Below are 128,190 nucleotides of genomic sequence, written 5' to 3'. Positions count from 1 at the left end.
GGGGATGTTGGTGGGGATGTAGAATGGTGATAAATAATATTGGTGGGGATGTAGAGTGGTGATAAATAATATTGGTGGGATGTAGAATGGTGATAAATAATATGGTGGGGATGTAGAGTGGTGATAATAATATGGTGGGGATGTAGATGGTGATAAATAATATTGGTGGGATGTAGAGCGGTGATAAATAATATTGGTGGGGATGTAGAATGGTGATAAATAATATTGGTGGGGATGTAGAGCGGTGATAAATAATATTGGTGGGGATGTAGAATGGTGATAAATAATATTGGTGGGATGTAGAGTGGTGATAAATAATATTGGTGGGGATGTAGAATGGTGATAAATAATATTGGTGGGGATGTAGAGTGGTGATAAATAATATTGGTGGGGATGTAGTGGTGATAAATAATATTGGTGGGGATGTAGAATGGTGATAAATAATATTGGTGGGGATGTAGAATGGTGATAAATAATATTGGTGGGGATGTAGAATGGTGATAAATAATATTGGTGGGGATGTAGTGGTGATAAATAATATTGGTGGGGATGTTGGTGGGGATAAATAATATTGGTGGGGATGTAGATGGTGATAAATAATATTGGTGGGATGTAGAGTGGTGATAAATAATATTGGTGGGGATGTAGAGTGGGGATAAATAATATTGGTGGGGATGTAGATGGTGCTAAAATCATATTTGGTGGTGGAATGTAGAAGTGGTGATAAATAATATTGGTGGGGATGTAGAATGGTGATAAATAATATTGGTGGGATGTTAGATCGGTGATAAATAATATTGGTGGGGATGTAGAGCTAGGTGATAAAATCATATGGTGGGGATGTAGATCGGTGATAAATAATAGATGGGTTGGAGATGTAGAGTGGTGATAATAGAATATGGATGGGGGATGTAGATGGTGGGATAAATAATATGGATGGGGATGTAGGAATGGTGATAAATAATCATTGGTGGGGATGTAGAGTGGTGATAACTACTATTGGTGGGGATGTAGGAGTGGTGATAATAATATGGTGGGGATGTAGAGTGGTGATAAATAATATTGGATGGGGATGTAGAAGTGGTGATAATAATATTGGTGGGGATGGAGTAATGGTGATAAATCAATATTTGGTGGGATGTAGATGGTGGATATAATAATAATTGGTGGGGATGTAGAACTGGTGATAAATAACTATTGGTGGGATGGGGATGTAGAGGGGTGATACAAATAATATTGGTGGGGATGTAGTGGTGATAACTAATATTGGTGGGGATGTAGAATGGTGATAAATAATATTGGTGGGATGTAGATTGGTGATAATAATATTGGTGGGGAAGTAGATGGTGATAAATAATATTGGTGGGGATGTAGCAGTGGTGCTAAATAATATTGGTGGGATGTAGAGTGGTGATAAATAATATTGGTGGGGATGTAGATGGTGATAAATAATATTGGTGGGGATGTAGAGTGGTGATAAATAATATTGGTGGGATGTAGAGTGGTGATAAATAATATTGGTGGGATGTAGATGGTGATAAATAATATTGGTGGGGATGTAGAGTGGTGATAAATAACATTGGTGGGGATGTAGTGGTGATAAATAATATTGGTGGGGATGTAGATGGTGATAAATAATATTGGTGGGGATGTAGAGTGGTGATAAATAATATTGGTGGGGATGTAGAGTGGTGATAAATAATATTGGTGGGGATGTAGAGTGGTGATAAATAATATTGGTGGGGATGTAGAGTGGTGATAAATAATATTGGTGGGGATGTTGGTGGGGATGTAGAGTGGTGATAAATAATATTGGTGGGGATGTAGAATGGTGATAAATAATATTGGTGGGGATGTAGATGGTGATAAATAATATTGGTGGGGATGTAGAGTGGTGATAAATAATATTGGTGGGGATGTTGGTGGGGATGTAGAGTGGTGATAAATAATATTGGTGGGGATGTAGAGTGGTGATAAATAATATTGGTGGGGATGTAGAGTGGTGATAAATAATATTGGTGGGGATGTAGAGTGGTGATAAATAATATTGGTGGGGATGTTGGTGGGGATGTAGAATGGTGATAAATAATATTGGTGGGGATGTAGAGTGGTGATAAATAATATTGGTGGGGATGTAGAATGGTGATAAATAATATTGGTGGGGATGTAGATGGTGATAAATAATATTGGTGGGGATGTAGAGTGGTGATAAATAATATTGGTGGGGATGTAGAATGGTGATAAATAATATTGGTGGGGATGTAGATGGTGATAAATAATATTGGTGGGGATGTAGAATGGTGATAAATAATATTGGTGGGGATGTAGATGGTGATAAATAATATTGGTGGGGATGTAGAGTGGTGATAAATAATATTGGTGGGGATGTAGTGGTGATAAATAATATTGGTGGGATGTAGAGCGGTGATAAATAATATTGGTGGGGATGTAGAGCGGTGATAAATAATATTGGTGGGGATGTAGAGCGGTGATAAATAATATTGGTGGAGATGTAGATGGTGATAAATAATATTGATGGGGATGTAGATGGTGATAAATAATATTGATGGGGATGTAGAATGGTGATAAATAATATTGGTGGGGATGTAGAGTGGTGATAAATAATATTGGTGGGGATGTAGAGTGGTGATAAATAATATTGGTGGGGATGTAGAATGGTGATAAATAATATTGATGGGGATGTAGATGGTGATAAATAATATTGGTGGGGATGTAGATGGTGATAAATAATATTGGTGGGGATGTAGAGTGGTGATAAATAATATTGGTGGGGATGTAGTGGTGATAAATAACATTGGTGGGGATGTAGAATGGTGATAAATAATATTGGTGGGGATGTAGAGTGGTGATAAATAATATTGGTGGGGATGTAGATGGTGATAAATAATATTGGTGGGGATGTAGAATGGTGATAAATAATATTGGTGGGGATGTAGAATGGTGATAAATAATATTGGTGGGGATGTAGATGGTGATAAATAATATTGGTGGGGATGTAGATGGTGATAAATAATATTGGTGGGGATGTAGAGTGGTGATAAATAATATTGGTGGGGATGTAGAGTGGTGATAAATAATATTGGTGGGGATGTAGATGGTGATAAATAATATTGATGGGGATGTAGATGGTGATAAATAATATTGGTGGGGATGTAGATGGTGATAAATAATATTGGTGGGATGTAGATGGTGATAAATAATATTGATGGGGATGTAGATGGTGATAAATAATATTGGTGGGGATGTAGATGGTGATAAATAATATTGGTGGGGATGTAGATGGTGATAAATAATATTGGTGGGGATGTAGATGGTGATAAATAATATTGGTGGGGATGTAGAATGGTGATAAATAATATTGGTGGGGATGTAGAGTGGTGATAAATAATATTGGTGGGGATGTAGAGTGGTGATAAATAATATTGGTGGGGATGTAGATGGTGATAAATAATATTGGTGGGGATGTAGAGTGGTGATAAATAATATTGGTGGGGATGTAGATGGTGATAAATAATATTGGTGGGGATGTAGATGGTGATAAATAATATTGGTGGGGATGTAGAGTGGTGATAAATAATATTGGTGGGGATGTAGAGTGGTGATAAATAATATTGGTGGGGATGTAGAATGGTGATAAATAATATTGGTGGGGATGTAGATGGTGATAAATAATATTGGTGGGGATGTAGAGTGGTGATAAATAATATTGGTGGGGATGTAGAGTGGTGATAAATAATATTGGTGGGGATGTAGAGTGGTGATAAATAATATTGGTGGGGATGTAGATGGTGATAAATAATATTGGTGGGGATGTAGAGTGGTGATAAATAATATTGGTGGGGATGTAGAGTGGTGATAAATAATATTGGTGGGGATGTAGAGTGGTGATAAATAATATTGGTGGGGATGTAGAGTGGTGATAAATAATATTGGTGGGGATGTAGATGGTGATAAATAATATTGGTGGGGATGTAGAGTGGTGATAAATAATATTGGTGGGGATGTAGATGGTGATAAATAATATTGGTGGGGATGTAGAGTGGTGATAAATAATATTGGTGGGGATGTAGAGTGGTGATAAATAATATTGGTGGGGATGTAGAGTGGTGATAAATAATATTGGTGGGGATGTAGATGGTGATAAATAATATTGGTGGGGATGTAGAGTGGTGATAAATAATATTGGTGGGGATGTAGATGGTGATAAATAATATTGGTGGGGATGTAGAGTGGTGATAAATAATATTGGTGGGGATGTAGAGTGGTGATAAATAATATTGGTGGGGATGTAGTGGTGATAAATAATATTGGTGGGGATGTAGTGGTGATAAATAATATTGGTGGGGATGTTGGTGGGGATGTAGAGTGGTGATAAATAATATTGATGGGGATGTAGAGTGGTGATAAATAATATTGGTGGGGATGTAGAGTGGTGATTAATAATATTGGTGGGGATGTAGTGGTGATAAATAATATTGGTGGGGATGTAGAGTGGTGATAAATAATATTGGTGGGGATGTAGATGGTGATAAATAATATTGGTGGGGATGTAGAGTGGTGATAAATAATATTGGTGGGGATGTAGTGGTGATAAATAATATTGGTGGGGATGTAGAATGGTGATAAATAATATTGGTGGGGATGTAGATGGTGATAAATAATATTGGTGGGGATGTAGAGTGGTGATAAATAATATTGGTGGGGATGTAGAGTGGTGATAAATAATATTGGTGGGGATGTAGTGGTGATAAATAATATTGGTGGGGATGTAGAGTGGTGATAAATAATATTGGTGGGGATGTAGTGGTGATAAATAATATTGGTGGGGATGTAGAGTGGTGATAAATAATATTGGTGGGGATGTAGAGTGGTGATAAATAATATTGGTGGAGATGTAGATGGTGATAAATAATATTGATGGGGATGTAGTGGTGATAAATAATATTGGTGGGGATGTAGAGTGGTGATAAATAATATTGGTGGGGATGTAGTGGTGATAAATAATATTGGTGGGGATGTAGAGTGGTGATAAATAATATTGGTGGGGATGTAGAGTGGTGATAAATAATATTGGTGGGGATGTAGAGTGGTGATAAATAATATTGGTGGGGATGTAGAATGGTGATAAATAATATTGGTGGGGATGTAGAGTGGTGATGAATAATATTGATGGGGATGTAGATGGTGATAAATAATATTGGTGGGGATGTAGATGGTGATAAATAATATTGGTGGGGATGTAGAATGGTGATAAATAATATTGGTGGGGATGTAGATGGTGATAAATAATATTGGTGGGGATGTAGAATGGTGATAAATAATATTGGTGGGGATGTAGATGGTGATAAATAATATTGGTGGGGATGTAGATGGTGATAAATAATATTGGTGGGGATGTAGAATGGTGATAAATAATATTGGTGGGGATGTAGAATGGTGATAAATAATATTGGTGGGGATGTAGAGTGGTGATAAATAATATTGGTGGGGATGTTGGTGGGGATAAATAATATTGGTGGGGATGTAGATGGTGATAAATAATATTGGTGGGGATGTAGAGTGGTGATAAATAATATTGGTGGGGATGTAGAGTGGTGATAAATAATATTGGTGGGGATGTAGAGTGGTGATAAATAATATTGGTGGGGATGTAGAGCGGTGATAAATAATATTGGTGGGGATGTAGAGTGGTGATAAATAATATTGGTGGGGATGTAGAGCGGTGATAAATAATATTGGTGGGGATGTAGATGGTGATAAATAATATTGGTGGGGATGTAGATGGTGATAAATAATATTGGTGGGGATGTAGATGGTGATAAATAATATTGGTGGGGTTGTAGAGTGGTGATAAATAATATTGGTGGGGATGTAGATGGTGATAAATAATATTGGTGGGGATGTAGATGGTGATAAATAATATTGGTGGGGATGTAGAGTGGTGATAAATAATATTGGTGGGGATGTAGAATGGTGATAAATAATATTGGTGGGGTTGTAGATGGTGATAAATAATATTGGTGGGGATGTAGAGTGGTGATAAATAATATTGGTGGGGATGTAGTGGTGATAAATAATATTGGTGGGGATGTAGATGGTGATAAATAATATTGGTGGGGATGTAGTGGTGATAAATAATATTGGTGGGGATGTAGAGTGGTGATAAATAATATTGGTGGGATGTAGAGTGGTGATAAATAATATTGGTGGGGATGTAGTGGTGATAAATAATATTGGTGGGGATGTAGAGTGGTGATAAATAATATTGGTGGGGATGTAGAATGGTGATAAATAATATTGGTGGGATGTAGAGTGGTGATAAATAATATTGGTGGGGATGTAGAGTGGTGATAAATAATATTGGTGGGGATGTAGAATGGTGATGAATAATATTGGTGGGGATGTAGATGGTGATAAATAATATTGGTGGGGATGTAGAGTGGTGATAAATAATATTGGTGGGGATGTAGAGCGGTGATGAATAATATTGGTGGGGATGTAGAGTGGTGATAAATAATATTGGTGGGGATGTAGAATGGTGATAAATAATATTGGTGGGGTTGTAGATGGTGATAAATAATATTGGTGGGGATGTAGATGGTGATAAATAATATTGGTGGGGATGTAGAGTGGTGATAAATAATATTGGTGGGGATGTAGAGTGGTGATAAATAATATTGGTGGGGATGTAGAATGGTGATAAATAATATTGGTGGGGATGTAGAGTGGTGATAAATAATATTGGTGGGGATGTTGGTGGGGATGTAGAATGGTGATGAATAATATTGGTGGGGTTGTAGATGGTGATAAATAATATTGGTGGAGATGTAGATGGTGATAAATAATATTGATGGGGATGTAGATGGTGATAAATAATATTGATGGGGATGTAGATGGTGATAAATAATATTGGTGGGGATGTAGATGGTGATAAATAATATTGGTGGGGATGTTGGTGGGGATGTAGAGTGGTGATAAATAATATTGGTGGGGATGTAGTGGTGATAAATAATATTGGTGGGGATGTAGAGTGGTGATAAATAATATTGGTGGGGATGTAGAATGGTGATAAATAATATTGGTGGGGATGTAGAGTGGTGATAAATAATATTGGTGGGGATGTAGAGTGGTGATAAATAATATTGATGGGGATGTAGAATGGTGATAAATAATATTGGTGGGGATGTAGAGTGGTGATAAATAATATTGATGGGGATGTAGAATGGTGATAAATAATATTGATGGGGATGTAGATGGTGATAAATAATATTGGTGGGGATGTAGATGGTGATAAATAATATTGGTGGGGATGTAGATGGTGATAAATAATATTGGTGGGGATGTAGAATGGTGATAAATAATATTGGTGGGATGTAGAGCGGTGATAAATAATATTGGTGGGGATGTAGAGTGGTGATAAATAATATTGGTGGGGATGTAGATGGTGATAAATAATATTGGTGGGGATGTAGAATGGTGATAAATAATATTGGTGGGGATGTAGAGTGGTGATAAATAATATTGGTGGGGATGTAGAGTGGTGATAAATAATATTGGTGGGGTTGTAGAGTGGTGATAAATAATATTGGTGGGGATGTAGATGGTGATAAATAATATTGGTGGGGATGTAGATGGTGATAAATAATATTGGTGGGGATGTAGATGGTGATAAATAATATTGGTGGGGATGTAGATGGTGATAAATAATATTGATGGGGATGTAGATGGTGATAAATAATATTGGTGGGGATGTAGAATGGTGATAAATAATATTGGTGGGGATGTAGATGGTGATAAATAATATTGGTGGGGATGTAGATGGTGATAAATAATATTGGTGGGGATGTAGATGGTGATAAATAATATTGGTGGGGATGTTGGTGGGGATGTAGATGGTGATAAATAATATTGGTGGGGATGTAGAGTGGTGATAAATAATATTGGTGGGGATGTAGAGTGGTGATAAATAATATTGGTGGGGATGTAGATGGTGATAAATAATATTGGTGGGGATGTAGAATGGTGATAAATAATATTGGTGGGGATGTAGAGTGGTGATAAATAATATTGGTGGGGATGTAGATGGTGATAAATAATATTGATGGGGATGTAGATGGTGATAAATAATATTGGTGGGGATGTAGAATGGTGATAAATAATATTGGTGGGGATGTAGATGGTGATAAATAATATTGGTGGGGATGTAGATGGTGATAAATAATATTGGTGGGGATGTAGATGGTGATAAATAATATTGGTGGGGATGTAGATGGTGATAAATAATATTGGTGGGGATGTAGATGGTGATAAATAATATTGGTGGGGATGTAGAATGGTGATAAATAATATTGGTGGGGATGTAGATGGTGATAAATAATATTGGTGGGGATGTAGAGTGGTGATAAATAATATTGGTGGGGATGTTGGTGGGGATGTAGATGGTGATAAATAATATTGGTGGGGATGTAGAATGGTGATAAATAATATTGGTGGGGATGTAGAGTGGTGATAAATAATATTGGTGGGGTTGTAGATGGTGATAAATAATATTGGTGGGGATGTAGAGTGGTGATAAATAATATTGGTGGGGATGTTGAGCGGTGATAAATAATATTGGTGGGGATGTAGAGTGGTGATAAATAATATTGGTGGGGATGTAGAATGGTGATAAATAATATTGGTGGGGATGTAGAGTGGTGATAAATAATATTGGTGGGGATGTTGGTGGAGATGTTTTGTGGTGATAAATATAACCATCAGGCTAAAAGAGCCTTTAGAGCAGGCTGCCATCTGCCTGCCATTAAATAATGAACTGGCTGCCTCTCTCTCTGCCACTGCCTGACGCCCCAACCACAAGGAGCCATCGGCACAGGCTGCCACGCCAGAACAGCCTTTCTTAAGTGTGTGTGTGAGTGAGTGAGAAAGAGAGAGTGTGTGTGTAACGGAGATGAGGCTACCCCTCCGAGCAGAGGTACGGCGGCGCGGTGGCAGACGCTTTACACCTCATTGGCTTGCGAGGAGCGCCAATCACCACCCACCGGTCCACCCCTCAGCCTCCCAGCCAGCCGGCCACTCACAACCCTGAGCAGTGATTCAGAGAACAAGAGAGAGAGAGGGAAAGAGAGAGAGTGAGAGAACGGGGAAGAAAGAGAGAGAGTTGGCAGCTGGGGAGGGTTAAAGGGAAAAATCTCTAACAGCAGGACAATCACTAATGGAAATGTGATTGGTGAGTCATTTTTGAGGATGCTGTTGTTGCTTTCTGTTTGGAGGCTCTGCAAAGTGCTGCTCTGGATCTGAACCAACTTAAACTAGCACTGAAGTTGGCCAGCCGCAGGTTAGTGTCAATAGGCAATAAGCAAATGCCACAGCTATTGAGCTAAAGTGTGTGGCAGATCGTAGGGCAGTGAACATACAGCCAAGTGTAGGGAAAGACAGCAACCTCACAGAAGAGAGGTGGCCAAACTAAAAATGTGTGAAAGAAAGATCTAACATGACCAAGAGTCCACTGACTCTCAAAAGCTGCCAGCTTCCCATTTGATCACAGAATAAAAGACTCAAGATTGATTGATGGAAAAAGCTACAGAGAGAGAGAGAGACATGGAGCGAGAGACGAAGAGAAAGAGGGAGAAACATAGAGAGCCAGACAGAACAAAAGAGAGAAAGACAGATGGGAGAGAGAGAGAGAGAGAGAGAGAGAGAGAGAGAGAGAGAGAGAGAAAGAGCAAGGGAAAGAGCAAGGGAAAGAAAGCCCCAAAAAATAATCAAATCAAATTGTATGTCACATGCGTCGAATACAACAGGTGTAGACCTTACAGTGAAACGCTTACTTACAAGCCCCTAACCAACAATGCTTTAAGTTAAGAAAAATTAAATAAGTGTGAAGTAAAAAATATAAAATTTAACAGCAGAAGTAAAATAACAAGCAAGGCTATATACAGGGGGTACCGGTACAGAGTCAATGTGTGGGGGCACCGGTTAGTTGAGGTAATTGAGGTAATATGTACATGTAGGTAGAGTTAAAGTGACTATGCATAGATTATAAACAGAAAGTAGCAGTAGTGTAAAAGATGGATCTGGGTAGCCCTTTGATTAGCTGTTCAGGAGTCTTATGGCTTGGTTGTAGAAGCTGTTCAGAAGCCTTTTGGACTTAATGCTCCGGTACCCCTTGCTGAGAATAGTCTGACGGGTGGCTGGAGTCTTTGACAATTTTTAGGATCTTCCTCTGACACCGCCTGATATTGAGGTCCTGGATGGCAGGAAGCTTGGCCCCAGTAATGTACTGGGCCGTACGCACTACTCTCTGTAGTGCTTTGCGGTCGGAGGCCGAGCAGTTGCCATACCAGGCAGTGATGCAACCAGGCAGGATGCTCTCGATGGTGCAGCTGTAAAACCTTTTGAGGATCTAAGGACCCATGCCAAATCTTTTCAGTCTCCTGAGGGGGAACAGGCTTTGTCGTGCCCTCTTCGCGACTGTCTTGGTGTGTTTGGACCATAATATTTGATGGTGATGTGGACAGCAAGGAACTTGAAGCTCTCAACCTGTTCCACTACAGCCCTGTCGATGAGGATCGGGGCGTGCTCGGTCCTCCTTTTCCTGTAGTCCACTTTTCTTGTCCTTGGTCTTGATCACGTGGAAGAGGAGGTTGTTGTCCTGGCACCACACGACCAGGTCTCTGACCTCCTCCCTATAGGCTGTCTCATCGTTGTCGGTGATCAGGCCTACCACGGTTGTGTCATCTGCAAACTTAATGATGGTGTTGGAGTCGTGCCTGGCCATGCAGTCATGAGTGGAGGGGACTGAGGAGGCACCCCTGAGGGGCCGCCATGCTGAGGATCAGCGTGGCGGATGTGTTTTTTACCCTACCCTTATCACCTGGGGGCGGCACGTCAAGAAGTCCAGAATCCAGTTGCAGAGGGAGGTGTTAAGTCCGAGGGTCCTTAGCTTATTATTGAGCTTTGAAGGCACTATGGTGTTGAACGCTGAGCGGTAGTCAGTGAATAGCATTCTCACATACAGTTGAAGTCGGAAGTTCACATACACTTAGGTTGGAGTCATTAAAACTTGTTTTTCAACCACTCCACACATTTCTTGTTAACAAACTATAGTTTTGGCAAGTCGGGTAGGACATCTACTTTGTATATGACACAAGTAATTTTTCCAAGAATTGTTTACAGACAGATTATTTCACTGTATCACAATTCCAGTGGTCAGAAATTTACATACACTAAGTTGAATGTGCCTTTAAACAGCATGGAAAATTCCAGAAAATGTCATGGCTTTAGAAGCTTATGATAGGCTAATTGACAATTTGAGTAAATTGTATGTGTACCTGTGGATGTATTTCAAGGCCTACCTTCAAACTCAGTGCCTCTTTGCTTGACATCATGGGAAAATCAAAAGAAATCAGCCAAGACCTCAGAAAATAAATTGTAGACCTCCACAAGTCTGGTTCATCCTTGGGAGCAATTTCCAAATGCCTGAAGGTACCACATGCATCTGTACAAACAATAGTACGCAAGTATAAACACCATGGGACTACGCAGCCATCATACCGCTCAGGAAGGACACGCGCTCTGTCTCTTAGAGATGAACGTACTTGGTGCAAAAAGTGCAAATCAATCCCAGAACAACAGCAATGGACCTTGTGAAGATGCTGGAGGAAACAGGTACAAAAGTATCTATATCCACAGTAAAACTAGTCCTATATCGACATAACCTGAAAGGCCGCTCAGCAAGGAAGAAGCAACTGCTCCAAAACTGACATAAAAAAGCCAGACTACGGTTTGCAACTGCACATGGGGACAAAGATCATACTTTTTGGAGAAATGTCCTCTGGTCTGATGAAACAAAATCGAACTGTTTGGCTATAATGACCATCATTATGTTTGGAGGAAAAACGGGGAAGCTTGCAAGCCGAAGAACACCATCCCAACCGTGAAGCACGGGGTGGCAGCATCATGTTGTGCTTTGCTACGGAAGGGACTGGTGCACTTCACAAAATAGATGGAATCATGAGGATGGAAAATTATGTGGATATATTGAAGCAACATCTCAAGATATCAGTCAGGAAGTTAAAACTTGGTCGCAAATGGGTCTTCCAAATGGACAATGACCCCAAGCATACTTCCAAAGTTGTGGCAAAATAGCTTAAGGACAACAAAGTCAAGGTATTGGAGTGGCCATCACAAAGCCCTGACCTCAATCCTGTAGAAAATTTGTGAACTGAAAAACTGTGTGTGAGCAAGGAGGGCTACAAAGCTGACTCAGTTACACCAGCTCTGTCAGGAGGAAGGGGCAAAAATTCACCCAACTTATTGTGGGAAGCTTCTGGAAGGCTACCCGAAACGTTTGACCCAAGTTAAACAATTTATAGCCAATGCTATTAAATACTAATTGAGTGTATGTAAACTTCTGACCCACTGGGAATGTGATAAAATAAATAAAAGCTGAAATAAATAATCCTCTCTACTACTATTCTGCCATTTCACATTCTTAAAAGAAAGTGGTGATCCTAACTGACCTAAGACAAGGAATTTTTACTAGGATTAAATGTCAGGAATTGTGATAAACAGAGTTTAAATGTATTTGGCTGAGGTGTATGTAAACTTCCGATTTCAACTGTAGGTGTTCCTTTTGTCCAGGTGGGAAAGGGCAGTGTTGAGTGCAATAGCGATTGCATCATCTGTGGATATGTTGGGGCAGTATTCAAATTGCATTGGGCTAGGGTTTCTGGGATAATGATGTCATTGTGAGCCATGACCAGCCTTTCAAAGCACTTCATGGCTTCAGACATGAGTGCTACGGGTCGGTAGTCATTTAGGCAAGTTACCTTAGTGTTCTTGGACATAGGGACTCTGGTGGTCTGCTTAAATAAAACATGTTGGTATTACAGACTCAGTCAGGGACAGGTTGAAAATGTCAGTGAAGACACTTGCCAGTTGGTCAGGGCATTCTCGGAGTATACGTCCTGGTAATACGTCTGGCCCGCTCCTTGAAAGTGGCAGCTCTACCATTTAGCTCAGTGTGGATGTTGCCTGTAATCCATGGCTTCTGGTTGGGTTATGTACATACGGTCACTGTGGGGACAACGTCATCGATGCACTTATTGATGAAGCCAGTGACTGATGTGGTAGAACGAGAGAGACGAAGAGAAAGAGCCAGATAGAAGAAGAAAGAGAGCCAGATAGAAGAAGAAAGAGAGCCAGATAGAAGAAGAAAGAGAGCCAGATAGAAGAAGAAAGAGAGCCAGATAGAAGAAGAAAGAGAGCCAGATAGAAGAAAGAGAGCCAGATAGAAGAGAGAGAGCCAGATAGAAGAGAGAGCCAGATAGAAGAAGAAAGAGAGCCAGATAGAAGAAGAAAGAGAGCCAGATAGAAGAAGAAAGAGAGCCAGATGGGAGAGAAAAAGGGAACGAGAAAGAGAGCCTGATAGAATAAAAGAAAATAGACTGAGGCTAGCTCTGTGTACGTTTGTGAGGAGTAGTGGCACAGAACTGTACTAAGAAGCAGTGAAGACCGAGAGGAGTTGGACCACAGATATACACTGAGTAAACAAAATATTAAGAACACCTGACCAGGTGAAAGCTATGATCCCTTATTGATTTCACTTGTGTAGATGAAGTGGAGGATTTTTAAGCCTTGAGACAAGACATGGATTGTGTATGTGTGCCATTCAGAGGATGACGGCCTTTGAACGGGGACTGGTAGTAGGTGCCAGGAGCACCGGTTTATGACAAGAATTACAACGCTCCCGGGTTAACAGTTTCCCGAGTGTATCAAGAATGGTCCACCACCCAACTCAATATGAGGAAGGTGTTGGGTATACTCAGTGTAGAACCCTGGTACATTTAACCTGATATATTGTCTATGATTAAGACAGGGAGAGTGAGGAGACAGAAGCCTAGAGGTCTGCTCTAGACGCCGGGTAACACCTGCTCTGGCCTGAACTCCCACCCCCTCTGAACCCCAGTCACCCCCACCCCTGTGGTTCCCCCACCCCAAAAGTCACTCAGCCCTAACCACCAAATCAAATAGTGACTGACATGGAGGGATCAGACACAGAGACTTACTAATGCGCGCACACTCCATTCTGTAGACTGTGTGTGTGTGTGTGTCTGACACGGAGTTGAGATAAGGTTTCTTCTCAACATCTCCAGCTGGGATGATGAACCTGACATCCCAACAGACCAGTGGATCACAGACACACGACACGCACACACACACAGTATCTGGTATAGAGTGCAGACGGCATTGTGAAGCAGTCTTGTCGCTGGTAGTATTAGTTTGTGTGCGGGGAAAGAGAGAGTGAGAGGAGCGGTAAAGAGATTTGTAGTCCTCCACTGAACTGGAGCAGCACAGAGGACTGATGACAAGTCTGAGAGGAAGGGAGCAGGATACAAGTGTGAGGAGTGTTCCCTCTCTTCCTTTCCATCTCTCTCTCTGAGAGGGTTTCGCTCTCTCTTCGTCTGCCAGGTGCGTTGTCGCCAGGGAGACAAGATGACTGCGGCTCCGTCGCTGAAGAACAGTCGTCCTTCTGATGTCACTTACATAGAAATACACAACACAGAGACTACACAATAGGGAGTCTCTTTCACACACCCACCCTCGTTCACATTTAACATTGAGAGACACATTCAACGACAACAAGGTCAATTCCGGTATCATTCTTTAATTTCCTCTGATCAGACGTGATTTTGACACGGTTAGGATGAAAACAAAACAAGCAGATGCATTACTAATACAATGGTGTGTGCAGGACAGCGCACAGGGATAGAGGGATACAGTAGGGTGAAGCCTGGTGGATAGAAGTCATGTGATCATGTAGGTTTATATAGTGGATAGAGGGATACAGTAGGGTGAAGCCTGGTGGATAGAAGTCATGTGATCATGTAGGTTTATATAGTGGATAGAGGGATACAGTAGGGTGAAGCCTGGTGGATAGAAGTCATGTGATCATGTAGGTTTATATAGTGGATAGAGGGATACAGTAGGGTGAAGCCTGGTGGATAGAAGTCATGTGATCATGTAGGTTTATATAGTGGATAGAGGGATACAGCAGGGTGAAGCCTGGTGGATAGAAGTCATGTGATCATGTAGGTTTATGATAGAGGGTGTGGTGATGGGGCGGACTAGTGGCTTTGTAAGAGGGGTGAGCTGGTTGGGTGGTGGTGCGTGTTGGTAATGATAGTGGTTCAGTCCGTGAGGATATCTTCAGCTCTGGGCCTGCATTGGTTCTGGTGGACTCCGCCTAGACTTAAACTCTCCGTCTCTGCATGTATTCATGCGTCTCCAACATGGAGGACAGTTGCACTTCTCCTACTGCTGCTGCGTGATGGAGCTACTGCGCTGTACTCTTTAGGAAGTGCTACCGTTGTCCTCCTCCCTCTTGGTAGTAGAGATAGACATGCAGTGGAGTGGGGTGGGGGAGAAGGGGTGTAGGTACTGTAGGTGGGATCTTACGGAGGAGTAAAGGGTTTGGGGGTCAGTGGGGGTGGGGGGAGAAGGGTGTTGGGCTAAGGGGTGTCCATCTCTCTCTCTCAGGGTTGTCTGGTTTTCTTGTGTTCCTGGTTCTGGTCAGGTTGCAGTTCTGATTCTACCTCGAGTCGGGGTTGCGATCTCTGGTGCTTACTCTCCTCTCCACTCATTTGCAGTCGATAAAGGGTTGGTAAACCGTAATGCCACAGCACCTCCCGCTTAGCCCCCAGTCCTCAACTTGTTCTGGAACAACAGGATAAAAAAAAGAGAGAATGTGAGAGAGGGGAGGAGGGAGGTAGAGAGAGAGAGGGGAGGGGATTTCATATTAGCCATAACTCTTGCCACAAATCCCCAACACGTCACCCTCCCTGTCCATCCCCAACACGTCACCCTCCCTGTCCATCCCCAACACGTCACCCTCCCTGTCCATCCCCAACACGTCACCCTCCCTGTCCATCCCCAACACGTCACCCTCCCTGTCCATCCCCAACACGTCACCCTCCCTGTCCATCCCCAACACGTCACCCTCCCTGTCCATCCCCAACACGTCACCCTCCCTGTCCATCCCCAACACGTCACCCTCCCTGTCCATCCCCAACACGTCACCCTCCCTGTCCATCCCCATTTGATACAGGCTATAGCATTTGATGCCTCACAATGAAACATTCCAGGAGAAGTGTGGTGAGGACAATTAGAGGAGATGGGGAGGGGAGAGGAAAACAATGTGGGGGAACACAGAAAAGTGTATTTTACTTAAGAAGGAGAACAAAGGAGAAAAACACAAAGCGACTGAATACAGATAGGGGGAGAGAGAGGGAGGAGAGAGAGAGGGAGGAGGAGAGAGAGGGAGGGAGGGGCAGTAGATTGATTTGTGCTCTAGATTAGATTCATCCATGTCGGTGCCTCCCTATAGCTGTCCAACAGCAAGCGGATCAATTCATTCTACACACTAGACTACACTCTATACTACCATGACACCAGTCATTACAGATGCACAACATTTACTCTGTCCAACCAAACAGACTACACTCTATACTACCATGACACCAGTCATTACAGATGAACAACATTTACTCTGTCCAACCTAACAGACTACACTCTATACTACCATGCCACCAGTCATTACAGATGAACAACATTTACTCTGCCAAACCTAACAGACTACACTCTATACTACCATGACACCAGTCATTACAGATGCACAACATTTACTCTGTCCAACCAAACAGACTACACTCTATACTACCATGACACCAGTCATTACAGATGAACAACATTTACTCTGTCCAACCTAACAGACAACACTCTATACTACCATGACACCAGTCATTACAGATGAACAACATTTACTCTGCCCAACCTAACAGACAACACTCTATACTACCATGACACCAGTCATTACAGATGAACAACATTTACTCTGCCCAACCTAACAGACAACACTCTATACTACCATGACACCAGTCAGTACAGATGAACAACATTTACTCTGTCCAACCTAACAGACTCCACTCTATACTACCATGACACCAGTCATTACAGATGAACAACATTTACTCTGTCCAACCTAACAGACTACACTCTATACTACCATGACACCAGTCAGTACAGATGAACAACATTTACTCTGTCCAACCTAACAGACAACACTCTATACTACCATGACACCAGTCAGTACAGATGAACAACATTTACTCTGCCCAACCTAACAGACAACACTCTATACTACCATGACACCAGTCATTACAGATGAACAACATTTACTCTGTCCAACCAAACAGACTACACTCTATACTACCATGACACCAGTCAGTACAGATGAACAACATTTACTCTGTCCAACCTAACAGACTACACTCTATACTACCATGACACCAGTCATTACAGATGAACAACATTTACTCTGTCCAACCTAACAGACAACACACCCTATACTACCATGACACCAGTCATTACAGATGAATAACATTTACTCTGTCCAACCTAACAGACTACACTCTATACTACCATGACACCAGTCAGTACAGATGAACAACATTTACTCTGTCCAACCTAACAGACTACACTCTATACTACCATGACACCAGTCATTACAGATGAACAACATTTACTCTGTCCAACCTAACAGACAACACACTCTATACTACCATGACACCAGTCATTACAGATGAATAACATTTACTCTGTCCAACCTAACAGACTACACTCTATACTACCATGACACCAGTCATTATAGATGAACAACATTTACTCTGTCCAACCTAACAGACTACACTCTATACTACCATGACACCAGTCATTACAGATGAACAACATTTACTCTGCCCAACCTAACAGTCAACAACAAGCAATGAGGGGCTCCAACAAGTCACATGTTGAAGGCTGGGGCCTTATATAATGCTGTAATGTGACAGAAGGGAGGTAGCTGAACTGAATAGATATGGTCAGAGAGCATGCTAACTGGTTTACAGCAGGATCACGTCAAACATAGAACAAGCTGTTTTAAACACGGTTTAAACTCTGTGCAAAGACAGTCAACAAGGAAGATTTATTTGAGATTTTTACATCCCAAAAAAGCTATAGCAGCTAGTAAGACCTCTGAGATCCAAGATGACTGGGGGAGGCAACAAGGCAAGAAGTGGTCATGCAGCGAGAATATGCAATGAAGAGAGAGAGCGAGAGAGATCGGCCCCCGTGATAAACATTCTATTCATGGGCCTCTCAAAAGAGAGTCTTCTTCCTCTTTATCCGTCCTTCCAGTCGCTCTATTCCCCCTCTTTCTATATAATAACCCCAGTCAGTCGCTATCTGGACCCGTTTAGCATTGTGTGTATTATAAAGTGACAGGGAGTGTGTGTGTGTGTGTGTGTGTGTGTGTGTGTGTGTGTGTGTGTGTGCGCGCGAGAGAGGCCATCAAGGTCTAAATATTATCGCGGGCCGATGATAAGGAATACTGGTAATTATTAGTCACAAAGGCCTGTCTGATGACAACCCTATAGTCTTTCCCCTCTCTTGGACCAGTCAATATTCAGACTGATTATGTCATATTATTATTGTGTGTTCAATGGTGATGGAGTGGACAATCCTATCTAGGGGTAAGTCATTACGGGCATGTTTAGTGGTTTAGCGGGCCGTTTGAAGCTTGAAGGGTGCTGGGGTTTTGAGTGGAGTGTGAAGTGTATCAGGGCTTGTGGAGGGTAAGTTTGTCTTTTATAGCTAAACTGGGGCTCCTTCTCAATTCATCATCTTTCGTCGATTTTGCCTCCTTCCCAAAACACATTGGAGAAGGTCAGAGGGGAGGGACATTGAGAAGGATGCAGTTAGTGTGTGTTAGTGTGTGTTAGTGTGTGTTAGTGTGTGTTAGTGTATATGCGAGTGTGTGTTAGTGTATATGCGAGTGTGTGTTAGTGTATATGCGAGTGTGTGTTAGTGTGTGTTAGTGTATTAGTGTGTGTTCGTGTGTGTTAGTGTGTGTTAGTGTGTGTTAGTGTGTGTTAGTGTGTGTTAGTGTATATGCGAGTGTGTGTTAGTGTATATGCGAGTGTGTGTTAGTGTGTGTTAGTGTATATGTGAGTGTGTGTTAGTGTATATGCGAGTGTGTGTTAGTGTATATGCGAGTGTGTGTTAGTGTGTGTTAGTGTATATGTGAGTGTGTGTTAGTGTGTGTTAGTGTATATGCGAGTGTGTGTTAGTGTGTGTTAGTGTATATACGAGTGTGTGTTAGTGTGTGTTAGTGTATATGCGAGTGTGTGTTAGTGTATATGCGAGTGTGTGTTAGTGTATATGCGAGTGTGTGTTAGTGTGTGTTAGTGTATATACGAGTGTGTGTTAGTGTGTGTTAGTGTATATGTGAGTGTGTGTTAGTGTATATACGAGTGTGTGTTAGTGTATATGCGAGTGTGTGTTAGTGTGTGTTAGTGTGTGTTAGTGTATATGCGAGTGTGTGTTAGTGTATATACGAGTGTGTGTTAGTGTGTGTTAGTGTATATGCGAGTGTGTGTTAGTGTGTGTTAGTGTGTGTTAGTGTGTGTTAGTGTATATGTGAGTGTGTGTTTATTGACAGTGCTTTAAGATGCACATTTTTCAATGAGGGATGAAGAGAGAAAGACGTGTATGTTTGGCCGACAACAACCATTAAGTCATGTAGGAAGGAAATGAACTGTTCTAGTGATGCTACACACAGTCACCTACATCTGGGGTCTGATGAAGCTACATGTCTAGACAACACTGAGCTACTCTACTGGGAGAGACAGATCCTGGAACAGTACAACTTACTTTCTAATGTCTGTAGCGGTTGCCCATGGCTACTCTACTGGGAGAGACAGATCCTGGAACAGTACAACTTACTTTCTAATGTCTGTAGTGGTTGCCCATGGCTACTCTACTGGGAGAGACAGATCCTGGAACAGTACAACTTACTTTCTAATGTCTGTAGCGGTTGCCCATAGCTACTCTACTGGGAGAGACAGATCCTGGAACAGTACAACTTACTTTCTAATGTCTGTAGCGGTTGCCCATAGCTACTCTACTGGGAGAGACAGATCCTGGAACAGTACAACTTACTTTCTAATGTCTGTAGCGGTTGCCCATAGCTACTCTACTGGGAGAGACAGATCCTGGAACAGTACAACTTACTTTCTAATGTCTGTAGCGGTTGCCCATGGCTACTCTACTGGGAGAGACAGATCCTGGAACAGTACAACTTACTTTCTAATGTCTGTAGCGGTTGCCCATGGCTACTCTACTGGGAGAAACAGATCCTGGAACAGTACAACTTACTTTCTAATGTCTGTAGCGGTTGCCCATAGCTACTCTACTGGGAGAGACAGATCCTGGAACAGTACAACTTACTTTCTAATGTCTGTAGCGGTTGCCCATGGCTACTCTACTGGGAGAGACAGATCCTGGAACAGTACAACTTACTTTCTAATGTCTGTAGCGGTTGCCCATGGCTACTCTACTGGGAGAGACAGATCCTGGAACAGTACAACTTACTTTCTAATGTCTGTAGCGGTTGCCCATAGCTACTCTACTGGGAGAGACAGATCCTGGAACAGTACAACTTACTTTCTAATGTCTGTAGCGGTTGCCCATGGCTACTCTACTGGGAGAGACAGATCCTGGAACAGTACAACTTACTTTCTAATGTCTGTAGCGGTTGCCCATGGCTACTCTACTGGGAGAGACAGATCCTGGAACAGTACAACTTACTTTCTAATGTCTGTAGCGGTTGCCCATAGCTACTCTACTGGGAGAGACAGATCCTGGAACAGTACAACTTACTTTCTAATGTCTGTAGCGGTTGCCCATGGCGGAGCAAGATCATTATTGCCATTCTTTTCAGACAACAAAATCATGCAGCAATATGGGAATAAACAGAAGCTTTCATTAGATGTAGAACTCATTCATGTTTTACTTTTGAGACAGTAGAGATTTGTAAACAAAACAACATGTCTTATAAATTACAGTAGATGGGGATAGACACCAACAAAAGTTATTCATACGTATCCCAAGGTACACAGACACACCCCGTGGGCCCACCTGTTTAGCTTGGTTGACACACTGCAGGTAGCGGGAGGCGATGGTGGAGCAGAGCAGAGTCTTCCCACTGTGTTCCTGGTAGCACTTCAGGATCTGACCCTGCAGATCAGCACACACTGGACTCACCTCAAACCGCCTGGAGGAGACAGACTTTAGTATTTAGAATCAATATCATACACTACACACATTAAAAACAATCACATCAGCCTTCACATACACACCTGCAAAACAAGCAATTACTAACATTCCCCATTTACTGACAGGAGGAGAGAGCAGAGAGCGAGAGACACACAAAAACATGAAATTGTCCTCCCCATTCTGCCCATTCCCCATCCCACAGCAGTGGTTAATCTGGGATCAGTCAGACTGTAGAAGAGATGGGGCCAAAGGTTGATCCAGCCAATGGAAGCAACCGTCAGCGCAACAGTGACGGGCATGCCAATCCATTCATTAGAGGCTCCCCACGTCAATGGAAGGGCCAGAGGACGTGTGAATATTGGCAAGCCGTGCTATCCTGTCACCAGGAGAAAGGTTCTATACCTGTCCCTCTGGAAACAGGAGATCTATCCAGGGCTTCTTTTCTATGGCTAATTGTGTTCTCTTTTCTCCTCAGAAAACACACTGGCCAATCAATGTCTAATATGGACACACCCAGAAAATAAACAGAGGAGAAAAAAAAGGATAAAGAAGAAGGAAATGAACAACAATAAAAAGTTGTTGTACTGAGATAGGAAACTCCTCATCATAGTGATGAAGATGATGACTCTCGTGGGTTTATTGACCACAGAACTGAGAACTGTCTATCAGTATTGATTGATAGAGCCTGCATGACTATAGGTTTCTGATTGCATTGACACACCCTCTCCTATAGCTAGCTGTCCCCTTGGTCGTGCTAAGTGGACATTTATTGACTGATGATTGATAATTGTACTGCACTGTTAAAGGGAAATGGCACACAAGCATTTCCACTGCACCTTTTACACCTGTAAACCGTGTACTTGACAAATAAACATTTATTTGAGGAATACAGCACCCAAAGAGCTGGTCCTTATTTCTGACACCAAATAGCCATTGACACCGCGGCAACAGCTACTGACACCGCGGCAACAACTACTGACACCGCGGCAACAACTACTGACACCGCGGCAACAACTATTGACACGGAGGTGTCAGTGTATCAAACATCACAAGTGCGCTAATGCTAACCAAAACTGTCTGCATAGTTCAGTACTGTGGAGCCACCAAATTGTTCCACTTTCGTGCTAGCTGTACATCGCAATGCTTATCTTCTGCTAAAGGCTAGTTTCAGTCCACAAATGGTCTTTCATCACCACTGCAATGCCATATGGGTCCCAAAGCGTTAGTGCCTTTTCGCTAACCTCAGCAGCAAGGACTATCAACTGCACCAATGATCTCATGCTAACAGCTAGCAGGATCTGTCTCTTGACAGTTAGCACACCCCATAAACCACCCATACATAAAAGATACACCTGCACATGTTAGGGCCATTATGCTAATGTTGGCATCATCCTTTAGCAGTTAGCACACAAAAGTGCTGATTTCGCCTGTCAGCACCTTTCTGACCCTTGGAGGGGCATTAGGGGCACAGCTGAGCCCCTCCAGTTCCAATCAGGTGTTGGATTTACCGCCTGTAGTGAGAATTCACCCTCCTGTTGGGTTTGAAAGGACACAACGGCCACATGGTTCATTACCCAGGATGCAATGCAGGAGGGCTGGTTGCATGGGACCTCTTGAGTATGGCCGCCAACACATGGCCACAGTATTATGGCCAAAGGGATGTCAGTCAATAATCCATCCTCCTCACATCTCTTCACCAGCCGCCACTGCATTTAACAACGTGTAGGCGAGTAAGGCACCTATTGATACAAAGCAGCAAGTGCTGGATGATCTGAAATAAGTTCTTAACATTGTTAACCTTCCATTTAATGGATATTTCTGATGGTACTGTAGGTTGTCACTATTCTTCACATTTGAGCAGCGACCGAACATTACGCACCATCTCATATACATAGAAGCTCTTCAAGCACCAAGAGAATCCACTCATTGCCTTCGGAGTGACATGCCCATTTCTCTAAGTCTCTGCGGTGAAGGACGACAGTGTGTCTCACACACACAGACAGCAGAATTCTTCTCCTGCAGCTCCTATACCGTAGCATTCATTCCACTACCTTTGGGCATCTTCAGGGACCAGGCAGCCACGTACACCCGCTAATTATTTTCTTAAGCGTTTGCATTAATGCCAGGTGCAGCCTGCTGATACAACACAAGTGTTTGTTTCTCTTAGAAACCATTACAGATGACAGAGAGGGGGGGGGAGAGGTAGAACACCTAGAGAGGAAGAGGGTAAGAGAGAGAAAGAGGGTAAGAGAGAGAGAGGAAATGGGAGATAAATCTCAGTTCTCTCATTCCTTCCTTCTCTTTCCCTACTCCATAGAGAGACCTGAGACAGTGTTTAGTTAATCAGGACAATAACACTGTCACACACACACTCTGGCTCACGCAGGGTCATTCATCATCCATCATTATGATTAATATTAACTCATTCTCACAGCCACGGGTAGAGGAGAGAAGAGAAAGAGAGACCGAGAAAGAGAATTTCTGCCTTCTCAATATTACATTAGGCTCTCCCTCATCAGTTACTATCACCTGTAATACAGTCGGCCTGTGTGCTGCATAGCCACAGCACAGCAACTGTATCTTCCCAATACAACCTCAGAGAAAGGTTTTGTAGTTTTGTTAGTCGAGTAGTCAAGGGGAAGGTACTGTAGCACCACATAGTGAATGCCATTCCCAGGGAACTGTCTATGATATATTTACATGTAGTCAGAAACAGCAGTGATTCATCCTGTTCCCATGGAACCTGAACATTGGGGCATCCGTAAACCCCCCCCCCCCCTATCGGTTTCTGGACCCCACAGGAATCAAAAGCACAAAAACGTTTCAATGCTGTGACCTTTGAGGAGGAAACAGTTGGTTGTGGTCTAAGATCAGACTTGTAGCTAATATGTTCTGACGTAATGGGTCAGAAATCTGAGGGGGACCATGGTTCATATTTGTTTTTACAATGCTCTTTGTTCAGGGTTGGGAAGAGACCGAATGGCTCCACTGAACCTACAAGACATATAGATTTGTCTGATCTCTGCCTCTCTCCTTCTCGGTTTCTCTCCCTCTTGATTTCTTTCTCCCTTTCCGTTTTTCTCTCTGTCTCGCAGTTTCTATCCCTCTTCCTCCCTCTCATTCCCCTTCTCTAACACAGACAACCAGAAGATTCATTCGCAGGTCAAATCCATCTGCTGTCAATCAAAAATCCCCTCTCCCTGCATGGCCATCCCACCCCCCTCCGAGGCGCCTGGGATATTTAATAAAACTTCAGAGAGGGAGAGATTGAAACAAATGGAGACGTGTAGCTGAGCGAGGCGAGAGAGGGAGGTGTGTGTACTGTACCTACGGAGTGGGGGGACAATACATCTCTCTGCTTATATAGGAGGCCATCAGTAAAGGTCTCCATGCCAACATAGCTCTATTGATATGAGATAAGTTTCCCCTCTTTCCTCCTCTCCCTCCTTTCCTCCCTCTCTCCCCCCCTTGATCCATAGATAGAGCAGGAGAGAGGGGACGCTTAGGGTTTGTTTCATAGAGCTACAGTATGGTTTATACACCACAGCCACATAAATCAAGCTGGAGAGGGGAGACATATGACAAACCGCAGGGAGCCGCATTGAGATGAGATGCTTTATCAGAGACGGGGAGAGAGAGAGAGAGAGAGAGAGAGAGAGAGAGAGAGAGAGAGAGAGGGGTGGGCAAGAGAGAGGCCGAAGAATATGAACATGTAAAAAGCGAAAGCACACACAGGAGAGGGTGGCCGGAGAGGAGGGGACAGGGGAGAGACACACAAAATAAAGCCAGTAGAAGAAAGATATAGCATGGGAAAGAGGGTGAAGGAGGAGGGAGATAAAGGAGGATAATGAAGCACGTAGGTTTGAGGGATGAACAGAAAGGTGATGGAAAGAGAGAAGGAAAAGAGAAAACAAAACGGAGGAGGAAGAGATTCTATACTAAGCGACTAGTTGGTTAGCTATGCTGTGTTACTTCTAGAAACAGACTAACTAGATCTGTCCCTCCTATAGGGCGTAGAAACAGAAACAGACAGCTCATAGAAAACCATCCTTTCCTCTCTCCTTCCCCTACACCAGTCAGCTCATTGAAAAAGCATAGCTATTCCACTGTACTATGAGTACGGTAGTCTCTCTAGCCAGACAAAAACTATCCTGACCAAATCGTACTAATGTCTTGTATAAATATGCATGGACAGCAGTTATAGCAAATCATTGCTTAATTTTTTCAAGAAAATAAAAGGCATACTGATATGTAAGTGACTTTTCTCACTGTACAGTATTGTGTCACACATATCTTACACGTATGGGTGCAATATTTCTCCATCCATTTATCCAAAAACATATGTTGACCATAAACTGACACCCACAGTAGGATCTATCTTCCCTATGTCCATGAGTATGGATTACAAGGCCCAGATTGAGTTCTCAAAAGGCACAAGGTCCATTTATCATCATTTATAAGCACTTGGGTTATAATAGGGTTAGGAGGTGAAGCTGGGGCCTCTTAAAGAGCCTTCATGTCCTCTCTGGTTAAGACCGGCTCTGTGACAGAGTCAGGCAAATAAATACAAATGATCCATTTAGAGAGAAAAATGACACACTTAACTCTCATCGCTTTTTAAAGAAGACCTGACTGACCCCCCATGGTGATATCCATCAGGGAGAGAGGGGGGGATAGAAGAGAGATACAAAAAGTAGAGATTGAGAAAGAGTGAGACAAAGAAAGGAGAGAAAAGGATAAACAAATGAGCACCAGAGAGAAATAAATAAGAGAGTGAGATAATGAGAAGGAACAGAAGAAAGGAGAGCTGGGCCCCCCCACTGACACTCATCCCGGCAGACATCTCCTGAGGGCTGGGCCCCCCCACTGACACTCGTCCCGGCGGACATCTCCTGAGGGCTGGGCCCCCCCCCACTGACACTCGTCCCGGCGGACATCTCCTGAGGGCTGGGCCCACCCACTGACACTCGTCCCGGCGGACATCTCCTGAGGGCTGGGCCCACCCACTGACACTCGTCCCGGCGGACATCTCCTGAGAGCTGGGCCCCCCCACTGAGACTCAACCCGGCGGACATCTCCTGAGAGCTGGGTCCCCCCACTGACACTCAACCCGGGAGACATCTCCTGAGAGCTCTTGGAATGGAGTTTTGCTCTGTTTTTACCATTCACTATCACTTCCATACTATGGCTCTACCTTTGTCATCCCTTGCCAACGCACACTAACTAACTAATGTTTGGTATGACAATCAACACGACAGAGAAGGCTGCATTGTAGTTTAGTTCTCTTCTCGACTACTCAGACCACTCATAGCACAGGAAAGGGCTTCATATCATGTGAATTTCATTCACTTCACGCACAGAAGATTTACTGTCAAAAAATAGAGTTTACGATTGTTCCTACTCTCTCGCTGCTCAGGGGATGGGTTGTTGAGGGAAAACTGAAACTTAGTCAAGATGTCCAGCCCCGTCCAAACCAGTGAAGACGAAACTGTACAGAACATCAGCAACAAAACAGAACTCTTAACCATGGCATCGAAGAACAACTTAAAGTAGAACTATTGTATTCCTAAGAGAATTTACTGTTAAAGTAAAACTGTTGTATTCCTATGATACATTACTGTTAAAGTAGAACTATTGTATTCCTATGATACATTACTGTTAAAGTAAAACTATTGTATTCCTAAGAGAATTTACTGTTAAAGCATCATTTGTAGTCCACACAGAAATCTACAGATTTTATGATGTGCCACAGTCTGCCCAACAGTCCTTTTACAATGTGTTCAAGTCAGTTATTCAGTCACTAAAAGGTGTGTGAGATCAGAAAGCAGAGAGGGAGGCTTTACAACCAGTACTAAGGCTTTTAAATGTGTTTATATGAGAGTGTGTGTGTGTCCGAGCAAGGACCATTTTACAGCCAGTACATACAGGCTTTTAAGTGTGTGTGTGTGTGTGTGTGTGTGGGGGGGGGGGGGGGGTAGGGGGGGTTTAAGCTAAGGTTATTGACTGATGTCTGACTGCATTGACCACCATCTTGTACTGGGGATCCAAGTTGCCTAGTTACGGACCTACGGTCTCCTGTAATGGCAGCGGGTTGATGTGCACTCGTCAGGCGGGTCAAGTCTTACCTCAGCGAGACCGCACACACACCCACACACACGCTTACACACACCCCTCTGTGCCTCACAGATAACAGAGCCTTTAAATACAGACAGGTTAGCTTTCTCACCACATCCCACATATCTGTATTGTTAGGGGTGGTTGGAAGAATATTCAATAGACTCCCAGGTTTGTTCCCAATTCCTCATTTAATGACTATCAAAATGCAGAGTTGTGTTAGGCTTTAACCACCCAGACCAAAACTCTGCTCTAGGACTGTTTGGCTGTTGAATATGTATGTGGGGACAGAGGGATGGAGGGAGGGATGAGTGTGTCTCTTTCGCCAGCAGGGATGGGAGGAGTAGACGGAGAGGTCGACCTGTTGACCTGACTGCAAGGAGCTGGACATTATAAACAGTATACACATAGCTATAAATGAAACCCGTTTCACACACCTGTCATTCAGCCGTAACCTGCACAGTGCAACATTGTGCCCAGACACTAAGAGCCAGTGTGTTGGTAAAGGTTTCACGTACTGGACCGGACCATATGACAGTCCATCTGGACTGGACCGGACCGTATGACAGTCCATCTGGACTGGACCGGACCGTATGACAGTCCATCTGGACTGGACCGGACCGTATGACAGTCCATCTGGACTGGACCGGACCGTATGACAGTCCATCTGGACTGGACCGGACCGTATGACAGTCCATCTGGACTGGACCGTATGATAGTCCATCTAGACTGTGTTGGATAAGTGGTTAGAGGGACGGCATACAGAGCAGTTAGGAGAAGACACAGTCCTCTAGGGTACTGATAACTACAGGTGGAGAAGACACAGTCCTCTAGGGTATTGATAACTACAGGTGGAGAAGACACAGTCATCTAGGGTACTGATAACTACAGTTAGAGAAGATACAGTCCTCTAGGGTACTGATAACTACAGTTAGAGAAGATACAGTCCTCTAGGGTACTGATAACTACAGGTAGAGAAGACACAGTCCTCCAGGGTACTGATAACTACAGGTATAGAAGACACAGTCCTCTAAGGTACTGATAACTACAGGTAGAGAAGACACAGTCCTCTAGGGTATTGATAACTACAGGTAGAGAAGACACAGTCCTCTAGGGTACTGATAACTACAGGTAGAGAAGACACAGTCCTCTAGGGTACTGATAACTACAGGTAGAGAAGACACAGTCCTCTAGGGTACTGATAACTACAGGTAGAGAAGACACAGTCCTCCAGGGTACTGATAACTACAGGTAGAGAAGACACAGTCCTCTAGGGTACTGATAACTACAGGTAGAGAAGACACAGTCCTCTAGGGTACTGATAACTACAGGTAGAGAAGACACAGTCCTCTAGGGTACTGATAACTACAGGTAGAGAAGACAGTCATCTAGGGTACTGATAACTACAGGTAGAGAAGACACAGTCCTCTAGGTTACTGATAACTACAGGTAGAGAAGACACAGTCCTCTAGGGTACTGATAACTACTGGTAGAGAAGACACAGTCCTCTAGGGTACTGATAACTACAGGTAGAGAAGACACAGTCCTCTAGGGTACTGATAACTACAGGTAGAGAAGACAGTCATCTAGGGTACTGATAACTACAGGTAGAGAAGACACAGTCCTCTAGGGCCTTGATAATTACAGGCTGAATGACAACAAGGAAAGCTCGTCAGAATTAATTCAAATACATACTCAGTATTATTGTTGTCATTCAACCTGTAGATAGCAATACCCTAAAGTGTGTCATCTCAACCTGTAGATAGCAATACCCTAAAGTGTGTCATCTCAACCTGTAGATAGCAATACCCTAAAGAGTGTCATCTCAACCTGTAGATAGCAATACCCTAAAGAGTGTCATCTCAACCTGTAGATAGCAATACCCTAAAGGGTGTCATCTCAACCTGTAGATAGCAATACCCTAAAGGGTGTCATCTCAACCTGTAGATAGCAATACCCTAAAGGGTGTCATCTCAACCTGTAGATAGCAATACCCTAAAGGGTGTCATCTCAACCTGAAGATAGCAATACCCTAAAAGGGTGGTGTCTCTTCTCAACCTGAAGATAGCAATACCCTAAAAGGGTGGTGTATCTTCTCAACCTGAAGATAGCAATACCCTAAAAGGGTGGTGTCTCTTCTCAACCTGAAGATAGCAATACCCTAAAAGGGTGGTGTGTCTTCTCAACCTCTAACGGCTGTCTCACCCTCTGAATGCTAGGCTATGAAAAGCCATCTGACATTTACTCCTGAGGTACTGACCTGTTGCACCCTCTACAACCACTGTGATTATTATTTGACCCTGCTGGTAATCTATGAACGTTTGAACATCTTGAAGAACAATCTGGACTTAATGGCCATGTACTCTTATAATCTCCACCCCGCACAGCCAGATGAGGACTGGCCACCCCTCAGAGCCTGGTTCCTCTATAGGTTTCTTCCTAGGTTCCTTCCTTTCTAGGGAGTTTTTCCTAGCCACCGTGCTTCTACATCTGCATTGCTTGCAGTTTGGGGTTTTAGGCTGGGTCTCTGTATAAGCACTTTGTGACATCTACTGATGTAAAAAAGGGATTTATAAATACATTTGATTAGATTTTTGATTCGTATGATACTTGCGTGTGTGATTCATTATGTGTTTATCACAGGCGAGGGCTATTAACATGAATTGTGATGATGTGTGTCAGGACCTCAGGGCAGATTCATAGAAGCTGGGGAGAGGATGAAAACTGAGAAAGTATTAGTGGGAGCCAGGTGTGTGTGTGTGCGCAAAATGAGGTCACTTAGGTAGCGGCGTTCCGGTTGGGAGAGCTCATCATGCTCTGCCAGGAATACCGCTGGAACTGCAGGAAACAGCTGCACTACCCTACACACTGCAAACACGCACCTCTCTACAGGCATAATGTGTGCATAAACCACACAAACTAAAAAATTTACTCCTCCAGCAGGGTTCAAATATCCCAAAAGTGACATCCAAGCCTTCAGGCACTATTGTCAATTAATTTGATACCAATAGAGGCCAAACGCTTTCATGCAGGAGGCAACAGTGCTAGGCTATCAGTACAGTATCTACAGGGAAATATATTACTACAGTATTAGCAGGATATCAAACTACTCTTGACCAGAGCCTCAAATGTTATCGAACATTCTATTAATAAAGTCTGTGGGACCAGCGGGGAAATTAAGACGTTGGGCAGAAAGACATTTCTAACTTCATAAGCCCGATTATCATATCAAACCCATGTTAATTCAATCAATTATGTATATTCCTACTCTTTCCCATTTATCTCCAGGGCAGTTTCAACTTTCAGGAAATCAAAAGGCTCTGAGACTAAACATCTTGCCTTATTATTCCACTGAACGCCAGATACCATCTTATCTCTCTCGTTCACTCTCTGTCGTATCGCAATAACGTCCATAGGGACAACTCATAGAGACCTCTGTACGCTGCGCAATACTAAACAAGGTCTTTTCACACTAATACAGATCATGTACACACACACACACACACACGTGCGCGATGGCACCAAACACACCCAATGAAACTTGATTAGTGTCTACTAGCAGTAACCCTGTCCTCCCTCCCTGTCCTCCTGTAACACCAGACCCTCCCGCCATTTCATTAAACCACACACGCTCTCACATTCTCCCTCCCCAGCCCCTCTAATCCAATCACAGCCCTAGTAATGCACCTCCCGTAATCCAATCAACCAATCAGGGCGCTTGCCACTGAGACTCCACCATCACGTGACTTCGCTAGACATGTGTTAGCAGTTAGCGCGTTGTGTCGCTCTAATGATATTCCAGCAATGCATTTTCTTAATGCGATTTGGGAAGCCTCAACCCCAGCTCTACCCTAAGCTAAAGCGAACCCCAGCGGATGGCTAATCAGTTTCTAGCATTTTGCAGGGAGACAATGATCCTGGCGTTAGCGCCGGCTAATGACAGGCTAACACGATTAGCGCCCCCTTCCCAGACAGAGCCATGGGCTCTGGGCCCCGTTCGCCCCACCTCCTGTGGACTCCTCATCCACTTTGTTACATTACTATGGAGCCTAATGGTCCCTTATTAGGAGTTATGGAACAGCGATGGACTGGAAATGAGATGTTCTTTAGTTACATGTACGTGATGGTTAATAGGGTCTCTGTGAATCTCACGGACAACCTAACATACAGGAGGGCAAATTGCTAAAAGCACTGATGGACAAAGTTGTCTGACACATACAAAGGCATGTTTGTTGAAATATTTTAAAGGATTAGATGCTAGCAAAAAGCATAAGCTGACGCACACCCAAAATATGTTGTAGAGGTGCTGACTAACAAACTATAAGAAGACAGTCGCACACTAATTATACTCCCAAACATTTAATGGGTATAGCAACCAACGTTTCAGCACGCAGCGCCTTCCTCAGGGTGCTGAAAGCACCTTTGTTGTTGGAATGACTGTAAGCTGGTTATAGTCTGATAAAGCAGGTAAACTACCAATGATTGGTTCACAGGGACAACACATACTCTGTAACAGACACATGCGCACACACAGACACACACCATGGCAATCACTGCAGCCATTACACATCAGTGTACACCAGAGAGGGCTCCATTTGACCTGTAGCTATCAGTGAGCCACATCATCAACATGAGCTAATAGGGTAGGCTAATCTGGAGCTGATTGAAAGACATGGGTTAGTTAGCATGTGGCTAACGGCAGTACTCTCAGTGGACTGACGGGGCTTTTAAATGGTCACTAACAACACTGAAGGGTCGTGTACGCACCAAACGGAGAAAAAAACAAAACAAGGAGGGACAACCTGGACTTATCCAATTGGAACGGCTCATTGTAATTTTCTGATGCAAAATGTTCCGTTACGGTATGCTCTAATGAACAGGACCCTAATATCCAAACCGGACACAAAGACGACCCCTTTGGAAGTTGGTTAGATGTGCTTGCAGTGTGGCCTACTTTTAAACTGACAGAGTAACCTTGGAGATCTTGGAAGAAAAGCGGTACACTGTTAAAACCTTAATAGCCAACATCAGGTATTGAGCTCTTCATTGCCAACATTGGCCTTGAGGAGGAAGCATTTGAGATGAAAGCCTATTCATTCTGCAGTGAATGGAGATATTGTCGATGGGGGGTGTCTACAATCATTTATCCAGGATAACTTGATACACTTCTGGTAATTAAACACAATGACATGTGATTTTAACTTACTTGAACTTTGCGTTGATTCCGTCGGCAGCCTTGTGGTAGTTCTCTGTGGTCATCTTGTAGAACTGAGCACTCTGGAGGGAGGGAGAGAGGTGGGGAGAAAGATAGAAAGAGAAAACGTGAGGAAGAAAGAATGAGAGAGACAAATAAATGCCAAGTTAGAATCAGATTGGGCCTCTTACATAAAACAGTTTATTCCCATCATCCCTGGGCCTTTCAGGTGGCCTTTATTTGGCAAAAGGAAACACTCCAGCTGAGACAAGCCTTTTCCCCCTCACACACGCTTCCCAAATGGCACCCTATTCCACATATAGTGCCCCCGATACGCCCTGGTAAAATTTAGCGCACTATATAGGAAATAGGGTGGTATTTGTGACACACATTTGATAGGCATGTACCCTCCACTACTACACTAGCCCATTAAAACTTGATGGATGGGGATATTGAGGGAGCAACACCATTAAGTAGTTGTGCAGGGGTTTATTTTTATAATCTGGCTGTATTGTTGAGGGAGTGAGCTGTGTGATCGTTCAGTTTGACGTGTGTGTTCAAGAGTGTGTCTGTACAGTACCAGTCAAAAGTTGACACACCTACTCATTTGAGAGTTTCTTTATTTTTTTACTATTTTCTACATTGTAAAATGTGTTAAACAAATCCAAATATTTTTTTATTTGAGATTCTTCAAAAGTAGCCACCCTTTGCCTTGATGACCGCTTTGCACACTCTTGGCATTCTCTCAACCAGCTTCATGAGGTAGTCACCTGGAATGCATTTCAATGAACAGGTATGCCTTGTTAAAAGTTAATTTGTGGAATTTCTGTCTTAATGCGTTATAGCCAATCAGTTGTGTTGTGACAAGGTGGGGTTGGTATACAGAAGATAGCCCTATTTGATAAAAGACCAAGTCCATATTATGGCAAGAACAGCTCAAATAAGCAAAGAGAAATGTCCATCATTACTTTAAGACATGAAGGTCAGTCAATACGGAACATTTTAAGAATTTTGAAAGTTTCTTCAAGTGCAGTCGCAAAAACCATCAAGCGCTATGATGAAACTGGCTCTCATGAGGACCGCCACAGTAAAGGAAGACCCAGAGTTATCTTTGCTGCAGAGGATAAGTTCATTATTTACCAGCCTCAGAAACTGCAGCCCAAATAAACGCTTCAGAGTTCAAGTAACAGACATCTCAACAACAACTGTTCAGAGGAAATCTATATGGTCGAATTTCGGCAAAGAAACCATTACTAAAGGAAACCAATAAGAGAAGAGACATGCTTGGTCCAAGAAACACAAGCAATGGATATTAGACTAGTGGAAACCACCGTGTCTTTGTGAGATGCAGAGTAGGTGAACGGATGATCTCTGCATGTGGGGTTCCCACCGTGAAGCATGGAGATGGTGCTTTGCTGGTGACACTGTCAGTAATTTATTTAGAATTTAAGGCACACTTAACTAGCATGGCTACCACAGCATTCTGCAGCAATACGCCATCCCATCTGGTTTGCGCTTAGTGGGACTATCATTAATTTTTCAACAGGACAATGACACAACACACCTCCAGGCTGTATAAGGGCTATTTGACCAAGAAGGAGAGTGATGGAGTGCTGCATCAGATCACCCAACCTCATCCCAATTGAGATGGTTTGGGATGAGTTGGACCGCAGAGTGAAGGAAAAGCAGCCAACAAGTGCTCAGCATATGTGGGAAGTCCTTCAAAACAGTTAGAAAAGCATTCCAGGTGAAGCTGGTTGAGAGAATACCAAGAGTGCGTAAAGCTGTCATCAAGGCAAAGGGTGGCTACTTTGAAGAATCTAAAATATATTTTGAATTGTTAAACCCATATTTTTGGTTACTACATAATTCCCAATATTGTTATTTCATAGTTTTGATGTTTTCACTATTATTCTACAATAGTAAACACAAAGAAAACCCTTGAATTAGGTGTGTGCAAACTTTTGACTGGTACTGTATGTGTAAAGTGCTCTCCACTAATATTGGCAAACTTGGTAAATATGAGCAAAACTGCTGTGAAAAAATGTATTTGTTTATTCTCTTGGTCTTTTATTCGAAATATTCACAAAAATGTAACCTTTAATTAAAGTAAAATAATTGAAAGAAAAAATGTATTCTTATCATAAAACAAATATCTCAAATAAACACTACCGTTCAAAAGTTTGGGGCCACTTAGAAATGTCCTTGTTTTCCATGAAAACATACATGAAATGAGTTGCAAAATGAATAGGAAATATAGTCAAGACGTTGATAAGGATATAAATAATGATTTTTAATTGAAATAATAATTGTGTCCTTCAAATTTTGCTTCCAGCAATTACAGCCTTGCAGACCTTTGGCATGCTAGTTGTCAATTTGTTGAAGTAATCTGAAGAGATTTCACCCCATGCTTCCTGAAGCACCTCCCAAAGGTTGATAAACTCTTCTTACGTACCATATTTTTTACTTAACAAGGCAAGTCAGTTAAGAACAAATTCTTATTTACAATGATGGCTTTGGAACAGTGGGTTAACTGCCTTGTTCAGGGGCAGAACGACAGATTTTTTACTTTGTCAGCTTGGGGATTCGATCTAGAAATCTTTCGGTTACTGGCCCAACACTAACCACTAGGCTACCTGCCGCCCCATATGGTCAAGCTGCTCCCACAACAGTTCAATAGGGTTGAGATCCGGTGACTGTGCTGGCCACTCCATTATAGCCAGAATACCAGCTGACTGCTTCTTCCCTAAATAGTTATTGCATAGTTTGGAGCTGTGCTTTGGGTCATTGTCTTGTTGTAGGAGGAAATTGGCTCCAATTAAGCGCCGTCCACAGGGTATGGCATGGCGTTGCAAAATGGAGTGATAGCCTTCCTTCTTCAAGATCCCTTTTACTCTGTACAAATCTCCCACTTTACCACCACCAAAGCACTCCCAGACCACCACATTGCCTCCACCATGTTTGACAGATGGCATCAAGCACTCCTCCAGCATCTTTTCACTTTTTCTGCGTCCCATGAATGTTATTCTTTGCGATCAGAACACCTCAAACTTAGATTAGTCTGTCCATAACACTTTTTTTCCAATCTTCCTCTGTCCAGTGTCTGTTCTTTTGCCCATTTTAATCTTTTATTTTTATTGGCCAGTCAGAGATATGTCTCTTTCTTTGAAACTCTGCCTAGGAGGCCAGCATCCCAGATTCCCCTCTTCACTTTTGAAGTTGAGACTGGTGTTTTGCGGATACTATTTAATGAAGCTGCCAGTTGAGGACATGTGAGGCATCTGTTTCTCAAACTAGACACGTCCAACCACCTCTCCATTTACTGACGCCCCGTCCAACCACCTCTCCCTTTACTGACGCCCCGTCCAACCACCTCTCCCTTTACTGACGCCCCGTCCAACCACCTCTCCCTTTACTGACGCCCCGTCCAACCACCTCTCCCTTTACTGACGCCCCGTCCAACCACCTCTCCCTTTACTGACGCCCCGTCCAACCACCTCTCCCTTTACTGACGCCCCGTCCAACCACCTCTCCCTTTACTGACGCCCCGTCCAACCACCTCTCCCTTTACTGACGCCCCGTCCAACCACCTCTCCCTTTACTGACGCCCCGTCCAACCACCTCTCCCTTTACTGACGCCCCGTCCAACCACCTCTCCCTTTACTGACGCCCCGTCCAACCACCTCTCCCTTTAATGACGCCCCGTCCAACCACCTCTCCCTTTACTGACGCCCCGTCCAACCAACTCTCCCTTTACTGACGCCCCGTCCAACCAACTCTCCCTTTACTGACGCCCCGTCCAACCACCTCTCCCTTTACTGAAGCCCCGTCCAATCACCTCTCACCAATAATCTCTCACTTTACTAGCAAATCTTCCAATTAAAGTAACCAACTGAGTTGTGTCAGACCGGCTAAGAGTTCTACGTGAATGGCATGACTAGAACTTTACCAGTATGTTTGAGATTTAACCAACGTTAGTGCAGACTATCCAGTCAGGGAACCATCAGTGGCAGTATCCTCAATGTCACTGACATTAAGACTAGGATTTAACCAGTGTGTTTGTCTGTGTGTGTGTGTGTGTGTAACAGCGGTTGCTAGAATGTGGTGTTGGTCTCTGTGTTGAATACTAAGTGACTAATAATAATAATAATAATAATACCTGGATAAATCGCAGCGCTGCCACTAATCAGAACCCTAATCCATCAGGAAGCACAAACGGCCAGTGATTGCAGGGCCAGCGGGTGCACACACACACACACACAGAAAGACAGAAAAAAAGCAGACAAACGCCTACAGCCTGTGCAAGGAGACAGAGTGGGAGACAGAGTAGCAGACAGTGTAATTTGTGAGGCTGTTGTGTGTGATTAACGAGTGGGGCTCAAATTGTGATTTCCTGCTGTCCTCCTAACTGATTTAGAGTGCAGCAGAGCCCCTCAATCAGTAGGAACGATAGGACCTGACCACCCTCGGGTTGATTTGGGTGTAACACTTCACCAACCCCAAAATCTACTATGTTGGGAGAAAAATACCTCTATTATGATTCAGGACCAATTGGGCTTGATTGGTGTAACACTAAACAGAAATAAGCAGTCTATTTTAGAATAGCCTGCTTCTCGTGGTTTCTAAGCTATAATTCAGTCCTTTTTGGCCTGCAAAACAGACTTCCTGGACTGTTCACAGAGCACCCTCATCCTTTTGATTTCTATTTACATGCACGGGAGAGCTTTACCTTGTCTGGTGGTAAATAATGCCGGTGGGGGTGTCATAGACAAATGAAGTCATTATGGCTAATGCACTCAGGTGATACAGAGAGGATAGAGAAGAGTAAGGAACAGAACCGGTGTGTCCAATTAAAAAGCCCTCTCCACCATTTTTAATGAGCAAAACAAAAGAGCTTCGTTAATGGTTATCGGTTCCCTGGCAGGGAGGCGAGGGGAGGACCCCGCTGCGTTGGACGGCCCAGCGGCTTGTTACTAAAGGAATGACTAGAGGGAGCGTCACCATATAAAACCCTGAGACTGGCAAACATGGGGACTGACATGGGGAAACATGGCGGCCTGTTGAGTCCATCCCTCTAACATCCTAGGGACGGCGGGAGGCACCGCGGAGACATGATAGACGGCTAGCTCTGCTATGGTGAATTAAGGACTCAGAGAGAAAACTTCACGAGTTGATGAGCTTGTTACACCGTCAGCCGCTGTAACACCGTCAGCCGCTGTAACACCGTCAGCCGCTGTAACACCGTCAGCCGCTGTAACACCGTCAGCCGCTGTAACTTTTCTTAGCCACGTGCTTCTACATCTGCATTGCTTGCTGTTTGGAGTTTTGGCTGGGTTTTTGTATAAGCACTTTATTACATCGGCTGATATAACAAGGGCTTTATAAATACGTTTGATTGATTGACTGATTGTTACACTGTCAGCCATTGTTACACTGTGTCATGACGTTGCCTGCTTGGGTATAGCAAACCCCATCCCCCTCTCCCTGCCTCTCCCTTTCCTCCTTCAACCCATGCTGTGATCACAGAGAGACGTCGTAAATTCCTGAGAATCTCCTCATGGCCAAACAGTATTAGAAGAGAGGGTCAACTTTCAGGACAAAGGAATTTTCTTCCACCTCACAGAACTTGAGGTACGAACATATTTCATGTTCCTGCAAAAGTATAAAAGCTCGGTGAAGATCCCAGCTATTAACATGTCCATTTTTCCCCATGTGGGAAACTCATGAGAGACTGTGGGACTACATTACCATACCGCTGTTTATATAATAACCTCAGATATGAGGTTTACATCTGTTTGTTGTATAAAATGAATGTATGATACTGTTTGTATAATTGTGTAATATGATTTTGGACTGTTTAATGAAGAAAAATACAAATTTTGTATTTGAACTAAATCCAAGGACCGCCCCTGAGCCCAGTTAGGGTCAGACATCCAAGGACAGCCCCTTCCTGCTATCCGAATAAAAGCCAACTCTGAGAAATTATCATTAGACCATGTTTTTCTCCATATGGGGAGAACGAAGGTTAAGTACCATTGCTGAATCTTTAACCATACCACGTGGTTAAACTCTTAGACAAATAAGAACAAGTCTTTGATATTGACTACTAGTCTGCAGCTAGGAATTCGGTATCATTGAACGCGAAGAAAGACAACCGCCGAAACATCCATTCTATAACGAATGTCACTCTGAACTATCCACAATAACCGAGACAGAAGGAACTCCAACCAAAACTAACTTCTCTCCAACGATCAAGACGACACACAATGAGCGTAAATATATATATATTGATTGCAATTGTTCCCGAATGAGTGAGCGTTCATGTGTAAAGGATTAGCATGTCAATTGTTATAATTATGAACTCTGTAGTGACTTCTTGGTCGAACGCCAAATTTTCTTTGTCTAACAGCCGCCATGCCGGTTCAGCCCACTAGGGCATATTTCTCCCATCATTTCATGTAACCATTTTTAAGTTTGTTTGTTTGTTTATGCATTTCTGTGAATTAATTAGTTAGTAATAAATAAATGATTTAAGACAATTGATGTATGGATGACTCATAGTGAAGACTGGGTTCGTGCAGATAACCAACAATTTACGACGTTTGGAATGAGACTAACGTGAGGTAAAATAAATAAATCATTAATCAGAAGACTATTGATCAGATATGAAAATATCTGAAAGGTTATATTGGGAAATTATAACTTTGTAATCTGACTACTTTCCCTGGTGCTCCCAAATTCATAGTTAATTAGTTATGTTACAACTCAGTTGATCACGTAATTCCTAATTACAGGAATCTTTGATAAAAACTATAAGTCTTCAATTTAATGATAGCAAAGACACGACAACTGTTAGCCATTTCACATCAAAAGGGATACATCAGGGACATGTGTATGGAAGTTGGCTCCTAGGTTGATCTGAATGCAGAACTTTTCTTTATGTCAGGTTAAGCCCTATGCATGTGTGTGTAGGCATGCATGTGTTAGACTACAGTACTTGTATCTCTCACAGTCTCTGAGGGTCAGTGTGTGTGTGTGTGTGTGTGTGTGTGTGTGTGTGTGTGTGTGTGTGTGTGTGTGTGTGTGTGTGTGTGTGTGTGTGTGTGTGTGTGTGTGTGTGTGTACAGCTCCTGCTGCATCGTCCTATCTGCTGATAATGCTACAGTAATTAAATGAGAAAGGAGAGAGCGAGAGAGAGAAACACACACACACGCCTGGCTCCCGCTGCTACACGCCGTGACTGAAGGACCTGACTGATAATGTCCCCACTATACTTCTACTGCAGAGTCCTAATAATGTCACTTCTCTCACTGTGACTTATGGCTGCCAACAACCCATCAACTGGAGCTGGCCTACTGAGTGATCTTGTTGACTTGACTGGTTAAGGGAACGTCCTGGCCTACTGTGTGATCTTGTTGACTTGACCGGTTAAGGGAAGGTCCTGGCCTACTGTGTGATCTTGTTGACTTGACCGGTTAAGGGAAGGTCCTGGCCCACTGTGTGATCTTGTTGACTTGACCGGTTAAGGGAACGTCCTGGCCCACTGTGTGATCTTGTTGACTTGACCGGTTAAGGGAACGTCCTGGCCTACTGTGTGATCTTGTTGACTTGACCGGTTAAGGGAACGTCCTGGCCTACTGTGTGATCTTGTTGACTTGACCGGTTAAGGGAACGTCCTGGCCCACTGTGTGATCTTGTTGACTTGACCGGTTAAGGGAACGTCCTGGCCCACTGAGTGATCTTGTTGACTTGACCGGTTAAGGGAACGTCCTGGCCCACTGTGTGATCTTGTTGACTTGACCGGTTAAGGGAACGTCCTGGCCCACTGTGTGATCTTGTTGACTTGACCGGTTAAGGGAACGTCCTGGCCCACTGTGTGATCTTGTTGACTTGACCGGTTAAGGGAACGTCCTGGCCCACTGTGTGATCTTGTTGACTTGACCGGTTAAGGGAACGTCCTGGCCTACTGTGTGAACTTGTTGACTTGACCGGTCAAGGGAACGTCCTGGCCTACTGTGTGAACTTGTTGACTTGACCGGTTAAGTGAACGTCCTGGCCTACTGTGTGATCTTGTTGACTTGACCGGTTAAGGGAACGTCCTGGCCTACTGTGTGATCTTGTTGACTTGACCGGTTAAGGGAACGTCCTGGCCTACTGTGTGATCTTGTTGACTTGACCGGTTAAGGGAACGTCCTGGCCTACTGTGTGATCTTGTTGACTTGACCGGTTAAGGGAACGTCCTGGCCTACTGAGTGATCTTGTTGACTTGACCGGTTAAGGGAAGGTCCTGGCCTACTGTGTGATCTTGTTGACTTGACCGGTTAAGGGAACGTCCTGGCCCACTGTGTGATCTTGTTGACTTGACCGGTTAAGGGAACGTCCTGGCCCACTGTGTGATCTTGTTGACTTGACCGGTTAAGGGAACGTCCTGGCCTACTGTGTGAACTTGTTGACTTGACCGGTTAAGGGAACGTCCTGGCCTACTGTGTGATCTTGTTGACTTGACCGGTCAAGGGAACGTCCTGGCCTACTGTGTGATCTTGTTGACTTGACCGGTCAAGGGAACGTCCTGGCCTACTGTGTGATCTTGTTGACTTGACCGGTTAAGGGAACGTCCTGGCCTACTGTGTGATCTTGTTGACTTGACCGGTTAAGGGAACGTCCTGGCCTACTGAGTGATCTTGTTGACTTGACCGGTCAAGGGAACGTCCTGGCCTACTGTGTGATCTTGTTGACTTGACCGGTCAAGGGAACGTCCTGGCCTACTGTGTGAACTTGTTGACTTGACCGGTTAAGGGAACGTCCTGGCCTACTGTGTGATCTTGTTGACTTGACCGGTCAAGGGAACGTCCTGGCCTACTGTGTGATCTTGTTGACTTGACCGGTCAAGGGAACGTCCTGGCCTACTGTGTGATCTTGTTGACTTGACCGGTTAAGGGAACGTCCTGGCCTACTGTGTGATCTTGTTGACTTGACCGGTTAAGGGAACGTCCTGGCCTACTGAGTGATCTTGTTGACTTGACCGGTCAAGGGAACGTCCTGGCCTACTGTGTGATCTTGTTGACTTGACCGGTCAAGGGAACGTCCTGGCCTACTGTGTGATCTTGTTGACTTGACCGGTTAAGGGAACGTCCTGGCCTACTGTGTGATCTTGTTGACTTGACCGGTTAAGGGAACGTCCTGGACCACTGTGTGATCTTGTTGACTTGACCGGTTAAGGGAACGTCCTGGCCTACTGTGTGATCTTGTTGACTTGACCGGTTAAGGGAACGTCCTGGCCCACTGTGTGATCTTGTTGACTTGACCGGTTAAGGGAACGTCCTGGCCTACTGTGTGATCTTGTTGACTTGACCGGTTAAGGGAACGTCCTGGCCTACTGTGTGATCTTGTTGACTTGACCGGTTAAGGGAACGTCCTGGCCCACTGTGTGATCTTGTTGACTTGACCGGTTAAGGGAACGTCCTGGCCTACTGTGTGAACTTGTTGACTTGACCGGTTAAGGGAACGTCCTGGCCTACTGTGTGATCTTGTTGACTTGACCGGTTAAGGGAACGTCCTGGCCTACTGTGTGATCTTGTTGACTTGACCGGTTAAGGGAACGTCCTGGCCCACTGTGTGATCTTGTTGACTTGACCGGTTAAGGGAACGTCCTGGCCTACTGTGTGATCTTGTTGACTTGACCGGTTAAGGGAACGTCCTGGCCCACTGTGTGATCTTGTTGACTTGACCGGTTAAGGGAAGGTCCTGGCCTACTGTGTGATCTTGTTGACTTGACCGGTTAAGGGAACGTCCTGGCCCACTGTGTGATCTTGTTGACTTGACCGGTTAAGGGAACGTCCTGGCCTACTGTGTGATCTTGTTGACTTGACCGGTCAAGGGAACGTCCTGGCCTACTGTGTGAACTTGTTGACTTGACCGGTTAAGTGAACTGGGATTGATACAAACTTGTTTTGAAGAAGTTCCTATTATGTGATGTTTTAGACAAGTTATTCAGATCCACTTGTGTTTTGGATCAGAGTGGCTGCTATTTAACTAATATGCAATGTGTTCACATCTAAAATGGTTTAGTTAGGGGAGTGGAGGGTAAAAAGTAACTAGAGCTCCTGTTGCTGAGAAGGACCAGCCAATGGACCAGACCAGCCAATGTTTAAGACCACACCACCGATTCCAGCAGGTAACACACCTTGTTTCTCTGTTGTCATTCGTTCCACATACATTTTAAAAGTCCTTTAAATCCTTTGGTCTAGTCGCTACACTGCCTGAGTCTCAGTATGATGCAGACTCAAAGAAGGCTGCGCGTCAGTGAAAAGTAAAGACACATTGTCATGCCACGACTACAGATACTTCTGCTCCCAGAAAAAGTATTGATCAGGCGGTGAATAGGAGCCATTACTGAGACTAAACACTCCATCTCTGTATCTCTTTCCCTTTCATACAGGAGTTTTACTTTACTTGAAGGACTGTGAGGTGGCAATTGTAACGGTGATTGTCCCCCCAATGCGGGGCGAGAGGAAAATCCAATTCCATCAATAGAGATGGACTAGAGCGAGCAAAAGAGATGAACATGAAGAAGAAAAACGTGAGAAGAGAGAGAAAGAAAAACGAATGAGAGGCTCATTCTCAACACGGGGAACAAAACTGAAAAACAGGGAAAGAAAAAGAGAAAAAAACACATGAAGTGCAGATTGTTAAATATGAGATTGTTTTACAGCAGATATTGAGTGAAAATGTAATCGATATATATATTGTTTTCAGAGTCAATTTGGCCGCTGTGGCCAATGAGCACAGCCATGGTGCGCTGAGCTGTCCAGGCCCTGGTGATGGCCTGTCACTAGGAACCCTCTGATGAATGGCTGTGTTGAATTGAAAGAGACATGTAATATATATCAGACTTTTATTCTCTCTGTGTGTGTTTGGTTCGGAGGGTGTGTGTGTGTGTGTGTGTGTGTGTGTGTGTGTGTGTGTACGGGAGAGAGAAAGAGGGATGCTATGAGCAGCCAGGCGAGAGAAAGAGAGAAAGAAAGAGAGAGAGCGAGAGAGAGAAGGGTATAGTGAGAGAGGGCTAAAGGTTATGACAGAAGAATATGAGCGAGTGACAGAGACAGCAGGAGAGAGGGAGATGAAAGAGGTAGGAGACCAAGACAGAGAAAAGGACCGAGCTGGACAGAGGTGGGAAAGGAAGAATAGAGAGGCTGTTTAGAAGATTCTAACCAACAGCAACTCCAGCAGTTTCCCTGAGCGATTTCACAGCAAGACAACATGCAATACACCCGCCATTGATCCACAAGTCACACACAGAATAACACAAACTCTCATAACAACACACACAAACACAGATAATACACTCCTTTGTTTTTCTGACAGTTCTAGTCTAATGTGCCACCATTTCAATGACCTTGAAATAAAAGACCCCCAATGAAGCTATCCAATAAATGAACCACAACCAGCATGTATGCTGCTTGTGCAGTGCCTTCAGGAAGTATTCACACCCCTCGACCTCTCCCACATTTTGTTGTGTTACTGCCAGAATTTTAAATTGATTAAATTGAGATTTTTTTCCTCACAGTACCCTATACTATCAAAGCAGAAATATTCTTTTTGATTTTTTAAATAAATTAATAAATAAGGTCTTGAGTCAATAAGTATTCAACTCCTTTGTTATGGCAAACCTAAATAAGCTCAGGGGTAAAAATTTACTTAACAAGTCACATAATAAGTTGCATGGAATCACTCTGTGTGTAAAAATTGTTTAACAATTTTTGAATGACTTCCTCATCTTTATACCCCACACATTCAATTATCTGTAAGGTCCCTCAGTTGAGCTGTGAATTTCAAACACAGATTCAACCACAAACACCAGGGAGGTTTTCCAATGCCTCGCAAATAAGGGCACCTATTGGTAGATGGGTAAAAGAAAATCTAATAATCAGACATTGAATATCCCTTTAAGAATGGTGAAGTTATTAATTACACTTTGGATGGTGTATCAATACAACCTTCCGGAAAGGAAGGAAACCGCTCAGGGATTTCACCATGAGGCTAAATGGTGACTTTAAAACAGTTACAGAGTTTAAAGGCTGTGATAGGAGACAACTATGGATGGATCAACAACATTGTAGTTACTCCACAATACTAACCAAATGACAGAGTGAAAAGAAGAAAGCCTGTACAGATTTTTTTTTAAATCACTGAGTAACACTTCATATTTTCAAGCATGGTGGTGACTGCATCATATTATGGGTGTGCTCGTCATCGGCAAGGACTAGGGAGTTTTCCAACAGACATTGGGAGACAAATTCACCTTTCAGCAAGACAATAACCTAAAACACAAGGCCAAATATGCACTGGAGTTGATTACGAAGACGACATTGAATGTTCCTGAGTGGCCTAGTTACAGTTTTAGCTTAAATCAGCTTGAAAATCTATGGCAAGACTTGAAAATGTCTCAGCTGGTAGAGCATGGCACTTACAACGCCAGGTGTGGGTTTGATTCCCACGGGGCACCAGTATGAACAAGGAAGGACATGTCTGCCCTCACTACTGTCTCTCTGGGACAGACTGTCTGCTAAAATGACTCAAATCAACAACCAACTTGACAGAGCTTCAAGAATGTGTAAATATGGTACAATCCAGGTGTGCAAAGCTCCTCGACATACCCAGCAAGACTCACAGCTGTAATCACTGCCAAAGGTGATTCTAACATGCATTGACTCAGGGGGTTGAATACTTATCTAATGAAGAGGGGGTTTAATTTATCATAAATGTTTTACAAATGTTAGAATTATTCTTCCACTTGGACAATGCAGAGTATTTTTTGTAAAATGTTGAATAGAAAATGACAATTAAATCCCAATTTGTAACAACAAAACATAGTAAAAGTCAAGGGGTGTGAATACTTTCTGAAGGCTCTGTTTGTGACAGGTTCGTTAAATGGAAGCAAGCATTTGGGGCCGGTGGCATTGATCATATCTATCACATTAATACTGTTCTATAAATGTATAGGACCGAAGCTCACTGGTGTTCAGCACATGCACTCCCCTGTCCCCTCTTCTCCCTCCAGCCCACTTTCACTCCCTATCCACCCTCTCCCTACCTCTCTTTTACCCTCCTCCCTCTCCCCGTCTCCCTCTCATGACGTGTAAAGATGATTTGTTGTCATAGTGTGGGGATATTGAGCTGGGACCATATAGCTGATGGATGACCACCTGTCAGGTCAATAAGAGCTTACGTTAGTAGTAGCACTAGTCTCAGATCAGTTCTATGATCACAGCTCCCACTGGATCCTACACACAGCAGCATGGCACCAACTGTTCTCCAGTCAGCTGTATTTCTCATGAATTTCATCAACTCATCTCTGCTCATGTCTTTGTGCCATCAGCATTGCTGCCTTTACTGTGTACTAGTCTTATAGTAATCTAACCAAACATTATTCCAATGTTTTCAATCAAACATTGTACCAGATAAGGAGTCCACAATGGCTTTAAAAAAAAGCTAAATACATTTCTTCTGTAGTCACTGTGAAAATGTCTTCCTCCCTAACAGTTTAATTCTGTTTTCTCTTATTCCTACGAGTATCATCACATGGACATGGGCCTATAGTATATCTAACTACTGGTTTATTATGTTGTTGCTATAGTATATCTAACTACTGGTTTATTATGTTGTTGCTATAGTATATCTAACTAAAGGTTTATTATGTTGTTACTATAGTATATCTAACTACAGGTTTATTATGTTGTTGCTATAGTATATCTAACTACAGGTGTATTATGTTGTTGCTATAGTATATCTAACTACAGGTTTATTATGTTGTTGCTATAGTATTTCTAACTAGTGGTTTATTATGTTGTTACTATAGTATTTGTAACTAGTGGTTTATTATGTTGTTACTATAGTATTTCTAACTACATGTGTAATATGTTGTTGCTATAGTATATCTAACTACAGGTTTATTATGTTGTTGCTATGGTATTTCTAACTAGTGGTTTATTATGTTGTTACTATAGTATTTGTAACTAGTGGTTTATTATGTTGTTGCTATAGTATTTCTAACTACATGTGTAATATGTTGTTGCTATAGTATATCTAACTACAGGTTTATTATGTTGTTGCTACAGTATTTCTAACTACAGGTTTAATATTCTGTTACTATAGTATATCTAACTACAGGTTTATTATGTTGTTGCTAGTGTTTCCAAGGGAGAGAGGTTACAGGTGAAAACAGTGTTGATATTGATCTGCTATTCTTTGTTAATGATTTATTGATGGCCAGACTTGTCAAGCATCATTAAATAAGACCTCCTCTCCACTCTACTACTTCACAGAGACACTACCATACTCCAAGTAACTGTCAACTGTCCCAACTCTCCATAGGACCAGGACTTTTCATATGTACGTGATCTGCCCAGGAACAACACCTGGCCCTAGCATTTGGTAAACAAATAGTTTGACCACCAACTCCTTTAGGGTTGTCTTTGGGTGCTGTGAGGGTGTTGGTACATTCAAATTGTTGCTCTATTCTTTCCCAGCTTGAAGAGATGTCTTATGGAGTTTAGTGAGCTTGTCGGTAGGGAGGCAAATCTTTTAGCAGACAAAGTGTTTGACCCCTGTTCCCACCACTACGATGCGGATTGTGTGTGTGCGTGCATGTGTGGGCTTTCTTATTCATTAGAGTGCATATCTGACTTAAATCAGTATGACATTGTACATAAGGAGACAAACCGTTTGGACCCCTATTCCCTTCATTAGGACACTAACCCAACTGGGAACAGCGTGAAGACTAATAGATTTTAGGGGACAAACTTATACAAAGCAAAGTATTAGACCTCTCCTCCCTATCTAGAGGGGACAACACATTGGGAAACAGCTTGGGGGTGTCAGTTTAAGTGGACTAAACAAGGTATTTGACCCCTCATACCTTCCCTAAAGGACATATCTGACTGAGAACAGCAGCATGGTCTGTCTGTACGGGCCACATCTCACACTGTGTGTACGGTGTGTCTCTCTCTCTGTGTGTGATTTGACCTCTCATCTTTAGCTGGAGGGGGAGAAAAGAGCGCGAGATCCCACTGGCAGCAGCGTGAGGTTTCCACTTTGAGGACGGACACCAAGGCCAGTTGGACAGCAGTGGCAGAGCAAAAGGGAGAGAAAGTGTTAAGATGTTTCCCCTCATCTTTAGTCTGATAACACCGTAGAGGCTTATGGTGTAGAGCGAGAGGAGGGAGCGAGGGAGGGAGCGAGGACGCAGAGCTGCAGAGAAAACTGTTTCTCTATCAAACATTCCCTCAGGCAGCAGAGATGGTGTGAGGTGTGATGCAGACTCCGTATGGTGTAGTGTGTTACAGTGTAATGCTGAGTGGAGTGAAACAAGCTGTTTTAAGTAGGGTGTATGCTGATGAGATATAATGTGCTGTATAGAGCACTACTGGATAACGTGCTGTGTAGTGGGCTGTATAGAGCACTACTGGATAATGTGCTGTGTAGTGGGCTGTATAGAGCACTACTGGATAACGTGCTGTGTAGTGGGCTGTATAGAACACTACTGGATAATGTGCTGTGTAGTGGGCTGTATAGAGCACTACTGGATAACGTGCTGTGTAGTGGGCGGTATAGAGCACTACTGGATAACGTGCTGTGTAGTGGGCTGTATAAAGCACTACTGGATAATGTGCTGTGTAGTGGGCTGTATAAAGCACTACTGGATAACGTGCTGTGTAGTGGGCTGTATAAAGCACTACTGGATAATGTGCTGTGTAGTGGGCTGTATAAAGCACTACTGGATAATGTGCTGTGTAGTGGGCTGTATAAAGCACTACTGTATAACGTGCTGTGTAGTGGGCTGTATAGAGCACTACTGGATAATGTGCTGTGTAGTGGGCTGTATAGAGCACTACTAGATAATGTGCTGTGTAGTGGGCTGTATAGAGCACTACTGGATAACGTGCTGTGTAGTGGGCTGTATAGAGCACTACTGGATAACGTGCTGTGTAGTGGGCTGTATAGAGCACTACTGGATAATGTGCTGTGTAGTGGGCTGTATAAAGCACTACTGGATAATGTGCTGTGTAGTGGGCTGTATAGAGCACTACTGTATAATGTGCTGTGTAGTGGGCTGTATAGAGCACTACTGGATAATGTGCTGTGTAGTGGGCTGTATAAAGCACTACTGTATAATGTGCTGTGTAGTGGGCTGTATAAAGCACTACTGTATAATGTGCTGTGTAGTGGGCTGTATAAAGCACTACTGGATAACGTGCTGTGTAGTGGGCTGTATAGAGCACTACTGGATAACGTGCTGTGTAGTGGGCTGTATAGAGCACTACTGGATAACGTGCTGTGTAGTGGGCTGTATAGAGCACTACTGGATAACGTGCTGTGTAGTGGGCTGTATAGAGCACTACTGGATAACGTGCTGTGTAGTGGGCTGTATAGAGCACTACTGGATAATGTGCTGTGTAGTGGGCTGTATAAAGCACTACTGGATAATGTGCTGTGTAGTGGGCTGTATAAAGCACTACTGGATAACGTGCTGTGTAGTGGGCTGTATAAAGCACTACTGGATAACGTGCTGTGTAGTGGGCTGTATAAAGCACTACTGGATAACGTGCTGTGTAGTGGGCTGTATAAAGCACTACTGGATAATGTGCTGTGTAGTGGGCTGTATAAAGCACTACTGTATAATGTGCTGTGTAGTGGGCTGTATAAAGCACTACTGTATAATGTGCTGTGTAGTGGGCTGTATAGAGCACTACTGTATAACGTGCTGTGTAGTGGGCTGTATAGAGCACTACTGGATAACGTGCTGTGTAGTGGGCTGTATAGAGCACTACTGGATAACGTGCTGTGTAGTGGGCTGTATAGAGCACTACTGGATAACGTGCTGTGTAGTGGGCTGTATAAAGCACTACTGGATAACGTGCTGTGTAGTGGGCTGTATAAAGCACTACTGGATAATGTGCTGTGTAGTGGGCTGTATAAAGCACTACTGTATAATGTGCTGTGTAGTGGGCTGTATAAAGCACTACTGTATAATGTGCTGTGTAGTGGGCTGTATAGAGCACTACTGTATAATGTGCTGTGTAGTGGGCTGTATAGAGCACTACTGGATAACGTGCTGTGTAGTGGGCTGTATAGAGCACTACTGGATAACGTGCTGTGTAGTGGGCTGTATAGAGCACTACTGGATAACGTGCTGTGTAGTGGGCTGTATAGAGCACTACTGGATAACGTGCTGTGTAGTGGGCTGTATAAAGCACTACTGGATAACGTGCTGTGTAGTGGGCTGTATAGAGCACTACTGGATAACGTGCTGTGTAGTGGGCTGTATAGAGCACTACTGGATAACGTGCTGTGTAGTGGGCTGTATAAAGCACTACTGGATAACGTGCTGTGTAGTGGGCTGTATAGAGCACTATTGGATAACGTGCTGTGTAGTGGGCTGTATAGAGCACTACTGGATAATGTGCTGTGTAGTGGGCTGTATAAAGCACTACTGGATAATGTGCTGTGTAGTGGGCTGTATAAAGCACTACTGGATAACGTGCTGTGTAGTGGGCTGTATAAAGCACTACTGGATAACGTGCTGTGTAGTGGGCTGTATAAAGCACTACTGGATAACGTGCTGTGTAGTGGGCTGTATAGAGCACTACTGGATAATGTGCTGTGTAGTGGGCTGTATAGAGCACTACTGTATAATGTGCTGTGTAGTGGGCTGTATAGAGCACTACTGGATAATGTGCTGTGTAGTGGGCTGTATAAAGCACTACTGTATAATGTGCTGTGTAGTGGGCTGTATAGAGCACTACTGGATAACGTGCTGTGTAGTGGGCTGTATAAAGCACTACTGGATAACGTGTTGTGTAGTGGGCTGTATAGAGCACTACTGGATAACGTGCTGTGTAGTGGGCTGTATAGAGCACTACTGTATAATGTGCTGTGTAGTGGGCTGTATAAAGCACTACTGGATAACGTGCTGTGTAGTGGGCTGTATAGAGCACTACTGGATAACGTGCTGTGTAGTGGGCTGTATAAAGCACTACTGGATAACGTGCTGTGTAGTGGGCTGTATAGAGCACTACTGGATAACGTGCTGTGTAGTGGGCTGTATAAAGCACTACTGGATAACGTGCTGTGTAGTGGGCTGTATAGAGCACTACTGGATAACGTGCTGTGTAGTGGGCTGTATAGAACACTACTGGATAATGTGCTGCGTAGTGGGCTGTATAGAGCACTACTGTATAATGTGCTGCGTAGTGGGCTGTATAGAACACTACTGTATAATGTGCTGTGTAGTGTACTAAGTAGTATGCTGGGTGATAGTGTTCCCTTACCCTGTCCTCCAGCCTGGCAACCTGTTCCCTGTAGAAGGCATCCTGTTTCTTCAGTTCCTGGTCTCTGAGCTCCAGCTGCTTGGCCTACACACACGAAAGAGAGAGGAGAGAAGAGAGAGGAGAGAGATGGGAGAGGAGAGAGATCAGAGGAGAGAGGAGGAGAGAGAGGGGAGAAGAGGAGAGAAGAGGAGAGAGGAGGAGAGAGAGAGGAGAGAGAAGAGAAGAGAGATCAGAGGAGAGAGGAGAGAGAGAAGAGGAAAGAGGGGAGAGGAGAGAGATCAGAGGAGAGAGGAGAGAGAGAAGAGGAGAGAGAGGGGAGGAGAGGAGAGAGGAGGAGAGAGAGGGGAGAGGAGAGAAGAGAGATCAGAGGAGAGAGAGAAGAGGAGAGAGAGGGGAGAGGAGAGAGATCAGAGGAGAGAGGAGGAGAGAAAGGAGAGAGAGGGGAGAGGAGAGAAGAGAGATCAGAGGAGAGAGGAGAGAGAGGAGGAGAGAGAGGGGAGAGGAGAGAGAGAAGAGGAGAGAGGAGGAGAGAGAAGAGAGGAGACATTACTAGAGCATTCAGTCAACCATGGACACAGAAGAGACACAGGACACACTCGGGATAACTCAGTCAACAGCAGTTACAGGGGATACAGAACACAAAAAATGGACAACACACTTTCCATTACCAGAGCCATGAGTGGATGTGGACGTGGGGTATTGGGGCATGGGTTATTGGGAAGTGATGGGGGATGCCAAGAGACAGCCTTCTCACTCATTGCCTTCTGCTACTTTCAAGGACATCGGTGTGTGTGTGTGTGTGTGTGTGTGTGTGTGTGTGTGTGTGTAGCCACACTGCAGTCTGACAGGGGAGATAGCATCAGACCAGGACAATGGAAGGCCTGCTCTCTTTATTTATGACCCTGTGATACCAGTACTGCTCTTTTCTACAGTGACCTTCAATAAACACCCATCTGACTCCAGCTGATCTCCCCTATGATACAAGACTGTCAGCTCTGAGGAAATCAACCTCAAAGCCTACACAAGACCCTATACAGAGGGAGAGAGAGAGAGAGAGAAAGATGGGGTGTGAGAGAGAGAGAGAGAGAGAGAGAGAGATGGGGTGCGACAGAGAGAGATGGGGTGCGACAGAGAGAGATGGGGGGGCGAGCGAGAGAGAGAGATGGTGTGCAAGAGAGAGAGCGAGATGGGAGGCGAGAAAGAGAGCGAGATGGGAGGCGAGAGAGAGAGCGAGATGGGGAGCGAGAGAGAGAGCGAGATGGGGAGCGAGAGAGAGAGAGATGGGGAGCGAGAGAGAGAGAGATGGGGAGCGAGAGAGAGAGAGATGGGGAGCGAGAGAGAGAGCGAGATGGGGAGAAAGAGAGAGATGGGGAGCGAGAGAGAGAGAGAGATGGGGAGCGAGAGAGAGAGAGATGGGGAGCGAGAGAGAGAGAGAGATGGGGAGCGAGAGAGAGCGAGATGGGAGGCGAGAGAGAGCGAGAGATGGGGAGCGAGAGAGAGCGAGAGATGGGGAGCGAGAGAGAGAGCGAGATGGGAGGCGAGAGAGAGAGCGATGGGGAGTGAGAGAGAGAGAGATGGGGAGCGAGAACGAGAGAGATGGGGAGCGAGAGAGAGCGAGATGGGAGGCGAGAGAGAGAGCGAGATGGGAGGCGAGAGAGAGAGCGAGATGGGAGGCGAGAGAGAGAGCGAGATGGGAGGCGAGAGAGAGAGCGAGATGGGAGGCGAGAGAGAGAGCGAGATGGGAGGCGAGAGAGAGAGCGAGATGGGAGGCGAGAGAGAGAGAGATGGGGAGCGAGAGAGAGAGCGAGATGGGGAGAAAGAGAGAGAGAGAGATGGGGAGCGAGAGAGAGAGAGAGATGGGGAGCGAGAGAGAGAGAGAGATGGGGAGCGAGAGAGAGAGAGAGATGGGGAGCGAGAGAGAGAGAGAGATGGGGAGCGAGAGAGAGCGAGATGGGAGGCGAGAGAGAGAGAGATGGGGAGCGAGAGAGAGAGAGAGATGGGGAGCGAGAGAGAGAGAGAGATGGGAGGCGAGAGAGAGAGCGAGATGGGAGGCGAGAGAGAGAGCGATGGGGAGCGAGAGAGAGAGAGATGGGGAGCGAGAGAGAGCGAGATGGGAGGCGAGAGAGAGAGCGAGATGGGAGGCGAGAGAGAGAGCGAGATGGGAGGCGAGAGAGAGAGCGAGATGGGAGGCGAGAGAGAGAGCGAGATGGGAGGCGAGAGAGAGAGCGAGATGGGAGGCGAGAGAGAGAGCGAGATGGGAGGCGAGAGAGAGAGCGAGATGGGAGGCGAGAGAGAGAGCGAGATGGGGAGCGAGAGAGAGAGCGAGATGGGAGGCGAGAGAGAGAGCGAGAGAGAGCGAGAGATGGGGAGCTCCGCGCTCCAGTCTTACCTTCCGTGTAATCTCCTGAAGACAGGAAGCATTTAAAGAGAACGAGAGGAAGAGAGAAAGAAAGGCAGAGAGCAAAGTGCTGATAAAATCTTCAAAATGACATTTCAACTTGTTTAGTATTCAAAAACTGGGAGTGACTGACCGCCACAACGCTTTATGCTTGAGCAAACACAAACTCATGTTTACTCACTCGCTCTCCATCTTTCACACATAGATGTAGGATCTTAATTTGATCTATAGTCTCAGCTAAAATAATCCTTATGATCGTTTAGTCCATAATGTTGCTTGATTGGTGGTTAGGCTATTAGCTGGACAAAAGTAGGCTCCATGAAAAGTGCAATACTGTTAATATAACCGTGTGTTACTGTGGGTTTTCAGTTAAAGCTACAATAAGTAACTTTTCCTGTCTACACCAGGGTATTCAACACTTACCCTACGAGGGTTGGAGCCTGCTGCTTTTCTATTCTATCTGGTCATTCATTCCACACTACTGGTATCCCAGCTCTAAAATCAGTCCCTGATGAGAGGGAAACAATAAAAAAATGCAATGGAACTGACTTCTAAAGTTGAGTTTGAGAGCTCTACACTATACTTGCTCGTTTTGTCACAAACTGAACTTAGGCGTACTATGAGAATTTTGGCAACCAGGAAATGGCGGAGCCATTTCTGCATAGAGCATCTTTAATTTATGGAAATCACGAAACTCATCTGCATTTCCTGCAAATTCTCAGCAACAAAAGAGTGATTCAATTAAGATCCTACATCTATATACACATTCAAATCCACATTGAACACACACACATACACACACACACACACACACACACACACACACACACACACACACACACACACACACACACACACACACACACACATTCCTCCTTCACAATTCTCCACTGTAACCATCACCAGCCCTGAGGTCAAGTCAAAGCCATTATAACCACTGTACCTATTGAGTCCTGTTGTAAAGGCGACAGCTACTATTCTACTGAGGGCCGTTGTGAAGGCGACAGCTACTATTCTACTGAGGGCCGTTGTGAAGGCGACAGCTACTATTCTACTGAGGGCCGTTGTGAAGGCGACAGCTACTATTCTACTGAGGGCCGTTGTGAAGGCGACAGCTACTATTCTACTGAGGGCCGTTGTGAGGCTCAGGGTCAGTCAGAATTCCATTGCATATTATTTTTATTTTATTTTTTTTATTTAACCTTTATTTAACCAGGTAGGCAAGTTGAGAACACATTCTCATTTACAATTACGACCTGGCCAAGATAAAGCAAAGCAGTTCGACACATACAACAGAGTTACACATGGAGTAAAACAAACATACAGTCAATAATACAGTAGAAAAATAAGTCTACACGCAAGTGAGGTGAGATAAGGGAGGTAAAGGCAAAAAAAGGCCATGGTGGCGAAGTAAATACAATATAGCAAGTAAAACACTGGAATGGTTGATTTGCAGTGGAAGAATGTGCAAAGTAAAGATAGAAATAATGGGGTGCAAAGGAGCAAAATAAATAAATACAGTAGGGAAAGAGGTAGTTGTTTGGGCTAAATTATAGATGGGCTATGTACAGGTGCAGTAATCTATGAGCTGCTCTGACAGCTGGTGCTTAAAGCTAGTGAGGGAGATAAGTGTTTCCAGTTTCAGAGATTTTTGTAGTTCGTTCCAGTCATTGGCAGCAGAGAACTGGAAGGAGAGGCGGCCAAAGGAAGAATTGGTTTTGGGGGTGACCAGAGAGATATACCTGCTGGAGCGCGTGCTACAGGTGGGTGCTGCTATGGTGACCAGCGAGCTGAGATAAGGGGGGACTTTACCTAGCAGGGTCTTGTAGATGACCTGGAGCCAGTGGGTTTGGCGACGAGTATGAAGCGAGGGCCAGCCAACGAGAGCATACACGTCGCAGTGGTGGGTAGATATTAGATATTATTATAGTGAAGCCACAGTCTCAATAGCCTATATGGGACCTATTCTGACTGACTATAATACAGAGTGACTTTACTGACTAACGGACTTGACTGACAGACTAGCAGACACGACTGACTAACTGACTTGAAAGACATACAGACTAACTGAACTAAATTGACTGACAGAAAGACTGACCTAAGTTGACTGACAGAAAGATTGAACTAAATTGACTGACTAACTGAGCTGTGCAATGCGTGACTGTCAGAAGACGTGCTCCATGAAATGTAATAGTGTACTGGGCAGCCCAAACGGTGACCTGTGTGCCAAAACACTGTCTCCCTTCCACAGCTCAATCAAGCTTGAGACATCTGAGAGGGGCGGGTAGGACTTTGTATCACCATGATTACAGATGGAGAAAGACAAAAGAAACACACACGCCCAGACACAAACATGGCTCAGACACGTCAACACACAAACTGATCCCAAACACACACACAGCACACACACCCAGCAGAGCAGCTGTGCTCACAGAGTGGGTAGAGAGAAATGCGTAGTAAAAGGGACATTAAAAAAGGGAAGCAGTGACAGAAATGTGTCCAGGGACTTTGTTTTTCTTCTCTGTGTGTGTGATCGTGTAGCAGGTGTTAAGAGTTTATCTTTGGACTACAGTAGTTCATATGGCCTAATTCAGACAACACACACACACAGTCAGGATTACTTCCCACTGATTAACCCCATTCAGTGGCCCTAAAGATAATCTAATCATACTAAAGCCCAAACAATGGGACAGACTTCCATGACCACCGATCCCATTTTGTTCCTCTAATGAAAAGGCTGTAGGGGGGAGAGAGAGGGGGGTGAAGTGGAGAAAGAAAGAAAATGGAAGCGAACTTGAAAAAGGGAAGAGAGAGGGAGAATGAAAAGGTTGGATAAAAGGTGATTTATCATAGTGAGCTGTCAGGCTGGCCACCGCTCCTCTGACATGTGGCCCTCATAGTGAGCCGTCAGGCTGGCCACCGCTCCTCTGACATGTGGCCCACATAGAGAGCCGTCAGGCTGGCCACCGCTCCTCTGACATGTGGCCTGGCCCTCATAGTGAGCCGTCAGGCTGGCCACCGCTCCTCTGACATGTGGCCTGGCCCTCATAGTGAGCCTTCAGGCTGGCCACCGCTCCTCTGACATGTGGCCCACATAGAGAGCCGTCAGGCTGGCCACCGTTCCTCTGACATGTGGCGTGACCCTCATAGTGAGCCATCAGGCTGGCCACCGTTCCTCTGACATGTGGCCCTCATAGTGAGCCGTCAGGCTGGCCACCATTCCTCTGACATGTGGCCCTCATAGTGAGCCGTCAGGCTGGCCACCGCTCCTCTGACATGTGGCCCGGCCCTCATAGTGAGCCGTCAGGCTGGCCACCGCTCCTCTGACATGTGGCCCGGCCCTCATAGTGAGCCGTCAGGCTGGCCACCGCTCCTCTGACATGTGGCCCGGCCCTCATAGTGAGCCGTCAGGCTGGCCACCGTTCCTCTGACATGTGGCACTCAGGAGGGACAGAGAAAGAGAGGAAGTTGTGAGAACCAAGAGAGCAAGAGAGAGAAAGAAATAAAGAGAGAGAAAAGTAAAGACCAAGAGGCACTAAAATAGACATATCCTCTCATGTTTGGGACCATGTCCAGGGCTGATTTCCCAAAAGCATCGTAGCACTAAGATCCTCTTAATTACTAAACTAAATGGATGAAAGGTGATCTAGGTGCTACGATGCGTTTGGGAAACCAGCCCTGGACATGACACCAAAGTAAAGGTACTGTAGTTACACAAACTGTTCTCATACTGTCTCCATACTGTCTGCATCTGGCTGACAGAGCAGGCCTTAGAGACCCTATCGTCAGATTAAACATCGTTTAGGGGGCTGAACGTCTCGCTGAATATCAATTAGCTGCCGGCGAATAAATAAGAGGCAGCCATGTTTTTTAATTAGCAGAGTGCTGCAGTTTGGCTGCTGTGTGAAGGGGGCAAAAATGCAAACAGCGTGTGTGTGTGTGTGTGTGTGTGTGTGTGTGTGTGTGTGTGTGTGTGTGTGTGTGTGTGTGTGTCACAAGCACAATGTGCTGTGTCAGGAGCCGACTTTCATTCCAACTCCCTCACTCTTTAAAGACTTCTAAAGGAAGGTAAAGAGCGGAAATAAAAATAACTGCCGCATTGAGAGAGCTTAGAGCGTTAGGGAACGTGATGATGGAGACCTGCATTACCTCATAAGCATGTACACACCATTTCTAGTCAGGATTCATACGCTCTCCCAACTTTTGCACACCCTGAAAGATAACTCACTCGGTTTAGCTACAATTACAGAACTAATTAACATATCGCTTTGATGACAGCCTTGTATATGAGGGCATTGTAAACAAAGCACACTAAATTGGAACCACTTCTTCCACAACCTTCTCTCAGTCTTTGACCACTGCTGAGCCTGTCTATGACTGGCCCCATCCCTCACTACATCATAATCAATGCTCTCTCACTCAGGCAGCCCATCTAAATGACCGGTACAACACACAGGTCAGAGTTGCACGGTGGGGCCCATACATCACGGAGCTGCTTGACAGGGCCCGGTGACAAACTAATTCTGATGCAGTGCCCTGTCCGCTCCAGCAGGCAAAGGGTCAGGGGTCAGGCCAATGTGACCGCTGGCTGGTGTCAATTGGCTGAGGAACAGAGGTGGTGTGAGGGAAGTGAGAGATGGAGGGAGGAGAGGGACAGGGAGAGATTGAGAGAGAGAGGGGGGGGAGAGAAAAAGAGAGGGTGTCCAGTGCAGGTCAATGAATATGGATGAACATGGCAGAAAGAGGTGAATTTGGGTTGTCAAATTTGGACGAGGTGAATATTTGAAGACTAGTCAATCAATAACAAACGAGCAGTGCCGGCAAACAACTTCACTACCACACACACACTTCATTCACCATGCACAGATATGCATACACACACACTTCATTCACCATGCACAGATATGCACACACACACACACTTTCCCACACTCCATTCACTAGACATCCACCCACCCACCCACATACAACCTCCTAAACCCAATACACCACATCACCCACCACCATCTTTAATGGCATCATCCACAGATCAAATCAACATGATGGCAGAGGATACGATGTCTCTCTTACTGGCAGCATTACAGCAACATATTACACTGAGTGGCTCTTAAACATCAGGAGAGAGCAGCCCTTCTGTTAGGAGTCCATTGACTCTCCCCACTAAAGTCATTCTACCACCTTGCTAATTAGACTTAAGAGGCAGAGTTCTACAGAGGAGCGGTGAAGTTCATCACCAGCTATTACTCTCTCTAGGACAGGTTATATAGGACACCTATAATGATGGCAGATATACGATGGCCAGTAATCAACGGAAACTCCCTTTGCCCCTCAGCCCACACACACAAAGGAGAGTTGCAAGCACGCCACGGATGCCGCACACACACACACACACACACACTTGAACGTCATCGAGGTGTGGCTGAGACCCACAGGCCTAAGTGTCTGTCCCACCGTGTGTGTCTGTCTGGAGCAGTGAGTAATGGATAAGGATGCCTCTGGAGGTCAAAGGGCAGACCTGGGCAGGACAGAGGGCGTGTGTGCTTTTGTGTGTGTGCTTGTTTAAGGACAGTGAATAAAAATGAACTTTCGCTCCTCAGTCACTAGCTCAATGGCTGTGAGTAGAGCTCACATTAGGTCTGGTCTACAGCAGCTGTCCTTAAATCACTGATGGGGGCTGATAGAAAGATGTTACCCCCCGGCCTTGCCCCCTGGTCTCTCACCTAGACCCTGCTGCCCCTAGTGTCTCACTATGTGACATTAAGATCAATATAGACCACAGGAGGCTGCGGAGGGGAGAACAGCTCATAATAAAAGATAGCAAAGCACATTCAAGCACATTCAAATGGAATGTGTTTCATATACAGTACCAGTCAAAAGTTTGGAAACGCTTACTCTTTCAAGGGTTTTTCTTTATTTTTACTGTTTTCAACATTGGAGAATATTAGTGAAGACAAAGCTGTCAAGGCAAAGGGTGGCTACTTTGAAGTAGTAAAATATATTTGGATTTGTTTAACACTTTTTTTGGTTACTACATGATTCTAAGTGTTATTTGATAGTGTTGATGTCTTCACTATTATTCTATAATGCAGAAAATAGTAAGAATAAAGACATTTTTAAAGAGAAATATGTGCCTTGGTATTGATAGAGGACTACTTTAGGGTGCTTTTCAGCAAGATGCCATGTTCCTAATGAACACCATAACTAAAACGTCTAGGCTAGTTAGGAACATAACTCAATTCATTTCCATCCATTTGGAACACTTTAAGGAATATCACTGAACTGCTCATGCTTGGTAAAATGATCAATATTACATTGATTCATTAGCTGATCAGCCGCTCGTGTTGTAAACCGACTGATTGATAATCCTGACTGATAATCCTGACTGATAATCCTGCGTTTGAGTTGCCTTCATCTCCGTCTCGGCTCCCCAGGGGCTTGTGGAAAGGGGGGGACTTCAGGAGGATCCCACCAATCTGTCCCTTTCAGCAGGTGCTAGTGTCTGAGGAGGCCCTGGTCGTTCATTACCTCCATGGTCCTGATGTGTGGACAACAACCACACAAAGACCAAACTAGGGCCAGGGCTATAAGGAGCCATCCACAACAATGGGGAGAAAAAGACACTAGGGATACAGAGTGGTGGGGAGGCAGAGAACTCCCCGGGTGCGTCTCAAATGGCAGCTCATCCATGAAAAAGTACACTACTTTGGACCTGAGCCCTAGTGCAAAATGTAGGGAATAGGGTGCCATTTGGGACGCAGGCCTTGACCTGAGTGTAGAGGACACACTGTGTGACGTGAAGGAACAGGTTTACTGCCTTCAGGAGGCGAGATTCCCCAGGGGGACTGGGAACAACAGAAAGAAAGAGGGGGGAAACAATCTGCAGAGGGTCAAAGTGATGCAGTGAGGGAAGACAATGGAAGGGGTTGACAGAGAAAGAAAAAAAGAGAGAAAGAGAAAAACAAATGGATGCCCTCAGGATGTGCTGGTGACATTGGGACCTCACGCTGGTGCTGCCGACGCAGCGGCTGGCTGACCGCTACAATAGACCTCCGCTGGCTGACCGCTACAATAGACCTCCGCTGGCTGGCTGACTGGACGCTACAATAGACCTCCGCTGGCTGACTGACTGGACGCTACAATAGACCTCCGCTGGCTGACTGACTGGACGCTACAATAGACCTCCGCTGGCTGACTGACTGGATGCTACAATAGACCTCCGCTGGCTGACTGACTGGACGCTACAATAGACCTCCGCTGGCTGACTGACTGGACGCTACAATAGACCTCCGCTGGCTGACTGACTGGACGCTACAATAGACCTCCGCTGGCTGACTGACTGGACGCTACAATAGACCTCCGCTGGCTGACTGACTGGACGCTACAATAGACCTCCGCTGACTGGACGCTACAATAGACCTCCGCTGACTGGACGCTACAATAGACCTCCGCTGACTGGACGCTACAATAGACCTCCGCTGACTGGACGCTACAATAGACCTCCGCTGGCTGGCTGACTGGACGCTACAATAGACCTCCGCTGGCTGACTGCTTCAATAGACCTCCGCTGGCTGACTGGACGCTACAATAGACCTCCGCTGGCTGACTGGACGCTACAATAGACATCCGCTGGCTGGCTGACTGGACGCTACAATAGACCTCCGCTGGCTGACCGCTACAATAGACCTCCGCTGGCTGACCGCTACAATAGACCTCCGCTGGCTGACTGGACACTACAATAGACCTCCGCTGGCTGACTGGACACTACAATAGACCTCCGCTGGCTGACTGGACACTACAATAGACCTCCGCTGGCTGACTGGACGCTACAATAGACCTCCGCTGGCTGACTGACTGGACGCTACAATAGACCTCCGCTGGCTGACTGGACGCTACAATAGACCTCCGCTGGCTGGCTGACTGGACGCTACAATAGACCTCCGCTGGCTGGCTGACTGGACGCTACAATAGACCTCCGCTGGCTGACTGACTGGACGCTACAATAGACCTCCGCTGGCTGACTGACTGGACGCTACAATAGACCTCCGCTGGCTGACTGACTGGACGCTACAATAGACCTCCGCTGGCTGACTGACTGGACGCTACAATAGACCTCCGCTGGCTGACTGACTGGACGCTACAATAGACCTCCGCTGGCTGACTGACTGGACGCTACAATAGACCTCCGCTGGCTGACTGACTGGACGCTACAATAGACCTCCGCTGGCTGACTGACTGGACGCTACAATAGACCTCCGCTGGCTGGCTGACTGGACGCTACAATAGACCTCCGCTGGCTGGCTGACTGGACGCTACAATAGACCTCCGCTGGCTGGCTGACTGGACGCTACAATAGACCTCCGCTGACTAGCTGACTGGCCGCTACAATAGACCTCCGCTGGCTGGCTGACTGGACGCTACAATAGACCTCCGCTGGCTGGCTGACTGGACGCTACAATAGACCTCCGCTGGCTGGCTGACTGGACGCTACAATAGACCTCCGCTGGCCGGCCGTTACAATAGACCTCCGCTGGCTGGCTGGCAGGCCGCTACAATAGACCTACGCTGGCTGGCTGGCCGGCCGGCCGCTTCAATAGACCTCCACTGGCTGCTTCAATAGACCTCCACTGGCTGATGTCGTAGAAATATTGGTCCAATAATATTTCTCAGATACTGGAACTTGTGAATTCAAAGAGACTTTATTATAAAGTAACAAGCCGAGCTGGTCCATGGATCAACTGTCTTCCCAGCCTCGGCACACTCCTTTTATACAGTTTCCATCCTTACAACACATACAGTTACTCCTCCTTATGTTAATGATCAATTATATTTGGCTTCGCACCACTATTGTTCTCACACCCCAAGTTCTTCTTTGAGGCAGGCTTTTTCCCCGCCTCTATAAATCACTGAACCGATTATATTTGTGGCGCAACTGACAGTTTGGTTAAAAAAAATTATAGGGGCCTCTACCAGGCTGCAGTCACAAGTAAATTCATTATATAGATTATATCAGCACCCACCAGGCTATAGTCATAAGTACATTAATTTTTATGACATTTCTTATCCAGGCATGCATCTGGATTACAATGTGTGTCTATTTCTTTTGTATATTGGCTTTTGTTATGCTATACAGGTGTGGTTACAGGTTCCTTTAAAGCTTTTAATGATTCTGTTTCATTACATTATTACTTCACAATATGCTACTGAAAAATCACCATACTGACCGCTTCTATAGACCTCCACTGTCTGGCTGACTGCTTCAATAGACCTCCACTGGCTGGCTGACTGCTTCAATAGACCTCCACTGGCTGGCTGACTGCTTCAATAGACCTCCACTGGCTGGCTGACTGCTTCAATAGACCTCCACTGGCTGGCTGACTGCTTCAATAGACCTCCACTGGCTGGCTGACTGCTACAATAGACCTCCACTGGCTGGCTGACTGGACGCTACAATAGACCTCCGCTGGCTGGCTGACTGGCCGCTACAATAGACCTCCGCTGACTAGCTGACTGCTTCTATAGACCTCCACTGGCTGGCTGACTGCTTCAATAGACCTCCACTGGCTGGCTGACTGCTTCAATAGACCTCCACTGGCTGGCTGACTGCTTCAATAGACCTCCACTGGCTGGCTGACTGCTTCAATAGACCTCCACTTTCACTTTCTTACTCGCTTGCTGTGTGTTCATCCACGTTACTTATTCACCTCTGGTTTCCCTCCCTTCTACATCTGTCCATTCTCCTCCCATCCATCACTCAATACCTCAGCACTTCCTCACCCTCTCCATATGGTTCCAATACCTCTGGTGTACACCCTGCAACCTCCACATAACTCTCTCCCTCTCTCCCCTTAAAAAGATCTAGTGTCATTAGCTAGGCCAACTGTTCACTTCCAAACAGACTCATTAATATGATTTATCCTGCAGTTAAACCATGAGGGAGAAGGAAAAAACAAGCTAACAAACAAGCCCGGAGAGTGCGGAGCGAACGCTGGTCGCCTGGGTGTACGAGGGAGTTCACTGCGCAACACACACACTTAACACTAACAGAACAGTGACCCATCTGGCCCACTAGACTTCTCACTCCTGCTCGCTTCCCTAACCTTCGGACACTCAACAGCTAGACAATTAAGGAGCGGCGGGCAATGTCTCATGGGGCTTGCAGCAATTATCAGAGCAGTTTAATAACCACGCTGTTACTCTGTGCCATTAATCTGCCAAGAGAATTTTAGATTCTTCTAATGTAAAACGCCAAAAAAAGACAACGTATAACAAAACAAAAAGGTGAGGAAAAATATTCATACACCATCTGTTTCCAGATCCCTCTTGAGCAAGGCTGATTCTGATTCCATCTCAGCTTCAGAAACTTTTACAATAACTAGCGTTTCAAAAATACTTCAACATCACCCGCACCGCAGCCGCCCGTTGCTTCCGAGGCTGTAAATTGACTTTACAAGCTCTCTGTCAGAAAGCGGCTTTCCTGACACCTGCATTCATCCATCAATCCCAGCCAGCCATAGATCAGCTGCCCGCTTTCTGGCAGCCAGCCATGCCAATTAGCTGCTGGGGTGAGGCAGCCGCGCCCGCCACTGCCCGTGCCAGCCACAGGTCCTGCCAATTAGGTCTGACCTCTGTCTGACCAAATACTGGCGCTGACACATTGGCACCGCGTGTGGGCATCACAGTCTGGATGTCTGGATGGACCAGGGCACAGTGGGCAGTAAGTCATGGCTAGTCAACAGGCACTCCCAGAGAGAGAATGTGGCATACGCACGCACGCACACACACACACACAGCAGGAATTCATATCCTTTGATTGGATGTCAGGTGCCTAATAGCGCTGACACACACACACACTTTTGGACTCCAACACATAAGGCCCTTGTGAGTCCCCCAGATAAAGAGAGGCAGGTTAGCAGAAAGAGCAGCACCTCCAGTGGCAGGGGAATGAGACAGACTGACTGGCTTCTGAAGGACACACTGCTAACATGACTGACCGCTAAAACCAAGGACACACTGCTAACATGACTGACCGCTAAAACCAAGGACACACTGCTAACATGACTGACCGCTAAAACCAAGGACACACTGCTAACATGACTGACCGCTAAAACCAAGGACACACTGCTAACATGACTGACCGCTAAAACCAAGGACACACTGCTAACATGACTGACCGCTAAAACCAAGGACACACTGCTAACATGACTGACCGCTAAAACCAAGGACACACTGCTAACATGACTGACCGCTAAAACCAAGGACACACTGCTAACATGACTGACCGCTAAAACCAAGGACACACTGCTAACATGACTGACCGCTAAAACCAAGGACACACTGCTAACATGACTGACAGCTAAAACCAAGGACACGCTGCTAACATGACTGACAGCTAAAACCAAGGACATGCTGCTAACATGACTGACCGCTAAAACCAAGGACACACTGATAACATGACTGACCGCTAAAACCAAGGACACACTGCTAACATGACTGACCGCTAAAACCAAGGACACACTGCTAACATGACTGACAGCTAAAACCAAGGACACACTGCTAACATGACTGACAGCTAAAACCAAGGACACACTGCTAACATGACTGACCGCTAAAACCAAGGACACACTGCTAACATGACTGACAGCTAAAACCAAGGACACACTGCTAACATGACTGACCGCTAAAACCAAGGACACACTGCTAACATGACTGACCGCTAAAACCAAGGACACACTGCTAACATGACTGACAGCTAAAACCAAGGACACACTGCTAACATGACTGACCGCTAAAACCAAGGACACACTGCTAACATGACTGACAGCTAAAACCAAGGACACACTGATAACATGACTGACTAAACCTAACTCCAGATGTTACATATGCGCCACCATAGCTCACAAGGTTAAGGAATATACAGTTGAAGAGGTTTCTGAAAGAGACATATATTCTCATCTGGGAACACAGAACTAACTAGCATAGAACCAAATCTAGCATACCCCTTTCCATTATTGTGAGAGTCTGTCTGTCACAAGACAGACTATATTCTATTGGATGCAAGCGGAGCAGATTTGCCTCTCGTATTAAACCATGTAGTAGTAGTCTTCTTCCCCTGTTTATCTGACTCCAAACTAAAGACCTGGAGCTGGATTCTTCCTGTTTATCTGACTCCAAACTAAAAGACATGGAGCTGGATTCTTCCCCTGTTAATCTGACTCCAAACTAAAAGACATGGAGCTGGATTCTTCCCCTGTTAATCTGACTCCAAACTAAAGACATGGAGCTGGATTCGCTCCATGGATTTCTCTTGCTCCCTGGTGGGAACGCTGTTTTTCAAATGCCACCTACAAGTCCATCCAATTCAAAACCCAGCACGTCTCCTCTAATACCTGGGAAATTAAATGGTGATCCATTATCAGCAGGGCCCAGTAGGCTGTATGTAAAACGCAACAGCATTTGAAGTACACGTTTTTGCAAAGGGGACATTTGCTGGAGACGGCACTTTTATTAAGGAAGAGAGGGAAGGAGAGAAAGAGAAAGGGGAAGAGAGAAGAGTGGGAGAGGGGTGGTGGTTGTGTAAGCTTAACGGAAGTCATTTTCAGGCCAGCCGAGCATCAAATGAGGACAGTTTAACTGGAGCATAGGTAGATTTTACGCTGGCAGGGAGAGAAGATGTGCTTGAGGGAGACCGAGGGAGAGCAGTCGTCACGCGTTACATTAAACCCCACTGTTAGCTAGAAAGAAAGGACTTCATGCCAACTCACATTAAAGCCTGGTTATATTGATAGGGCAGACAAACAAAGACAGAGATATAACCTGGCTAGCGCTTCAGACTGCCATTATATCACCAGACTGCCATCATCAAGATAATAAGATACTGATAACTATGACAGTAATCGTGGTCTATTCAGTTATAGTGGGAGGATAAACAACAGGAGTGTATAATTGGATGCAACATATGAGATGGGATAACAATCCACAGGCTTGGGGGTCCATTCTATATTTCTGTTCAGAGGAGCCTTCAAATAACTGTCTAGAAATCAACCACCGTTTGTTCTTCACATCACATAAAAGCAATGCGACTGGTGACGGCGTTACGAAAAAAGCAAACACCTGCTGCTATTCCACCGACTTCTTAACGGAAGTGAAGAAAGGGCGGCCATTTTACACTTTCCTAAGCGTATATTTTAAAAGGAGGGCTTTTTTGAGGGGGACTCTTTGACAAATCACAAATCTGCCACTGTGGACCCGTGGAGCTCAAGATGGATGACTCTGGGTTTGATTGAAATGTCTGCCTTAGGGTTGAGCCTGTGTCTGGACTGGAATGGTGTGGCTCGTGATTGATTGGCTGTTCTGAGAGTTTTCGACTCCGGAGGGCAAGAATCGTTGAAAAGCAAAAAGGGATGGCGAAGTCTGAGATTTCATTGAAGAGCAGACACACGGACGGACATGCAGACTGTGAACCCGTTTTGTCTGGTGGCGTATGTCATATGTCATACGTCCTTTTCTCTTCCTCATTGGTTACCATTCACAGCATGATTAGACTACACCAGGGGTGTCAAACTCATTCCACGGAGGGCCTAGTGTCTGCAGGTTTTTGGTTTTTCCTTTCAATAAAGCCCTAGACAACCAGGTGTGGGGAGTTCCTAACTAATTAGTGATGTTAATTCATCAATCAAGTACAAGGGAGGAGCGAAAACCCGCAGACACTCGGCCCCCCGTGGAATGAGTTTGACACCTGTGGACTACACTGAAGTGGATTAGCCTAATATTCATACTGCAACTGGTCAGGAAGTACTGTGCTGGTTTGCTTAAAACTTACACAGGCATCACACATATTCATATCAGCGAGATTAATAATTATGTGTTTTTTGTGTGGAACTTAACCCATCATTCCTTCAGGACTGAGATACTGACCATCAAATGGCTGCAAAATACTCCACTTGAATAACATACTGTTTACTCATCAACAACAACAAACAGGACTGTTTGACGTGCTTTTGTTATGAAATATTCATTTCTACGAGATAAAAAACTCCCATAAAAAACGCACGTCCTTTCAACCACTCCATGGCGTCCGGTTATAGAAGACTGTACTACAGTTGAAGACTTTTTTCTTTAATGAAACCCCTTCTATCCATGTTGCCTCCAACCTTAACACACACATCCGCCTGAGTGGCAGAACACACGTGAGCCTTCACACAGTGGCATGTTCCCCAGCTATAGGACTGGTACATACGGTTGCTGCCTGCTGAGAGAACAATAAACAATGCCTGGCGCTTCCTAGTTTAAAATTACCGTGGCGGCAGTACACCTTAGGGCAGGGGTGTCAAACTCCTTCCATGGGGGAGTATCTGCTGCTTTTAGTTTTTTCCTTTAAATTTGCCGTCCAATTAAAGACCTAGACAACCAGGCGAGAGGGCTTCCTAACTAATCAGTGACCTTAACAGATCAATCAAAGACAAGAGAGGAGTAAAAACCTGCAGACACTCGGCTCTCCGTGGAATGAGTTTGACACCTGTGCCTTAGGGGAATACAGTTACACAAGGGAAGCAGAGAGAAGTGGGAAGTCAGGGGGAATGGTTTTATTAACGTCGTAGGAGCAGGGGGAAGGGGTTTTATTAACGTCGTAGGGGAAATGGGTTTTATTAACGTCGCGGGGGAAATGGGTTTTATTAACGTCGTAGGGGAAATGGGTTTTATTAACATCGCGGGGGAAATGGGTTATATTAACGTCGCGGGGTAAATGGGTTATATTAACGTCGCGGGGGAAATGGGTTTTTATTAACGTCGCGGGGGAAATGGGTTATATTAACGTCGCGGAGGAATGGGTTTTATTAACGTCGTAGGAGCGGGGGGAATGGGTTATATTAACGTCGTAGGAGCGGGGGGAATGGGTTTTATTAACGTCGTAGGAGCGGGGGAATGGGTTTTATTAACGTCGTAGGAGCAGGGGGAATGGGTTTTATTAACGTCGTAGGAGCGGGGGGAATGGGTTTTATTAACGTCGTAGAAGCGGGGGGAATGGGTTTTATTAACGTCGCGGGGGAAATGGGTTTTTATTAACGTCGCGGGGGAAATGGGTTATATTAACGTCGTAGGAGCAGGGGGAATGGGTTTTATTAACGTCGTAGGAGCAGGGGGAATGGGTTTTATTAACGTCGTAGGAGCAGGGGGAATGGGTTTTATTAACGTCGTAGGAGCGGGGGGAATGGGTTTTATTAACGTCGTAGGAGCGGGGGGAATGGGTTTTATTAACGTCGTAGGAGCAGGGGGAATGGGTTTTATTAACGTCGTAGGAGCGGGGGGAATGGGTTTTATTAACGTCGTAGGAGCGGGGGGAATGGGTTTTATTAACGTCGTAGGAGCGGGGGGAATGGGTTTTATTAACGTCGTAGGGGCAGGGGGAATGGGTTATATTAACGTCGTAGGAGCGGGGGGAATGGGTTATATTAACGTCGTAGGAGCGGGGGGAATGGGTTTTATTAACGTCGTAGGAGCGGGGGGAATGGGTTATATTAACGTCGTAGGAGCGGGGGGAATGGGTTTTATTAACGTCGTAGGAGCGGGGGGAATGGGTTTTATTAACGTCGTAGGAGCGGGGGGAATGGGTTTTATTAACGTCGCGGGGGGAATGGGTTATATTAACGTCGTAGGAGCGGGGGGAATGGGTTATATTAACGTCGTAGGAGCAGGGGGAATGGGTTTTATTAACGTCGTAGGAGCGGGGGGAATGGTTTTATTAACGTCGTAGGAGCAGGGGGAAGGGGTTTTATTAACGTCGTAGGGGAAATGGGTTTTATTAACGTCGTAGGAGCGGGGGGAATGGGTTATATTAACGTCGTAGGAGCGGGGGGAATGGGTTATATTAACGTCGTAGGAGCGGGGGGAATGGGTTATATTAACGTCGTAGGAGCGGGGGGAATGGGTTATATTAACGTCGTAGGAGCGGGGGGAATGGGTTATATTAACGTCGTAGGAGCGGGGGGAATGGGTTATATTAACGTCGTAGGAGCGGGGGGAATGGGTTATATTAACGTCGTAGGAGCGGGGGGAATGGGTTTTATTAACGTCGTAGGAGCGGGGGGAATGGGTTATATTAACGTCGTAGGAGCGGGGGGAATGGGTTTTATTAACGTCGTAGGAGCGGGGGGAATGGGTTTTATTAACGTCGTAGGAGCGGGGGGAATGGGTTATATTAACGTCGGGGGGGAATGGGTTTTATTAACGTCGCGGGGGGAATGGGTTATATTAACGTCGTAGGAGCGGGGGGAATGGGTTATATTAACGTCGTAGGAGCAGGGGGAATGGGTTTTATTAACGTCGTAGGAGCGGGGGGAATGGGTTATATTAACGTCGTAGGAGTGGGGGGAATGGGTTATATTAACGTCGTAGGAGCGGGGGGAATGGGTTATATTAACGTCGTAGGAGCGGGGGGAATGGGTTATATTAACGTCGTAGGAGCGGGGGGAATGGGTTATATTAACGTCGTAGGAGCGGGGGGAATGGGTTTTATTAACGTCGTAGGAGCGGGGGGAATGGGTTTTATTAACGTCGTAGGAGCGGGGGGAATGGGTTTTATTAACGTCGTAGGGGCAGGGGGAATGGGTTTTATTAACGTCGTAGGAGCGGGGGAATGGGTTTTATTAACGTCGCGGGGGGAATGGGTTTTATTAACGTCGCGGGGGGAATGGGTTTTATTAACGTCGCGGGGGGAATGGTTTTTATTAACGTCGCGGGGGGAATGGTTTTTATTAACGTCGCGGGGGGAATGGTTTTTATTAACGTCGCGGGGGAATGGGTTTTATTAACGTCGTAGGAGCGGGGGGAATGGGTTATATTAACGTCGTAGGAGCGGGGGAATGGGTTTGTTAACGTCGCAGGGGGAATGGGTTGTATTAACATCGTAGGAGCAGGGGGAATGGGTTGTATTAACGTCGTAGGGGCAGGGGGAATGTTTTTCTTTAACGTCGTAGGAGCAGGGGGAATGGGTTTTATTAACGTCGTAGGAGCGGGGGGAATGGGTTTTATTAACATCGTAGGAGCAGGGGGAAGGGGTTTCATTAACATCGTGGGGCAGGGGGAATGCATTTTATTAACGTCGTAGGGGCAGGGGGAATGGGTTTTATTAACGTCGCGGGGGGAATGGGTTTTATTAACGTCGCGGGGGGAATGGGTTTTATTAACGTCGCGGGGGGAATGGGTTTTATTAACGTCGCGGGGGGAATGGGTTTTATTAACGTCGCGGGGGGAATGGGTTTTATTAACGTCGCGGGGGGAATGGGTTTTATTAACGTCGCGGGGGGAATGGGTTTTATTAACGTCGCGGGGGGAATGGGTTTTATTAACGTCGCGGGGGGAATGGGTTTTATTAACGTCGCGGGGGAATGGGTTTTATTAACGTCGCGGGGGGAATGGGTTTTATTAACGTCGCGGGGGGAATGGGTTTTATTAACGTCGCGGGGGGAATGGGTTTTATTAACGTCGCAGGGGGAATGGGTTTTATTAACGTCGCAGGGGGAATGGGTTTTATTAACGTCGTAGGAGCGGGGGGAATGGGTTTTATTAACGTCGTAGGGGGAATGGGTTTTATTAACGTCGCAGGGGGAATGGGTTTTATTAACGTCGTAGGAGCGGGGGGAATGGGTTTTATTAACGTCGTAGGAGCGGGGGGAATGGGTTTTATTAACGTCGTAGGAGCGGGGGGGGTGGTAATTGAAATGTTCTGAAGAGACTAGTGGGACTAGTATAGGTGTGTGATAATGAGCTGGCGCAGATCCTCAAGTCTGTGTACTGGACTACGTAGAGATACTGTGGGTTGAACGCATGATACAGGCAGCACAAAGGTCTAAAGAAAAACACAACACATGCTTTGAGTTTGGAAGTCAACCTCCAGTCAACCTCCAAATCACAGAACTCTATAGTCATAAATTATTCTTAGTCACAAGGCATATGGCTATCAATGTTAGAAATAAAACAGGAACCTCCAGGCTACTAGCCTATACAGCCTTGTGTGTGTGTGTGTGTGTGTGTGTGTGTGTGTGTCCACTCAGGCTTAAATGGTCAGAGGCAATTCTCCTGGAAGGCCGCATAATTGGTGGCTAATGGCATGGCGGTGTGGCCATTACAGGATGGCGTGGGGAGCATTCGAGCACAGTACACCTCTACCGCTGTGTGTGATATACCGGGGGTTCTATAGGGCCCTGCTGCCGTGGCGACGTGACATGCATCCTGATGAGAAGACCAATCAATACCTCGTAGGATCAGGAGACTGAGGAGAGAAAACACAACTAGCGCTTTCCTCTACCGCGCCAGCCTGATTTATGTAGAGCTTATGTAGGCTAGCCTCTATACCCTGTCTTTACTTCTTCACCTGCTCTCCTCTTCCTCCACTCGGTTTCTCTTCATCCTCTATCTTATTCACCTGCTCCCCTCTTCCCATCCCCTCTTCATCCTCTATCACCTAGTATTCCAATCACTCCCCTTACAACCAGTTTCACTGACATTTCTCCATGGAATACATCCAGCCTCTCTCTCTGGTTATATGCTGTAACAGTGTAGCACAGTATTTTCTTCCCAAGATTTAACAATAAAACCAAGGTGTTTCTTTATAATTGGGGAAAAAATACACTTGCTATAATAACAAAGCAGCACTTTTTGTAGATCCAGGGACAGGCTTGCTAAGAACCAAATCCCACAATAGCGTAAGGGTTGCGTCCTTGCAGTGGTGTGGGCTTATAGAGAAGACATTTAAAGCTTCGCTAACTGGTAATGTAGCACAGGTTCCTCTAGCTCAGTGGTTCCCAACCTTTTCCTTTCTAGGAACCACCAAATCACCATCAAAAGCGCGAGGACCACCATTCACATAGTGTCAGAATTGTTTTACATTAAATATCTTAGCGGTCAAATTTAGACTTCATATTATCAGTGAATGTAGCAGATTAAATATATTACAGATGGATGTTTGTTTAAACAATTTGTATTATAAACAGTTTTACATTACTTTTCACAACAGGTTGAAAACCACAGCTCTAGCTGAATGTAAAATGTTGGTTCCATAGGAACACCATTAATGATCAAGCTGGGCTTTATCAATGACCAGAGAGCATTGATTTGATAAATGTGCTCTGCTAAGTGCAGGGCGGTGGTACGGCAAATGATTTCACAAATCATCTCTGAAAGCACCATCTAGGCCATAACGTGTGCTTAGTACAGCAACCATGCTGGTCCCAAGGGCCCGTTTTCAAATAATTTGCGACAATTTTACATTTCCCATTACATACGCGTTATGTTGTGTCCGTGTCGTGCGATGTAAAGGTAACACACTGATTGACCCATGTTGGAACGGTACATATACACAGTTGGGGGTCATCACCAAAGCATTTCACATGCGCCATGTTATCTATACCAACCTCATATTTAAAAAGTCTACAGGGAAATATATTATTCAGAGTGTCTGTACATTATTCTGAATATCAATCATGAAGTCAGAGTGAACATACTTCTGTAATGAAACTGCTTATTTTTTCCCCATTTTAAAGCACTGTGCTACTTCAAAGACAGTTGGGGAAGAGTCTTGGCGGCTGAAGAGAGACTGGTAGAATCCCAAATGACACCCTATTCCCTTTATACTGCACTACTTGTGACAAAAGCAGTGCACTAAAAATGGAATATGGTGCCAATTGGGACGTAGCCACTGAGGAGAGAGAGAGACAGCCGTCCCAGAGTTAACACCGAAAAATGACAATGAGGGAAGAAGGCGGGCGACTAGGCTGTCTTTTAAAGGGAAAAGTCCATTTCCAGCTGAAAAGAACAGCGGGCATATGAGAGGACTGACAGCCTTGACAATTACATGAGTAAAATAGGCGCAGACTCGGTGATAACCCCTCGGATTCTATTAAACTCCAGAACTCTAAATGAATTCTCAAACAGGGAAATAATCACACACACTTTCTGCTAAAAGAACAGACTTTCCCTCCTCTTCTGCTCTTTACTCCAGTGTGAGAGAGACAGAAACAGAAGTGTAAAAAATAAGGTTGTCTGTGTGCAAATATCTGTGAGAGAGTGTGTGTGCTCAATTTGCATGTACCCACTCATTTTAACACCCAGCTCCAGGCTCTTGGGACACCCAGCTCCAGGCTCTTGGGACACCCAGCTCCAGGCTCTTGGGACACCCAGCTCCAGGCTCTTGGGACACCCAGCTCCAGGCTCTTGGGGAGGGCGTGTTAAAAGATGGTAAAGGCCCAGGTCACACTGCCACTGCTGTGACCTGTACTACAACGACTGCCGAAGCTGTGACCTGTACTACGACGACTGCCGCTGCTGTGACCTGTACTACGACGACTGCCGCTGCTGTGACCTGTACTACGACGACTGCCGCTGCTGTGACCTGTACTACGACGACTGCCGCAGCTGTGACCTGTACTACGACGACTGCCGAAGCTGTGACCTGTACTACGAGGACTGCCGAAGCTGTGACCTGTACTACGAGGACTGCCGAAGCTGTGACCTGTACTACGAGGACTGCCGAAGCTGTGACCTGTACTACGAGGACTGCCGAAGCTGTGACCTGTACTACGAGGACTGCCGAAGCTGTGACCTGTACTACGAGGACTGCCGAAGCTGTGACCTGTACTACGAGGACTGCCGAAGCTGTGACCTGTACTACGAGGACTGCCGAAGCTGTGACCTGTACTACGAGGACTGCCGAAGCTGTGACCTGTACTACGAGGACTGCCGAAGCTGTGACCTGTACTACGAGGACTGCCGAAGCTGTGACCTGTACTACGAGGACTGCCGAAGCTGTGACCTGTACTACGAGGACCGCCGAAGCTGTGACCTGTACAACGACGACCGCCGAAGCTGTGACCTGTACTACGACGACCGCCGAAGCTGTGACCTGTACTACGACGACCGCCGAAGCTGTGACCTGTACTACGACGACCGCCGAAGCTGTGACCTGTACTACGACGACCGCCGCTGCTGTGACCTGTACAACGACGACCGCCGCTGCTGTGACCTGTACTACGACGACCGCCGCTGCTGTGACCTGTACAACGACGACCGCCGCTGCTGTGACCTGTACTACGACGACTGCCGCTGCTGTGACCTGTACTACGACGACTGCCGCTGCTGTGACCTGTACTACGACGACTGCCGCTGCTGTGACCTGTACTACGAAGACTGCCGCTGATGTGACCTGTACTACGAGGACTGCCGAAGCTGTGAACTGTACTACAAGGACTGCCGAAGCTGTGAACTGTACTACAAGGACTGCCGAAGCTGTGAACTGTACTACAAGGACTGCCGAAGCTGTGAACTGTACTACAAGGACTGCCGAAGCTGTGAACTGTACTACAAGGACTGCCGAAGCTGTGAACTGTACTACAAGGACTGCCGAAGCTGTGACCTGTACTACAGTACAGTAATATTACTGCTGTATACTGATAGTTCTCTCTGGTGGACAGAAGCATGTAACAGTACTGGTAACTTAACGTCTGTCAGACGTGATGTCTCACCTTGAACCTTATCCCAGAGCGCAGGTTTTTCCTCACTGATCATCTGGACATATGACCATTTCACAGGTGTTCACATCTTGCGAATTTCAGAAGGGGAGGGGACATTTGGCCCACAGACTTGCTCAGAACTCGCAAAGAGAGGGAGGTGGAGCTACCGCCCTGCTTCCGTTCCCCATTGTAGTATCTTTTGGAACTCGTTGGCCCCCAGAACTGGAGCCCTGCCAACTTGTTGTTGTAAACACATACCAACTTGTTGTTGGCAGGGCTACAGTCCATATGACTGAACTGAGCTATCCGGACATTATTTTAACAGCACCAAGAGAGGACAGACACTCACATGGAGGTACATGGCTGGTCCTATCCCTCCCTCCCCCAAAAAATCATTAAATTAAAGATGACAAAGAATAAAACAGCTCTCTTCACAGATGCTGAAGGCGTATAGAGTCCCCGCTCTTCCTCCCCACCTCCCTCACTTTTTAAAATTTTCGATTGGATCGTCGTTCCGAGCGAGGGATCCCTGATACACTCATCCCGCGGCGTGGTGGAATCGTGGCACGCCATGGCGTCTCGGCCCCCAAAATGATTCATTTTTCTATTACGGCGATGAGCGTGTGAAATGAGCTATATAATCAATAGCGTAGGTTTGTAAACAGGGTCCGTTCTCCGGGGAGCGTGTTGTTCTTGTGTGTGTGTGTGTGTGCCTGTTGTGAGAGAATCTGTTGGCTGTCAAGGCAATGCAGGGATGACGCTGGTCTTGCTATATGTTTACAAGGGCTATTTACAGCAAATAAAAGCCATAACTCTCTAAAATGAGGGTGGCTTTCTCAGACACAACATCATAAGGGAAATAAGGGGACAGTGAAATACAAGAGGGCCCTGCAGGAAGATCAATTTCAGTTTAACCTAATCATATAGTGGTAATCATCACAATGATATGGTAGAAGTGAAACCCCTCATTTCTCAGGTCTCTGAGGGGCTAGCGCGTGTGTGTATGTTCATTCGTGTGTGTGTGTGTAAGAATAATCAATCATTTGGTGGGTGCTTATATTTGTCCTGTTACACATTTGTATTAGTGTGTAATGCAAATGCTTTTATTGCTTGTGTGTGTGTGTGTGTGTGTGTGTGTAAGGGATCACACAGGTCAGACGGCTCTATAGACTGCAGTTCACGGCTATGCTCACACACCCGACATGTGTCACCGCTCCAGTCGTGACCTGTCAATTACCACATATGGCTGTGTGTGTGTGTGTGTGTGTGTGTGTGTGTGTGTGTGTGTGCGCGCGTGCGTGCGTGTTTAACCAACGATGGAAGGGAGCAATATTTAATATGAAAGAAGTGTAAGTTCTATGCATTCAAGCTAGAATACAAAAACACATGACTGGTTCCTGCTGAACTGCACTAATAACAGTGCAGCCATTTAATTCTAACCTCCTGTACCTCTTCCTGTCCTCAGAAGAGTATTAACAGCACTGGAAGCCATTTGCTAAGTAGTTTCAACAGAAGTTATATGAAGGGCACAGCCCCAAGATCCAGACAAAATGTAAATATTATCTGCAGATCCTAAGCTAGAAAGTGGTAAAACTTGAAATCTTCAAATGTAGCCGACTGGTCATGTTTCAGTGGAGTACGGTATAGCATTAGAAAGCCCAGCAGAACAAGATGTTTTACAGATACTAAGATAATACTATATAGTCCTCTGTTTTGGTTATGGGAATGGTCCCACCTATGAGGAGCACAGTGATCATCACCCTGGTTACAGAGGGAAATGAGCTGCCATCAGGCCATTAGTCATCAACCCCTAGCTAGTGGGTGTACAGGCACTTGTTCCAGCCCAGCACTAAAACACTTAATTCACCTAATCAACAGCTGGTCTTGATGATTGTGAAAGGCAGTGTTAGTGCTGGGCTCAGACTGAAACAAAACCAATTGACGAAGGGGGGGGTTGAGAAACGGTTGGAGGGGGTTAGGGACTTACATAAAGCTGGGTGCGTAGCCTCTCGTCCTCAGCGCTGACCTTCTCCCTCATGACAGCCTGCGTCAGGGTATTATGGGTCGTGGCTCTCTCCAGCTCCAGGATACGACCCACCTCCTCCTTCACACTGGCCTGGGCCTCAGCCTCAGCAAAGGATGCAGCATGGACCTTCTCCTCCTCCAGCCTGACAGAGACAGAAAGTTAACATTTACAATACTAGACAGACAAAGGACACACGCACACACGTACACAGACACACATGATGTACACAAACATACACAGCTCAAGTTTATGAAATCTGAAAAGTAGTGTGTGTAATTATTAATTATAATTTTGGTGAGTTTGATAGTCACATTGTTTCTTGTAAGTGAATATCTCAGGAATAGTTAAATGAGTTGTCAGGACTATAATAATTTTTATCACATTAAATAAGAGCTTATCAAGAAATGTCCTCTGTAGTGGCCACCCGGATGCCATAACTATGTTTTTCACCTACTGTACCCATTGACAGTAATGTACATGTTTTCATATGTAAAGCCTAACGACCATTACAGATGACAATTTTGCACATACAACAAAAAAAAATTAAAAAAAAGGTTTTTCCCCCACCCCAAACAACAATGAGCAACACTGCAGCTGTTGATTGCACCGGTCATCAGTCATCAAGTATGCTATACATAATCAATACGTGACATTCAAGGAGTAGGGTATTTGATGCAAACATATGCTTTATTTTATAACATTTGTCTACATTATCTTGCTGACTGGAGGAAGGCAATTTGGCATTGGCTTGCAAATGAAAGCCACTGCATCATCTTTCAAATGATTGTCACGATTCTACCGATTTAAAAAAAAAACGTACAAATGTAGGCTAATAATACAATGTAATAATTGCATATTTGATCTGGCTCAATGAAAACTTGGACAGTGAGCATAAATCGCATTTCGATAGATGCATGCGTCAGTACCTAGGCTATCTAGTAACGGAAATTAATTTACAAGGATGTGTGTACTGGCTACTGTAGAAAAGTTACAAATCTAAATTAAACATTAGTTCCATAAATGAGCCTTTAAGTCCATACGTGTCATCCTATGACTTGGACGTTATGGTGAACACTCACTAGTCTTTCCCTCTCATTTTAGTAGCTGTACTTTGCCGTAATGATCTGATCACACCATGCAACGAGGGATGTAGCCTACAGTCAGAGACGGGAGATGGACAGTGTTGATAGGCAGGTGAACTGTCCAAAAGGGTTACAAGGTAAAAGTGGGAGGCGGGATTAGGTTGTCTCCTGTCCTCCTTGCTTGGCAGAGATATCAGAAAAAAGGGCAACTTCATAACATAAAATGTACCTTATATGCCATATCAAATAATCGATTGGACTTCCCGAATGTAGTATTTCCGCTGTGACAGAACATAATTTATTTTGTAGATATGCGTTATTCCACAAAGTTCTATCTAGCGCTGCAGTGAGTGGGAGGGGGCTGTATAACCACGTGACGTAGCTCTACCTCACTCTCCCTGAGTGAAAGAGGTGAGCACTTTGACAGACAGTCCAACGAGTCAGAGGGGTTTAGGAACAGACACATTTTGCTGTTATTCCCCTTTAAATCCACAAGCTGGTCTTGTGGTTCGCCAGCTGTCAGAAAGAGGGCAACATTGAAGACTTTACAGTTGAAAATGACAAAGGAAGATGATCATTTGAAGTTTGAAAGCTATGACACAGTTGGTTTTTCTAGTTAAAACAGATAAACCAAGTCTGGCTTTGCTTTGAAATGCCTCAAAGCCCTAAGTTTGGAGATTCATTTAGACGTGACACTTTCCTGCGAAAACCCCTCCAGACATATTTACATAGGAAGAGTGCAGTGTTATTTTGAGCTGGTAAACCTGCACACTTCCCACCAGGCAGTTCGAACGATGCAACTTTTTGAAGCGTCACTAGGCATTAGATTCGTATAGTTGCCTAGCAACACGTTCATCGCTACACTGCGCTGGTGTGATTGGTGAAGTAAAGGAAGATCCCTGAACAGTGAGATCCAAACTGTTCCTCTGTTTAGAATCAAACACACCAGCCTAATATACAGTGCATTCATAAAGTATTCAGACCCCTTGACTTTTCCCACATTTTGTTATGTAACAGCCTTATTCTAAAATTGATTACATAGATGTTTCCCCCTCATCAATCTACACACAATACCCCATAATGACAAAGCAAAACCTTTTGGGGGGACATTTATACAAATGTATTAAAAAATAAACTATTTACACAAGTATTCAGACCATTTACTCAGTACTTTGTTGAAGCACCTTTGGCAGCAATTACAGCATCGAGTCTTCTTGGGTATGACGCTACAAGCTTGGAACACCTGTATTTGGGGAGTTTCTCCCCAGTTTCTCTGCAGATCCTCTCAAGCTCTGTCAGGCTGGATGGGGAGCGTTGCTGCACAGCTATTTTCAGGTCGCTCCAGAGATGTTCGATCTTGTTCAAGTCCGGTCTTTGGCTGGGACAGTCAAGAATATTCAGAGACTTGTCCTGAAGCCACCCCTGAGTTGTATTGGCTGTGTGCTTAAGGTCATTGTCCGGTTGGAAAGTGAACCTTTGCCCAAGTCGAAAGGTCCTGAGCGCTCTGGAGCGGGCTGTCATGTGCCTTTTACTGAGGAGTGGGTTTACGTCTGGCAACTCTACCATAAAGGCCTAATTGATGGAGTGCTGCAGAGATGGTTGTCTTTCTGGAAGGTTCTACCATCTCCACAGAGGAACTCTAGAGCTCTGTCATAGTGACCATTGGGTTGTTGGTCTCCTCCCTGACCAAGCTCCTTATCCCCTGATTGCTCAGTTTGGCCGGGCGGCCAGCTCTAGGACGAGTCTAGGTTGTTACAAACTTCTTCCACTTAAGAATGATGGAGGCCACTGTGTTCTTGGTGACCTTCAATAATGCAGAAATGTTTTGGTACCCTTCCCCAGATCTGTGCCTCATCACAATCCTGTCTCGTAGCTCTATGGACAATTCCTTTGACCTCATGGATTGGTTTTTGCTCTGACATGCACTATCAACTGTGGGACCTTATATAGACAGGTGTGTGCCTTTCCAAATCATGTCCAATCAAGTTAATTTACCACATGTGGACTCCAATCAAGTTGTAGAAACATCAAGGATGCTCAAAGGAAACAGGATGCACCTGAGCTCAATTTCAAGTCTCATAGCAAAGGGTCTGAATACTTATGTAAATAAGGTGTTAATACATTTGCAAACATTTTTTAAGACTGTTTTCACTTTGTCATTATAGGGTATTGTGTGTAGATTGAATACATATGGAACAAGTCAAGGGGTCTGAATACTTTCCGAAGGCACTGGAAGTGAAGTAAAGACACACTGAACCACTGAGGAGAAATTTGGGTGTAATTTGCCTACAATACTGACTGAGGAAATACATTGCTCAAAAAAATAAAGGGAACACTTAAACAACACAATGTAACTCCAAGTCAATCACACTTCTGTGAAATCAAACTGTCCACTTAGGAAGCAACACTGATTGACAATACATTTCACATGCTGTTGTGCAAATGGAATAGACAACAGGTGGAAATTATAGGCAATTAGCAAGACACCCCCAATAAAGGATGCACATTTGTGGCCTGCTGGAGGTCATTTTGCAGGGCTCTGGCAGTGCTCCTCCTTGCACAAAGGCGGAGGTAGCGGTCCTGCTGATGGGTTGTTGCCCTCCTACGGCCTCCTCCACGTCTCCTGATGTACTGGCCTGTCTCCTGGTAACGCCTCCATGCTCTGGACACTACGCTGACAGACACAGCAAACCTTTTTGCCACAGCTCGCATTGATGTGCCATCCTGGATGAGCTGCACTACCTGAGCCACTTGTGTGGGTTGTAGACTCCGTCTCATGCTACCACTAGAGTGAGAGCACCGCCAGTATTCAAAAGTGACCAAAACATCAGCCAGGAAGCATAGGAACTGAGAAGTGGTCTGTGGTCACCACCTGCAGAATCACTCCTTTTTTGGGGGTGTCTTGCTAATTGCCTATAATTTCCACCTTTTGTCTATTCCATTTGCACAACAGCATGTGAAATGTATTGTCAATCAGTGTTGCTTCCTAAGTGGACAGTTTGATTTCACAGAAGTGTGATTGACTTGGAGTTACATTGTGTTGTTTAAGTGTTCCCTTTATTTTTTTGAGCAGTGTATATCAAATCAACAACGCTGACCTACGCTCTAAAATATAACTTCAACTATTCTATGGCTGAAACAGTAACAGGAAGGCTAGAAATCACAGATAGATGGGTAGTCCGATAGTGATCAAACAAAGTTAAAATAACATTCCTATGACCACCAGACCACAACAACCCACCATTAAACTGATAGACGAATCAAACAGTCCATCATCCACCACAAAGACCTTCTATAGGTTGACTGGCCCTGGGTGAAATGGTCCAATATACAGCTGATGTTTGGTCTGCTACCTCTGATGTCAGAGAGGGGGTGACGTGCAATGTTTTTCAGAGTGAAGTAGAGCGAGAGGGGGAAGGAGAGAGAGAGAGAGTCTAGCCATGTCCAGTCTCGCAGTCCACTGAGCTGCACATGTCAGCACTCTCCATCCGTCATGGGCTCACACACACACAGCAGAATAACATTCCTTTTCAAAAGACAAAACTGATGTTATCCAGCTCTCCAGTGTAATAGTGAGTGAGCTTGCGGATCTTCTGTGTGTGTTTACATGCCTGCCTGCCCGCGTGTTAATGTCAGGTGTGTGTGTGCTCTGAGATCATCTTTAATGGCTCCTTCCCTCCACCAGGTCCTACAGACCTTTAAAGACACTGAAGGAGCCCAGGGAGTCAGAGGAGATCGGGTTGAAGGCAGCTAAAGGAGCGGCCATTAGCCCTGGCCAACAACAGAGCAACTCAGACAATAGACGAAAAGTCAACACCGCAACAATGAGAAGTAATGGGAGTGCCTTGCTGAGAAACAACAGCAAAGCTGAACCTTTAAAACCCACACACACCCTTAACGAGTGCAAACCCAAGCAGAACGGCTATCGGAGGGCAAGGTGCTCTCTATCCACCTACCTCACCTCTATTGCTTTCTGATCATTATTGCCCGTCTAGGGATATTGGACACATTTTTCATTCGCTGTGATAGACTGGCAAGAGAGAAAGTGTGTGTGTGTGTGTGTGTGTGTGTGTGTGTGTACCTACCAGGGTGAAGGAATCATCTTCCTGGGAATAGGTGGATGCTTTCCCCCCTCCACATGTGGAGATAGAGACTATAATCTTTGGTTAAAGAACTGGGAGATTGGCTGTTTGGGGCTGGGTGTTTTTAGATGGCTCAGTGGTTTAAAACTTGAAAATAGGGCGAGGGTGTGTAAAAGAAGGTTATTGAGGGGTATCATCACTTTGGAGAGGACTGCATGTGCTCCTCTCCCCAGCCACTCCAGAGCGGCACCCAAAACACAACACTCTGCTTTCAGCACGTTGAAAGTGACCTTGAACAAGTAGCACTTGAAAGTGCTTCACTTTTGGTGACAGAGTGAAATGTAGGAAAAATAAACTGCTGTGTCACAAATGTTATGGCGAGTCCTTAACGAGTCCTTAAAAAAACAATTGACTGGGATGTTCAGTCAGTCTCAAGGTTGAGGGCATGTACATACAGTAGGTGTTGAGGTTAAGGCCAGGCAAACAGTGATCCTGTTAGGTCAACATGTACATACAGTAGGTGTTGAGGTTAAGGCCAGGCAAACAGTGATCCTGTTAGGTCAACATGTACATACAGTAGGTGTTGAGGTTAAGGCCAGGCAAACAGTGATCCTGTTAGGTCAACATGTACATACAGTAGGTGTTGAGGTTAAGGCCAGGCAAACAGTGATCCTGTTAGGTCAACTTGTACATACAGTAGGTGTTGAGGTTAAGGCCAGGCAAACAGTGATCCTGTTAGGTCAACATGTACATACAGTAGGTGTTGAGGTTAAGGCCAGGCAAACAGTGATCCTGTTAGGTCAACATGTACATACAGTAGGTGTTGAGGTTAAGGCCAGGAAAACAGTGATCCTGTTAGGTCAACATGTACATATAGTAGGTGTTGAGGTTAAGGCCAGGCAAACAGTGATCCTGTTAGGTCAACATGTACATACAGTAGGTGTTGAGGTTAAGGCCAGGCAAACAGTGATCCTGTTAGGTCAACATGTACATACAGTAGGTGTTGAGGTTAAGGCCAGGCAAACAGTGATCCTGTTAGGTCAACATGTACATACAGTAGGTGTTGAGGTTAAGGCCAGGCAAACAGTGATCCTGTTAGGTCAACATGTACATACAGTAGGTGTTGAGGTTAAGGCCAGGCAAACAGTGATCCTGTTAGGTCAACATGTACATACAGTAGGTGTTGAGGTTAAGGCCAGGCAAACAGTGATCCTGTTAGGTCAACATGTACATACAGTAGGTGTTGAGGTTAAGGCCAGGCAAACAGTGATCCTGTTAGGTCAACATGTACATACAGTAGGTGTTGAGGTTAAGGCCGGGCAAACAGTGATCCTGTTAGGTCAACATGTTCATACAGTAGGTGTTGAGGTTAAGGCCGGGCAAACAGTGATCCTGTTAGGTCAACTTGTACATACAGTAGGTGTTGAGGTTAAGGCCAGGCAAACAGTGATCCTGTTAGGTCAACATGTACATACAGTAGGTGTTGAGGTTAAGGCCGGGCAAACAGTGATCCTGTTAGGTCAACTTGTACTAAGGTCACCACTATGTGGTAAGGTCAATTAACACGCTCTTATTTTGTAGGCGTTCCAAACCATTCTCTACTGCCCTACTTGCTTCTCCAACTACCAAAATACGCTGACAGATCTTTTAAAGAGCAGGTTTAAACACACTTATGGACTTCGCACCGATTGAACTTCCATTTATTATTATGTTATGTCTCATGTGTAACTATGAATGCTGCCAGCTTGGTCAGAGCTCACTGGAAAAAAGATGTCAATCTCAATGTGACTTCTCTGGTTAAAGACACACACACACACACACACACACACACACACACACACACACACACACACACACACACACACACACACACACACACACACACACACACACACACACACACACACACACACCTCTATCAAATAGGATCTGGGTCAACAAACTGTTGAATTCCAAAATACTGTACCTCAGATCTACTCAAAGACCCCTCCTCTCCTACACCCCTCCCCCTTAAAATCTCAAAGTCTCCCCGCTCGCAGAGTTGTAGATATGGATTGTGGCAGTCTTGTGTAACGGTGCTGAGGTGTGCCCAGGGCCCGAATCAAACACCTCTGAACAAAGAGGTTTAACGGCACCATGCAATTTTAATGTGGGAATAATGCTGTTGAATGCTGGGGATGAATCATTGATGGGTTAGCCCCCCCCCCCCAACTCCTAGGAGCAAAAGGGGCTATGGGGGGGTAGAAGAGGCTGGTATAACCAGAGGATGGAGGGTGGCTCCAGATACCTTTCAGTCAGTCAGTGAAGTAGTACCACCTTTCTATAGGAGTTGAGCCCTTCTCACACCTGGCCAATGAGGACGCCTGGTGTGACCTGTACTAAAGCTAAGCTGCTTCTCTCACTATGGAGACAGCAAAAGCAAATGTGAATTCTAATTATTATTATAGCTTTGTTTTCCGCTAAAGAATCAAACGCAAGATCAGGTTGTGGAGAACATAATTTCTGGCAGAAAATGCTATTAATGGACTGTGTTAGCAGGAAGAGGACATCTTAACTAATTTATTTTGTTGTTTACAGAAATGACAATTAACTAGAGGGGAAAAACACACTCCTCCCCAGAGGCAGGCAGACAACATGAGGAAATGTATCAGGTGTGAAATGATCTCCAGTGCTGGAGCCTGAGGGCATATAGGACCTGTGCTGCGTCATCCTAATGGTGAGCTGCTCTAGAGATTATGTGTAGGCAAAGAAATATAGTTACTAGAATGGACACACCCATTCAAAGTCAACATTCTGTGATGAGTGGATTCCATTTCTATGGTGACAGAAGAGAGGGACACACTCCATAAGTGCAACACATTCAATCACACAACCAGCCATGTGTTAAGTCATCTACATGTTGATAAGGCTACTAAGTTAATGGTGTGAATGCATCTCACCTCTGATAAAAGGGTAGTAGTATTGAAAAGAAAGGAGAGAAGAGGCCTAGACAGCTGCCAGTGGGTGATACATCTTCACTTTCGTCTAGGCGTAATGTACCCAGCCGGTAAAACACTGGTATCCCTCTGGGACCGGTTCGTACATAAAACGGCATCCGTTTCCTCCTTAAGTAGTTTTAATAGCGTGCTGCTGGATTTTGGGGAGGGGATATGCGTACTGTCTTCTGCCTTAATAAAACTAGATTTTCCACAACCGTTTTCAGATATATTCCGGAAGATGCACACTGGAGGCAGTCTGTTGTTTACCCCTGGCTGAGCACGAGCACAACATCAGGAAGTAGCAGTAACCCCTCTAGCATGGTGGTGGAAAATTAGGTTTATTTTCCCATTTTTGGGGGAGGGAGCAAAAATTTATAGAAGGAGGTGTGAGAGTGAGTGAGTGAGAGGCTCAGTTGGTAGAACATGGCATTTGCCATGCCAGGGTTGTAGGTTCGATTCCCACAGGGGAACAATATGAAAAATGTAGGCACTCACTGCTGTAAGTCGCTCTGGATAAGAGCGTAAGCTAAATGATTAAAATGTAAATGGAGAGAGAGAGGAGTAAGCGAACAAAACAGATATGACCTCAATCATTAAGAGTGATCTAAAATAGAGAAAGAAGTCCAAATGTCAGGCAGAGGAGAGACAGATGCTGGGAGAAGGTTAATGCTATCACTATATTATCAAGCAACAGTGGGAATATAAACCTCTGCCTTAGCAACACGCACCAATTACTAGCCAAACAAGGAGAGGGAGCCTAGCCAACAGGGTCATGGTACAACAATTATTTGTATTTATTATGGATCCCCATTAGCTGGTGCCAGCAGCTACTCTTGCTGGGGTCCAGCAAAATTAATGCAGTTTATACAATTTGAAAACAATACATTCACAGATTTCAGGCCTCTCAGGCCCCTTCACCACTACCACATATCTACAGTACAGAATGTGTATAGAGTGCGGCAGGTAGCCTAGCGGTTAGAGTGCTGGGCCAGTAACCGAAAGGTTGCTGGATCGAATCCCCGAGCTGACAAGGTAAAAATCTGTCATTCTGCCCCTGACAAGGCAGTTAACCCACTGTTCCTAGGCAGTCATTGTAAATAATAATTTGCTCTTAACTGACTTGCCTAGTTAAATAAAGGTAAATTTTTTTATGTTATCGTGTGTGTGTGTGTACGCATGCATGTGTCTGTGCCTATGTTTGTGTTGCTTCACAGTCTCCGCTGTTCCATAAGGTGTGTTTTTATTTAAAGGGAAAGTTCTGCTTTCTGAAGTTCCTCATCTCTAGTTGGAACTTTGAAGTGCCATTGTGGGACAAATGTGATGTCTGTGATAGTACATACACACTTCACTTAACACACTTCACTTAACACTGGAACCGCTGGGCCTCCAAGGACCCCTCTTCAAGCTAGTGAGTAGTCATTCTGACTGCAACATTCTAACACTGTAATTAATACATTTCATATAGGCTCACAAAAATGTTCTTTTGGTTGTGTTTATGATGGTCTCAGGTAACATGAGAACAATAGCAATTTCATTAGTTTATGTTACTGTAAAACATGTCAATAATAAAACAAAAAAATAATGAATCAAGTTTTCAATCAACTGTATTTTTGGAGGCTGTGTTACAACTATTAAACAGAAAGCATGTGTGCTGGACAGGGTTGCACATTTTGGGGAATATTCAGAGGTGGAAACTTTCCGTGGGAATTAACGTGAATATATGCTAATTAATATTAATACCATTCAAATGTAGATGTTTTTTGCACTGTATATATTTACCATATCATATGGAGACAGAAACATAAACCTTTTACCTTATCATAAGTAGACATAAAGCCCTTGCTTGGAAGTGTACTTCGACAGACTGCCAAGAACCTTGCCCTCATCCAGGCCAAGGTGTCGAGACACAGTAGTGACAACTCCATAGGGCTTGTTGATCTCCGCAACAGACAGGATGGGGGCGTCCAACATGTACGCTGCAGCGTATATGGGCTTCAGGCAGAAGTCTTCACGCTTTTTGATGCATTTCAGAACTGCAGTTTCCTCTGCTTGGAGCAACATTGACGTGGGCAGGGCAGTATGGATTTATTCTCTTACATCTGCAAGCAGAGTCTGAACATCAGACAGGGTGGCATTGTCTCCCTCAATCAGTGCAATGGCTACTGCAATAGGTTTCAGGCTGCTTACCACTCTCTCCCAAAATACATTATCGAGGAAGATCCTCTTGATGGGGCTGTCCATATCGGCAGACTGTGATATGGCCATTTCTTGAAGAGACGCCTTCCCCTCCAGGAGACTGTCAAACATGACAACACCACCCCAACGGGTGTTGCTGGGCAGCTTCAATGTGGTGCTCTTATTCTTATAACTTTGCTTGGTGAGGTAGATTGCTGCTATAACTTGATGACTCTTCACATACCTAACCATTTCCTTGGCTCTCTTGTAGAGTGTATCCATTATTTTCAGTGCCATGATGTCCTTGAGGAGCAGATTCAATGCATGAGCAGCACAACCAATGGGTGAAGGACTCCTCCGATTTAGACCAAGCAGCCTTCATGTTCACAGCATTGTCTATCACCAGTGCAAATACCTTCTGTTGTCCAAGGTCATTGCCTGTGAGCATCAGAGGGGAACCAGTTGCATACACAGCTCGAGCAAGACATTCATCAGCATTTCTCTGACTACGTTCCTCCATTGAGTAAAAAAAACATCAGATTCCAGGAGGACCATGAGCTGTTGCTATCGATAAGGTGTCTGAGTCATAATTTTCACCTCGAATAGAAGTAGAGGGACTTTTGTCAGAGGTTGCTTGTTGTGAGCGCTGAGGGAACTTTATGCAGTTGGCCAGATGATTCTGCATCTTTGTTGCATTCTTCACATATGATTTGGCACAGTACTTGCAAATGTACACAGCTTTTCCTTCTACATTAGCTGCAGTGAAATGTCTCCACACATCAGATAGTGCCCGTGGCTTACCCGAAAGCATGTAGTCCTTGGCTCAGACAGTGTAGTAGTGTGGGCTCAATAGCATCTCAATAGTGTGCAAGATCTTGAGAAACAGCTGTACATGTGATGGAAGAGTGCACTGTGCATGGAGGGGGTTTCAATTCCATTGAATTGGGGATAGTTTAACCAAAATATGCCACAAGACCTCGAATTGCCTTGTTCACTGTTTTAAGCTAACTCTTTTGATGAATTTAAGCAAAATTCCCCAAATTCCCGGGCTGAACTTCCCATGGAAAATGTTCGGGAAAATTCCAGAAATTTACCGGAAGGTTTCCGACCCTTTGCAACCCTAGTGCTGGAACACCCTAACATATCATTTTTACAAGGGCAAAATTAAAATACCCCAACTACCAAGATGCACAGTCAACAAGACCAACGGTCAAATTATGAAAACATCAGTAGCCACATTATAAAGCACAAAGTGGCCTTGATAAATAGTGAAAATCTGCACAAATTCAACAATGGTATTACAATGAACAGAAATGGCGATTTGACAGCAGTCAAAAATAGTAAATTATTGTCAGCTTGTGCTTACATGGTGTGCATCTTCACATAACGGCATAAGTTGGAGCGTGTCCATGTCACAAACAAGGAAAGCCGGTGAGTGTGCGTTGCTGAGATGTAGGGCCTGCTCTCTCAGTGATGACATTTTGTGCTGCTAATCGGCCCGTAGCATTGTCACCAGCTTGTTCTATCATTTCATCTCTCCTGTCTCAGCGTTTCACTTGGTGGAGGCGCAGGCACCTGCTCAGTGCGTACCGTTACGGCTGAGGATCAGAACAATCAGCAGAAATGCCAGGATATGCATTTCTTCCCCAACATCCGAGTCATTTTCATTCAGATCTCGTAGCAGAGCTAACGCAGCATGTACATCCCATTCGTCTTGGTCTTCTTGCCATTGTAAATTACAGACGCTCACACTGTGTATTACAAGTAGACCAGAGTAGACTGATAAAACTGCTTGGATTCAGTGGACTGAGAGTACATACCATATAGAGATTCTAATTAGAATAGATCAATACAATAGAATGACCCGCCCTGTTCTTCATTCACAACTGGTGATGACCTAGGCCTAATTACGCATCCTCTTACCCTCACTCATCAACTCAACCTTTCTCCCTCATCATACTTTTACTTCATTTAATTCATCTGTTGTTGTATCTGTGAAATTAGTGTCGGTATAGTTTAACCGGTTCAGTTTCGTGGAAATGATCAGCGTGATTATCAACGGACCACGGCACCTTCAATTCAACTGTCGGGAGGGGCAACGGAGGAAAACCTTTAAAAAAGACATTCCCTCCTAAAACTGATTAATATTAAGATTCTAAGAATGACAGTGTGTGATAGACTTATTTAGGAAAAGTCAAGACGGAGGGGGTCAAAAAAAATGGCAGAGTAATAAAAAAAATGGCAGAGTAATAAACTCAGCAAAAAAAGAAACGTCCTCTCACGGTCAACTGCATTTATTTCCAGCAAACTTAACATGTGTAAATATTTGTATGAACATAAGATTCAACAACTGAGACATAAACTGAACAAGTTCCACAGACATGTGACTAACAGAAGTGGAATAATGTGTCCCTGAACAAAGGGGGGGTTCAACATCAAAAGTAACAGTCAGTATCTGGTGTGGCCACCAGCTGCATCAAGTACTGCAGTGCATCTCCTCATGGACTGCACCAGATTTGCCCATTCTTGCTGTGAAATGTTACCCCACTCTTCCACCAAGGCACCTGGAAGTTTCCGGACATTTCTGGGGGGGGGGGGGGCTCTAGCCCTCACCCTCCAATCCAACAGGTCCCAGACATGCTCTGAGATCCGAGCTCTTCGCTGGCCATTGCAGAACACTGACATTCCTGTCTTGCAGGAAAACACGCACAGAACGAGCAGTATGGCTAGTGGCATTGTCATGCTGGAAGGTCATGTCAGGATGAGCCTGCAAGAAGGGTACCACGAGGGAGGAGGATGTCTTCCCTGTAACGCACAGCGTTGAGATTTCCTGCAATAACAAGCTCAGTCCAATGATGCTGTGACACACCGCCCCAGACCATGACAGACCCTCCACCTCCAAAATCGATCCTGCTCCAGAGTACAGGCCTTGGTGTAACGCTCATTCCTTCGACGATAAACGCAAATCCGACCATCACCCCTGGTGAGACAAAACCGCAACTCGTCAGTGAAGAGCACTTTTTGCCAGTCCTGTCTGGTCCAGCGACGGTGGGTTTGTGCCCATAGGCGACGTTGTTGCCGGTGATGTCTGGTGAGGACCTGCCTTACAACAGGCCTACAAGCCCTCAGTCCAGCCTCTCTCAGCCTATTGCGGACAGTCTGAGCACTGATGGAGGGGTTGTGCGTTCCTGGTGTAACTCGGGCAGTTGTTGTTGCCATCCTGTACCTGTCCCGCAGGTGTGATGTTTGGATGTACCGATCCTGTGCAGGTTTTGTTACAGCTGCCCGTCCTGTCTCCCTGTAGTGCGGTCTTAGGTGTCTCACAGTACGGACATTGCAATTTATTGCCCTGGACACATCTGCAGTCCTCATGCCTCCTTGCAGCATGCCTAAGGCACATTCACGCAGATGAGCAGGGACCCTGGGCATCTTTCTTTTGGTGTTTTTCAGAGTCAGTAGAAAGGCCTCTTTGTGTCCTAAGTTTTCATAACTGTGACCTTAATTGCCTACCGTCTGTAAGCTGTTAGTGTCTTAAGGTCTGTTCCACATGTGCATGTTCATTAATTGTTTATGGTTCATTGAACAAGCAAGGGAAACAATGTTTAAACCCTTTACAATGAAGATCTGTGAAGTTTTGGATTTTTACGAATTATCTTTGAAAGACAGGGTCCTGAAAAAGGGACGTTTCTTTTATTGCTGATCATACATCTCAAGCAAAAAACACCTGTAACCCACTCACCAGCTTTCATTGTTTATGTGACATGGACATGCCCCAACTGATGCCAATGCCTGAAGACTCATACCATGTAAGCACGGGCTGACAAAAATGGACTATTTGATTGCTGCCATATCGACACTTATATTCACTATAATGCCATTGTTTAAGCAGTCCAAATGACTGCTCCAGTGGTTCTGGTGTTAAACACAGTGGCACTCAGAGACACCTACTGCCACATTCACCACAGTGACACCTGGACTCACCACTGTGTCCCACTTAATTCAACGTAGGCATGCCCGGTGGTGACAGGAACAACCTGAGAAGTGAGACCTGTGTCTGTCTGTCCCTGTCTGAGTATCAGTCTGAGTGGCATCCTCACTGAGCCTCTTTTTTCTCCCACAGCGCTTAGGGGCCACCACAGGTCAACCCCAATCAGAGGGCACAGCAGTGAGTGCTGACAAAGCAGAGGAGAAGAGGGACAGAGAGGAGAAAGAGATAAGAGCTGTGTGGTATTTGAGAGGAAGAGGAGAGTAGAGGTAAATATAGAGGCTAGGAGGTCGAGAGAGAGAAGTGGTAAATATAGAGGAGAGGTCAAGAGAGAGAATAGAAGAGGTAAATATAGAGGATAGAAGTCAGAGCGAGAGAGAGAATATGAGGTCGAGAGCGAGAAGAGTACTGCATATTTCTTTCACTCTGCAGCCTTTCTGCTCTGACGCCTCTCAGAGGAGTCTTCAGAAAATCTGCTCCCTGCAGCCACCCCGCCTTAAATGAGATAGGGCCGCCCGCAAATGAACACTCCACACATATTCTGTGTGTGTATGAGAATGAGAGAGGGACTGAAAGTGTGTATATGAGATATTCCTGAAGCCCATTTTGTGTGTTCTAACAGAGGTAGTAAGCAGTAGTAGCAGTTTCACTGCAGATATCTAAATTTAATGAAGCATGGCACCATCTGGCCAGCTCAGTGGTGACACCAAACACACACACACTAGGTTGGGCGATATACCGTATAGTGGTATTTTTTTCCGAAATAATGACGGCATGATCTTCAATACAGTATAATATTTGATTTATTGAGGCAACTCACAGGGGCTGTGGGGGTGCGCGCTACGCCACTGCTTATTTAAATAAAGTTTCAATCAAAAAAAGGAACTAGACAAGTCAGTTAAGAACAACTTCTTATGACGGCCTACCCCGGCCAAACCCAAACAACGCTGGGCCAATTGTGCGCCGCCCTATGGGACTCCCAATCACTGACTGATGTAATACAGCCTGGACTCGAACCAGGGACTGTAGTGACGCCTCTTGCACTGAGCCGCAGTGCCTTATACTTAACTTATAGTGGTGCAGCGGTCTAACTATAAGAAATCTTAGAGGTGTCAAAAACATGTTGTCCGGCTCAGGACTCCAGCTATGGATTTAGTTTGGTAACTTGCTAGCTAAGTGGCTAGATGTCAACATCAAGCTTCTTGGTTACAGCAGAGACATTCAATCCCCTTCTGGATCAAGATCCCTGTTGCCTAGTTTTGTGCACTTCCGGTAATACTGTATACCCTGGTATGGTATGAACATCTGGATACAACACACACAACAGGAATGATAGAGGAGGGAATGAGTGAACTACTGCAAAGTGAGACATTTACATTTACATTTAAGTCATTTAGCAGACGCTCTTATCCAGAGCGACTTACAAATTGGAAAGTTCATACATATTCATCCTGGTCCCCCCGTGGGGAATGAACCCACAACCCTGGCGTTGCAAGCGCCATGCTCTACCAACTGAGCCACACGGGACCCAGGTAAGTTCACAGGTCACTAATTGCCTGTGACAGCTTCACACTATGGGTTTGACCAACGGTCAATTGATTCATAACTCCACACCTTGACTCAGTCAGTTTTTACTACAGTCAACACTACCAGTTAAGTTTAAAACAATCCAATCTTAGGCTAGCTGGTCATGACACCTCTATTCCAGCACAGGTTCCTGATCACAAGTAGTCTGCTAAACACCATCGCAGTTCAATTACCTTTGATGGAGAAGCTGTGAAAGAGCCTTCTGTGCCGACATCTCTTTCAATTAAAAGATAATGGTGGACCTTTTCCCCAATAAATTCAAATGAATAGAAAACTCAAAGATATATATTTTTTTCTTCTTTTAAACAGACATGACATATTAAGGATGAAAAATTAGCAGAGAAGGAAGATTTGATATCCTGGAGAGGAGAGAAGGCCAATGCCACAGAGTAGAGAGTCAGCCTACTGTACCATTCATCTTCCAACTCAAAGACCTTACAGAGTAGAGTCAGCCTACTGTACCATTCATCTTCCAACTCAAAGACCTTACAGAGTAGAGTCAGCCTACTGTACCATTCATCTTCCAACTCAAAGACCTTACAGAGTAGAGTCAGCCTACTGTACCATTCATCTTCCAACTCAAAGACCTTACAGAGTAGAGTCAGCCTACTGTACCATTCATCTTCCAACTCAAAGACCTTACAGAGTAGAGTCAGCCTACTGTACCATTCATCTTCCAACTCAAAGACCTTACAGAGTAGAGTCAGCCTACTGTACCATTCATCTTCCAACTCAAAGACCTTACATGCAGACCAAACCAGCTCTGCGCGTGCGTCTGCGTGTGACACCACGCATGTAAATGTTGTCTATCCCAACCAGACACCTTCATGACACGCAGGTTAAAAAACCAACAATATTAATTTGGGGAGAGGTCGAAACACACATGAAATATTCATGGACATGTAGCTAGGTTGCTAGGTAGCTAGGTTGCTGCTACTAGATCATTTGTCCTGGGAGATAAACAATGGGTTGTTATTTTATCTAAAATGCACATGGTGCTTTTCTGTTTTTGCTGGATCTTTGAAGAAGTCTGACCCATGTTGAGTCACACAAAATCACGTGTTCTCTACTCTGACAATCCACAGATAAAAAGGGGAAACCTAGTTTGTTAATCTCCTCATTCATTCTTCTTCTATGGATTTTATATGGTGGTTGGCAACCAACTTTAAGGTGTATTACCACCGCCAAAAGGACTGAGTGTGGACCTCCATCTTTCAATCACCCACGTGTGTATATGCTCCTAAAAACCAATGAGGAGATGGGAGAGGCGGGACTTGCAGCGTGTCACACGTCCAAAATAGAACCAAGTTCTATTTTAGTGCCTGGCTAAGCAGACACTCGTTGGCGCTCGCATGCAATTAGGAAGAAATGATTGAATAACGTGTAAATGTATTTTGCAACGCAGGCGGTGTGGTCAGCATGTTTGGCCCTTCTGTTAACAGCTACAGTTGCTGAAAATCCACATCCAACATCCTGGAGACTCTGTTCCAAACTGTATGCTGGCCATTTGCGTCAACCACCTCTTCCCCCTCCACCATTTTGAAAAGTGAACATTCACACAATGTCTTCAGGCCTAAACATGAGTGAGTCACACAACAAAGGGAGTTAAACATCTTATAGTGGATTATCTTCTTCAAGTCTCACTCCCAAGACTCGTTGGCTCTACTAAAGCCAAATGAAAACACAAACATCATAAAAGAAGTCAGAGAGGAGAGAACTTGGTGGGGACACGACATTAAGGGAAATATTGATTCTGTCCATCCAAGCAGCACAGCATCATGGTCAATAAAGCTCCGTACTTTCCTTTAATGGTGCTGCTTCCCCAATGGCACCCTATTCCCTATATAGTGCACTAAATGTTACCAGAACCCTATGGGCCCTGGTCAAAAGTAGTGAACTATATAAGGAATAGGGTGCCATTTGGGACTCAGGCCTGGGAAATGCGACAGGCACTACCTCTTCCCATCCCTGTTGCTTCAGCCAACAATGCCATATAAACCAAGACAGATGCTCGTTCTAAATTCTATTTTATTATGGCTGACAGGAAATACATTTCTTTATCAATAGCAATTTGTCCAGGTTAGTGCCTGGGCCCGACTGGAAAGACCAGCCAGATCAACAAAGATGACCCATAAAGCTGTTTTACTAATGTTTACTCCACGGTATTAAGAGGGACACACACACACACACACACATCGTTGGAGGGCATGCGTGCTGGCAAACAGCTTACAGATGATTGCTTTTAAATTTTGAATGACCGTTGTTCATAAAAAGTAACAAAAAGCACCTAAAACAGTGAAGAGGTAAACCAAATAAGTGGAGGACTTGAGGCAGTCTGAGTGAGCACACAGCTACATCACCATCATAATGAACAGAATTAATTGCAGGCCACAATTTACACTCAAATTGGTACAGTAAATTTACTTCTCTGAATAGAGGTCCATAGACAACACACATTTATGTCAATAAAAGACAAAACAACTCAAAAACTAAACAATGTTCCTGTGAATAGCCCCCCTTAAACACACCTCAAAAAACCTTAATAGCCATAGCCTAATGCTAGCGCCTCCCATTCACTCTATAGGGGCATTTCCCATCCATACTGTAATAGCAGCTACATTAAGCGCTAGGCTAAACGACTTAGTCATTCACTGGTAAGTCTTTGGAGCCCATCCAGTACCATTAGAGGGGAAGGATGTGTTTATCAGACTTGATGGGACATGCACCTGCTCTATTGTGGCGAAGAGGGGAGGAAAAGGGAGTTTTGCAACCCAAATGACACCCTATTTCCGACATAGCACACTACTTTTGACCAGAGTGCAATGGCTACACCTATGGGCCCTGGTCAAAAGTAGTGCACTATATAGTGAATAGGGAGCCATTTGGGATGCAGCCGAGAAGTGGGGAAGGCGCTGGGAAGGAAGCCACGATGCCTCATCAAGGCTGGCTAATAGATCACCCACTCAGCGCCCAGGAAATTACATCTCGATGGCGCCCTCTCCCAGGCATGATTAATTGAGCCCCAAAAATAGTATAGGAGGTAAGGGGGACGAAATAAACGCTGATGTGCTTCGGGAAAATAAATAGATTGAACACATGTGGGAGAAGGGATGAATCTGACCTTTTTTACTATTAATGGAACACAGAATTGGCAGGGGGTTTCTGCAAAAGTGTGCTTTCTCTCCCTTTCTTTTGGGATCAGGAAACTATACAGTACATTCAGAAAGTATTCACACCCAATGACTTGTTCCAGTTTGTTGTGTTCCAAAGTGAGATTAAAATGGATTTAATTGCCATTTGTCGTCAATGATCTAGACCAAGGTAGGCAAGGAATTGGTAGGCAAGGAATTGTGGCAGATAACTTGTGACCACTGTGAAACTGATAACAGAGAAGGAAGTCTCCCCACCTAGGAGGGGAGAAACCTTGGGCTTGTAGTAGATTGTATAACAGGTGGCAGGCAATGTATGAGAAGGACTTGTGAACTATATTGTCATTGTATTAGAGGAGGAGGGACATTTATGACGAAATGAGAGGTATATAAACCAATGTACATGTAATGACAGGGAGAGTGCTCTCGTAAATAAACTTTCTGACTATTGTGGCTGGGCCTCCGTCTGATTCATTTCAACCAGTTTCTTACAAATTCTGGGTTTCAGGCTGAGTAATTAATTCAATTGGGTATTATGAACAACTGAGAACAAAATTCTCGTAACATAATTATATGAAAAGTAAAACACTAATATACTGCATCTTGATTATATAAGTACTCAACCATGTTAGAATCACCTTTGGCAGCGATTACAGCTGTGAGTCTTTCTGGGTAAGTCTAAGAGCATTCCACACCTGGAATGTGCAACATTTTCCCATTATCATTTTCAAAATTCTTCAAGCTCTGTCAAATTGGTAAAAAAAAGTAAAAACTAACTCAGCCAATCAGGAACATTCACTGTCTTCTTGGTAAGCAACGTCAGCTCAGATTTGGCCTTGTGTTTCAGGTTATTGTCCTGCTGAAAGGTGAATTAATCTCCCAGTGTCTGGTGGAAAACAGACTGAACTATGTTACGTTTCTTTTTTATCCTGAATAAATCTTTTAGGACTGGAGAGTTTAAGAATACCCATAGCATGATGCAGCCACCACTATGCTTGAAAATATGGAGAGTGGTACTACTCAGTAATGTGTTATATTAGATTTGCCTCAAACATAACACTTTGTATTCAGGAAAACAATTGAATTGCTTTGCCACATTTTTTGCAGTATTACTTCAGATGCATGTTTTGAAATATTTTTATTCTGTACAAGTTTCCTTCTTTTCACTCTGTCAATAAGGTTAGTCTTGTGGAGTAACTACAATGTTGTTGATCCAACCCCAGTTTTTATCACAGCCATTAAACTATGCAAATGTTTTAAAGTCACCATTGGCGTCATGGTGAAATCCCGGAGCGGTTTCCTTTCTGAGTTAGGAAGGAGTCTATCTTTTTAGTGACTGGGTGTATTGGCACACCATCCAAAGTGTAATTAATAACTTCACCATGCTCAAAGGGATATTCAATGTCTAATTTGCTTATTTTTACCCATCGACCAACAGGTGCCCTTCTTTGCAAGTCATTGGAAAACCTCCCTGGTCTTTGTGACTGAATGTGTGTTTGAAATTCACTGCTCGACTGAGGGACCTTACAGATAATTGTATGTGTGTGGTACAGAGATGAGGTAGTCATTCAAAAATCATGTTAAACAATATTATTACACACAGAGTGAGTCCATGCAACTTATTAGGTGAATAGTTAAGCAAATGTTTGTTACTGAACGTATTCAGGCCTGCCATAACAAAGGGGTTGAATATTTATTGACGCAAGACATGTCAGCTTTTCATTTCTTATTAAATTTGTAAAATTCTCGAAAAACATAATTCCAATTTGAAATGGGGTACTGTGTGAAGGCCAGTGACAACAAATCTCAATTTAATCCATTTTAAATTCAGGCTGTAACAACAAAATGTGGAAAAAGTCAAGGGGTGTGAATACTTTCTGAAGACTCTGTACATACAGCATGAAATGCATTATTTTACTAAGTCAATAATATGTATTTATTGACAATGTTTTGCCGTCAAACTGGTGGCAGTTGTGAAAAACGTCAATAGTTGGAAGAGTTGCAGTTGTAATTTAAAATAATGTCATTGGGGGTTAGATGCTTTTTCATTAATTAGGCTATTTTCTCATGAACCATACCCACTGGGAAAACACTGGTTTAATCAACGCTGTTTCCACATAGAAATTCATGGACAATAGACAAAAAAATGAATACATTTTTTAAATATTCAAGTATAAATTACCAAAAAGACGATGTGATTGCCATAGATTTTCTGTTAATGACCAAAATTACTGAAGATTCCAGTAACTTTGGTAAATTACCATTGGCTTCACAACCCTTCAAAGAACGCAACAAACCAAAGGACCAATCAGAGAAGTAGAGGGTGTGGCTCAGTCCCATAGAGGTTAATGGAAGGGCTAAGGTCAGGGGTGGGGCTTAGACAGGATACATTCTAACACCTACTGCATTGCTTTGTATGAGGCTGTTCGAGGACAGTTACTGTACTACAGTGGACAGGTAAGGCTGATGTGGTGGTGTTTAACCATGGTGGTTCATAGGGATGTGTGTGTGTGTGTGTGTGTGTGTGTGTGTGTGTGTGTGTGTGTGTCTCACCATGCTTGCAGCTCCTGCTCAGCCTTCGCCCTCTCCTTCAACAGGCCTTTCTGCAGATCCTCTGTGATCTTCTTCCTCAGCTCCTCTTCATCAACTATAGGAGAGAGACAGACAGATAGGCCAGGGTGAGGCACTGTGGACCAGTGTGTGTGTGTGTGTGAAATGTACTGTATGATGTGCCTGTTTACCATGCGTATGTTGACTAGCTGTGGGCAATAAAACATGGTGTGTGTACTGTGAGGGTAGTGAGGTGGGACTGGCCTCTAGCCTCTCAGGCTCTCTAGCCTTATGAGCTATACAGCCAGAAGAGAGGAGGGCTATACAGCCAGAAGAGAGGGCTATACAGCCAGAAGAGAGGAGGGTTAGATCTGCCACGCACCACCAATCACCTGCGCTATTAAAACCTCATCACATACTCACACACAACCTCCCCACACATTATTTTTTATAGCTTTACTTTTCCCCCAATCTCCCAAACTCCTTGTATTTATGTTACTGGCGTCATGACGTGTTTGACCGTGTGTCTTCTTGGTCCTATCTTGGCAGGTAATTAAGCATGAAAGTAAGACGTGTGGCGAGCTAAGAGGCCAAGACGTGCTCTGAAGGCAGAAGTGCCATGCGGTGTGTCGGTGCAGCAGCAACACTGCAGTGCTGGGAGAGAGAGAGAGGGGTGTGTGCTTACAGATGACTCAAGTGAGACTGGCGCATTACAGAGAGATGGGATAATCGCCATTGTCAGAGAGCCTGTTATTACCAGGTAGACCCGGTCGCAGTGTAACGGTGAAGGACACACACACACCGAAATTGGCTGGCTGGCTAACTCTCATTTGCTGAACAAGTGGTACACCTATAATCTCTAACACACTGTAGAGCAGAGCAGGAAATCCCTTGGAGACTGTTTGTGACTGGAGCTTGTTACAGCCCAGCTTCTAGTCTGCTGGGTACCCCCCCTTTGGTCCTGAGAAGGATAGGACCTAAAATAAAAATCCCCTCTAATGGAGGGATAGAGGAAAGAGAGAGGGAGGGGAACAGACAGGGATAGAGGGATGAGTGTAGGAGGGAGGAAAATGAGGCATGAAGCCTCTCTCTTCAATTCCCTGGATCTGTGGTTAAGTCAGCTTCACTTGAGAGATGTCCTTGGCATGGCGCTTCCATGTGTGTGTGTGTGTGTGTGTGCGCGTGAGCATGCGGAGCACCCCCCTAGGAGTGCAGTAGTCTCAGTCTCTACTGAGTTAATTAAACTCTCAGGCTAACAGAGCCCAGGCACAAGCAGGTGTCCTTCCCTGTGTTAGCTAAATAGTGCATAATAGTCAACCTGACTCATTACTAAGACCCCTCCTTGCTTCAGGTGAGTCATTATCTCAGACCGGATTGACACATTAAAATAGACGAGCATGCTATTGCAGCTCTGTTACAATAATTCTAAATGGGGCCTTAAGTCAATGGGAACTTATGTTCCCTTTGAGTATCAACGAAGGTGTCTACAGCCTTCCCTCCTGTCTTTCCTGTGCCCTCTACTGACTGTCACATAAATAAAAACAGAGGCTAGAATCCTTCCAAAAGTAAGTGTCAAAAGGAGGGTCTAAGTACCTTATACTGCCACTTCTCATCAAGGCCAAGAATAGATAGCTTCTTGTTACCGTGACGATGCCCGGCTCAATACCAAATTTCTCTGCGGGCAAGGCATTAATCAAACAGTGGGTTGAGGGTAATGGATGCCGGGGTTAGGAGCCCCTCCATGTATCATCTCTCCGGGACGCTGATATTTGATAAGTGAATTAAAGATACGGTTCTTAAAACAGAAAAGAGCTCCACAGGTAGTCCTCTGGAGTCCCAGCCTGCTGCAAGTAAGGTCAATCCTGTTTCTCCCTCTCTCTCATTTTCTCCTTCTCTCTGTCTAACCACCTGCCTCTCTTTGTCTCTCCTTCCATCTCTTTTCCTTCCTCTCCCTCCTGTTCTCCCCCTCTCTCCAACCTAATTTCAGAGAACAGAATGAGAGTGTAAAGGCAGGTGGACAGAAAGCCGTCTGTAGAAACTTGGAGAGAGAATGCAAAGGGAATGTTGTCATGTTGTGCAAAAAACATGCGGCAAATAGTGTATTCCTCAGCGTACACATCACTGACCATCTGAAATAGTGTATTCCTCAGCGTACACATCACTGACCATCTGAAATAGTGTATTCCTCAGAGTACACATCACTGACCATCTGAAATAGTGTATTCCTCAGAGTACACATCACTGCCCATCTGAAATAGTGTATTCCTCAGCATACACATCACTGACCATCTGAAATGGTCAACTGCAGGGCTCTCTAGAGGGTGGTGTGGTCTTCCCAACACATCACCGGGGCAAACTACCTGCCCTCCAGGACACCTACAGCACCCAATGTCACAGGAAGGCAAAAAAAATCATCAAGGACATCAACCACCCGAGCCAGGGCCTCACCTCATCCAGAAGGCGAGGTCAGTACAGGTGCATCAAAGCTGGGACTGGGAGACAGAAGCTGTTTTTCTATCTCAAGGCCATCAGACTGTTAAATAGCCACCACCCGGTTACTCAACCCTGCACCTTAGAGGTTACTGCCCTATATAGATAGAATCACTGGTCACTTAATAAATGGAACAATAGTCTCTTGTTTACATACTGTTTTAATCATCTCATATGTATATACTGTATTCTATTCTACTGTATGTAAGTCAATGCCACTCCGACATTTCGCAATCTGATATTCATATATTTCTTAATTCCATTCTTTCATATGTGTGTATTGTTAGGTAATACTGCATTGTTGTAGCTTGGAACACAAGCATTTCACTACACCAGCAATAACATCTGCTAAATATGTTATTGACCAATAAAATATAATTTGATTGTGATGACGCTAATCAGTCGAGAAAGTTTGAAAACATGGTAAACAAATGACCGCAATCACTTCAATTGATCCTGAAAGAGAGTAGGCCCAGCACAACTGTCACCCAGAATCCATCAGAAACACTACCTGTAGACCGAACTGCTGACAGCAAACACATTATCTGAAGCAGGCTGAGAGAGTGTTGGAAGACTACAGAGAAATAAACCTGTGTAATCGGTCTTGACTGGAATCCATTTTACAGCCTCTCCAGACTACACTTACATTATCATTGGATGTTATGTAGCGTTTGGCCTGACTCAACAATTCTGGTGGTCTTACACCATTTTGTGAAGACTATGGACCAAACTGCGTAGGTCTGCAATTACAGCCGTCCTCCTCATCATCATCATCATCATCATTATACTCCATGTTCTCCCCGTAGTTCCCTACTCTAAGGAAAAGGGAGTCAGCCGTAGAATGGGTTCTGATAGGATAAACATAACAAGGGTCCTTTGGGCACTCCATCGGCTAGGCAGGGGTCATAAACAATTCCAGATCAACAGAGCCCCCGTGTCAATCCTGAGTAGAACATGGAAATGTTAAAGAGATTAAAAACTCATCTTTGAGATTTTTCTTCCCCCTCACCCCCTAAACCCCAGTGAGAAAAAACATCTAGAAAGGAGCTCTTTCTTGGCAGAAGGAGATAGACGGGAGGCAAATTGCATTTCTCATCAGACGTTTCATTAACCCTGTGACCCGCATAGAGGGCATAATCTGCAACATTACCACTTCTGCACGCCTCACACTCACCACCACGCTGCACACGCACTGTTTCCAACACCTTCAAAAAGAAAAACTACCCTCGTAGCCGCTGTCTCGTGCAAAAACGTACATCTTTTCATTTCACCGATTTGCTCCCCCACCTTCGCCTGTAATTTAATCACAAGAATAACTGATCACTTCCCATTTGATGATGAAGACCAGGGAAGCCATTTTAGAGGGATAATTATGCGTTGGCAGGTGTTTTATACCGCTCCACTCATCTTACACCTCTCTCTCCCTAGTCATCTTTAAGCAGGCTATTAAGCCGGGCTAGCCAGTGTGTGGGCGCAGGAGTATGAATATTTATAGCCTGCATAGAGCGGTGTAGGAGGCTCAACCTTGACCATACTGTAATCAGCACACACGCGACTAGGCCGTGATTTAGAGACAGCCAAGAGGTCTAACTCCATACCACCACTCGTGGGCACACAATCAACACCCCCCCCCCCTCCCCATTAAATTGCAACCTTTATGAAAAATGTGGTATTGGGCTCGAGCCTTGGTGACTATTTAATTAACAAGACTTGCAGAATTGCAAGACAGCAGAGTTTTTCCAAAAAGATAAGACGCGATCGTTACGCCAAGTTGACTTTTTCCTGTTGAGTGCATTTAAACAGTGTATAAAACATTAGGAACACCTCTTTCCATGACAGACCAGTTGAAAGCTATGATACCTTATTGATGTCACCTGTTAAATCCACTTCAATCAGTGTAGATGAAGGGGAGGAGACAAGTTAAAGAACATGGATTGTGTGCCATTCAGAGGGTGAATGGTCAAGACCAAAGATTGAAGTGGTCTTGGAACGGGGTATGGTAGTAGGTGCCAGGCGCACTGGTTTGAATGTGTCAACAACCGCAACGCTGCTGGGTTCATCACGGCCAACAGTTTCCCTTGTGTATCAAGAATGGCCCACCACCCAAAGGACATCCAGACAATCTCACACAACTGTAGGAAGCATTGGAGTCAAGATGGGCCAGCATCCCTGTGGAACGCTTTCGACACCTTGTAGTCTATGCCCGACAAATTGAGGCTGTTCTGAGGGCAAATGGGGGTGGAACTCAATATTAGGAAGGTGTTCCTAATGTTTTGTGCACTAAGTGTATAATGAACATGGGACAACCTTGAAAACATGTGGCCTTTCTTCCAATGTCGACTTACATCACTGTGCTTATAGGCCACCCATGTTGAGAGAATAATTTGAAGCCGTCACAAGAACACAACAAATGAAGGTTATAGCACTAGAAAAGCTCCACCTGTGTACTGCAGTCATCTAGTAACCAAACCACCATGCACCTGACGAACCGCTGACGTAAAAAATATATAGTACTTTCTACCACACATACTGAGGGAAGGAAGAGGAGAGAGAGAAATCTTTATCCTCCAACTCAAAGCTCATTAGTCAGATGTGAGTATTATTACTGTCTGGTGACGTGGGCAGGAACAGAACACAACTCTCACTCTGATTGCAATGGTAACCTGTGTGGAAATTAATATGCAGCTCTGCATTACCTAACATACCAACTTAGGTAAGTTAGGAGAGAAACTGACTTACTCATGCACCAAAACATACAACTTGATTTGTACTTGGTTACAGTGACTTATTGATAGGTCTGGGGTCTGTTACTTTCACCTAAATTCAAAAAGACACGTGGTCCAACCATGACCCGTATCGAAAGATGTGGAGCTCAATCAACGGTTAAAAACAAAACTACACTACCAAAAACACTAGCTGCAATTAGGCTAGCTTCGCTAGAGCTCCCTGGTTGCCTTTGCCTCATCTCAACTGTCAAGTCTGGACATACTGTATACATACTGTACTGGGGCGGCAGGTAGTCTAGTGGTTAGGGTGGCGAGCCAGCAACCAAAAGTTTGAAAGTTAGAATCCCGGGTCCAACTGGAAAAATCTGACGGGAACTGAGCTGGCAACCGGAGGGTTGCTGGTATCAAATTCTACATGCCATTTCCTGCCATTGTGCCCTTGAGCAAGGCACTTAACCCCCCATAACAAGAGCTCCCTGCGTGTCCAGGGTGGCATCCTACCGCACCTCTCCAAAACCTGTATTGGTATGTATGCATGTGTGTGTCTTAAAAAGCAGAAGTCAGATTTCAGTTGGACCTTCTGTGCAATTAACCAATAAAGTGATCTTAATGTGATGATGAATAGGGGGAAAATGACACGCAAGGCATAATAGACCTCTCATCTGTTAGTACTATAAACAAGGGTCCTTTACTGACCGAAAAGGAGCAAAAATTTAAATATAAAAAAATAAAAAAATAAAGAGTATTACCTTTTGCAAAGACACTAAAGACAATTCTTAAAAAGTAGCTTTTTAAGTGGAACTAGCTGACACTTTTTTTCAATATTACACAATCCCCCAAAAAACAGTTCATACAAATCCCTGATAAAAAATGTAGAGAGACATTGCCGTGTTTCTCTTTTAATCTGCAAAGCAATTAACGTGGACAAGAGGGAGTGATTTTTTGACAGACAGAAAAACAGAGAGCGATTGCGTGAATAGCCGGGCGCTAATGAAAACAGATTTATACAAAAGTGTTTTTGTTAAGAACGTGTGAATAGCATGCCGTTACAAGACCAATTGTATTAACAATGTCTTCAAGTAGACAGCCCAAACAGCATATTAAGAAAGACCTGATAGCGTTAACTTACAGTACAGCATGGCTGACAGTTGATAAGTGGCTTGGGAGTTTTTCTAGGGAGATTTCTATTCCAGATGAACACTTAAGCAGCGAACGCACACCCACAGCCTTTTCATAATGATGCCCGGCTGGATTGTTGTGTGAAACTGAGGTGGTGTCGTTTTAATCACCAGAGGCAGTGCAGCGTGCCTTTAAGATGGCCACTTTTTAATTATCACACCCATTGTGTGCCGTCAAGGATGGGGAAACCTCTTCGCCCACCGTTGTCATCATCTGTAATGGAACCTCCCACGTCCCTATCGTTTCCTGCCTTACCTTCAACGTCCTTTCCCTATGGCAAAGACCTGATACACTCCGATACCAGTGTAAGGTGACCCTTAACACGCAAGATGCAAAGCAGCCCTAAGCAAATGGGCTAGTGGAGGGAAAGAATGCATCACATTTAACAGTGGAAAACAGTCAAAAAATATTAAAGGATTTCCACAAAACAGAGGAGGAAAAAGGGGCAATGGTTTCAGCTGCCTAGTGTGCTAAAATATAGGAAATGGGCTTAAGTGCGGCATCAATTCATTAACTATATTACAAGTAAGAATTAATCGTTTCATTAGCGCTTTGGTGATGCCAATGAATCATAATACCAGAGGCCACTGTGAGAGGAATCCTGAGAACGAAGACTAATTACAATCAGAGGGGAGAGAACATTTGTGCTGTATGCGTGGGCTGACTTAAAAGTAAGGTCAAGATTCCCAAATGATCACTGAGTACAGATCCCAAAAGCTGGACTTCTAACCCACTGAACAGTGTGATGCCTGGGGTCATGACTGTGACCTGCTATGTGAACATGTCAATTTAAGCCAAATTGCTTTAGCTCATTTCAGAGGAAGTGGAGGCAGCAGTACGATTGGCCACCTCTGAATTAGTTACGAGGTGGTCAAATACCAGCACACAGTGCAATAATCCAACTGAACCAGTAAATTAACTGACAGTCTCATTGACAGTTTGAGTGGTGTGAATGAATGCATGCATGTCATGTAAGCATGGTGCCACCGAGACCCTTATGGCTGTACACTATAGACCCTTTTTCAGTACACGACACACTGACGTCACGCAAAGATGAGCGCAACTCTTGGCAGCAGTAAGAAAGCCGTCGAAATCTGCGCACATTCAACATAGCCTAGATTTAAATTTTTATTACTTCTAAACCAAAAAAATTGAAAAGATGTTTTGATTATTGCTTCAACTGTCACTAAGATTATATTTGGTTGTGATCTTTACAAAATAATTATTTTGGATGCAGCAGTTGTTAGTTAGAATGTTAACACTCGTTGATATAGGATGTAGCAAAAGCTAGCCAAATAGCCATTTTACTGGTTGAAGTGTTTTTTAAGTATAATGCAGTTGATTTGCGATGATGACAAACATAGTAAGCAGGACATTCATACAAGCCTTAAAATCCAATTATAATCCAAAAGTAGTGTGAAATGCACTCAAGCAACATGTAAAGAGTTATTTTGCTGCCGTTCTATAACAACTCCCCCTTGTTCTGCCACCAACTTGCGCACGTCGCCCTTGTGCGGCAATGTTTGTAAACACATTAAGGAGACCCTTATGTCTGTACGCTATAGTAGAACTCACCTGCATGTGCTGCTGCAGCCACTGGTTCTGGCTCTAGGGTGGGAGGAGGAAGAGGGGGGCCAACAACTTCCACTGGTTCTGGGGCAGGAGGAGGAGCAAAAGCTTCCACTGGGGGCTGAGGAGGAGGGGCAATGGGTTCACAAGGGGGAGGAGCAATGAATTCAGCTGGGGGAGGAGGCGGAGCGATGGGTTTGACTGCAGGCTGCAGGGAGAAAGCTTCCATTGGAAGAGCAGCAGACTCAACAGCAGGGGAGGAAGAAATGGATGCCAATGAAGAGGAAAGGCGAGGAGGAGCAATGGGCTCAATTACAGGAGGGGGAGGAGGTGCAATAAGCTCAATTACGGGAGGGGGAGGAGGTGCAATAAGCTCACTTACGGGAGGAGCAGCGGGTTTGATTACAGAAGGATCAGCAATGGGTTCGATTACAGGAGAACAAGCAACAAGTTTGACTACAGGAGGAGAAGCAAAAGGTTCGATTACGGGAGGAGAAGCAAAAGGTTTGATTACGGGAGGAGAAGCAAAAGGTTTGATTACGGGAGGAGAAGCAAAAGGTTTGATTACGGGAGGAGAAGCAAAAGGTTTGATTACGGGAGGAGAAGCAAAAGGTTTGATTACGGGAGGAGAAGCAAAAGGTTTGATTACAGGAGGAGGAGCAAAAGGTTCGATTACAGGAGGAGAAGCAACAGGTTTGATTATAGGAGAAGCTACAGGTTTGATTACAGGAGGATCAGCAACGGGTTCGATTACAAGAGGAGGTGCAGGGATGGTATTGAGTTCCACAGCAACAGGAGCGGGAACAGGGAGGGGAGCCAGGGGTTCAACCTGCGGTGGGAGGGTTACCTGCTCAACAGATGCAGGTGGTTGAGGGGACGCCACAGGCTTTAAAGCAGCTAGGGTAGGAGGCGGGATCACCATGTCAATGATGGTTGGAGCTGCTACCTGTTCCATGGGGGGTGGAAGTGGAGGAGGGGCCACTACTTCAGTGACAGGTGCAGGAGGTTGAGGTGGTAGTGCGATGGGTTCTATGGGTGGAAGCGAGGTGATGGGATCGAAGGGGGGTCTGAGGGGAGGCACTGGAATGAGGAGGGGGGAGGGAGCCGCAACAGGGGGTGGGACCTGTGGAAGGGAGGGGGGAAGAAGGGGAGCTATGGGCTCCCTCATTCGGTTGATGACATTCTCAGAGAGCTGCAGAAGAGAGAGAAGAGCAATATGTGAGAGAAAACCAACAGGAGAGAAAAAAGCACAACTAACAAGGATACCAGATCTGAGCAACACTAAACACTTCAACTGCACCACACACCAAAGTCTAAAAGGCGAGTTCTCACAATTTACTTGCCAAGCCAACTTAATCACACAAGAGTACAACTCTAGGTGCACTAGCTCTATTACAACAGCCTGAGCAGTGTTATCCCAAATTGCATTTAACAGTGGCACACACCGCTGCTAAAATGTGTCCACCCCCCCAATTAGTTAGGCCTAGGCTAGCCTTGATCATGACCCCGTTCCATTACATAACACATATGAGTGATTGGACGAAGGCATCGGTCTGAACATTAACAGGCGTTGCTTGCGGTATGGTTTTGGAAGCATAAAGACCTTGTCTTTCATATCAGCGAGAAATCATTTCAAAAACCAAAAAAAGGTTAAATAGATACACACCTTGATAGGGTTAGTGTTCCCACACGGCCATATCTCCATGTTACAGCACTTGTTTACGGAAGACTAGAGGTAACCGACGACCTGTGTTAATTAGCTATCTAGCAACTCTGGAAGTGTAGTGGGAGTGTAGTTTAGTCGAATGGCGGCACCCATAGCTGTATGGATCTGTGCAAACCTGCTACAGTAAGTGTATATTTTACATTTAAAGGACACTTCCTTGCTGATAAAAGGGCCATGTGTTTCAAAAGCCGTATGACAAGCAATGATTATTGACATTTCTAAATGTTAAAACACAGAGTCTTGATTGTGGTTGGCTGAAAACTGTAGAACGAAGGCAGAATGCTGCCATTGTATAACACTGGTTGTGATATGTGGGTGTACAATCTACAACCGTAAGGTATATTTTGTTTATTTTTGTGTACAAGCACGCGTGGCAAGAATGCAGAAGGAAAACACCCCCACACACCAGCAGGTTATTCCATGTAAACAATAAACATTGTCTTGAGTCTTCTAGCAACAAGGTGCTTCACATTAGGCATTTTCGTGCCAACTAGTCTTAACTTGAAACTAAAGCCTCTCAACCTATATTTAACTTCAATAGGCACGCAGGGTCCATTGCAACAGTTAAACACTTATCAGCTTACACGTCAGACAGAAAGTACACGACACGTGTTTTGCATGACATGGATCTAATGGTGCAACATGGACTAAACTAATGTTAATAACAAGGTCATAAAATAAAAGTATTATCTATTATAAACTAAATGTCGTCATTACTAAGAACTTGGCCTAGCTGTATCCAGTCATTCATAATTTAGACAACGCGAGGCCATTGCATAAACCCCAGTGTCAAACTGACAGCAAGTTAGCTAGCCTAGCTACCATAACAAACGTTACTCTGGCATAACATTGCCTATTTGTTTGGTAATAAGGATATAATAATGCAGTCAGTCGTTCCTATCATTTTTAACGCGCTTCAATACTTCCGAGCAGCATTTGGTTATGCAGTAATTCATTGTTGTTATCCTTTCAGCACTCACCCTTATGCCCTTCACAACTGTGATGTTGTCATTTTCATCCGACTCAAAGGAGACGCGGCGCGTGCTATTGTTCGCTCCCATCTCTGACTACAATCAGCGAAAGTGATACCTAACTGCACGCAATGGAAATTGTTGTCATCCACCTGTTTTTAGCCAAAATGTTCAAGTCGTACACCGGGGACAGGGAGCTACAGGGCCGCACACACGGACACACTTCCGTAGCATGCCAGCTGTCCAATAAAGGCTGCGTTTATTGGAGGTGCGAATACGTCTTCTGCAACAGAGATGTCCATTGGTTGGGGAATATTTTAAGAGCCAAAAGGTAATTACAGTGCACTTTCAATTGTGTGTGCATACACATTAACCAACAAATACATAGATAATTGGTGGGGAGAAGAAAGACATGATGTAACCCACTCAAAATAAATACAACACTTTATAGTTAGCTATATATAAATATATATTAGGTCTTTAAAACCATACAATTGTTAATCTGTTTGGATTATACTTTCAAAAGACAGAGGAGTTTGGACTATCTGTCATATTCACTGCTGTTCAATGGTATGATTTGGGGGAAATGCTTTGGGGAAAAATAAACGCATAAATAGCTTTATCAGCTAAAACTCCATCAAACCCAAGATAAGGTTATTTTATTAAATTGTCTATGTTTTTGTGGTCATTTGAATCTTTGTAAACAAACAATGTACAAATTCAAAATATGTTGAAAACTGTCAATGATGCATGGACAATCAGTCCTTGCCCCTATAATCTAGGTCCAACTTTGAATTTGACAGTGGTAACATTTCACCAGCCCCATCCCTCAGCTTTATAGCAAAACACAGAGGTGAATTCCATATGGACTACTAGGCCTACGCATATAACTTTCAATGAGAGCGCAGCGAGGCAATCGGTGCATATGTGGGTTCGTAGTAATGTTTTTATAATGAAAAAATAGGGGATAACATTTTCGCAGACCTTTTTGTTTACTAAATTGGTTTTTACTTTTGTTAAGCAGACAGCAGCAAAGCACAACCTTTCACAGCTGTGTGATCTAGAGGCACACACACACACACACACACACATTTGTTTTACTGTCCCTGTGGGGACCAAACAATTGATTCCCATTCAAAATCCTATTTTCCCTAACCCCTAACCCTTCACACCTAACCCTAAACCTAACCCCTAACTCTGATTCTAAACTAAACCCATCACCCCTAACTCTAAACCTAACCCCTAACCCCTAACTGCCGCGGGCAGGTAGCCTAGTGGTTAGAGTGTTGGACGAGTAACCGAAAGATTGCAAGATTGAATCCCCGAGCTGACAAGGTAAAACTCTGTCGTTCTGCCCCTGAACAAGGCAGTTAACCCACTGTTCCTAGGCCGTCATTGAAAATAAGAATTTGTTCTTAACTGACTTGCCTAGTTAAATAAAGGTAAAATATCTTTTTTTTAAACTAAACCTAACGCCTAACTCTAATTCTAACCCTAACCCTAATTGGAAGCCTAACCCCTAAAATAGTATTTTTCCTTGTGGGGACCAGCGAAATATCCCCACTTGTCTGAATTTCCCTTGTTTTTACTATCCTTGTGAGGACTTCTGGTCCCCACAAAGATAGTAAAACTAAACACACACACATACACACACAGAGCATCCCCATGTGTTTCTATTTCTCTGGATAATAGGTTTTTAAATGTTTTTAATGAAGCCAACAGTGAGAGAAACATTTCCCCTGTTGATATTATCTTATCTCCAGACAGTGGCTTTGTGTGAACTTATTACATAATAAACATTTACCATGGGCAGCAATGCCCTCGGGAGCACATGGTTAGACATCCAAGAGACATATTGTATACAGATTGGATTGAACAACTGACTGCAACCATGATCCGATAGGTAGCCTTGTGAGAACGTCATTATAAAGAGGATGAACAGTATAGTTATCTGTATTGCTGATGCTATGATATACATGGTTGGGTTACTTACAGTCCTTGTGGTGAAAGTGGGGGTTTTCTTCTGGAATGTTGTACAGTTGGGGGGTTGGTGCACAGCAAATTCTCCAGTGTTAAATTAACACTCTTCTTAGTGTAAAGCCTTATTTGCATATTTCCCAGTGTGCCTTGCCTTTCGAGTGAATTGTAGAGTTACCACCCAAGACTGAATTTGTAAGTGACAGAGACATGGTTGTGGCATTCATTCATTTTCAGTCCTATGGCATTTACCAAGTGAGATCCTAAGCGAATATGTTATCATTTAAATAAAATTGTTAAAGACAATACAATATGCTTTATTTTGAGGGCCTAGTTTTACCCGAATACAGTGGCCTGAAACTCATGGTTTTACAGACCACATCAGGCCTGCAAGTGTAACGGCTGTCGTCCTCCTCTTCTGACGAGGAGAAGCGAGAAGGATCGGAGGACCAATATGCAGGGTGGTAAGTGTCCATAATGTTTATTTAAAGACATAAACTGAACACTACAAAATACAAAAACAATAAACGTGAAACGAACGAAACCGAAACAGTACCGTGTGGCGACAAACACTAACACGGAAAACAAACACCCACCAACCAAAAGTGAAACCCAGGCTACCTAAGTATGATTCTCAATCAGGGACAACGATTGACAGCTGCCTCTGATTGAGAACCATACCAGGCCGAACTCAAAACCCCAACATAGAAAACACACATAGACTGCCCACCCCAACTCACGCCCTGACCATACTAAATAAAAACAAAACAAAGGAAATAAAGGTCAGAACGTGACAGTACCCCCCCCACCCCTACCCCCCCCAAAGGTGCGGACTCCGGCCGCAAAACCTGAACCTATAGGGGAGGGTCTGGGTGGGCGTCTGTCCGCGGTGGCGGCTCTGGCGCGGGACGTGGACCCCACTTCACCACAGTTTTTGTCCGCCTCCTTAACTGCCCCCGTGGCCTCTTAACTGCCGCCGACCTTGGCCTGGGAACCCCAACAAATGGGCTCACAGGACTGAGGGACGCCTCTGGACTGAAAGGCACCTCTGGACTGAGGGGCAGTTCCAGACTGAGGGGCAGCTCCGGACTGAGGGGCAGCTCCGGACTGAGGGGCAGCTCCGGACCGAAGGGCAGCTGGCAGCTCCTGACTGGCGAGCGGCTCTGGCGGCTCCTGACTGGCAGTCGGCTCTGGCGGCTCCTGACTGGCGGGCGGCTCTGGCGGCTCCTGACTGGCGGGTGGCTCTGGCGGCTCCTGACTGGCGGGCGGCGGCTCTGGCAGCTCCTGACTGGCGGGCGGCTCTGGCGGCTCCTGACTGGCGGGCGGCTCTGGCGGCTCCTGACTGGCGGGCGGCTCTGGCGGCTACTGACTGGCGGGCGGCTCTGGCGGCTCCTGACTGGCGGGCGGCTCTGGCGGCTACTGACTGGCGGGCGGCTCTGGCGGCTCCTGACTGGCGGGCGGCTCTGGCGGCTCCTGACTGGCGGGCGGCTCTGGCGGCTCCTGACTGGCGGACGGCTCTGGCGGCTCCTGACTGACGGACGGCTCTGGCGGCTCAGGACAGACGGGCAGCCCAGGCGGCGCTGGACAGACGGGCAGCTCAGGCGGCGCTGGACAGACGGGCAGCTCAGGCGGCGCTGGACAGACGGGCAGCTCTGGCGGCTCAGGACAGACGGGAGATTCTGGCAGCTCAGGACAGACGGGAGACTCTGACAGTGCTGGAGAGGAGGAAGGCTCTGGCAGCACTGGACAGGCGGAAGCACCTGTAGGGAGAAGACGGAGAGACAGCCTGGTGCGGGGGGCTGCCACCGGAGGGCTGGTGCGGGGAGGTGGTACCGGACAGACCGGACCATGGAGGCGCACTGCAGGTCTTGAGCACCGAACCTGTCCAACCCTACCTGGCTGAATGCTCCCCGTAGCCAAGCCAGTGCGGCGAGATGGAATAGGCTGCACAAGGCTGTGTTGGCGAACCGGGGACACCATACGTAGGGCTGGTGCCATGTACCCTGGCCCGAGGAGACGCACTGGAGACCAGATGCGTTGAGCCGGCTTCATGGCACCTGGCTCGATGCCCAATCTAGCCCGGCCGATACGAGGCGCTGCTATGTACCGCACCGGGCTATGCCTGCTCACCGGGGACACCGTGCGCCTCACGGCATAACATGGTGCCTGCCCGGTCCCTCTCTCTCCAAGGTAAGCACGGGGAGTTGGCTCAGTCACATTTTGCTGGCTTGCAAAGTGATGTGTAATTCCTATTGGAATCCTGCCAGAGTTTGTGATATCCAACCATTTTTATTCACCCGCAACCTGCATTTAGAATGACTGCCAGGGTTTGGAAGACTAAAATATAAGACTACCTAAAGCATCGAAACTGGAACAACCATTTCAAAAACGGGTGCAATAAGTCCAAGTAACAGATTGGATTAGTTTAGAAAAACACATGTCAATCAATGTACATGCAAAAACATAAATATTGAAACAAACAATTATAAAAATCAACCTGCAATAGAGCATGCTGGGAAATATTACATTGATTGGCGTGGTTTTGGTTCAACTCAGGACCACGTTCAGTTTCCAAACATTGTTGAACGTTGCAGATAGAAATGCCTTGAATAGAGCTGACGTGATTCCCTATCCTACATGTCAAGAGAGGCATGTTTGTTCTACATAGTATATTTCTATCTAAAAGTTCCAAAATGTCGCATCCTGCTGAACGTGCTAGCGGTTATTAACACCAATAATAGTGTTTTTTATTTACACCAATGAGTGTTAATTGAACACTTACAGAGCTAATTTAACTCCTGAATCAACACTAGAAATGGTACACTGAAAAATCTACACTACTGTAGGTATCACTGGCTAATTTGCTGTGTGTGTGGATGATTAAACCTAATTTTAAAAAATTACATTACCAGGTTTACATTGAAATGATGTGACAAGAAAAAAAGTCACATTGTCTATTCTACAGTAGGCTATGTAATACACACACATATGCCGTTACCTTGGAAACAACATTTTACTCCTCTATACAAACAGATACAGATGTAGGATCTTCATTTGAGCCAGTTTGCTACAGCAGGAAAATAATCCTGCAGGAACAGGAAATGTGAATTATTATGTGGATTATAATTAATGAAAAACAAAAGGAGACCACACACTCTTGGAGTTCAGATGCAATAATTTAATACTAACGTTTTGACAGCCAAGCTGTCTTCATCAGTGTATAGACAGCTTGGCTGTCTATACTCCGCTAGCCAGCACCTCGCCTAACCAGATTATAATTAACTGACATTTTTCATTAGGGAAAATCAAGACAGAAATTTCAAAGTGGAAATTAGAAACTTCAGAAGCCTTTTAAATACAGTACAAGTTATCCTGCAACAGGGTGATCCTACACCTGTATCACATCTCACATATTGTCTCCAGATGTGAGATTTGTAGATGGTGTGGGAAAACATTGAATTTAGATATTACAACAACAAAAAAATCATGCCTTTCTCCTGTTTCACCTGTACTGTATTAGTGAGTTTAAATCGAATTTGCAGCTACTGTGCCTCCTCCTTAATCTGAAATAAGGGTCTCAGACCTAAAAACTGGTTTAAAATATTAAATGCAATATCACACAAAATTATAATTCTTAAACCCTGGTGTGAACTGTCCAGAAATGCTCCAGTTTTAACAGCAGTGAGACGTTAATATACAGAAATAACAGGAGCCAGGCTGACTGCTGTTGTCCTTTACACCTACAGATGTCAGTCACACAGCAATCATTTAGTGTACATCTACAGAATCTGCTGACAAATGACCTTGGTGCCATGTCATTGGAGAGAGAGCAGTAGATTAGCCCGAGACACGTAAAATGGGACATTGGCTGCAGGGAGGGGAGGGTGATAAGAACTTGAAATTGAACTTGGCCCAAGGAAGTTAGAAGCACGCGCCCATCAAAGAGAAAGTGGCCCTGCATGACACAGTGATTGTTTCTATTTTGGAGGGAACGCAAAGATCTCCCACAATGTTATCTCTGCTGTCCACAGGCACATCAATCAGCACTGGGCCTGTTGGATCGACCCCTTCCCCACCAAAATCAATGCCTTCTCCCATTCGGTTTGTTTCGAGATTGTCAGAGATACAGAGGAGCAGTTCCGGAAAACGCGGAGCTATATGTCCTAAAAACAGAAAGCCATTAACACACACTCACACACTCTCTCTCTCACATGCTCATGCATGCATGCGCACACTATCTCTCTCTTCCTTTTTCGTTCCCCCTGGCTCTCTTTTTCACTGTCGCCTACCGTGAGGGCTAGACTGTAAATCAAAGGGTGTGCATCAGTACTTTTACTGTAATTGCATTTAGATTTTCTTCAAGACATTTTGCAAGATATCAGTAGTGTTCTTGCTGAAGCAAGCACAATAAGGAGCATGCAATACAACAGAAGGGTTCTTGTGGGATACCAGAAGTGTTCTTGCTGAAGCAAGCACACCAATGAAAGACATTTGCAATAGATCAGTAGTATGATAAATGCAACATGCAATGGTTAGTATGGAAGTGGTGTTTTCAGTGGCGACCCGTCATTTGAGCCCCACATGTTTAACAAAAAAAAAAAAAAATTGTTGCCTGTTTTGCATGATATTTTGGCATTAATATGTGTCACATATCAGTTTGCAAACAATGTAAAAAATAAAGCTGTATACAAACATGGTCTCTTTTTTGCTTTCTTGAGTAAGGCAGCTCCAAAATGCAGGTGTTTCAGCCGAGCTCAGTGCTTTCTGTGGTGGTGGAGCAGCCAGCGGAAAATACAGAGCATAGGAGTTGGTCATGTTCTCTAGTTGCGCCGTGATTGGCTCAGTGTTCTGTCACTCATGGAGACACTACATCACCACAAAATCTACGGGGAGAGCTCGAAAATTCAAGCCCCTTGGGTGCTGCCATAGAGTTACATTAGAAGTGCCCATCCAAGAAGCCTCAAGGTCATTGGCCACAGATAAAATTATGTCAAATCACATTATATCTACCATAGCTTTGATTGGACTGATCATGTCAACATCATACTTTCAAAATCTTAGCTAGAAAGCTAGACAAGCAGTCATCATGAATCACGTTGACAATGAACTGGCAAATCCTTTTTAATCCTTGTCATATGAAGAGAAATGACAGATAAAATGTATCGGTGATCCTCGGCCATTGGACATAAACATTACACAACAAGTTGGAAATCAATAATTCAACAATGAGTGATTTGGAAGGAATCAGTGACTAACTGCAAGTGTTGCGAAGCCATAACTAACCTGCTATTGAGTGGAGTGGGTATGTGGTCCAAGTCTGGGTTTAAGGGTCTCTTTTCCAAGCTTAAAAGGATTAACATTCAACACCATGGGCCAGAAAAGGTTGACTACATTGGCCATGCTGTCAATCCAGCATGTCTTCTGCCACGTTCAAAACAACTGGTAACTCGGAACTGGGAAATCTCAGACTTCAGTGATATCAAGACAACTGGGAACTCGGAAAAAAACGATCTCCGACTGGGAAAATACGATTTGAACGATCATCAAACTCAGAATTCCATGTCGGGAACTCGGCCTCTTTCTAGAGCTCCAACCTGAAGATCACTCACGTCATGATTCGACCTTGTTCCCAGTTGTCTTGAAAGCACCAAAAAATCCAGAGAATGCCATACTTTGATGACAAAGCTTGATGACAAGCTTTGACAAGAAAGACCACCGCACCACCTTCCTGTTCAAGTGAGTACAGCGGAACAAGGTGAGTCCAAAAATGTCTTGTATGTTGCTGCATAAATGATGTAATATGCCAGGGAGATATGTATACTGTAGCTAAGAAAGTAAGCTCATGTGCCTCACCCTAATAATTTGCTCCCTTTGCCCCTCATAACTGAGCCTACTGTTCTGACTTGCTGGTGCACATGTAGCCTATAGCCTGTTTTAGAGAAAAATAATCACTGAATATTGTAAGAGCCTTCATTGTCTGCTAATATGCCCTGTTTATTTATCCTACGGTTTTGTCTTGGTGTACAGGGAGAACACTGTAAGAAAGGCCCATGTTCTGGATTCTGTCACTGTACATTTCAATTTCAAAAGTGCTAAACAAATTGTTATATTGACTACATCCGTCCTAGCTCTCTCATTAATGTCTTAATCAAAATTACGGATTGTCTCTTATCCGCTTGTCATCCCCTTATACCATAGTTTGTACATCTCAATTGTCATTAGAAACCACATTTGTTTAAGCAAGTCAGCCATATCATCAACGTTTTTTTAAAGGCAGTAAATGAGGCCGAATTTATTTTTACGCTGCCAGACAAGGCTCCGCTGATAGCCAGCTGTATCAGTGGTCAGGATTCACTCCATGGTGCTGAAAAGAACGCTCTGCTGTTGGGACAGCTTTATGTAGGCCCTAACAGTTTGTCACAGTTATAGTGCAATTAATGTAGTGTTGTGTTGTAATGTGGCTTTGATGGCATGCATCGAACATTTTTGTTTTTTGTTTGCCCCACCAAGATTTACATGCTAAAATCGCCAATGGGCGTTTTGTAAGGACAGAGGATTTGTATTAAAAAAACTACTAAGAACAACATCAACAAATCTAGACAGATTTTGGACTACAACTCCCAGCTTTCTCAGCCACACTACCGAAGTTGGAACAATTTTCCTCGTCTCTCATTGGTAGGTTGGCATTCTGTTTGGGTGCAGTAGCTGGAAAAATGGCAGCTGATACAGGAAGATACCGGAGTGCTGTTAGCAAAAGCAAAGATCCTTCAGGCTTACTTATCTCCGTTATAAGGTAAGCTCACTCAAATTGACGGTTGAATTATCCTGTCGACATAAGACACCAGTGGGCACTACTGTTTTCATTAACTAGGCCTGTCATTTCAGGCCGTCGACAAGGAGAAACATCCTTCTTGTTGTTAGCTTCCTATCTGTTAGCTAGCTAGTTTTATGTCAAGTGAGTTTTGAGGAAATGTTAGTCAGCTACGCTAGCTAATGTTTGTCATCGCGACCTGTTCGCATAATTTATCAGTCTTTATCATCATTGTGAGTCAAATAACACTCTTCAATAGTCACAAGGAAGGCGTGAGGAATAAGCCACTTGCTAGCTAACGTTAGCTGCCTCTTAGCTAGCTAACTGTCACGCTTTTGACAGCTGACCTCCCCTGCTCATACAACGAGCTCGTGACTTGGTTCAGACACTGAGTTATGAACAGAGACAAGATAACGTATTAGCTAGCTAAGACCAAATATGCAATGCGTACTTGTTATTCAGCATCAGCACCCATTTATAGCCTGCTTTGCTGCCCTTCGCTGACAGGGTGCCATGATCATCATGGGTTGGTCTTGGCTTGAACAGTGTTGTTTATGTCATGACATGTCGTTTACTGTGTGTTTCCACGCCATTTTAAGTAGCCATTGCCGTAACTTAGTAGAGTAGCTCTCTTTACCTCTTTTTTTCTCTAGATTAAACGGAGCTGTAGTCTACTGGGTTTGACAGATGTCAGTGTGCATGGAGCGAGGGTGCAGCATTTTGCAGCCGGTGGCAACTTGACACTGATTGTTAAGACCCCACATTGATGCACTTTGAGGCAAAATCCTATTCTGCATGCAATTGTTGTCTGCGACAAAGATTATCTTCCCTTTCTTATGTACCTTTACTTATGGCTACTGCTTGCCTAATACGCCAGACTGTTACCATGGTTACCCCATGCCACTTTCGGATTCTATAAGGGACTAGGCTAGTGTAAATCTAGTGTTTGAATTAGTCAAGGGTGATGGTGCATGTCAGAGCTAAGAATTCAGGATCGCTAAGTTTAGGTGAGGTTATATGAAGTATGTTAACTAGTTAGGTTGGACATGACGGCATGGTAAATAACTAGTTATAGTACATTAACAGAGAATGGACCAGAACTTGCTTTGTGTTTCAGCTCTGACTTGTGTCAAGTAGGCATCTCAAGCCACTCTAGGGGGATGCCGTTGAGAATCTTCTCCCCCTTCCAGCTTTCAGCTGTGTGTGAAGAGCGAGGAGGCTTTAATGAGCTCTTGAGGGAGATTTTTACCTCTCCCCTTATTTTATGTGTGGTTTGGAGTTTGATAAAATACAGGGCTAAGACAAAGTGTTGTCAAGTCTGTTACTCAACATTGTCCCATCCCCTGGGTCTATGACATACAAGACTGGCATGGTTTTCAGGATATAAAACCTGGCACTTTTATGTTACGCCAATTTTGTTTGATTATTCTTTACTGTAGGACAGGGCTATTCAACTGGTCGCCTGTCAGCCAGATCCAGCCCGTTTATTATTTAAGACTGGCCCTTTCATCAATTCCTAAACATTAATCAAATATCTGCAACAAAATCTCTGCCAAAATCCAACATTCAGAGCCAAAATGACCAACACTATTGTTGTTGTCTAGTGTGGTTTCTAGAGCCTGTTTGGCATGTTGATTTTATTACATTTGTTTCTTCATATGAATTTGACTCCAGCGTTTGAGTGGTTTATGCTACAAAATATTATGAACCCATTGCTGAAAGCTATGACTCTCAGGAACACGTACGCTACGACTCTCAGAAACACGTACGCTACTACTCTCAGGAACACATACACCTTTCCCTTTCTGATGCTCACAATGACTCGTTACATGTAATCATTGAATATTGTAAGAGAGCTTTCATTGTCTGCTAATATGCCCTGTTTATTTATCCTACGGTTTTGTCTTGGTGTACAGGGAGAACACTGTAAGAAAGGCCCATGTTCTGGATTCTGTCACTGTACATTTCAATTTCAAAAGTGCTGAACAAATTGTTATATTGACTACATCCGTCCTAGCTCTCTCATTAATGTCTTAATCGAAATTACGGATTGTCTCTTATCCGCTTGTCATCTCCTTATGCCATAGTTTGTACATCTCAATTGACATTAGAAACCACATTTGTTTAAGCAAGTCAGCCATATCATCAACGTTTTTTTAAAGGCAGTAAATGAGGCTGAATTTATTTTTTCGCTGCCAGACAAGGCTCCGCTGATAGCCAGCTGTATCAGTGGTCAGGATTCACTCCATGGTGCTGAAAAGAACGCTCTGCTGTTGGGACAGCTTTATGTAGGCCCTAACAGTTTGTCACAGTTATAGTGCAATTAATATAGTGTTGTGTTGTAATGTGGCTTTGATAGCATGCATCTAACATTTTTGTTTTTTGTTTGCCCCACCAAGATGTACATGCTAAAATCGCCAATGGGCGTTTTGTAAGGACAGAGGATTTGTATAAAAAAACCTACTAAGAACAAGGCAGTGTGACAAAAAAACACCTAATGACTGAGGGAAATTTATTCACAGCATACTTCCTACAGACTGGAATTTGGCATTACTTGATTTGACATATCTTTGTGTTGCTTAGTTTTTAGATTCTAAAATACCCGAGTTACTTTTAAGAACCTTTTAATAGGTGAGCGAGTGTTGTGCCCTTTTCAATAATTATACGTTTTTTGGGTTGCACCTTGATTCACATTGGTTGAGCACCATCCACTTCTTTTCTAATTACTTTTAGCAACATTTAATTTGAAGAGAAGTGCTTTATTGGTGTGTGTGCATTGCTTTTTTATACAGTTCTTCTGAAGAATAATCGCATGTGGAAAATGTCCGGCACCCCTGTAATTAACACATATATATATATATATATATATATTTTTTTTTACATCTGGCCCCTGTAAGAATATAGTTGAATAGCCTGCAGTAGGGTAATGACTGACTTCTGGAAGATCGCAACATATTGTGAAACGGATGCATATATTTACTAGAGGTGCCTGGGTCAAATGTGTTTGAAGTATTTGAAGTGCACACTTGATTTAGCTCGGAGTTTGCTCTTCTAGGACTATTCCATCGGTTGCATTTTGTACCAGAAAAATGAAATCAAGCTCAGGCCAATTAGGCCCCTAACTGGAAATATTTGACATAATAATTTGGTGGGTGCTTATATTTGTCCTATTTCACACATGTGCAATTGTGTATTAATACTCATGTGCGAATTGGAAATGTTTTTTTGTGTTGTATTTCCCAACTCCCCAAGACATCCTCGGAGAGTGGGGACACGGCCATGGTCTGTCATTATCAACGGAGACCCTGGAGCAATTAGGATTAAGTGCCTTGCTCAAGGGCACATCAACATATTTTTCATCTTGTCAGCTCAGGAATTTGAACTAGTGACCTCTCGCTTACTGGCCCAACACTCTAACCACTAGGCTACTTGCTGCCTGTATTTTACCCAGATCTAGTGACTAGAAAAAATGATTAACTAGAAGTTAGGCCTACACAAGATTACGAAAAGGACCACAAGGTAACACCTTGACAGACAATTGATGAGCCTTGGCCTGCTGCCCCCTGTGTCTGTGTAGGACCCTGTCCAGCAGCGATGACAAGCAGGACAGAGAGACGGAGAAGGGCCGCCTGGAGGAGGCGTTTGAGAAGTGCGACCGGGACCTGGATGAGCAGATCGTCCAACACTACGCTGAGCTGACCACCGCCATCCGCACCTACCAGAGCATCACCGAGAGAATCACCAGCTCCCGTAACAAGATCAAAGGGGTGAGAGGGAACGCACACACAATGTTTCAAATCTAATTTAATTTGTCACATGATGTGCCAAATACATCAAGTGTAGAATTTACTGTGAAATGCTTACTTACGAGCCCTTTCCCACAATGCAGAGTTAAAAAGTAAAAACATTTGCAATAAAACATTCAGAACATGTGCATGGCCAGTGAATAACAGTGTGAAGGCAAAGTGATGATCCCAGGGAGTTGTACATCAAGGACATTAGCAGCAGGCAGTGTGAGGGCTTGGCTGATTTCTTTAGAGTTCTTGTGTGTGTGGCTCTGACACCTGCGTCACTGTTAGAGCCTCTGGGATAGCCCGCCAGTGTTCCACAACAGCGTGATGTCATTCCCATCTCTCCAGTCTGTGTGTCTGGATGTACAGTTGAAGTCGGAAGTTCTTATTTTTAATTTCACCTTTATTTAACCAGGTAGGCTAGTTGAGAACAAGGTCTCATTTACAACTGCGACCTGGCCAAGATAAAGCAAAGCAGCGTGACACAAACAACGAGTTACACATGGAATTAACAAGCGTACAGTCAATAACACAATAGAAAAAAATAAAGTCTATATACATTGTGTTCAAATGGCGTGAGGAGGTAAGGCAATAAATGGGCCATAGTAGCGAAGTAATTACAGTTTAGCAAATTAACACTGGAGTGATAGATGAGCAGATGATGATGTGCAAGTAGAAATACTGGTGTGCAAAAGAGCAGAAAAGTAAATAGAAACAATATGGGGATGAGGTAGGTAGATTGGGTGGGCTATTTACAGATGGGCTATGTACAGCTGCAGCGATCGGTTAGCTGCTCAGATAGCTGATGTTTAAAGTTAGTGATGGAAATATAAGTCTCCAGCTTCAGCGATTTTTGTAATTCGTTCCAGTCACTGGCAGCAGAGAACTGGAAGGAAAGGCGGCTAAAGCAGGTGTTGGCTTTGGGGATGACCAGTGAGATATACCTGCTGGAGCGCATGGTACGGGTGGGTGTTGTTATCGAGACCAGTGAGCTGAGATAAGGCGGAGCTTTACCTAGCAAAGACTTAAAGATGACCTGGAGCCAGTGGGTCTGGCGACGAATATGTAGCGAGGGCCAGCCGACTAGAACATACAGGTCGCAGTGGTGGGTGGTATAAGGGGCTTTGGTGACAAAACGGATGGCACTGTGATAGACTGCATCCAGTTTGCTGAATAGAGTATTGGAAGCTATTTTGTAAATGACATCGCCGAAGTCAAGGATCAGTAGGATAGTCAGTTTTACAAGGGTATGTTTGGCAGTATGAGTGAAGGAGGCTTTGTTGCGAAATAGGAAGCCTATTCTAGATTTAATTTTAGATTGGAGATGTTTAATATGAGTCTGGAAGGAAAGTTTACAGTCTAACAGGACGCCTAGGTATTTGTAGTTGTCCACATATTCTAAGTCAGAATCGTCCAGTAGTGATGCTAGTCGGGCGGGCGGGTGCGGGCAGCGAACGGTTGAAAAGCATGCATTTTTGTTTTTACTAGCGTTTAAGAGCAGTTGGAGGCCACGGAAGGAGTGTTGTATGGCATTGAAGCTCGTCTGGAGGTTAGTTGACACAGTGTCCAAAGAAAGGCCAGATGTATACAGAATGGTGTCGTCTGCGTAGAGGTGGATCAAAGAATCACCAGCAGCAAGAGTGACATCGTTGATATATACAGAGAAAAGAGTCGGCCTGAGAATTGAACCCTGTGGTACCCCCATAGAGACTGTCAGAGGTCCGGACAACAGGCCCTCTGATTTGACACACTGAACTCTGTCTGAGAAGTAGTTGGTGAACCAGGCGGGGCAGTCATTTGAGAAACCAAGGCTGTTGAGTCTGCCGATAAGGATATAGTGATTGACAGAGTTGAAAGCCTTGGCCAGGTTGATGAAGACGGCTGCACAGTACTGTCTTTTATCGATGGCGATTATGATATCGTTTAGTACCTTGTGCGTGGCTGAGGTGCACCCGAGTTTACATACACTTAGGTTGGAGTCATTAAAACTCAGTTTTCAACCACTCCACAAACTTCTTGTTAACAAACTACAGTTTTGGCAAGTCGGTTAGGACATCTACTTTGTGCATGACACAAGTAATTTTTCCAACAATTGTTTACAGACATATTATTTCACTTATAATTCACTGTATCACAATTCCAGTGGGTCAGAAGTTTACATACACTAAGTAAAATTCACCCAACTTGTTGTGGAAGGCCTCCCAAAACGTTTGACCCAAGTTAAACAATTTAAAGGCAATGCTACCAAATACTAATTGAGTGTATGTAAACTTCTGACCCACTGGGAATGTGATGAAAGAAATAGAAGCTGAAAAAAGAATTTTCTCTACTATTATTCTGACATTTCACATTCTTAAAATAAGTGGTGATCTTAACTGACCTAAGACACTGATTTTTTACTAGGATTAAATGTCAGGAATTGTGAAAAACTGAGTTTAAATGTATTTGGCTAAGGTGTATGTAAACTTCTGACTTCAACTGTATGTGATACTGTTACAAAGAGAACCTAGAAAGGTTTCTTAAGACTTGTGTGTGATGGTGCTTTTGTGCGACATTAAGTGCCCAATGATTCAGGCAGGATACTGAGCTTTGAAACTGAAAAGAGAGTGTTCATGTGTCCCTGAAACTATTCAGAACGTTCCAGATAGAAATGTAATGAATAGAGCTGACATAACTCCTATTCTACCTGACAAATTATCATGTCTGTTTTGCGCAATACATTTCTATCTGAACATTAAAAAAGCTTGCCTCTCTTGTCTCTGAACGAACCCATGGGTTGTATTCATTAGGGCACACAACAGAAAACGTTTAAAAACTCTTTGCAGCAGAGATGAAACAGCGTGTTTCTTATTGAATACTAGTCCCTCCCTGCTTCAGTCAACTTTATTTAGTTTGGTGCCTAATGAACACAACCCTGGTGCCTCACCTGTCTGACCCTGGGAGTGGGGTTGATTCATTAGCGCACACCGAAGCGAAACGTTTTACAACAGTCCAAGTACTCTGTCCCTGTTTCAGTCCATTTTTTTCAGTGTTTCGCCTGATGAACACCCTGGTGTCTGACCTGTGTGATGGCCCATTGTATCCAGGTGAAGGAGAACCTGCTGTCCTGTAAGATGCTGCTCCACTGCAAGAGGGATGAACTGAGGAAGCTGTGGATCGAAGGCATCGAGCACAAACACGTCCTCAACCTGCTGGACGAGATTGAGAGTATCAAGCAGGTCCCACAGAGACTGGAGGCCTGCATGGCCAGCAAGCACTACTTGCATGCCACCGACATGCTGGTAAGAGTGAGTGAGTGAGTGCGTATGCATGTGGAGGTGGGGTGGGGTGGGGTGGTAGGTGAGGATGTGGTAAGGTTTGTATGAAAGTGTGTTAAGTTTGATGTTTGGGGCCATGGTGGGGCGTGCGTGCGAGAGAATGGGATTCGTATGATTAACACCGGGATATGGCAATCCAGACATCCAGCTAGATTTTGAATTCCCGACGTTGACCTGACACTTGACTATCATATTACATGATTGCTGTCCTCCTTGGCTACAGAAATGGACTGGCATTTCAGCTAATTGGCTGGACTCTCAGTTTTCTTCCATTTGGTGCCTAATGAACACGACCCAATTGTTCATCTCCCTTCCAGCCGGTAAGCTTCATCAAAGGGGCCCAGGGGCCACCACAGGTGTGTGGGTTGACTTTGATGTGTGTTTTGTGGCGCGCTCTGCGGGGGCCAAAGCACTAAATGGCTGGTACAACTCTGTGGTCTCTCCTTTCCCTTCTTCCTCCGCTCACTCCTACACTCTTCTTCCAAACTCAGGTAATTAGGGCCTAGTCAGTTCATCTCTGCTCCAGAACGGGCAGATTTGAGAGGGAGGACGAGGGATGTCTGGCCCCTTGAGGCCCCTGAAGACCTTCTGTCTCTTTGTCTCCCACTCTCAGTCCTTTGTGGGGGCCGCAAACCTAAAATCTACATTAAAGCACTTTTTAAATGGTGTGGTGAAGTTGGTGACACTATTTAGGAAAATCACTCACATCTGAGCTAAATATATGAACTGTTATGTATGTAGTGGTTCTTCCTTTAAACGTTCTGATCTTTATGCCACGACCGTTTGTGGTAGATGGTGGCAGATTGTGGTAAATTGCACCACACTATCACAAGATGGAGTTAGAACGCTGATCTATCGCTAGTCTAAACTGTGGCACAAATTGACTGTCTTTTCCTAAATTAATGGAGGTGTGAATGTTTCAGTCCGAGAGTGTCTGGCTCTAGAGTCCTGCATCAGGCGGGTGGTCCTGGAGTTGAGAGAGAACTTGGGTAAATACAATGGCGCAATTACACTTGACATGTGGACTGACGCTTAAAAAAAAATTGGCACAGTGGGCTTTTGGTTTCTTTCCCTCTAAAAACAGAAATAAATCATTCTAAATAACAAATGGTCTTTTACCACAGTGTGAAAGAGTGATAGCCCCTCTATAGAATGTGAGTTTGTGAAACACGGAGTCCTTCTTTGCTAATGTGAAGAAGAAACTGAATGAAAGAGAGTCCAGCGAGGATTTTTATTTTTTATTTTTTTATTTATCTGTTATTTTACCAGGTAAGTTGACTGAGGACACGTTCTCATTTACAGCAACAACCTGGGGAATAGTTACAGGGGAGAGGAGTGGGATGAAATAGGGAGTTGCCCATATTGAGATACTTCATTTATTTATGAAATATACTTGTTTATTTAGGCAATTGAATATATTAGTTTAGACTTGGCCTATTTAGTAGGATTTCTTCAAATTGCTGTGCAGGAAAAAGATGTCACCCACCGTGCCTGGTCGCAGGCTAACAGCTGGCTTCTCTCTGAAACCACACATCCATCTGAAGGTGACGCTTTATCCACCGTGCCTGGTCGCAGACTAACAGCAGGCTTCTCTCTGAAACCACACATCCATCTGAAGGTGACACTGTATCCACCGTGCCTGGTCGCAGGCTAACAGCTGGCTTCTCTCTGAAACCACACATCCATCTGAAGGTGACACTGTATCCACAGTGCCTGGTCGCAGGCTAACAGCTGGCTTCTCTCTGAAACCACACGTCCATCTGAAGGTGACACTGTATCCACCGTGCCTGGTCGCAGGCTAACAGCTGGCTTCTCTCTGAAACCACACATCCATCTGAAGGTGACACTGTATCCACCGTGCCTGGTCGCAGGCTAACAGCTGGCTTCTCTCTGAAACCACACGTCCATCTGAAGGTGACACTGTATCCACCGTGCCTGGTCGCAGGCTAACAGCTGGCTTCTCTCTGAAACCACACATCCATCTGAAGGTGACGCTTTATCCACCGTGCCTGGTCTCAGGCTAACAGCTGGCTTCTCTCTGAAACCACACATCCATCTGAAGGTGACGCTTTATCCACCGTGCCTGGTCGCTGGCTAACAGCAGGCTTCTCTCTGAAACCACACATCCATCTGAAGGTGACACTGTATCCACCGTGCCTGGTCGCAGGCTAACAGCTGGCTTCTCTCTGAAACCACACATCCATCTGAAGGTGACACTGTATCCACCGTGCCTGGTCGCAGGCTAACAGCTGGCTTCTCTCTGGAACCACACATCCATCTGAAGGTGACACTGTATCCACCGTGCCTGGTCGCAGGCTAACAGCAGGCTTCTCTCTGAAACCACACGTCCATCTGAAGGTGACACTGTATCCACCGTGCCTGGTCGCAGGCTAACAGCTGGCTTCTCTCTGGAACCACACATCCATCTGAAGGTGACACTGTATCCACCGTGCCTGGTCGCAGGCTAACAGCTGGCTTCTCTCTGAAACCACACGTCCATCTGAAGGTGACACTGTATCCACCGTGCCTGGTCGCAGGCTAACAGCTGGCTTCTCTCTGAAACCACACATCCATCTGAAGGTGACACTGTATCCACCGTGCCTGGTCGCAGGCTAACAGCTGGCTTCTCTCTGGAACCACACATCCATCTGAAGGTGACACTGTATCCACCGTGCCTGGTCGCAGGCTAACAGCTGGCTTCTCTCTGAAACCACACATCCATCTGAAGGTGACACTGTATCCACCGTGCCTGGTCGCAGGCTAACAGCTGGCTTCTCTCTGGAACCACACATCCATCTGAAGGTGACACTGTATCCACCGTGCCTGGTCGCAGGCTAACAGCAGGCTTCTCTCTGAAACCACACATCCATCTGAAGGTGACACTGTATCCACCGTGCCTGGTCGCAGGCTAACAGCTGGCTTCTATCTGAAACCACACATCCATCTGAAGGTGACACTGTATCCACCGTGCCTGGTCGCAGGCTAACAGCAGGCTTCTCTCTGAAACCACACATCCATCTGAAGGTGACACTGTATCCACCGTGCCTGGTCGCAGGCTAACAGCTGGCTTCTATCTGAAACCACACATCCATCTGAAGGTGACACTGTATCCACCGTGCCTGGTCGCAGGCTAACAGCAGGCTTCTCTCTGAAACCACACGTCCATCTGAAGGTGACACTGTATCCACCGTGCCTGGTCGCAGGCTAACAGCTGGCTTCTCTCTGAAACCACACATCCATCTGAAGGTGACACTTTATCCACCGTGCCTGGTCGCAGGCTAACAGCTGGCTTCTCTCTGAAACCACA

The 128,190-nt window shown here is 44.7% G+C and overlaps 2 protein-coding genes across 2 annotated transcripts in view; one reads left to right on the top strand and one right to left on the bottom strand.

Annotated features, from left to right (window-relative positions):
- Positions 1–14,669: 14,669 nt before the first annotated feature.
- Positions 14,670–109,223, bottom strand: chchd3a (coiled-coil-helix-coiled-coil-helix domain containing 3a). Its single transcript, XM_038996741.1, has 9 exons — positions 108,997–109,223; positions 107,138–107,482; positions 106,297–106,411; positions 98,330–98,423; positions 76,700–76,880; positions 50,812–50,895; positions 32,495–32,565; positions 21,037–21,172; positions 14,670–15,738 (listed from the first exon to the last, which is right to left on the bottom strand). Exons 1-9 carry the CDS (start codon positions 109,075–109,077, stop codon positions 15,715–15,717), a joined length of 1,131 nt encoding a protein of 376 aa, XP_038852669.1. The 5' UTR covers positions 109,078–109,223; the 3' UTR covers positions 14,670–15,714.
- An 8,429-nt stretch (positions 109,224–117,652) lies between these two features.
- The window catches only part of exoc4 (exocyst complex component 4), a 243,105-nt gene continuing 232,567 nt past the window's right edge, over positions 117,653–128,190 (top strand). Inside the window, exons 1-3 of the mRNA XM_038996740.1 lie at positions 117,653–117,757; positions 121,353–121,542; positions 124,653–124,847. Coding sequence (XP_038852668.1) covers positions 117,678–117,757; positions 121,353–121,542; positions 124,653–124,847 — 465 coding nt within the window. The 5' untranslated portion in view covers positions 117,653–117,677. The remainder of the gene's footprint in view (positions 117,758–121,352; positions 121,543–124,652; positions 124,848–128,190) is intronic.

This window comes from Salvelinus namaycush, chromosome 6 (assembly GCF_016432855.1).
Source record: "Salvelinus namaycush isolate Seneca chromosome 6, SaNama_1.0, whole genome shotgun sequence".
Lineage (NCBI taxonomy): Eukaryota > Metazoa > Chordata > Actinopteri > Salmoniformes > Salmonidae > Salvelinus > Salvelinus namaycush.
This window is presented reverse-complemented; position numbering and strand designations above follow the sequence as displayed.

What these genes read in the sequence shown, in the direction of transcription:
- chchd3a (XM_038996741.1), bottom strand. Translation starts at nt 109,077, where the DNA reads ATGGGAGCGAACAATAGCACGCGCCGCGTCTCCTTTGAGTCGGATGAA. An exon ending in GGCTGCAGCAGCACATGCAG is followed by an intron (nt 98,424 to 106,296) that starts GTGAGTTCTACT and finishes TCTCTCCTATAG; the next exon opens with TTGATGAAGAGGAGCTGAGG. An exon ending in GGCTACGCACCCAGCTTTAT is followed by an intron (nt 50,896 to 76,699) that starts GTAAGTCCCTAA and finishes TCGTGTGTGTAG; the next exon opens with GCCAAGCAGCTGGAGCTCAG.